At 40.8% G+C, this 144,179-nt stretch overlaps 6 protein-coding genes and 1 long non-coding RNA gene across 7 annotated transcripts in view; 4 read left to right on the top strand and 3 right to left on the bottom strand.

Annotated features, from left to right (window-relative positions):
- The first annotated feature begins 8,804 nt into the window (after window positions 1–8,804).
- Window positions 8,805–10,697, top strand: Pyurf (PIGY upstream open reading frame). The gene is made up of 2 exons (XM_042701851.1): window positions 8,805–9,021; window positions 10,556–10,697. The coding sequence occupies exons 1-2, from the start codon at window positions 8,840–8,842 to the stop codon at window positions 10,695–10,697; spliced, it is 324 nt and encodes a 107-aa protein (XP_042557785.1). The 5' UTR covers window positions 8,805–8,839.
- Window positions 10,698–10,788: 91 nt separating this feature from the next.
- On the top strand, window positions 10,789–11,463 carry Pigy (phosphatidylinositol glycan anchor biosynthesis class Y). The gene has a single exon (XM_042701852.1). The coding sequence runs from the start codon at window positions 10,789–10,791 to the stop codon at window positions 11,002–11,004; it is 216 nt and encodes a 71-aa protein (XP_042557786.1). The 3' UTR covers window positions 11,005–11,463.
- Window positions 11,464–14,608: 3,145 nt separating this feature from the next.
- Window positions 14,609–50,515, bottom strand: Herc5 (HECT and RLD domain containing E3 ubiquitin protein ligase 5). Its single transcript, XM_042701856.1, has 23 exons — window positions 50,129–50,515; window positions 47,776–47,896; window positions 47,098–47,174; window positions 43,811–44,032; window positions 42,398–42,489; window positions 42,069–42,199; window positions 39,793–39,938; window positions 38,687–38,763; window positions 37,811–37,914; window positions 35,847–35,906; window positions 33,435–33,528; window positions 30,382–30,571; window positions 28,820–28,974; window positions 25,509–25,622; window positions 25,041–25,151; window positions 24,248–24,418; window positions 21,645–21,788; window positions 20,716–20,882; window positions 18,766–18,832; window positions 17,399–17,469; window positions 16,722–16,905; window positions 16,538–16,640; window positions 14,609–14,864 (listed from the first exon to the last, which is right to left on the bottom strand). The coding sequence occupies exons 1-23, from the start codon at window positions 50,424–50,426 to the stop codon at window positions 14,659–14,661; spliced, it is 3,105 nt and encodes a 1,034-aa protein (XP_042557790.1). The 5' UTR covers window positions 50,427–50,515; the 3' UTR covers window positions 14,609–14,658.
- LOC122127229 lies at window positions 30,579–37,070 on the top strand. Its single transcript, XR_006151097.1, has 3 exons — window positions 30,579–31,421; window positions 35,162–35,167; window positions 37,061–37,070. It is a non-coding gene; the product is annotated as an uncharacterized LOC122127229 (long non-coding RNA).
- Window positions 50,516–55,566: 5,051 nt separating the features above from the next.
- Window positions 55,567–83,257, bottom strand: Rbm46 (RNA binding motif protein 46). Its single transcript, XM_042701810.1, has 5 exons — window positions 83,215–83,257; window positions 80,075–80,236; window positions 78,290–78,757; window positions 77,063–77,845; window positions 55,567–56,374 (listed from the first exon to the last, which is right to left on the bottom strand). Exons 2-5 carry the CDS (start codon window positions 80,223–80,225, stop codon window positions 56,175–56,177), a joined length of 1,602 nt encoding a protein of 533 aa, XP_042557744.1. The 5' UTR covers window positions 80,226–80,236; window positions 83,215–83,257; the 3' UTR covers window positions 55,567–56,174.
- An 11,252-nt stretch (window positions 83,258–94,509) lies between these two features.
- Lrat (lecithin retinol acyltransferase) lies at window positions 94,510–98,591 on the bottom strand. The gene is made up of 2 exons (XM_042701869.1): window positions 98,052–98,591; window positions 94,510–94,763 (listed from the first exon to the last, which is right to left on the bottom strand). The coding sequence occupies exons 1-2, from the start codon at window positions 98,589–98,591 to the stop codon at window positions 94,611–94,613; spliced, it is 693 nt and encodes a 230-aa protein (XP_042557803.1). The 3' UTR covers window positions 94,510–94,610.
- A 43,218-nt stretch (window positions 98,592–141,809) lies between these two features.
- Window positions 141,810–144,179, top strand: part of Fgg (fibrinogen gamma chain) — a 6,804-nt gene continuing 4,434 nt past the window's right edge. Inside the window, exons 1-4 of the mRNA XM_042701863.1 lie at window positions 141,810–141,917; window positions 142,010–142,054; window positions 142,251–142,434; window positions 142,546–142,639. Of these exons, the coding sequence (XP_042557797.1) occupies window positions 141,840–141,917; window positions 142,010–142,054; window positions 142,251–142,434; window positions 142,546–142,639 (401 nt within the window). The 5' untranslated portion in view covers window positions 141,810–141,839. The remainder of the gene's footprint in view (window positions 141,918–142,009; window positions 142,055–142,250; window positions 142,435–142,545; window positions 142,640–144,179) is intronic.

Genomic DNA, 144,179 nt, shown 5'->3' on the forward strand with positions numbered 1-144,179 from the left:
TTTTTTTCCTGCTTATGTGGTGCTGAGGAATCAAACCCAGGGCCTTAAGCATGCAGGGCAAGCGCTCTACCACTGAGCCAACTTCCCAGCCCCTTCAGGGACATTTTCATACATTCATGGGACTAGAGGCAGCTGGAGGCTGGAGACAGCAAGGAGGCAGTGTGGAGTTTAGGTCTGGCCAATCCTGGAGAAGCCAGCAGCAGGGAGCCCTGAGAGTCCTCTCTTCTTTGTGAAGAGCAGGGTAGGGTGCTCTGCTTGTGCAGCTGGGGACCAGAGATACATGCTGGGGGCCTAGGATGGAGACTGTCAAAACTCAAATGGAAGAGGACATACTAACAGTTGGTAAAAAGCCAGATTTCTGGTGGAGAATGCTTACCTGGTACTTGTGAGGCCAAGTGTTCAATCCCCAGCATCACTAAAACAGAAAATAACCAAAAAGCCAGGCATGGTGGCACATGCTTGTAATCCCTGCATGGATGTAGAGACTGGAGTTTTATGTGTTCAAAGATAGCCTAGGTTACATACTGGTCTCAAAAAACAAAACTTGCCTACTGGATGTAGAAGAGTCCTTGGACATGTGGTAGGGTCTCTCACATGATCACCTTCCAAGCCAGTCTTCATTATCTCATGCAAAACCCTAGCATACGGAAGTGGATGTGGTACTGTAATACTACTGCATTATCATTTTAGTTTTAGATTAATTTTGCTTCTTGTCTAGTCAATTTTATTTATAATATCTAAATTTTCCACTGGATAGTAAATTATCTTGCCTCTCACTCATGTCATCTTGAGCCCTTGCAGAATTTCCCAAATGTTTTGTTAAATATTTTAACTCTCCATCAAGAGAATGTTGTTTGGGGAAAACTTCTCTTATTACCCTGATAGTTTCATCACTGGCTAACAATTTCTGTAAAGTGCCAGTATGATGGTTTTGTGTCATCATGACTGGGCTAAGGGTGTCTCTGAAAGAGATGAGCATTTGGGTCTCTACACCATGGAAGAAGAGATACCCTCACTGGGTGATGGTTATCATCCAATCCCTGAAAGTGCTAAACAGAGGAAAGCGAGAGAAAAGGCATGTCTTTTTCCTGTTGAACTGAGATATCCACATTTTTCTGCCCCTGGAAATCAGTGCTTCCAGTCCTCAGCCTTTAGACTCAGATGAATCATATCATCAGCTTTCTGCATCCCATTGTCCAGCTAGCAGGTTTTGGAATTCCTCAGCCTGCAAGATCAGTTCTCATTTCTCTTAATCTCTCTCTACCTCTCCCTCTCTCTCTCCAACCCTAATATAAACACATAGTAAATATTTTAAGGTTTGCAAAATAAGGCTTGTAATTGCTTCCTTATAGCTTAAAAAGTCTTGGAAAAAAAACAAATCCATGTTGCTCTGTTCCAATGGAAACTTACAAAAACATGCAGTGGGCTGGATTTGACCTGCAAATCATAGTTTTCAATCTTTGACTTAGAAACATTATTCTTTTCCATTTGAGCTCACTTTCCTAGCATGTATGAAGTACAAAGTGCCAGGCATTGTTTTGATTTATACAGATTGTTTTATAATTCTTACACTAATGCTCTGGGACAGCAGAGGTAAGAGACTTCCTCCAGAGTGAGGTGTTAGGGTCACTGGCTCCTCCTTTGACCAGAGAACAGGAAATTGCTGTTGCCATCATTGCTGGGGCTGCCACAGCTGACTGACTCACTCACTTATGTGCTTCCTTGAATACTAAAATTGCACTGATATGGAGATTAGCATGACTCCCACACAAGGATGACATACTAATTTGTGAAGTGTTCCACACTAACTAAAAAAAAAGGATCTGTCTCAAGAACATCCTATGAACTTATCCCAGGCAAGTCTGTCAGAATCAGCTTCTAAGCTCCTTCCAATGCAGGGAGATCACCTTATACAGGGAGTTCACTCAACCTCCCTTTGAAATTTACATGTGTGTATCTAACTGGAGAACCTTAGCTGAATGTGTCTCAAAAATTTTTGTTTTTGGTTTGGCTTTGGCAGTGCAGGTAGAGAGACCCACAGTTGCCCCTACAGGAAGGAATTAGCAAGATCCCTAACTTAAAGCTAAGTTGGAAAAAAAAAATTCTTGCAATTTTTCCTTAGATTTATTTTGGAAAACTTGCTTATCTAGAGACTCCCTCTGATGTACTTATAGTAGCAGTGGCCTCTTTTTAAATATTCTAAAAACATGTATCTATTGAAAATTGCACGTGGCAAACAGTGGTGACTGGGCCCCTTTATGAAATACTATTCTTCTTCCCATATGCTCATATGGTATCCTGTTTATGTGTTGAGATTATGATCACATTTGGTCACCTTTGTAGTTACTTTTGAAATCAGATAGTTTGATACACACACACACACACATACACACACATAGTTTTATCCCCAATTCTTGGCTTTTAACTTTATCCTCAAAGCAGGCTGTAGAACTAGAATTTCTCTTCTCCAAGACCAGTCACAGTGATTCTTATCTTCCCCCAACTTTCTATCTTAAAATCAGCCATAAAAAAAATTCTCTGAGCTGGATGCCAGTAGCTCTTGCCTATAATCCTATCTACTTAGGACTCTGAGATCTGAGGATTGTGATTCAAAGCCAGCCTGGGCATTAAAGTCCCTGTGATTTAACTCCAATTAACCACCAAAAGAAGCTGAAAGTGGAGCTGTGGCTCAAGTGGTAGAGTGCAAGCCTTAGGCCAAAGAAGCTCAGAGAAGGCACCCAGGCCCCAATTTCAAGCCCTAGGACTGGTTAAAAAGAAAAAGAAAAAAATATCTGAACTGCTCTTGCCTGACAGTAGGGCAATCATAAGAAATGCTATATGGTGAGCCAAGAAGAATCTGTATAGATAAGCTTTGCTAGGTTGCCTACCTGTGTAAGCAATCATGCCTAAGGAATGGATTCACCGCTCTCCCTACCCCCCAAAAAGACAAGTCTGAGGAGCTGGCTTTCCATCATGGAGGTTCCTGGTGGTGGGGGATCCATAGCTCACTTATCCATTTCTTTACCTGTATCCCCTGTAATATGCTTTATAACAAACTGGTTAGTGTTAAGCATTTCCCTGAATTCTGTGAGCTACTCAGAAAAAATCACTGAGCCCCACAAAGCACAATGGGAGCTTATACATTAGAAGCATAGGTAAAACTACTAGGGGTTTGCAACTGGCATTCTGGTTGGAGGTGGCAATCTTGGGGACAGAGAGTTCAACCGGTAAGATCTGACTCTATCTTCAGTAGATGGTGGCATGCTGAATTGGATCAGAGCACATCTACATGGTATCCGCTGCTGCAGACTTGCTAGCTGGCTTGCTGAAGGGAGAAATCCACACACCTTCTGAGGTTACAAAAGACTTCTGTATTATTGTGGTATGAGAGTAGAGAAAAAAACCCGAAACACTGTTTTTCTGGTACCACAGTGTACAGAGCCATTTAAAATGCATACTAGCATGCAGTCTTACAATGTCAAGTCTGTGTTAGCCACTCTTCTCTGAGCTGTTTTGTAGCACAGCCACACACAGTACTGACAGCTTATCTTCCTCTCTGCAGCCTTGCTTATCCTACTTACACATTTTTGGTTTGTGGATTTAAAAAAATGGGTATGCCATCAGAAAGATGTTTGGAAAAGAGACTTCACCATAAAAGAGAATTCCCTACTTGATTTTTCAAGTCCTCCTTAGCCTCCCCAGGGACTTGGAATAATGATGAAATGAGTTTCAAAGTAATCCACAGAGAAGGCACATAGGTAGCAGCCAGCAAACATGCATTTAGTTTAGACAGATAAAGCAAAGCACAAGAGGGAAATAGTCAACACCTTCTGACAAGATGGAGGAACTGAAGGCTCAAAGTGTCTGAGAGCCAGGCTATTTATGTTCCCTAACCTGGCTGGAGGTTTCCAGATCCAAGCTGGTCACCTTGATGTATGACTACATAGCAATTTCCCATTATCCTGTTTTAGTACTATCACTCAAGTCTGGAGACAAACGGTCTGACTTGGCCTTATAATCCAGGGGTATTGTGACATGGAAGTTTGCTCTGTATGGCCCTTTTTTAGGGATTCTTTCAGTCAGAGGCTTACAAAAGCTCACATGGTCTATTTTGAGATCTAACTACTCCAACAGGGACAGTGCATCTCATCTGACATCCAGAAGAGAAGGGACAAGGATGGAAGGATGGAAGGAATGCAGCTCTGTACATTCTGGTACAGTTGATTCAATTCCTTGCTGTTCTAGTGCATTTCAGCCTTATTTTCTGGTTCTGACCCAGCTCCTGAACCTGGCTTACTCTTAGTCTTTTCTGATTCCCCTGTCACCTTACCCCAACTATCCTGGCTCAGGTGTCTCCCCATAGGCATAACTACACTCCTACAATCCTTCCTTAGGTACAAACTTTACTCCCTTCTTTGTGTGCATAAGATGCAGTATGAATTCAGTAAACATTAAATGAACACATAAAATATTACATGTAAACCTGGGTTTTTATGCCTTTGTCCTGTGCTGTTTACCCCACTTAAGATGATGATAAGAAATTTCAACTGGGTTCCCAGGTTTTAACCCATTATCCCAGCTACATGGAAGGCAGAGATCAGGGGATCAAGATTTGAAGCCAGCCTAAGCAGAACAGTTTCCCGACGCCATCTCAATTGCTGTTTGGTAAGGTGGCTCACGCCTGTTGTCCCAGCTGCAGGGGAAGCATATTGACTGGGCACAGTGGTGCCAGTCATCCCCAGCAACACAGGGAAGCACAAGTGGAGGACTGCAGGTCATACCAACCCAGGCATAAAAGTGAGGCCCTGTCCATTTATCTACTGAACTATGGCTTCTAGGGATTCATCAGCTCCATGTATTAATAATGCATTTATGATGTTGACTCCTAAGGTGGATGTCATCAAATTAGGGAGACAACTAGCAAAATCAAAGTAAATCTTTGCCATCACAAAAACAAGTCGCAAAGTTTAATTCCAATATTGAAGGACGCCATCTAGTGGAAAATATATTTCATCTTCCCTTTCGGAGCTAGATTCCCACATTTCAGTGCCCTAAAATCTGATATGTTTTGGAACTTTGTTAAAATATAATGACTCTTCCTCTGCCTGCTGTTTCTAATTCATTTTATATGCATGGTAGCCTAAAACTGTGTCCTCATAATATTCATAGTGGAAAGTACAAAAACTATAAAAACTATCAGTGGCTCACCTGCAATACCAACTACTTCACCTGGTAGAAAGTTGATAAGATTGCATCTCAAACAAACAAGCTAGTCATAGTGGTACATGCCTACTACATGTACAGCTACAACTTTGGCTAAAACTTGAAGTTTGTGTGGGGTCCTGGTTCATTACCAGGGCAGGGTAGGGCATGGGGCATAGGGCCCTGGGTCCTCGCAAGTCCTGAGTGCAGTGGGAATGAGTAGTGAGGTGCTTGCTAAGCTACTTGTGTGATGGTGCTCTTTGGTGGCCTAGAGGCTCCCTTCCTGGGCTCAGAGGAGGGACATCAGTGAAGGGAACTCTGTCCTCAGACTCAAAACTCATTGAGACACAACCTGCACCCTCCACAAATGCAGCATCAGTTTTGTCAGAGGCAGTGGGCTTCTGTGAGGTCCTTTGGGCATGAGTATGCAGGAGGTGGCTCCTGGGAGCTACAAAAGTACCAGGAAGAGGCAGGACCCCATCCATCAGAGCCTGTGAAGGAGGGGGCTGGGGCCAGCCTGGCTCCCTCCTCCCTGAAGGGTCTCCAGCTCAACTGGAGGAAGAGGGACAGATCATCCTGGCTAACAAGCCTCTATGGAGCCAGGCAGGGTCCAGGAGAGCTGCCTAACAGCCTCAGAACTGGAGGGGAGGTTTAATTGGAGTTCTGTCTTTATCTTTCAGACAGAGTATCAGAGTGAGGCATAAATAAGAGAGTCATGATCTGAGGCCCAAATCAGGTGAAAAGTGAGAGACCTTATCTGGAAAATAATCTACGGCAAAAAAAGAACTGGAAGTGTGACTCAAGAGGTAGAGCATTCTTGCAGCAAGTGCCAGGCCCTCAATTCAAATCTCAGAAAAAAACAAACAAATGGAGGTACACAGGTCTTTCCATTTTCATCAGAATGTTCACTAACTTCACCACAAGAAGTAATTAGGCTGCTGGTAACATTCTTTCGGTGGGCAGCCTGTGCCAGTCATGTTACCTGCTCTACTTGTATTCTTTTACTTTAAGCCACTTACAAACTGTGAAGGAATTTTATTATTATCCTATCTCACATGTAAGAAGGTTGAGGCAGAGGGCTAGACACCCCCAAGGTCACATAGCTAATAATGTAACTGGGCCCATAACTGACAGAGTGACAGGAAAGGTCACAAGTCTTGCCCTTGATAAAAATCAACTGGCTTCAGAAAGGTCATGACAGCCCACCTGCATTCAGTTTAGTCTACAACATGCAGAAACCAGTTGTATACCAGAATTACCAAGGGCTAATAGGGACATTTGACAACTTAATATGCACATGATTTGGACTAACATAGACATAGACACACACATATTCACACTGCTGCCCTTTAAATATGTTATTGACTTGTAGTGTTATGAATTCAAGGTCACTTTCAATACTTTGATGTCTCTCTTCATTCTTCCCCCAAACTCATGCAAAGTAAAACGATCTATCTCAAACATCCATGGGTGAGGCAAGCTGAAACTAATTTATTTATGAGTGGTTAGAAAAGCTCACTGATAGGGATCTGTCAGCCAGGCTAGGCTCCTCAAGCTTGCTCTAAGCCTGGGGGTGGAGGAGTTGCTCCTACCCAACAGGACCCAAAGGCCAAAGTCATCCATCCTGGCAGAGGTCAAACTGTCTCACCACATCTTGCTGAAATAGATCTGCCTCTACTCCGTTCCCTCCCCTAGGCCCAGAGTATCAATAACTTCTGCTGAAAATTTAATTCCCACTACTGCCCACTTAGAAACTGAAGGTAACATTGGCACTTTCTAGTAGCACCCTCTAGAAGGCATTTCCCTAACCTCTGCCCTGTGTCTGCTTTAATAAAAGAAGTTCTATAAAGGATTTCTTGGTAGCAAAAATAGGGCTTGGCAACCTAAGACTTTGATTATCTCTTAAATATCTGTGTACCCAGAAGAGATTGTCTTTTTTAGTAATCTATAAACTCCCTTAGCCTTTAAAAATCTGTTGAGTTTTACAAGAGGCATTAAATAATGTAATGGGCTTTTGGAATGAAATAAAAATTTCAGTGCATTTTTACATTGCTAATAGAAGAGGAACTTGAAAAAATATAAACTTCTATCTGTAAACTCTTAAATCCCATCTTTAACCCCCAAGAACTCGTAACTGAACTGATGAAGCCCAGTGATCTGTACATCAGATTTTATGCCAGGTGTGGTGCTTCAAGTCTGTAATCCCAGCAATAGGGAAGTGAAGGCAGGAAGATTTGGAGTTAAAGTCAGCCTAGCTACACTACATGATCCTATCTTAAGGGGGTGGGGGGGACAAACAAAAAAAATTCAAGTAAATATTCAACTTAACAAAGGGAAAATGGATGACTAACAAAAGAATTTTCAGAGCTGAGTGGTTCCTGTGGATCACACCTGAAATCCTGGCTACTAAGGAGGTTGAGATCAGAGGGCTTGAGGTTTGAAGCTGGGCTAGATGGAAAAAAGTCCAGGAGACTCCAATTAACCAGTATGTGTATGTATGTATGTATATATATATACACATACATATCAGTATATATATATCTCAGTATATATATATCTCAGTATATATATAGTTACATAGATAGATAGATAGATAGATAGATAGATAGATAGATAGATAGATAGATAGATAGATAGATAGATAGATAGAAGGGCTGGAGGTGTGGCTCAAATGGTAGAAAGCCCATGAGCTGTGAGGCTCTGGAAAAAAGCAGAACCGGGAAGACTCGATGAGACAATGCGAATAGATCAAGCGGTTGAGCATTACTTGGCGCCCTGCACGTTTCTGAACCCCCCACGCACCCCGCACTGCCACAGCTGAGCCCTCACTGAGGGGAATTCTTTTCAGCAGTCAATTATTAACCTGTCGTGCAGATAAGGAAGCCGGCCCAGGGTCGCCCAGACCCGGGTTCTCATCCATCTTACACCGCTGTGAAAAACCCCGACGCGACGCGGCAGAGGCCCGCAGGCTGGGGGCCGGCGGACCACGCGGCCCAGCGCGCATGCGCGCACGCGGCCCTGCCGCCCCAGGCTCCCGGTGAGGCCCGTGGGCTTTGTGAACTCACAATCCGGGTCCCGGGAGGGGAGCCGCCCCTCCCCCACCCTCCGAGGGTGAGAGCCTCGCTTTGCAAGTTCTTAAATCCTCCATAAATGTGGGGTGGGGGAAAGTGGAGAAACTATGATTTACGGTACACCCCGACGGGACTGGCTGCCTCCTCCCGGAGTTGGACGCGGCGGCCACGGGCCTCCAGAGCGGCCCGACACTGGGAACTCTCTGGCGTGGTCTGTAATTTCGAACCCGGGATGGGCGCACGGCAATGCTTTCCCCGTGGGCAAAGCCGTCGGGTCAAACGCCTCCTCGGAACCCAGTCGGCAGAGTGGCCAGTTCCCAGCAGAACGGCGTTTTGCGTAACGCCGGCGGGCGGGGCCTAGCCGACTAGGAGTGAGGGGAGCGGCGCGTGCACGCGCACGGCAGACGCGGCGCGGTGTGACCGGAGCGACGCGCACGCGCACGGCAGACGCGGCGCGGTGTGGACAGCGGCGCGCGCACGCGCACGGCAGACGCGGCGCGGTGTGTGGACAGCGGCGCGCGGACGCGCACGGCAGACGGCGGCGGAGCCGGCGGCGGGCGCGGACCATGCTGAGCGCAGCGCGCAGTACGCTCGCCTCAGCGCTGCGCGGGCCGTGCGTGTGGTTCCTGCGCGCCACCGGGTCGCAGTCCTCGGCGGGTCGGGGCGAGCGGCCGGAGGAGCTGGCCCGAGCCTTCAACCCGTCGCTGCTGGAGTTCCTGGTGTGTCCTCTCTCCAAGAAGCCGCTCCGGTGAGACTCGCGGGCCTCGGCCGTTCTCGGCGCCGGGTGCGGCTCCCGCGCTGCCATTTCCGGGACGCGGCCCGGCGGGCGGGCGGGTTGCGGCCCGGCGGCGGCGGGAGGCCGCCGGGATCAAGTCACCGGGCCCATAAACAGGTTCAGACGTTTTGGGGGGTTCGCCCCCGTTGGCTCCCCTTGTCAGGCACCCGGGGCCTTGTTTTAAGATGTCAGTTCCGACACCGAGGTGGTGGCCCCTCTGTCATCCCAGCCGCGGGAGAGGCGGAGATTGGGAGGATCGCGGTGAGAGGCCAGCTTGCCCAGCCAGGCGACGCCGGTCTCGAACGTGACCGGAGCAGAAGTATCCGGGACGTGGTTCAAATGATAGGGCACCTGGTTTTGCAACGTTGAGCTCAAAGCGCGAGCCATCCGCCTCCCTCCCCCCCGGAATAAAATGCCCACCCGGGCACCGAGCCCCCATCCTGGCTCCTGGGCGCACGGTACCGGCGACTGCGGGCCAGGCCGTGACTTTGGTATTTCCTTAAAACGCCTGAGCGGCTGTGTGAGCACAGGGCCGGGCCACAGCGTGCACGTTTTTGAGCCCAGGTGGTAGGAAACGAGGCTAAGCCTTTGCCCATTGGCTCCCAGTTGCAGGCCCGCTGGCTCTTGTAAACGCTGCTTTGACCCTTTTGCCTACTTGTTGGGCACACAGCGGGTTCCAGACTACTGAAACTGGGTTATCAGCACCACTAGAATAATCCACCGTGTCTACAGCGAAGATTATCATTGGCTATCTTTGGGTAGTGGATTGCTGGCCGCCTCCACTCTGAGAGCCAGTTTCCTTCAAGATGTCATTGCCATTTGGATTCACCTTCTAACTAATCGTGTAACTCGTCCAGACCCACCGCGTTCCCAGAGATGCCCCATCTCCGCGCTCATCTTTCTTAAGCCTGTATTGTGCATGTGTGGTTTCCCTCTGCTGAGTTCCGAGTCTATCTATTTAGTATTTAGCCTTACTTTAAAAGGAGTTTGAGGAATTTTTCTTTAGGTTTTGTTCTAGGAGTAACTGGAGTGGATTTGTGGTTGAATGAAGTTACAAATATTTAGGTAAAGAGAGGAGAAATCTTTTCTGCCTGGTATAAAAAAATACATTTAAGGTATAGCTTGGGAGTAAAATAAAAGAGATTACTTTACACCTGTAATCTTGGCTACTTAGGATGAGTTCTGCCAGCCTGGGCAGACAAATGTGAGAGATTCTTATTTCCAATAACCAACAAAAAGCAGTAAGTGGAGCTGTGGTTCAAGTGATAGAATGCAGAAGCTAAGAGAATAAGGCCCTGCGTTCAAGCCCCAGTATCAACACACACAATAACTAAAAAATACTAATAGAAACAATTACAATTTCTAAGACTTTTTGGAGAGAAATGTATGAATTCATTATTGCTTTTGGAATTAAGAAAAGAGTAACTGAAGAATTAGATAAGGTGGTGTTATTTATTGACCAATTAATTTTTTTTCTCCAATTCATTTTGGTTTTTCCCTCACTTAGATATGAAGCATCAACAAACGAATTGATTAATGAAGACTTGGGAATAGCCTATCCAATCATTGATGGGATTCCGAATATGATACCCCAGGCAGCCAGAACAACACGTGAACATAAGAAGCAAGAAGAAATGGAGCAGCACTAAGATGATAATTTAAAAACAAAAACACGTATAACACTCCCCTAAATGTTCTAAATACACCTTTTAAAACAGGGTGTCAGGCTAGGGGGGGAGAATGTTTGTGTCTCTGCCCACCCTGACTGTTCTTATCCCACTAATCTCTTTAGTAGGACTATTCTACTCTGCGTCTGTAGAAGACGACTTCCCTCATGGCTGCACCAGCACAGCCAGTCTCTGCTTTTACAGTCTGCTCTTGCCCATCACCATACCAGTGTATGTGTTTTTCCACCTTTGGACCTGGATGGGCATTAAACTCTTCAGGCATAATTAGTGCAACCAGCCAAGAGTGGGGATATTGATAGGTCTTATGTATCCAGCTCTGGAAATACTGGAGACCCATTTGGTTTGAGAGAAAGTTGCTTTGCTTTCTCTCAGGCTTAGGACTCTAGAAAGCTTACTAGGCCACAGCTTCTTTGTACTTCAGTTTTGCCCTTGTGTTTGAAGATTCTGACTGTATAAAGAAACATTTCAGCAGAATGCCCTGATGGAGAGTAACACTGCCAGTTGTCACCTAATGGCGCACATAAGTCACTTGGAGTTTTAACTTCGAGGTGCATAATAATGCCATCTATTGGAGCTGTACTGTAGTACTGTACTGTAGAGAAATAAATTAGAACTAGTGTGACATAAAATTAAGAACTGTGAAGCTCATATAGAATCTGAGTTTGTAAAATTACCTGTATTTCTTTGGTATCAAATGCTTACTAATAAACTGTTAAATTTTTGCCCATGAAAAGCTCTTTGTGAAAAGTTTGGGGGTTTTGTCACAAGAGTATGAGCCTAAACTAGGAAAATTGTGAAAAGTACTCTAAATGAAAAATATGTGCCATGTTTATAGAGACCCTGAATGCACATACAGCCATTTCCCAGGAAATCATAGCTTTGGTAGGTAAAGTAGGGTAGGACAGGTAGAAGCTGATTTGGGGGTAGGCTGTGTGTGTGCATGTTGGTGGCAGCATAATTTATTCGTAATAGCCCTCATAAAATGGTAACCCCAAAGTCCCATCGATGGTGGATGAAATATGCCATACAGCAACAAAATGCTACTGGACAATATGAAGGAATGACTAAGAGATGCTACAACAAATGCTAAGGGGGAAAAACCCAAAAGAAACTGTTCAATGGTGGGGGCGCAGGACAGGTTGATTGGGACATTTGTTTCCATATAGAAATGTCACAATGAAACTTCCTCACAGAACTAATGTGTGGTAATAAAACTATATATAGATGAGAGCCCCTGGCTTATGGCCTATAATCCTAGCTACATGAGAGTCAGATCTGAGCATCATGGTTCGAAGCCAGCCTGGGCAGGGAAGAGTATGAGACTTAATCACCAAAAAAGCTAGAAGTGGAGCTGTGGCTCAAGTGGGAGTGCAGTAGCCTTGAGCGAAAAAGCTCAGGGGCAGCACCCAAGCCCTGAGTTCAAGCTCCAGGACTGGCACAAATTAAAGGGGGAAAACTATAAGGACATGAAATGTCCTTAACAGGGAAATCCTGTTCATTAAAACCTGTTAATGTATTCATATAAAGGCATAAATATATTAATGGTTATCTAGGTGCCAGAGGTTAAGGATAATGTGGAGCTAAAGAGTACAGGGCTTCTTTTTGTGGGTATGTTCTAACATTGTATGCTAACATGATTCTAGGAATATACTAAAAGCCAGAGTTGTACAATTTACAGGACCAAGGCACAGTTGTGCCTGTACCCATGTGAGATGCATCCCAGGGCCCACACTGGATTCCTAACACTTGTGGACAGTCCTAAACTTCAGCAGAGATAGGGTATACTATCCACTTTCTGGTCTATATGCACCTAATAGCTTGTGAATTAGGCACAGTAACAGAACAATTACAAATAAAATGCAACAATTTTAACATTACATGTAATGAAATTTATACAAATGTGGTCTCTAAAGAGTCAATGACTAATATTTCTGTGCCACTGTTCACAACAGGCAACAAAACCATAGGAACCGAAAACACAGATGATAGACCACTTGTGTTCCACTTTTGACCATACTCTAGTCAGCAGGCAAGTCTTGGGCTTTTTTCCTCAAGTTTTATTGAGTTATAATCGGCATATTCAGTGATCGCCTATCTCTTAAATTTTCACCACCACGTATCTGTTTGCCTTGACACTTTTAAGGTATCCAGTAATCCTGGGTTTTGATGTTCTTCCAAGTTCTAAGCCATCCTGGCTCACTGGTTCCACTACCTCCAATTGATGCGGAGGCCCCCATGAGGAACACTTTCTTATTCCACCATGGAGGCTGACTTTACAAGGCCAGGGACCCTGGCTTCTTGAGCCTCAGAACACACTTCTAAGCATCCTTACCAGTGTGACTGCAAGTGATTATCTCAGTCACCCTAATAAGATCCTTCTGCTCTGTGAGAACTTCCCAACTGGGGGAACAAAAGAGAACCCCTCATACCTATTCTTACTCCTCACCTTCAATCTCACAAAGGGGGCTTTCAGGGCTGGGAATGTGACTCGGTGGTAGAGTGCTTGCCTTGGATGCATGAAGCCATGGGTTTGATTCCTCAGTACCACATAAACAGAAAAAAGCCTGAAGTGGTGCTGTGGCTCAAGTGGTAGATCACTAGCCATGTGCCAAAGAAGCTTAGAGACAGTGCCCAGATTGAGTTCAAGCCCCTTGACAGACAAAAAAACAACACCAAAACAAAAAAGGGGGGCTTTCAGTCTAATAGGAAATGAGGCCTACTTCAGAGGAGTTTTAAGTGATGCCAAAAATATGAAATTAGCATAGTTAAGTCTTGTCTTACTGCTTTCCAGTGAGAGATGCCTGTCCCCTTGCCCAAGTTTTATAAAATTGACCATTAGTGAAATTTGAAAGAAATTTGAAGGAGGTTGTCCTAGAGACCACTAGATGGCACTTAGGGCTTGCTTATCAGTCCAGACAAAAACCAAGGGATCAAAAGGGAGCCAAACATTTTTCCATTGAGCTCAGTAAATACACTGTAAAACATACAAACCAACCATAAGCATATATACATAGTGCATAAAAAAAATCTACATATGGATATAGCTATTTCTCGCAGGTAAATTCAAAGGAATGGAATAACTGGTTCAGATAGTTGGGATAGTATCTTTCTTCGACAACTGTCAGATTTCAGTGTACAGTTGTTTTTAAGATACTAAGATCGCTGTATCGTGGCGCACACACAATTCCAGCCCTGAGGAGGCAGAGGCAGGAGAACCACAAGTTCAAAACCAGATTGAGCTACATCACAAATGCAAGGCAAACCTGAGATATATAAGGAAACTCTCAGAAGTTATCTGGAGGCAGCTCAGTGGCAGAGTGCATGTCTAGCATGCCTGAGGTGCAAAGCTCTATCTCATCAACACACACACAGCTGGATATGCAAGCCCAGCATGGAAGATCAAGAGTTCCAGACCAGGGCTGGGAAGGTGGCTCAGTGGTAGAGCGCTTGCCTTGCATGCCTGAGAACCTGGGTTCGATTCCTCAGCACCACATGAGCAAAAAGAAAAAAGCCGGAAGTGGCGCTATGGCTCAAGTGGTAGAGTGCTAGCCTTGAGCTGAAGAGCTGAGGGACAGCGCCCAGGCCCAGAGTTCAGGCCCCACGACCGGACCCCCCCCCAAAAAAAAAAAAAAAAGAGTTCCAGACCAGTCTTGAGGTTTATTAGCAAAAAAAAAAAATCTGAGAAGCCAAATAAATGGTCTCCATTTAGGCCAAAGAAGGCAAATATTTGTATAGGAAATTTATAGAAATATGTAGTATATATTCATAAAATATACAAAATATGTAAAAATATAGAAAATATTTGTTTCATAACCTTACACTTACTAAACAATTCAAACTGCAGATAAACACACTATGTTAAGACTTACATGTTAACTTTCAATTTAATTTTATTAGAAACCAGAGTAAGTATGGTAGAAGGTCAGCCAAAGCCTCTGTTGTTGTTGATGGCTATCTGAAGTGCTTCTTCTACTCTTTCCATGGTAGAATACTTAGGGAGGTAGAGAAGACTAAAGCATGTTTGGGCTCTCATGGGATCTTTTTCATCCAAACTCTCAGGACAACAAAATGTTATTTTCATATCTTTTAAGTCTTTCCTTTGTAATCTGTCAGTTCCTGTAAGGAATACTGAAAAGAAGAATAAAAGTTATCTTTTTCACAAGGTAGATAAATCTGTTCGTGTCTAACTTTCTTGAAGGCCTTTCTTGAAGTCAACAGTGCACTTAGGGTTGCTTTAGGACAACCTCAGTCAGTGGCCTCAAGCAGCCTGAAGTCTGGGTGAAGAATGAGTAGGACCTCTTATCCACAGATGTTCTGTTCCAAGATCCCAATGGATCTCAAAATGTAGAAGACAACACCAAACTCCACCTATACACTGCTTTCTCAAACACATGCATATAGCTAGGGTAAACATCACTTTCCACTTCAGGAAGCACGGGTGGCTTCTTGGCTGGATTGCCAGCACCACCACTCCTGCCCTTTGGGGCAATAATTATGCAAAATAAGAATTATTTGAAAACAAGCCCTATGATACCTCCATGATCAATCTTAACAGTGAGCTAGCCACAAGGCAACTAGTGAGCAGGTGGTGTGCACAGCCTAGTCATGCTAACAGGATGATTCATACCACGGGTAGAACAGAATGGGATGGCACAAGACTTTATCACACTTTTTAAGAACAGCACAGGCCCAGAGAGACACCAGGACAAGTTTCCTCTCATGTGGAACAATTTATAAATGTGTAAGGAAATGTGGAGTTGTATGCAAATGCACAAAAATGTATTAATGGAAATATGGTATTTCCTCAGAAAAACTCAACCCAATTAAATAAGCACTAGGCAGTTGGTACTTGGAAAGTATAGAGGAGAAGATTAATTCTTCAAGAGGAGATTCTTCAAGAGGAGATTAATTAAAGAGGAAGGAGGAACAATACAGTCATGATATTCAATCTTCATTCTATGAAATTTAAAAAATTGAAGGGTTGAATAGGGAAAAAGGATTCTAGAAGGGGTGACATCAATCAAGATGCATTATATTCATAAACTGATTTGTTGAATGGCAACTACTTTGTACAAATACATACATATATATATATATATATAATATTTAAAGTTGTATGTTTAGAGCACCTAAAAAGCTAATATGCTATGGTAAGTGTTCTACATTTTGACCTTGGAAAATAGGCTTTGAAATGACATTTTTCTCTATGCGATGAATCTGTATCATTTTCTTCTATAAAAGCTGCATTCCCCATAAAATAACAGCATGCATTGAAAATTCATATGTTTCTTACTGGCATTTTCTACTTCATGTTTTTGGACCATGGACCAACATGGTTAACTAAAATTACAAAGAGTAAAATTACAGGTAAGGGAAGATCACTCTATTAGATTCTTGTATAAGGAGTAAGCAGCTAAGAAAGAAGGCGCTTCTACTAAGTGTAAATGCTGTGTTGCATAGAAGGGAAAAAGGGCTCCAGCCTAGGATGTCTGAGGAAACTTCCAAGTGCTCACATCATGCTCCACTTCTAAGGAGAAAAAAGTTGAAAGAAGCAGGAGTGAGGTGAAGTTCAAGGCAGGGGAAGGAATGTCAGAAAAGCCATGAGCCTCCTGAGAGTTGCTATGATTACAGGCATTGAGCCACTAGCATAACTGGCTTGTTGATTTTTTTATGCTGCCTCAGAGAGGCCTTTTTGATTGTACTAGAAGTGACTTCCCCACTCATTTGTTGGAAATGCTGCCTATTTTAAAGGAGAATCTTATCCCTGTAACATGAGATATATTCCTTGACATAATACTCACCAAGGAATTTTCTCTTTTCCTCCAGAGTCAGTTTGTGTAAAGCCTCCCAGAACATCACTATAGTGGGATGTGAATTACTGTATCCTCGGTCATAATTTGCATTCTAGAAAAAAAAAAAAAAAAGACATTTAGGGAATAGGAAAGAAAAGAAAAACTCATCAACTTGACCTTTAACATGACATACCTTTTCAAACATTTCCCAGTCATAATCTGTGTTTCCAATAATCACGTCCTTCAGTTCTTCAGGCTGGAAAAATTCTATTATCTCCTTGTTGCACACTTTATAAAATCCTCTCTGAAATTCTTCATAAATGTCCTTTACAGAGGTGTTGAAGATATAATCAATACACTTAGACACATAGTCTGTCCTTTAATGAAACAACAAAAAGAATGTTTACTGCAGTAATTTGAACAAAATGAACAATCAAAAAACTTCAATAACATTGGAGATTCACCCTGATATAACTCATTACAGTATAAACTGCACAGTATAATGTATGTCTGTCTGTCCATCTTCACACAATACATACCAGCTTCTCTGCCTTACTGAAAAGTGACAATGGGAATGAAAAATCAGAGCAACTAAAAGGAGCTCAGTGTATGCCAAAATTTTTTTTAAATGTAATTTCAAGCCAGGTACCAATGGCTCACACCTGTAATCCTAGCTACTCAGGAGGCTGAGAGGACTGCAGTTCAAAACCAGCCCAGGCAATTAACCAACAGAAAACTGGAAGTGGTGCTGTGGCTTAAGTAGTAGAGAACTTGTCTTGAGGTGCAGAGCTCAGGCAGCACCCAGGCATAGACTGTAAGCTCCACAACTGACCAAAATAAAAAGTATGTAAAATTTCTCTTTGTACATACTTGTTAGTCTGGTTGACAGCTATGTATCTTCCATTAGGAATTAAGTCTACATCAGTTCTGTCCCAGTGTACCTGTAAACACAAATGAATTCAGATATCTCCCAAATAATTCTGAGCAATTATTACTAACAAAAAAAAACACTTCATAGTACACTACTTCTCCTATGGAATTTGTCATTTAGAAACCTAAACAATTCATAAAACAAACAAAAATAAAAACTGCCATTATAAGTGGAAACAGTTTTTGAACTGTCCTGACTGATGACATTAATTGGAAAGTTACCACATTTCAGAATTTGTTTAGTGTATTAGATTAGCATAACTTTTCATCACTTCCTCCCACCCTATTGTCATTCCCCCACTTTGCAATGTGACTGTGTGACACTCTCATCAGACATGAGCTGGTAGGTCACACACCTGTAGTCCTAGCTACTTGGGGATGAGAACAGGAAGATTATGGTTCAAGAACAGTCTTGGAAGAGGTTTTCAAGACCCTTTCTCAATGGAAAGATACTGGGTATGATGGTATAAGTCTGTCATTCAGCTAGGGTGAGAACTTTGGACTAGGAAGATAGCGGTCGAGATTCATGTCTGGGCAGAAAGTGAGATCTTATCTTAAAAATAACCAGTGAAAATCAGGGCTGGAGCTATGGCTTAACAGTAGAACACCTGCTAAGTAGCACCAGACCCTGACTTTAAACACTGCTACTGGCAAACAAAATGATGAAGGGGGAAGACTTCATGTCTTTGGGAAGACGAAGTGAGCCTGTTTAGGAAGACTGGCAAGAAAAGACAAGGAATGGATATGTATTAACATGTCACAATGTCCACTAAAAGGTAAAAAAATAAAATATAAAGAAAATGGTGCAGTGTGAGTTTATCTCCATAGCTTTTGAATCTTTGTGAGTCAACACTATATGCTTTGGCTGATGGGTCTGCTAGAAGCACAAACTTGAATAGAAGCTTGTGTGCTGGACTTGCCATCCCTCCACTCTTCGTAATCCTAAAAAACATCTCATGAACAAATCTCAATAGGCCCGAGGAAGATTTCATGGATAAGAAAACAGGTAATTCTAGCTGATACCTCACCAACCAAATAGCCTGCTAAACACCAGGTATGTGAGGCTACTGAGGCAAGTCACCCTGAAGGCAAACAGAATCATAGTTGTTGCTTGAAGCCACTAAATTTGGATGTTGTTTCATAGTCAAATCTGATACATCAAGATCATGAGAAATGAAGAACAACAACCCTAGCATAATTTAGAAGCTTATACTGCTTTTCAAATAAAAGGTGATATATTTAGGTAAATAGATAAACATTAGTCAAAACCAAGACTGATTTGTCATCTGGTTTTAACTATTACTCACATTAAAATAGATGTAAAGTGTTTCTCCAAAATCACTGTTTTCATCTTCCAGAAGTGTTTGTAAACTCCTAAAGAAATAATTTTGTTTTTAAAGGTAATAGTTATGATATTAGAACACTAAGATAACTGGGAAGTGCACTGCTATTTACAGGCATATCACAATATAGTACCTGTTTCTCTTTGTACATAAGTCCAGAGCTCAACTGTGAATATAAGACTTTAAGAAGTTTACCTACAGGCACTCCTTCTGACTCAGCTCTCTTAGATTCAACACCATTAACAGCTGGTATGGCTATTTCAATTTAAACCATACGTTAGCCTGTCAGTTTAATATATATGCCATTTTAAATATATATGCCATTTGTATTACTTCAGCTACTTTTTTGAATAATTTATTGACTTTAAAACTGGGTAAAAAAATGTTGCACAGAAGGCATATTAGTCAATTCTGAAAATATGTTACTAATTTTGTACCAGGTAGAAGCCTGTCATTTAATAAAAAGCAAATTTCTGGCCAGGCACTGATAGCTCACACCTGTAAACCTGAAATCTGAGGATCCTGGTTTGAAGCCAGCCTTGGCAGGAAAAGTCTGTGAAACTATTATCTCCAATTAATCACAGAAAAAAAAAAAAAACAGTGAAAAACTAAAGAAAAAAGAAAAAAAAGTAGCACTATGGCTCAAGTGATAGAGTACTAGGCCTTGAGGCAAAAAGGAGTTCAGGGACAGCATCCAAGCCCAGAGCTTGGCAATAAATAAGTAAACATCCAAGCCCAGAGCTTGGCAATAAATAAACAAACAAATACATACAAGAGCCGGGTGCTGGTGGCTCACGCCTGTAATTCTAGCTCTCAGAAGGCTGAGATCTGAGGATCACGGTTCAGAGCCAGTCCAGGAAGGAGCGTCCATGAGATTCTTATCTCCAATAAGCCACTCAGAAAACCAGAAGTGGCGCTCTGTGGCTCAAGTGGTAGAGTACTAGCCTTGAGCTGAAGAGCTGAGGGACAGCGCCAAGGGCCAGAGTCCAAGCCCCACGACCAAAAACAAACAACAAACACACACACAAGCAAATAGGTCATGTCTGCCATCCTGACTATTTGAAATCTGAGGATTGTGGATTGAAGTCAGCCTGAGCAGTAAAGTCTTATCTCCAATTAATTAATCAGCAAAAGGCCAGAAGTGGAACTTTGGCTCAAGCAATAGTGCCAGCCTTAAGAAAAAAGACCCAAGGGATAGTACCTAGGCCCTGAGTTCAAGCTCCAAAGTATTGACACATGCACACGCACACAAACCCACACCCACATCAATTCTGGCCATATGTGAAGGTTCTTCACACCTGTAATCCCAGATATATAGGAAGTAAATGGGAGGATATCAGTTAAGTTCAGCCCAGATGTAAAAGTTACCAAGACCCTATCTCAAAAATAAGCCAGAATGGTAACCCACACCTGTTATCCCAGAAACTTGAGAAACAAAAGTTGGAGGAGCATGGTTCAAGAATAGTTTGGGCAAAAGCATGAGACGCTACTGGAAAAACAAAACTACAGTGAAAAGGACTAGGGGCATGGTAGAGTACCTACCTAGTAAAGCCTGAGCCAGAATTCTCTTTCTAGTACTGACCTTCCCCCCTCATAAAAGAATAATACATTTCCACTTTAGAAATAGCTATCATAAAACAACATTTAATATAAACATGACAACAGATTTTTGCATTAGGTCTGACAGTTTCTACACACACACAAAATCAAAAGGTTATTTTAACTATAAAGATAGATTGGGGGAATAAACAATTTTAGAAACAAAATCATTGTTTAACAACTCTTTTTGCTGAAGTTAAAATTGTTTAAGTACCTAAAATACCAACGTCAAATGTAAAAAAATCATTGATTTATGTTTAAACATTTACTTAATTATATGTTAAAGTGCTTAAAAAAAAGAGCATATTTACTTACTTCCCCATAACAGGACTAAGTTCTTTTAAATCTTCCAGTGATGGGGTTTTAGCCAAAAGCTTCTTAAAGAGTGCCAATGGGAAAGGGATGTTGGCAACATTGCAATTGAAAAGGGAAAGTCCACAGAGAACTCCAAACAAGAAATATCTCTTCACCTCAAATTTAGGCTGAAACAGAAAAATAACCTTCAGGTGTTAGGAATTCTCATTACTACAATGGATGCTTATATCAAATAAATATTTTTGCCCCTTTCACACAAATTGCCAACCCCCCCCAAAAAAATTCCTGAGTTAAGAGCTTAACCCCCCCCCAAAAAAAATTCCTGAGTTAAGAGCTTATATTTGGTCATTAAATTGATTTAAACCCTGCCATAGTTTTAGTTGCTAAATAAGTAAAGTACAAATGGAGTAGAAACACAGCAGGCTTAGTAAAGCTTGGAAACTATAAAGTTTTTCCAATATTTTCCTCCATTGTATTTTCAAATTCATTGAAAAATAGAAAAAAGCAAAGATTTATGGCTAAGGAAAAAGGTTTTTTAATTCATACATTTCTTGTGTGAACATACAGACCTAGGGAAAAGTGCAAGGCACTGTCGGCTCATGCCTATAATCCAACCTATTCAGGAGGCTGAGATCAGAGGATCACAGTTCAAAGCCAACCCGGAAAGAAAAGTCTGTGGGAGTCCTATCTCCAATTAACCAACAAAAAGCAGAAAGAGGAAGACTGGTTCAAGTAACGCATCACCTTGAGTGAAAAACCTGAGTACCAGGCTCTGAGTTCAAGCCTCAGTACGGGCATAAAAATGAAAGAAAAAGGAAGAACATTATTGTATCAATAACTTCTCTGTTATGAAAAGTGTAGACTTAATTTTCTACAGTATGTGCTATATTGCTCTCTGTCACAAGATCCTTTAAGAAAACATGACTTACATTGACAGGAAACCACATGTAGGAAGCCTCTTCAGGATAAACAAACATCCCATATTCTGGCCGGGTCATCTCTTCAAACAGACAGTAGAAGAACTCTGTTTTGACTCCTCCAAAGTCATATCCAATTTCTCCACTAAATGAAATCTAGGAGGAGAGCAAACTATCACTTCAGGCTCTGTACTGCTACTTATTAAGTGTCCTTCAATAGTAACAATTATAGACCCAAGTGTTTGGTAGGCACTGTGGTAAGTACCTTACTATTACCATACCTTATCTTTCCATTAATACTTTGCCTATGAGCCTTCAAGAATTTAGGCAACTTTCCCAAATATGTACAATAGCTCCATGTTGTACTCTAGATTTAAGCTGTCCATCACACCTCAGTGTCTATAAATCTTTACCACTAGTGACCTCAACTGACATCACTATCATAATCACCAACTCCATTACATATAATGAGAACAAACAGAAAATAAGGCAAATATAAGGATTTTCACAGGACTAGAAAAACCAAAGGCAGTGTAAGGTACTTATGGCCTGGGTTGTTCACTTGCTGAGGAAATAGCATCTCCCTTTAACACCAATCCCTCCCCAGGAAGATTCTATTATAGCCCATCTTTCTCCTTCATTTTTGCCTTTCTTTTTTAAAGGCCTTCTCTTCAGTTTATACACGTTAAGGTCTCCTTTATTCACCAGGTTAAAAAAAAATGTTAAGTCTCAACACATTGCCTCCAATTCAATTTGGCTGCTACTATTCTAAGAAGCCCAACTCAGAGAATACAGATTAACTTCCAAATCCCCTCCTCCTAAATGGTCCCCAAGGAAGAAAAACTTGTGAATTTCCATTCCAAGGATGCTTTCCTCTCATCCTATCATTTTGCTAATGCATAGTATTACCACTTCTGCATAGTATTACTGCTTCTGCTTACACTTCATTTTTTTCTCGATACAACTCTCTTGTACAACATTTTTAAAAAATGTTTTTCTTCTTTTTTCCCTATTAATACAATCCTAGAATTTTCTGTGGTTCTACCCTGGAACATCTGTCCTTTCTCTCTGCCTAGGAAGCTCTTCTTTCCTTTAAACGTTACTATCTGCAGACATTACCTCCATGTCCATTCTTTCTTTCTCTCCTGATTGATAGGCATTTATTTCCAAAGGTGATCTCAAAATTCTACACGACACTCCACTAGTGCCCCTAAAGCTTCAGTAACCACCTTTATTTGCACACAAGCCTCTTCCATTCCCTAGAGATAAAAAGTTTCAAACCTCTTACAGTAAGAATCAAATCCTTACTTTCTCTTACTCAGACAAACAGCTGGCCTCACTAAGCCTCAGTTTTCCCACAAGATTCTCAGAAAGATGAAATGGAATAACATATGTGAAATGCCTGAGTCTGTACCATGTGAATGTTCTCTGAGTATCACTTGAATTTAAAAAAAAAACTTAAGAAACATTAAGAACTTTAAGACATTTTAAACTGTAAGAAACTTTCTTAAACTTTAATAAACTTAAGAAACTTAGGGCCTCTTCTATTAGTGTCATGCCAACCTCAGCATCAAATAGAAAGTCTAGTGCCTGCTGGTTGGGTCCAAATCCTGATTGTTTCACTTACTGCTTACATTACCCCTGAGTGAGTTGCCTAATGGTCTCTGCCCTTTTTCTCTATCTGTAAAATGAAGGAAACTGAAACTCCCCTGCAGTGTTGCTCAAAGGGTTAAGCAAGGAAGTGTAAAGTACTCAGGACAGTTCTTGGCACCAGAAAGTATTCCATAGATCTAGCTGTTGTTACTACTCTATGTCAAATACATCCTAGAAAGTCAACTGAAAAAGTAGTTAAAACTACAGAATGTTCAACACATACTTATATCTACAATTTCATCCCCAAACAATTTTAGTCAATAAAGAGAAAGTTCTCTCTTCCACAAGGCAATCTGTGTTTGGGTTCTTGCATGAGAATAGACACACCCTAATTCTGTGATCATCTCATGGACATCTCTACCTGTAAGTGTGTTACTGAAACCTCTACAAGTGCATAGCAAACATAGCCTAAATTTAAGAGGATTTACCAGTCCTCTTACTCATACTCTCAACAAGGGGGACAGAGCAGACACACCACCCTAACTGTGCCGACCATCTCATGGATACCCCTAACAAAGTATCTCAGTGATACCCTTAAAGTGGAGAGCAGATGTATCTTAACTCTAACTCTCTAAGATGACCCCTTCTTACTGACACCCTTACAAGGGAGAGACAGGAGACATATCTTGACTCTGTGTTGTCTAACACCCTCAACAAGCTGGAGTTTAGCCAAGATAGGTTAAAACTAAGGAGGTACTAGACTGTGTAGGGCCCAATACTGGTCCACCTACCTTACCTCACTAGGATAGGGGAGAACACCTGTCTCACCTGACGCTGCTTTAACCCAAAGGTTTGAGGTAAGGGACTACAGCTCCCACTTGAAACTTAAAAGTAACTAAGAAGTTAGAAAAAGCCTCCAACAGAATACTTTTGTGGCAAAAGGGAATCCTCTTCTGAAACCCTTTGACCTTTCCATGGTTTTCTTACCCCATAGCAAGAACATTAAGTGAGTAATAGTTTACCCATAACTCCCTCCTGAAGTCTTCATTTTCAAATTGACTTAGTTGATTTAAAACATCCTCAACCAAGTGATTCCTTCTTATTCGAAGATTAAAAGTGGGCACCAAAGCAAATTCTGACTCTTCTTGTACCAAAATTCCTGCCAAACTCATACAAGCTCTTATTTTTCTCTCCTAGAAAAACAAAAATGTTTCATTTTTGTCATCTGCCCTCTTTAAATAATTTATATTTAAATTTAAATAATTTATTATAAAGTGTGATATATTTCCCAAACTAGGTGGGTGTGCAGGGAATTGAACAGAGTCTTAAACAAATGCTCTACTACTGAGGTCTACCCCTAACTCCTTCACACTTTCAATTGTCTAATTTTAAGCCCAAACTCTTCTGCTATATAAACTGACTACCTCAGGTGGCAACAGTACCAAGAAGGAGTGACTGACTCTACACCTTCATTATTAAAGCCATCATCAGAGCATCAACCACTTAAGGGAGTCCAAATGTCAAGAATCCTTTGCCTCCTCTATTCCTGACACACAATTTACATATTGGACCTAGTTCTAACCAAGCCCTTGAGCTAAATCTATTAATAAGACTAAAGGTTGCTGCTGCCAACATCAGATAAAGATCTTCTAAAGCAGACCAGTAGCCCAAAGTGTGTCCTTTGCTACTGAGGCCCTGATGTCTTGAGCTCTGACAGTCTGCGTGGCCTTCATTTGAGTATAGTATCTTTGAATGCCATAGTAAGTGGCATTTATCTGGTATGTTTCTAAAGATGGAACAAATAGGCAAACATACCTGTATTTTCAGAAGTGAATCCGCATACAGTAGTTTAATTTTCGACAGAATATTAAAAATAAATGGGAAGTGACTGAATATGATAGAATATTGTACATTAGCTCCAGTGTCCTAAAACAGAAATGAAGAGGATTATGATAAAGGACAGAGAAACCTTATACCTTGTCTCATGGCCTTATTAAATCCCTTTAAGGTCTTCAGTACTTCCAGCCAAAATAATTCAAATTGCTGGTCATTAGTACTAAACTAGTTAAACCGCAATTTGAGTTTTGCCTGTGTGAATTAGGGAGACTCACTGGGTAAGTTAGGAATGTAAAATGGATAGCTGGGTAGCTGGCTAGCCTATACACACTACCCAGGCAAGGGCTGATATGCTAGGAGTAGAATGGAAACCTTAAGGGAAAGGAAAAACACCTTAGGCCAGCTACCTCACAGGAGCCCTTTGTCAGTTAATCATGCTGGACTTACCCCATTTGTTTTCCAAGAGGATCTTCGATATGCTTCTCCATAAAAATTGAGCCATTCTGATAATTCATCTACTTCAAAAATATTTTCAGGCAGTTGAAATTTGTTCTGATTAACCTTAAATGGAGTATGACACTTTAGTTTTAAAGACAATTTTGCTTTATGATTGTTAGATGATCGAATTCAAAAGTTAAATGATTTTAACCACCCGGATATAAATTATCAATTGCCAATGACCAAAATTTTATGGATATAAAAATACTTCAGAGATTGATGGTGTGATAAACTTCTAGTCACTTGAAATTTATAGGAAAAAAAAACATTAAACAACTCTAAGTATAATGGCAAAAACCAGTGCAGTATAAAGCTAAAGTATTCTAGGGCCAATTCATCTTGATGTGTTAGACCTTAGAACTTTGCAATTTCCCATTTCAAAGTATTTGCTCTCACAAGGTAAGTGCAGGATATTTATGGAGGGAATTTTCTAGCTTTGCTTTCCATCAGATGATCAAAATTATGATGCACCTACAATCATTCTGTTGTTAATCAGTGCAGGTACTGAACCGCATATACACTCAATGGTAACTGACCTAGATGAGCAACATACCATTGAACTGTATTAGTTCTCAGGTGTTCAGAAAGCCCATTGTGGCTGTGTACAGAGACCACTGGTCTATAATATTCTTACTGATAGTCACTCAAACCCAAGTGGATCCAGGGCTCCCAGCACTTTTACCTACAACTGTGGTCTTCTAGACTCCCATCTCGCCCCCAAGCTCTCTGGAATACCTAAGAAAATGGATGTTTCTTCCTCATGGCTTCCTGAGACTCCCATTAAGAGCTGAGGACTTCAACAAATATCAAACTTTTTATTGCCCATAAAGAACAAAGAACAAAGCAGAATCCCAGAGGCTTTTTTAAAATTTGCATAAGTCTAAGTGGCAATTCTAAGATACTTTCCTTGAACTCTTCAATTAATTTCCCAGCTTTAAAAAACCCAGATTATTTCCTGATTATCTTTTCTTTTTTGTACAAAACTTTGAAAACTAGTCATTATTTTTCAATAGTACATTATGCAGACTTATTTTTCTTGAGCAATATAGCAGATAAACCCTGACCCACTGGAGAAAAAACTGAAATATAGGAGAACATATAACGAACATTTTAAAGGTTACTACTGAGTTCGTAAGTAGATATGCAATAATCAGGTAAAACACTAAGTGGGGTTGGGGATATGGCTTAATGGTAGAGTGCATGTCAAGACCATGGGTTCAAACCCCAGAATGGCAAAAACTAATTAATTATAACACCCTACACAAGTAAATGAAGCATTTGTCAAACCTGATAAACCTGAACTTCAATTTTTCAGTGGTTGGGACTTTGCAGCAAAAAGACAAAACCCACTCAAATAAGACCCCAAAGAGCTTAATCATCATGGTGAAGGAGACTAGAGTTAAATAAACTTTCATCCGTTGTTGATGGCTGACATCTGTAATCTTAAATACTTAGGAGGTTGAGATCTGAGAATCACAGTTCAAAGCCAGCTAGGCAGGAAAGTCAGTGGGACTCTTTATTCCCAATTAGCTAGCAAAAAATAAAAAAATAAAAGGCACTTGAGCTATAGCTCAAGTAGTAAAGCAAGCATTAGACAAGTGAAAAAAGCTAAGGGAAAGCACCCAGGTACTGAGTTTAAGTCTCAGTATCAGCCCCTCCACACACCAAAAAAATAAATAAATAAAAATCCCCCCCACCAAAAAATCTTTTCTCCATCACTAATCCAATCCACCTCACCTTGGAAATTAGCAATGTATAAAGGTACATAGCTGGAAAAGAAGTGCCTATAGAATTTGAAATTACAAAAGAGCCCTCCCACAAGTGTGCACACCTCCACCACTTGGAGAACTGAAAAGCTTCAAACCAAGAATTTCATTCTTTCTAGAAACCTGACAGAAATGAATTCTCCCAGAAGAAACCTAGCCACTGAGTTATTCTAAAAGACAATGTTTAAGAAAAATGAGAACTCATTCACAGATAATCACAAAACACCTCAGAAACTCTCTAAAAGCAAAGGATATGAGTTATAAAGACAACACGGGAGTGGTACAGCAACAGTAAAAGGGAGGATAGAAAAGAGAGGTGAGGAGTTGGGAAGGTTCAGTGGTAGAGCGCTTGCCTTGTATGCCTGAGGCCCTGGGTTTGATTCCCCAGCACCACATAAGCAAAAAGAAAAGAGCCAGAAGTGGCTCTGTGGCTCAAGTGGTAGAGCGCTAGCCTTGAGCTGAAGAGCTAAGGGACAGTGCCCAGGCCCAGAGTTCAGGCCCCATGACCGGACACCCCCCCCCCCAAAAAAAAAGAAAGAAAAGAGGTGAGGGAAGAGGGGAAATGAAGAGGAGAAAAAGGAAACAGAGGGGAGGATAAAAAGAGAGGATGATAAATTGTAAATAATGACCAAGAATAAATAAGAATGCCAATAAATGAAAAACATTAATACTTAAAATGAAAAGTAAAAAGCAACCGTATGGCAAAACAAAACCACTGAAATAAGAACTGATAATGTGGAAGAGTGTGCTAAGGAAATCTGGAGTTGCATAGATAGATAGAAAATAAAGCAGGCTAATGAACCACTAATAGAGAAGGTATAATTAGCCCTACACTCAGGATTATGGATACCTTTGGAGTTGTGGTGAGTGACGGAGAAAAGAACAATCCATGGGATATACCAACATTTCAAAAGTACTACAAAATACTTTTCTTTTATAGATACACTGATATTTTAATTCTTCTGTTATTTTTCTTCAGACTTTATATATAGGTATCATACAATCATCTCTCAGTATCTATAGGGGACTAATTCCAGGACAACCCTCATATCCAAGTCCAAACATTTATGCCCCTTACATAAAATGGCATAGATTTCCAAATAACCTAAATATACCAACCTATACACTTTAAACACCTAGATTACTTAACAATATTTATTGTAACAAAAATATTGTTTTAGTAGTTGTTATAATGTACTGCTTAAGGAATAATGAAAAGAAAAGGCAAGCATGTGTTCTATACAGATCCTACTACCATCTCCTCCCCTGTAGTATTTTCAATCCACTATTGATTCAATCCTTGGATGTGGAGCCTATGGAGAAAGGACAGTCAACTGTAAATCCCTTTATATGGATAATTCACACAAGAAATGTTTTCAAAACAGCAATAGCACCTACATGCATTTCATGAGCTGCTCAAGATTCAATCAAGTTGAAAGCAAGTGGACTTTTGTTGCTAAATCTATATGCAGAGGTTTTGTTTAGAACCCTTACCCTATGCAGCATTTTCAGTATTTCTAGGAGAGCTTTAAGGTGGCCGTTATTCACATCACTTTCAGCCCAATAACGCAACTGAGCACCCAAGGCAGTTTTAAACATCTGCACCAGTTTGCTGAAAACAGACTCTTGTAGTGTGGTCCAGAGCATCTCTGAGGAATACAAAAAAGCCAAACAAAATTGTTAGGGCATAATTTCTTCTAGATTCTTCCTATTTCCTCAAACTACTAATGCAGGATTTTAATATGCTGTAATTACAAATGCGTATCTGTCTCTTCAGAGAATAGTAATTTTTTTTTGTTGGTTGTGGGGCTTGAACTCTGGGCTTGGGCGCTATCCCTGGGCTCTTCAGCAAAAGGTGAGTGCTCTACAGTTTGAACCACAGACCACTTCTGGTTTTCGAGTGGTTAATTGGAGATAAGAGTCTCATGGACTTTTCTGCCCAGGCTGGCTTTGAACTGTGAGCCTCAGATATCAGCCTCTTCAGTAGCCAGGGACAATAGTGATTAATACACACATTCCCTGAGAGTTAAGAGAGCCACAAACTTGGAAAAAACAAAAATAGCACATGGTAAAAATTGTTTATGGGGCTGGAAAGGTAGCTCAGTGGTAGAGCACTTGCCTTGCATGCCTGAGGCTCTGGGTTCGATTCCTCAGCACCACATAAGCAAAAAGAAAAAAAGCCGGAAGTGGTGCTGTGGCTCAAGTGGTAGAGCGCTAGCCTTGAGCTGAAGAGCTGAGGGACAGCGCCCAGGCCCAGAGTTCAGGCCCTGTGACCGGACCCAAAAAAAAAATGTTTATTACTTCAGTATTAATTTTGTGCTCCTAGCTTGTATTTTAAGGAATTATGATCACTTTTCTTATATGATATTAATAAATTCCATATTTTTGTTGAATAATAAAATGAGTGAATTCTCATCCCTTCAAATTTATATTCAAATGATTAAGTTTAAAAATGTAAAAAATGAGAGTACAAATGACTACATAACTGTTGGCCCTAACATGTAGGACACACGGGTAATCATCCACTATTCTTTCAACTTCTCGTTTGTAAAATTTTTCATAATGAAAAGTTGGGGACAAAGGAGCTCATCACCAAGCCATGCATATAATACCCTAAGAATTCTAAAAAGATATTAAATAATCTGTATTTGACATCCCCAGTAATTGTTAACATCATCTTTCCAGAGTAGGCTAAGAATATGAGCTAAGAGATACAATGCATTTTTTTTCTTTTTTTGGTCAGTTTTAGGGCTTCAACTCTGGGCATGGGTGCCCACCCTGAGCTCTTCAGCTCAAGGTGAGTGCTCTACCACCTGAGCCACAGCACCACTTCCAGTTTTCTGGTGGTTAATTGGAGAGAGGAGTTTCATGGTCTTTCCTGCCCCAGCTGGCTTTGAACCACAATACTCAGATCTCAGCCTCCTGAGTAATTAGGATTATAGGTGTGAGCCATTGGCACCAGGCTACAATGCATTTGTAATTACCAATTTTTTTTCCTTAATTAGGAACTTCTGAAAAAAATGGACAAAGTATTTTCAACCATCAATCAATCTTACCCATAATTCTTAATGATTGGTCACTCATTTTACAAATAGCCTCGGCAAATGGTACTACTAGGTTCTCCCAGTAGTTAATATCATGCATCACAGGACATTGTGGGAGTAGCAAGAAAACTTCTAGTGCTTCTTGGTATGAAGAATGGAATGGCAAATTTTTTAGCAGATTGTCCTTAATACAGGCGATTATCTGTGGTCAGGAAGATCAGGGAAAATGATTTCAACAAAACAAGGTATACAACTTGGAGCTTGATTTCACCAAGAAATTAGTTTTTCAATCATTTAGTTTTTCTGAAACAAATGTTGACAATCTATCTTTGCCTAGCCTCCCAAATACTCTTCCCCCATTCAGTTGCTAGGTGCATGAAGATTAAGAGAAATGACAAAAGCAGAGGGACACTGGATGAGTGATGGATTCAGAACTATTGTAGCCCTCTCAATAATTAGTTCTATAATCTACCTTCTGGTTAGCATTACTTATTTTTTAAAAGTAAAAAATGTATTAGAACTCAAGAAAGCAAAACAAAATAAATATTCAAATACAATAATTCCTTTTATCAGCTCATAGACCTACATGTCTCCCTCAATCACTGATTTCTAGATATTCTAGTCTTCTATAGTTTTACGAAGTCAGATTGCAACTGTTTAAGGAAATTTTAAATTGAATCCTAAGTTGTTTGTGTGTGCTTCAAATGCAATTTGTTTAAAAACCCACCATGAAAAGAAGCTAGTATTTCTGGAGTACCTTATTAGACATTATATTCCAGCTTGGTCACTTAAGCTTTGAATATTTACTGCAACATAGATATTAGTCCTACTTTGATAGATGAGAAGTATCTTCTTCAAAAAAATTAACTCACTCAAGATTACACAGCTATGTAGGACTAGATTTTGCAAACTCCAATGTCCAAATTGTGTATGTGTGTGTTATATTGGAACTTTTAACTCAAATCCTCTAACTCTCCTGGCTTTTTTGCTCAAGTCTGGTGCTCTACCACTTGAACCACACCTCCATTATGGCTTTTGCTGGATAACTGTAGGTAAGAGTCTTGGGGATTTTTCTACTCAGGTTGGCTTCAAACTAAGATCTTCATCTCAACCTCCCAAGTAGCTAGAATTACAGGCGTTTGCCACTAATACCCAGCTCCAATGTCTGAACTCTCAACCACTATATTACAAACTATCAGTTAAATTGACCATCTCCAAGTATAAATACTGTTATAATGATCACTTTATACACTGAAATACTATTGGGCACCCACTATGAGGTTTACTTGGACTTAATATCTGACAACTTTATGTTAAAGGTTTAAGGCACTTACCCTACCCACCTCCTTGCTCATCAGCCAGTCTCACAATCCTCAAAACCATGGTAACACTCAACCAGTTTCACTGCTTTCCATATTGTTCCTTGAGGATACCTTTCAGGCTTCCTAGAAATCACTTCCATATAGTAGGAACCTGGTGAAGTCTACCTTCTGAGTCACCTTGTTTAGTGCTCTAAGTAAACCTAACCATTCAATACCCTACTAACAACTGATTTCACCAGAAAATACTTTACTGCTTTTTTTTTGTTTTTTTTTGCCAGTCATGCGGCCTCAACTCTGGGCCTGGGTACTGTCCCTCAGCTCTTCAGCTCAAGGCTAGCGCCCTACCTCTTGAGCCACAGCACCACATCTGGCTTTTTCTGCTTATGTGGTACCGAGGAATCGAACCCAGGGCCTCATGCATGCAAGGCAAGCACTCTACCACTGAGCCACCTTCCCAGCCCCTTAACTACATTCTAAGATAAACACTAGGGACAGTAATATGTGAAACACATTCAGTCTTCAATATGTGCATTGTGTACATGTATGTAGGTATGACCTGCCCTCAACCATGAGTTTCTGAAGGGCAAGGGGCACTCAGCAAGTAACAAGTATTTAAATGTTTAGTCAATAAATAAGTCTAATAGTCCTCAGGACAGAATTTTAAGAGAGTATCAGAGGTCTTCTAACCCCGCAATCCTCTTCTGAAACAGAGGTGAAAAAAATTCCTCTTTGTTATTTGCATTGTATTATTTTTTTTCCAGTACAACCAAGATGCAATCTTCAAGCAAGGCAACTCTCAGTGATGAACTCAGGGACCTTCCCATGGCTGTATTCAGCAGCCCTTACTGAAACTAAGTTACAGACATTGACACTGAGAGGTCAACTAATCAAATAACAGAGAACAAATATGGCCAAAATACTTTGTGCAACAGTTCATAGGTTAATGTTACAGGCACTTTAAAGAGTTGGAGCCCTGATAAAGGACTAGCTAGGCCTTCTTTTCCCCTAAACTTTCCTTACTCCCTTAAGAACAGTTTGATAAGGAAAAACTTGCCACTAAGAGCATTCAGATTGAGGCAAACAGAGCAGGCCAGAAGGGCGAGTAAGAGATGGGAACCAGACTAATGGGGACAAAGAATGAGGTACAGAAAAAAAAGAGGAAACCCTTAAGAGTGAAAAAATTGGCATGAGAAATATCATCCCTAAATCAACTAGAACAGCAGAGAAATGAGGTAAATAATGCTTAATCAAGAGGATAAACATGTTTTAAATGTGTGCAAGTAAGAAACTGAACAGTAACATCATTGAAACCAGAGGCAACAGCCCCAGAAAGAACAGGACTATTCTACAGAAAAATGGCCCAAAACAGAAAAGAAAGAATCCAGGAGGTCAAAGGTGAAAAAATAGTCCTATTAAAGTATGCTCATTTCTATATTTATGCTTAAAACAACTGCACATATAATGTTCATATGTTAGTGCCACAAACTTAACAAATTTTTTAAACAGTTTCTTAAAAGTCCTGAATCCTCTCTGTAATACGTAGTTATAGGTGTCTCTATGCATAGACACTATATTATTTGTATCCTATGTGACTACTGCACCACTTTTACCAACCTAAATGGGCAAACTCCTGAATGTTATCTTAGTTTGATTTAATCTGGATAAACCAGTCTCTTAAGAGGAAAGATTTCTTCTGAAATTCTGGGTTCTTAGACAGTTCTAGTATACTCTTAAGAATACCACCGTGTTAATAATCCAGTCTTTTTGAGTTAATTCCTTAAAGGTGTTTCTTGCTTTACTTAAGTCCAGATAAACAGACATGGTTTCTGCAGTCAGTCTATAGAAGAAAAATAAATGCATAAGTAAATGAAAATGAATATTATCTAGATTGTTTTAGACCATGCTCCATTTTAATAAAGCTACTGTTTTCAACAAGCTACCTTGTTCTCGACAAGTTATTTTAATAACTATAATAATTTGACTGAATACAAACCAATGAAAATATAGGTAGCATGCAATTATTTCTAAATGGAAAAGAAAACCCCAAAAGATGCATTACTTTTATTTTTGGTAGAACTGGAGTTTGAATTCAGGCTTTGAACTTCTAAAACCAGTGGTTTACAACTTAAGTCACAAAAAAAAAAAAAAAAACCACAGGTTTTTTTTTTTTTTCTGGTTTTGTGACAGAATCTAACTTCTGTTGGAGTCTGGCCTCCAACTTGGACCTTTCTGATCTTAGTATTCTGAGTAGTAGGATTACAGGTGGTCCCACTAAGACTTCATTTATTATATATTCCTGAAGCCTTTGAGTCAAGATATGTTTTATCTAAGATGGCTACTCAAGGACATAGGTATAGTTCAGGTACAGCACTTGCGTAGCATGTACAAGGCCTTGGGTTTGATTCCCAGCAAAATACATACACATCCCTTAAGGGAAGTTTTTTTCAGCAAGAAAAAAAAAAAAAACAGAAAAATAAAGGTTTTTCCTGGTTCTAAAACCAAATAGTCATTTCTCCAGGATACATGAAACAAAAGTAGGGACACCTCATGAAGAGGCTTCAGAGCAACCAATTCTTCACATTACAATAGAAATATTAAAATTAACCGTAATCTATGAATTACACTTGTGAACTTAATGGACATCCTGTTTAAAGATGGCATTATTTTTTGTAAAATGATAAAAGAATTCTTCCTGGGCATGGTGACGTTCAAGAACACTTGTAATTCCAGCACTTGGGAGTCTGAGGCAGGAGAACCACAAGGTCAAAATCAGCTTAGGCTACACTTCTACTTCAAAAATAAGTGAGTATGCCAATGTAAAGAATGCTTTTAGTGAAAGAAAACATTATACATATGTTTAGGAAATGAAGTATAAGTTTTTCTCTAATATTTAAAAATTCATAATGAGCTAGAGGTACAGAAGAGTGGTAGAGTACATGCTTGGGATACATGTGGCCCTTGATTCCCAGAACCAATTATGGTTTGGATATTAACATCCTCCAAAAAGACTCAAGAAATTGAAGGCTTGTTCTTAGATGAATGCGGTGTTGAGACATGGATCTTTGGGGAAGTGATTGGATCATGAAGGTTCTGCCTCTTCAATGAGTTAATGAACTTTAAATGATTAAACCATTGGGAGGTAGGGAAACTATGGAAGGTGGGCCTAGATGAGGTAAAGTAGGTCACTGTGACATGCACTTTGAAAGGTACATTTTGCCATAGCATTTCCTAACTTCTCTGCTTTCTGGCTACCATGAGAAGAGCACCTTTCCTCCTCCATGTCCATATGCCATGTTTCAGTCCTACCCGACATACACAGCAATGGAATCAGCTGACTACAGACTGAAATCTCTGAAAAATGTGAGCCAAAATAAATCTTTCCTCCTTTGTTTCTTTCGGGCATTTGCCACTGAAATGAAAAACATAATACCTCTCCTATACCACAGAGAAGATATCTTAAAATCTTTTAGCAATGAGTGAATAAAAATATAGCCTTCTCGTGGAATATAATAGGTAATAAAATGTTAGAGAATACTGAATACAGAATTGAGTAAGATGGAAAGGTTAAGTATAAAGCAAAGTCTAAAAACAATCATTCCCTTTTGTGTATATATGTGCTAGGGACTATATACTTAACAACCCTAACACAATTTTTGTATGAAAACACACAAGCACAGAAAAATGTACTAGGTACTCTTACTATATTTGGAAGGGGGGTCTCACTTGTTGCTCAGAATGATTTCAAAAGCTGGGATTACAGCCACCATACCACTGTAAATGAACTTGTACTAAGTAGTGGGTTATGTATATTCATTTTATTTCTTTCACTTGTAATTTTTTTCTTGTGATATGGGTCTAATACTTGCTAGGCAAAGGTTTTATCACTACGCTACATTCTTAGTACTCTGTATTTTCAGCATATTATACAGGAAGCAGTTGTCTGTTTTTGTTGAGAAAAACTTTTTTTGTTTCAGATAAGGTCTCACTGTAACTCAGACTGGCCTCAAACACTGTATCAGTTTCCCCAGTACTGCAATCACAGACATAATTTCAAGAAGACAACCACACAGAAAACTGTGCTTGGAGCCATTTTTTTCAAATATGTTTTCCTGTTTGTTTTTTTAAAACAAAACTTTAGTTTATTACATGCATTACCTTTCCTTTAAGAAACTTCCAGTCAGGCAGGCAGGAGATGCAAATATCTCTCGAATTTCCCTACATTAGGAGTAAATTGTTAATAAATCAAGTAATACTGTGAAATGTGAAATCAGAAACACAACAAAATTATTAAAAATAGAGCCAAACATTAAAGGCAGAACCCCTCTGCAGGGGGAAACTCCTGGTCAAATGACCAGTAGTCAGCCTAAGCCTTTTCCATTCTTGCTAAAAAGCAATAGAACACCTCTCCCTCACTCAAGTTTACCAAACTGGCAGCTTTGCAGTTTACCACAAACTTTGCTGAAGGCCACTGACAATCTTGAGATTTATCACCAGCTGTATTGAGTTATTATATTAGTCAGGAATTTATAATAAAAATAATTTCTGTAAAATAGACTACCTCTACCCAAGGGTGTTTTGACTTTTGTAATCCAAGGATATGTTTTGACTTTTGTAACCAAGTATCAATAGTACTGATCATGCTGACCAAATCAAGACTATGTTTTGCTTCTGTAAACCTGCTTGCTTGCCTTGACACCCCTCCCACCCTCATGTGGCTTTTCTTTAAAAGATCATCATGGGAAAAAGACCTCACTGTATCCTATCAGCCAAATAGTGGGGTGTAGTCGCCATGTGGCTAATAAAAAGACTCCTTGCCCTGTTTAACTGAGTAGGTGGCCTTATTTCCAGATTTGGGATTCTTCAATACAGCATACTTCTTTATAAAACAAATATGATAAACAGAACATGTTATAATTGTCTTTCAAACTTCTTCCTTTCTCTTCTACTTGTTTGCATAATGTCTTGACATTGGAAAGTCTGCTCTACTTGCTAAATCTCAAAATGTCAATGTCAAACAAAAAGGTATAGACTCAAAGATGACCCAGAAAAGAGAAAAAGACCTGATTGATTTAGGGTCAGAAATTCCTTGGACAAAGTAAACAGTCCCACCATACCTAACTTCTGAAGATTTATTTATTTCTGTTTCATGAAAGTGGTAACAAAAGAAATTGCCATAAATTAGTGACATGTGCATATATTCAGTTTCATCTTAAAAACAATGTAACTTTACAGGAATGCCCCTTGATCATTCATGTTCTGTACATTATGTGACCATCTTAACAAGTATTTTTCAGAGTTAAAAGGCCATATTTAAAGATATCTCTAAAAATGATGCTTGTAAAAATGACTACCATCTTTCAATGTGGTAGGAGTTTCATGGTATAGACCAAGACACCCTTTCAAATGCTCAGCTAAATTAGAAGTGTAAAAAAAGTGGTTTCAGGGCCAAACAAGGCTAATAAACACCACAGAATGCATTTTCTGCTCAAATTCACAACATTGTAAACATATTAAAGCCCAAAGAAGTCCTTCAAATAAAGGAAGTTGTCCTCAGGGAGCTTCCACTTTAGTTGTGATGATTAATAGTAGGTGTCAACTTGGCTAGGCTAGAGTACACAGATTCTTGGTCTCATTATTGTTCTAAGAGAGTACTTTTTAGATGAGATTAGTATCTAAAGTAGCAGATTTGGAGTAAGCTAGATTGCCCTCTGTAATGTGGGTGGATCAAATCTAATCACTTTCAAGCTTTAAAAGAAAAAATGTTACCCAAGAAAAAGGAATTCTGTCTTCAGACTATGTTTAGACTCAAAGTGTTCTTTCTGGCTTCTCCAGCCTATCTCCATTATACAGACTTTAGACTTGTCAGCCCCACAATTACACAAGCCAATACACAGTAACAACAGTAACATAAAATAAGAAATAAAAAATAATTTATGTCTACATCCATAGGTATAGCTCCCTATTTGGTTCTGTTATAGCTATCCTAATGGTTGTGTTCTTGGAAAGCCCTGATTAGTACAATACACTAGAAGAAAACCAAATCTCATATCTTGAGTGTGCAGAACCAGTAAAGAAAATGTTGCTTTAACAAAAAGTAAGTTAATAAGGGGTATACATACCTTTTTGTATTCTGCCACTGTTTAGTTCCTACATCAGCAATCCATCTCTTTGGAGTCCCTTCATTCAATGTAAGAATTTTTCTTCTCAGATTTACATAGGAATTCTGTAAATAATTAATAAAACAGTACGATAATTTGAAGACATCCAAAAATATATTCAATTTTAGGCACATCTTATAAAGAGTAACACTGATTATTTTTTAATAAGATCTCAGTATGTAGCCCAGGCTGGTCTGAGTCTCTTAGCCTCTAGTGATACTCCCTCCTAAGTGCTGTGATTACTAGCACATTATCACTATGTCAGACTAACTTTTAAATGTAGAAAATATTGCTCTCTGAACAATCATAAAGGAAGGACTATAGCAAGACATTTCCAGTGTTTATGTCTGGTTGACATTTCTTGCCAAAGACTTGGAAACTAAATCAGAGAAATCTGTCTCAGTGTCCCCATACTCAAGCAAGTTAAATAAACTGACAATTACCTATGTAAGTGGGAAGAACTTGGTTTCTCTTGGTAAAGTGACACAGAAATCATAGATTAATTCTTAAGCCTATGAACAGGTTTTTTAAATACTGTACTTGTTAACATTCTTTAGAATATGTCATCTCACTAGGACACTAATCTGCAGTACTGGCAAGGAGCTTCCTCAGAAGGTAGGTAATCTTAAGAAAACCAATTGATTCAATAGCAACCATGAGTGAACCTGTTGATTTTTGTAGTAAACATGGAATTAGTTTAGGCAATAAAGGATTAATATCTACATATTCCCCTAAAAGTCAGCCTGGTAACTAAATAATTTTCAAGTTCAGTAAACCTGAATTCTAGACTACATCTGCCAAAATTACAAAATTATTCAAGGAGAAACCTATTTTTACCTCTTTTTCCATCCACAGCAAAATGCTTTGGTTCCCTCCAGCAATCATTATCAGTTCCTTTCCTGAATTGTGATATTCTGAAAGGAATGTGTACAATTTAAGATTTCTAACAATTAAGTAGATACTATGTACTACAGGGTACAATCTGATTGAAAAACACAGGTGATTCACAAGATTGACATGTGGAATCACTTCAAAATGCACAATTTGTAAAAAATGCTTATATACCTCTATCATAAATACTGAATTAAACATTCTTTAAACAACTATCTCGTTTAAATAGGGATACAGGTGGTGGACCCATTGCAACAATGAGATATACAAGTTGTTATGTTGAAAAACGAACTTTACAACTTTGGGCGGGGGGGGGGGGGGGGAGAGGGAGAGAGATGGGAAAAAAAAAGAAAACTATTTCAAGATTTAACCAATAATTGTTGCCTGCAAAGAATATGAATATATCCAGTTATATAACATGAAGAAAGCAAAGATTTAACACATGAAGTAATTTAAAAAAAAAAAACAACTCCTTCCAGAAAAATGAGAGAATTCTAATTCTAAGCTTACAGTATTCCAAGGCATTCCTTCTGTGTAGGGCAATTAAAAGCTCAGGCTCTGGTTTTCACTGAGCATAGTTTAATTTTAGACCAACCACTTACTTCTTGGCTTTGATTTAGTAGCTATTTTGCTTTCAAGTCTATTTCCTCCAGTAAAATGGGATGACAGAATAACCAATACAAGGATTGCACAGTAAAATGCACAGTTCTAGTGCTCTAGCTCTGTCAGCTGCTCAGCATTCTGAGGGTTCCACAGGATTATGTGTCACACAGGAAAGAGAGTCAATTACTTAGAGTTTGTAAACCTCTTACAGTTTCAGTATATATACTCCATATAGTCTGTTTTATTTCCGCTCAAGTTGACATTAATCCTGAGGAAAGTAACAGTTCCGACTCCACAACTTACACTGACTCTTTTAACTTATAAACACATAAAGTCAATGCTCAGAAATAGTCCCTCCAGACTTTCTGCTTTCCCTACTGCACTACTTAAAAGATAATACTTTCTCTAACAATGTATTACTTCAAATCCTGTGAGCCTACAGAATTTACCCAGTTTGAGTTCTTCATTTGATGCCAATTTCATGGGAAGCGGTATCAGTTGATTATGTTTTCCATCATTTCCTAATTGTCCTTCTTTCCCAAAACCAAAGGAAAAAACTTTTCCCACATCAGAAACATAGGCAAGTGTGTGCCACCTATTAAATAAAGCACATACCATCAATGCTACAATGACAAGAGTATTTAGTGATACAGTAAATCGCTCAAATCAGGTTACCAAGTATTGTGAAACTAAGTCTCCAGGGTTAAAGCCATCTGGAAACCAAATAATCACCAATATGTGGCTGAGAAAACTTAAGAGACCCTACATCCACTCAAGATCATGGTATCATGTTTTATTAGTAGGGCATTCACTTCACTGGCATCAAGTACTTTGCCTGGGCTGCTACTCTCTTTTTAGCCTCAACTCGAGACTACCCACTGGGAAGCCATCTCTAAATCCCTCCTCAACCCATCCTAGTAGACTGAATCACTTGACCTTTGATCTCCCAGTCTATTTCCCAAAGATGCTTATCACACTAATTTTCTTACTGATTTCCTCAGTGGGTCTCTCCTGCCAAGGGTATACAGCAAGGAATTTTGCCTTGCTCAAAGACCAAGTCTGTCCTTGTCCCAGTCAGGGAGGTAACCTCAAAAATCTTCAATTTCCCAAATGCCTTTGGCCCTGGGACCCTCTGCTGGGTGGCTCATGGAGAGCTCTTATGGCCTGCTAAATAAGCCAGAGCAACAGAAGGGAAGGGCTAGAGTCTGAGCTCAACAATCTGGTAATGATTTAATCCATTATGCCTATGAAAATAATAAAAACTCTAGGCTTAGGTAAACTTCCTTGGCTGACAATACTCATGGTATATCAAGCAACAATTCAGAAAATGTTAACACTATCCAACTGCTTCAAAAGGACTTCTCCTAGACTGTTTGCTCCATTCTCTTCATTACTAATTAGTATACATTTTTAACTAATAAATGTGACTAAGTATATCAGCTTCCAGAGTAAATGCTCTTGTGACTACACTAAGGAATCTAACTTGGTTCTTAGCAAATATGTTACTCAAAGGGTACAGTTAAGAAGAAGTGAGTCAAAGGGACATTTCTTTGATTAGGGTATTAAATCAGAGAGAGCTCAAGAAGACATCTCTTTGGTTAAGAAAAGCTTACCCCAAGAGTTTGGTCTATGTTAGTATTTCCCTTTATGTAATTTTCCTCCAGTATCCTAAGGGAGTATGTCTATAATGGACTGAAAATAAGTATGATGATTTTTCATTAAGTTCAAAAACAAATATCTATGAGTCTCAATTTGCTCATATTTATGAAGAAAAAACACCCAAATTAAGCATAAATAGGTGAAAATACTTATTCCCACAAAGGTCAAACATTCCACAGCCAGAAGTAAACTGATGAATCTGATGGTCAAAGAAAGTAATTAAGCAAACTAGTAAGTCTGGGCAAGATTTTTTGCCTTTATTTTTAACATAAGCTGTGAAACCCCAAATTCTCAGGAATATTCCATTCAAAGAGCCACCAAGAAAATCTGAAATAACCATTGCCTAGTGTAATTTGGCTCCCATTACAATAAATAGTTTAAATATCTAGGTAACTAAAACACTTGCCACTCAATGGGTTATTTAGAGGGTGTTACACTAATAAATAGTACTTTCTGGCTTATGTTCATTTTTTTCTAAATATTTTTTGTGTGTGTCAGTCCTGGGACTTGAACTCAGGGCCTGGGTATATCTTTGAGCTTTATGCTCAGGGCTAGCTATCTACCACTTGAGCCACAATGCTACTTCCAGCTTTTTTGGTAGCTAATTGGAAATAAAGAGTCGTATAAATTCTCCTGCTCAGGCTGCCCTCAAATCAAGATCCTCAGATCTCAACCACTTGAACAGCTAGGATTACAGGCCACTATCACCAGGATTACTAAATATACTTTAAAAATGACTTATTTTCCTTCAAGATGAACATGTACCTGAACAGTTTACAAAAAGCATTTTACTCAAGAGGCAATGGAGTAAACAATACAGAACAGCTGGAGCGTAGCTCAAATGTTATTGCATATGCTCAGAATGAATGAAGCTCTGGGTCTGATCTTAAGCAACATACACAAACAAATACAAATGAAAGAAAACAAATACATATACTAAAAGATGCATTATGCTTAGTAACGGGAACTAAACAACATTTGAAAATGTTTATCTAAAAAATCAATAGCAATTTTATTCACTCACTGCATTCATTTTTATCAGTTTCCTTTATACTTTACAACTTACCTTCCACAAACTATTTGAGTCACTCTATGTCCATGGAGCTCAGTTACCAAACAAGGACTCAACTTATTCTGTGTTGAATTGTGGCCAAGCTGCCCATATTTTCCAGCACCAAAAGTAAACAGCAGCCCATCCTAAGAACAGAACCTCATATTAGATGCTATAGAAATGCAGTATGAAGTCACATTCGCTAATGCTTCTCATTGGTGAATAGTTAAAACAAGCCACCTTGGAAGTAAAGCTCCTAGTTAACTAGGACAGACCTATTACAGATAGGAAACACTAATGCACTCTTCCAGAAATACCGTCAGGAGAGACAAGGATACACCCACCTGAGTAAGCAGGGCAGTATGAGAGCCACCACAAGCAACAAATTCAACTTTCTGATTGTCTACTGCTTCAATAAGAGAAGGAAAATCTTTGTCTGTACAGGGAAAAAATAGCTGAAGTGACCAAAAGGAAGAGCTGAGTTTTAGCCTGGATTTGTCTGTTATTACTTTTCTACCTAGCAAAAACAGCTCCCATCCCATTTTAACCAGAAGATCTCTTTGTTGGCATTATTGAAGTCCAAATCCTAAACCTAAAAGATGAGGGTGGGAGAGTGGTTAATAGGATCACACTTGCAGGCCTAGACCTGCAAGATGTAAGGCTACTTCCCAACTTTTCAACACACCTGCCAATTTTGCAGCACAACTGTTATTGATATGCATAGTTGTACATATAATGTAACATATTTACTTATTTACTTTGGTGGAAAGAACTGCGGACCTTGGGCCTTCTCAGCAAGTGTTCTAACAGTTTACTACATCCTCACCTTAGAATTACTTTTGGTGAGTCAAATGGTCTCTTTTTCTTGTAAAATTCTCTACTACAGTATCTTCATACTATCTTATTCTTTTTCTTGTGAAAAAGACTCTGAGATTTAGTGAAAATAATGATATTCCTCTACTCTTAGCCCTTCTCAGTTTTACATAGGAAATCTAATAACTTACTTGGAACCATGAGAAACTTTGTCACAAGCCTGACAGAGGTATTTCAGACTTGGAAGTTACTTTTATTCTGTGTGCATATATACACAAACATATGCACACTTAATTGATGCCTTCTGAAATAATATTGGATCCTACCTATTCAGGAGGCAGAGATCTGAGGATTGAGGCTCAAAGCCAGCATGGGCAGGAAAGTCCCTGAGACTCTCATCTCCAATTATCCACGAGAAAACTGAAGTGGTGCTGTGACTCAAAGAAGTAGTATGCTAATGTTCAGTGAAAAGGCTCAAAGACAGCACCCAGGCCGAGTTCAAGCCCCAAGCCCCATGACCAATGAAAATTTTAAAAAGACTGGCATATTATGAGTTTCACACAATTTTAGTATTCTTTTGTAATAATTAACTGACATAATGCAATATAATAGGAATGTTAGGAGGTCAAACTATAAGGAAATAAGGTCTAAAGGAAGTGACAGACAAGGTGCCATTATGTCATAAGGTAACACTGCAAAGTCAGAAGCAGAACCTAGGTATTACATTCCCTAATTTAGTGGCCTTTTTTACCCCACACAGCCCAAAACTCATCTTCTATAGTCAGATACTACACTTTGCATGTCTTGGGGACAATTCTACCTAATCAAGGTAAATTACCAAGAATAGTACAAAGTGAGGGTTTGAACCATTTATGACAAGGCCTATGTTCATCTCTCATCTAACAACTATATTTGATAACATAAAGTTGAAAATTGTTCCATACTCTTGGTGTGGCCCAGGCCTAGTTGTCCAAAATCATTTTTTCCCCATGAGTAGATGTTTCCAGACATGGACAAAGCCATGCTGTGTGTTTCTCCTGCAGAAATCTGAATCAAGGGGACTCCTGCAAGATGCTCCACAATCTGTGGTGTGGGAGATGAGGACAATGTCTTTCCAACTCCTAGCTGGCCGTATAAGTTCTGTCCCCAGGAAAAAAGCTCACCACCTTAACATAAACAAAGAAAACACTGTGTTACTAAATTTATAATGAAGTAGACATTACATTATCATAGGACATCATCCACAGGACATATGGTACACCACTCACAATTAATAGAATTTTTTTCTTTTTTTTTTTCTTTGTCAGTTGTGGGGCTTGAATTCTGGGCCTGGGCACTGTCCCTCAGCTCTTCAAGGCTAGCGCTCTACCACTTGAGCCACAGCGCCACTTCCAATAGAAAAAAATTTTAAAAACCTTTTCTCAAGGAGTTAGCTTCCTTATCCTTCATCTATCTCCAGGAGTAAAATGAAACTACTTGAATATACTTTACTCAAATTCAAGAACTAGTTAATTTTAAAAAACCCCAAAAATTTGGTTAATAAGAAACAGAAATGTCTACCACTGAGAAAACAAAATCTGCAACTAGTAATCTCTCTGTCTCCCTCCCTTTTGCATACTTAAGCTCCACATAAATGCCTTTAAATTTTCACTTAGAAACAAGTGGGAGAGCTCATCCCTGTAGTCAACTACTCAGGAAGTTGAGGTGGGACAACCAATTGAACCCATTACTTGGGGACTAGTCTGGGCAACATGGTAAAATCCTGTTTCAAAGAAAAACTTCACTTGAAATCACAATACAGTATCTTCAAACATACTTCTTTTATTAATTGGATATATGGAATGTTTTTAAAGCAAGGTTTTAGACATTTACCTAGTAGAATTTCAATATGCATTAGAGTCTAAAAAAAACTATGAGAGTATTATGAAACCTTTCTCATTTGTCTAATTTTTTTTTTTGTGGTCAGTCATAGGGCTTGAACTCTGGGCTTAGACACTGTCCCTGCACTCTTCAGCTCAAGGCTAGCAGTATACCAGGCTAGCTTTGAACCACGATCCTCAAATCTCAGCCTCCTGAGTAGCAAGGACTATAGGTATGAGCCACTGACACCCAGCTCATTTGTCTAATTTTTATTCTACCTATATTGTGATTTGCCAAAAGTATTTTTAAAAATTTTTTAGTAAGTTTTTTATTGTGAAAATATTATACAGAGGGGTTAGTTACATGAGCAAGGCTCCTGTTTTTCCCCTACCATCTGTTCCCTTCCACCCCCTCAACTACACTCCCACCTCCCCCGCCTAAATTATAAAGTTCCATTTTTTTTTTTTTTTTTTTGGTCGGTGGTGGGGCTTGAACTCTGCGCCTGGGCGCTGTCCCTCAGCTCTTCAGCTCAAGGCTAGCACTCTACCACATGAGCTACAGCACCACGTCCGGTTTTCTGGTGGTTTATTGGAGATAACAGTTTCATGGACTTTCCTGCCCAGGCTGGCTTTGAACTGTAATCCTTAGATCTCAGGCTTCTGAGTAGCTAGGATTACAGGCATGAGCCACCAGCACCCAGCCGTAAAGTTCATTTTTTGACATAGCGTCTTGTACATCTCATTGTGCAATGGGTCAACCTGTATCCCTATTTAAACAATTTGTTTTTTCCCTTCCCCTCCCCAAATTATACCAACATCAAATACAGTGAAAACAAGGGTTATACCATGGGGGAGAGACATACAAAGCAACAACAAAAAAATCACATGGTACCTTATAAATATGTTAGAAACAATAGCAAGAAAGAAAAAAGTATTTTTTGAGTCAGGTTTCCCTATGTAGCTCAGGCTGTCCTCAATTTCAGACAATTAAATTACAGTTATAGAACAGACCATCAGATTTACTAATAAATCTGGTATCCTCTTCCCTTTGCAAGTGCACATACTCATACATACACGTACACGCGCGCACGTGGACACACACACACACATCACTAGATTTCTTGAAGATAGTTTGCTTCATCATTATAATTTGATCATTATAATTTGATCCTATTTAATATGAAATATGAATAGAACAGATCAAATAACCATTTTTTCCAGTACAAATTCATATTCTTTTTTTTTGGGGGGGGGGGGGGTCCAGTAGTGGGGCCTGAACTCTGGGCCTGGGCACTGTCCCTCAGCTCTTCAGCTCAAGGCTAGCGCTCTATCACTTGAGCCACAGCGCCACTATGTGGTGCTGAGGAATCGAACCCAGGGCCTCAGGCATGCAAGGCAAGCGCTCTACCACTGAGCCACCTTCCCAGCCCCCAAATTCATATTCTTAAGCCTCAGTAGTCTTCAGCAAATAATTTCTTGGAATCATCACAGCTTCCACTCAATTTATAAACATTTGTTCTATATAAAAACCCTCTTGAATCTGAATTTCACTCTTATCATCTCCTGTTTTTATCATTCTTCTTCAATTACTTCAAGCACTCACGGGAGTGAAAATGGTATAAGGAAAAGGGAAGGCAGCTGTGGGAAAGAATGGTCCAGGCCTGGACTGGATTCCAGAAGAAATTATTTTGAGCCAGGAAAGTGTTAATATCAGTAAATCTTAACTACTTGGGAGGCTAAGCCAAGAGTATCTCAGCTACTTGGAAGTTAATATAATTCCTTGTGTCTGGGCAGCAAAACAAGACATCATCTCAAACACATCTCAAGCAAAAAATGGTTTTTAAAAAATGTTCACTGTTTCAATTCAAAAAGTGAAAAGTCAAGCTGGGCACTGGGGTTCATGTGTATCCTTGTTATTACTTAGGAAGTTGAGATTTGAGAATGGAGGTTGTTCAAAACCAGCCCAGACAAACAAATTTGAAACTCTTATCTCCAATTAACTCACAAAAAGGTCAAACTGGAGGCACAGCTCAGGTGGTAGAGGGCCAGTAGTAAGCCACAAGAGTAGCCTGAGTTCAAGTCCCAGTACCAGGACCAACCACAAGGAAAACAAAAATATGGAACAAAATACACAAATAGTTAACTATAGAAATCAGATGGCTCTACATACACATATACTTACTACCATACCCCCCTCCAGAGTGTTTTTTGTTTGGACAGAGGGTCTCACTATGCAGTCCAGATCTCTTAGAACTCACAGGTCAGCACCAGCTGGCCTGGAACTCAAGATCCTCCTGCTTCAGCCTCCATGGCACTGGAATTATAGTTATGTCATCAACTACTACTAAAAAACTACTATTGCAGAGAAGTACCTTTAGAAAGTGCAAGAGAATGATAATCTCCACAGGCAATCTGAATTATACTTTTTTCTTGTAAAATGCTTTGAAACCTGATGAAAGAAGATGATAGAACTATTAGCGTTATTTATATAAAAATGAAGCTCAAGAAAAAGCCTTTAAACTTATTGCTTCACATTCAGTATGAAAACTATAAAAATGACTTAAATAGTTTAAGAAAAAATGAGAATTGTATAATACTAAGACAATTCTAATAGTCTTGTAGCAATAATTTTATGATGCAGGAATAAATGCAAGTTGAAAATACATTCTAATTCTAGCAGTCTACTAGAATAGTCTCAAAAATTATTCCACATGAATATTTTTCCTAGTTTGAAAACTTTATTATACAATTACAGAATTATAAACATCAAATTCAACCTGAGATTTGACATTCTAATCAATCATTTAAATGTCCAAAGTATGCAATTTCAATCCCATTATCATGGGTAGCCATGTATTACATATACACAACATACTCATGGTTCATGTGTGACAGACAGCAGGCATGAAACTTGCTAGCCAGTTGAAAATTTATCACTTAAGATACAAGACAGAGTAACGGACAAGAATCAGACAAGTAGCATTTTCCTATAAAATAATTTGCCTTTTGAGTAAAACTAGTCACACTTAATGTCAGAAAAAATTCCCCACCTTGCATGTTCTAGGCTGTAGTTGTACTCAAAGGGTTTTCCATCGGAGGATAAAACCAGCAGATGTTCCACTCCTTGGTCCATGGAATGTATCTTCATTTTTTTCCCTAACTTAATGAACCCTGCAGAACAAATCCAACCAGTAACTGCCTCACTCTGGTTAATAACTAGTATTACTGATTCATCTTAATATACTTTAAATATCTGGAAGAAGAAACTTTAGCTAAACATGCATAGTTTAAGAAAATGCAAGTTCTCAAAGTAAGTAGGAATGCTAGCTGTCTTATAGAGACTTTCTTACATGACAAAGCAGTGATTGTTTTAAATGGAACACCCTGAAATAGCTAAACATCTGCTCTTAAATCCTTGCTTACTAAGAGAAACTAAATCTGACGTGACAAGTGGAGAAGTCTGAGAAAATCTCACTTTATTCATTACAACAACAAATGCATTGTGGTTTTAGAGGCATACTCTATCCACAAACTAAACAAAAAGCAAGCACTTCCATATTGCTGCCAATAATACCAATGGCCATATTCTTAACAGAAGAATTGTTTGGAGGACTATGGAGATGAGGTGAAAGAATTTTCATTGCATTAGCACATATTTAGCCCTTTCCAAAACCTAGATTTAAAACTGCTCAGTAGTTACTATTTAATCTCCTTTAACTTGTTCACAAAAATTAAACTAGTTTGGTGACCATGTTTGCTCTTAGCTCTAACAAAATATATTATTCAAAAATCTCAAAGTAAAAGCCACACTATAAATAAAAGGGGGTGAGGAGAAAACAGAATTTGATAAGAGGAGATGATGCAGCAGATTAATCAATTCTAATCAACTGAAAAAGGGTATTCAATAAACAGTACTGGCACATCCATCCAGGTGCTTGGAAGCAACTCCCGCCCCACGCTCCTTAAATCAATAAATTCCAGTCAATCTCCAGTGGCTCATGCCTGTAATCCTAGCTACTCAGGAGGCTGAGGTCTGAAGTTCATGGTTCAAAGCCAGTAAGGACAGGCAGAAAAGTCCCCTGAGAGACTTATTTGCAATTACACTCAAAAAAACACAAGTGGTGCTGTGGCTCTAGTGGTAGAGCGCCAGCCTTGAGCACAAAGAGGCTCAGGGACAGCACCCAGGCCCTGAGTTCATGCCTACAACCGACAAAAAAAAAAAAAAAAAAAATCTAAGCGTACCAAGTAACTTTAGAAACTGCTGGAGGTGTGTCTCAAGTGGTTATGTGTTAGCAAGTATTAGCAAATGAGACCAAACCCCAGTACCACAAAAAAGAAAAACCCATAAAAAGGTCAGTATATTTAAATAACCTTGGAGTGTTGATAACTTCTTAACCCAAAACAAAACCCATTAAACCTCTTGAAACACTAAACATTTAAATCGTGCGTATAAAAAAGGGAAAAAATGACCATGCGTATGCTGGGCCAAAGGCTATTTTTATTAAGTTGAATAAGTGTTGGGCATGCAAATAACGTTAACTCCATTGTTTAAAAAGTTGAGACAAAAGGACGATGAGGCAGTTTATCCACTAAGGACAGCAGAGAAAACGAAAGATGCTAACATCCCTGAATTTGTGCGTGTGCATGCATGCGTGTGTGTGCCCCACCCGTGTCTTGAACTCAGGGCCTGGTCACCGTCTTTAGATTCCCCGCCGCCCCCCACCCCCCGCGCTCAAGGCTAGCGGTCCACCACCAGTGCCAACTTCCGGCTTGACTCCCGAACTTTCCTTCCAGAGCTGGCTCCGAACCTTCCAACCTCAGTCCTCAGATTCCGAGTCTTCCCTCAGTAGCTTGGACTACAGTCTGGAGACACGAGCCCCCGGGCCTAACTTCCCTAAGTTCAATGCGAAAACAAAAAAACACCAGAGCAGGCGGCGTTTTCCTGACTGCGCCCCACCCCCGCGGCGTCGAGGCCTAGGCCGCAGGGGGGGCGGCCCGGCCAGGCTCTCACCCCGAGACGACCCCGGGCCTAACGGCTCACGACCCCGGCCGATGGGAAAGGAGGCGCAGCCAGGGCCCGTCAGAGGGCGCAATGGTGGGCCCCATCCTTGCAACTCGGGAGCCCAGCCGCGACGGGGATGAAGGGAAGGAAGCGCGGGCGCCGCTCGGCGAGCCGGCGAACGCGGCCGAACGCGGCCGAGCCCAGCCGAGCCCGGCACGCGGCGGCGGCGGCGGCCTTCTTGAACGTTCCTTTGCGTCAGAGGCCGACCTTCGACGGCGCGGCGCCCCCGCGGCCGTCCTCGCCGTCGGCCCAGGGTCCCCCGTGTGTCCCCCCCCCTCGTCCCCGCGGTCCGCTCCCATCTTCCCCCTCAGTCCTGGGCGCGAGGGCCCGGTCCCACTTACGGGGCTTCCGGGCGCCATCGAGGCCCACGGGCAGCAGGTGGATCTCGACGCCCGTCCCGCCGCGCTCCAGCACCACCAGGCGCCGCCGGGTGCAGCAGACCTGGCGCACGCTCTCCAACCTCCGGAACAGAGCGCTGCGGAGCTCCTCGGCGCCGGGGAACAACCAGACCTGCGCGGCCGGGGAGGTCGCGGCGCGGGGCGCGGCGGGCCGGAATGCCGGGGTCCGAGGCGAGGCGGCCGGCCGGCACCCGGGAGTCGAACGCGCCGAACCCCGCGACTTCCTCCGCCGAGGCTCCATGGCGGGTCTGCGTGGCTCTGAGGCCGCGAGGCGGTGAAAGGGGGGGGGGGGGGGAAGCCGGCGAGAGCGAGCTTCCGAAGGCCAGGCGTCCTCCACCGCAACGTCGCGCGGAGGAGTGGGAGAGGAGGCGGCGGAAGCCGCGGCGGCGGCGTCTAGGATGCTCCGACGCCAGGCCACGCCCCCCGCGGCCGGCCACGCCCCGTCCAGTAGCCTGAATCTCCACGAGTGGGCTGGGGGCGGGGCGATCCGGTTGGAGCCAGAAGCGAAACTGATGGTTTGCCTCTTCCGCTGGGCTGAGGTCGGCGCCGGGGGTGCGGGAATCGAAAGGGAAACCAGGGTGCTTCTGGAAGTTCCCAAAGGAACCGGAGTGAACCGGCCGGGGGCAGATGGCCCCGGCGGGCGCGCCGGACTCAGTGGGCTGTCCCGGGGCTGGCCGATGACTTCGGACCCGTGCTGACGCGGGGTACCGCGGGGTGACCCCCCCACCCCGCCCCGAGCGTGCGCGGCGCGGACGCTGCGGTCACCTGGCGTGGTCCTTCCTGGAACTTCGTGCGGTGGAGCTATCCGAGAGGCCTCTGGTCTTGGCTTTCTCCCTTGGCCTAAAGCAGTGAGATCCCTCCATTGTGCTGTAGCAGAGGTCCTGGGGCTCGAACTCGGGGGCTGGGCGCTGCCCCTGAGCTGCTCGCTCAAGGCCAGCGCTCTACCACGCGAGCCACAGCGCCACGGCAGGCTTTTTTTCCTTCCTTTTTTTGGGTAGTTCATTGGAGATTTTCTTGCCCTTGCTGACTTTGAACCTCAATCTTCAGATCTCAGCCTCCTGAGCGGGGAGGGGGGAGGAGGACAGGCATGACCCACTGGCGCCGGCGGCCCAAATCTGTAATCCCAGCACCCAGAGGCTGAGGCCATGGCCTCAGGTTCAAGAGCAGACTTGGCTGCGGGAGACTCGCTTCCCTTCCCCCAATCCTGTTTCTTCGGTAGACCTTGAGTAAAAATCCACACCATTTGCATTAGAAAAAAGGCACCTCCTCGATGAAAAGCCTGAGGAACACCAAATGTCTGATAAACAGGGGTTTTCATTCCACCCGTTAAATGGTAACTTAATAATTGAGCATTTCCTGAGGACTATCATTTCCACTGAGCCTCCACCTTCCACTGCTTAATTCTCAGTCCAGTGATTTCTGCTTTAATGTGGACTTGGCTCCAGTCTTTTATTTCCAAAAGTACTTACACCACAAGGCTCCTGTGAATGGCTGGGACAACAGCAGACTTTTGTAGGCAGCTGACTGGTTTTGTACGTTTAAGACAAGCCTGTCCCCCAAAAATAGCTGAAGCAAAAAGAGCTGGGGGTGTGGCTTAAATGGCAAAGTGCCTGCCTAAATTCAAATCCCATGGGAAAAGTTGGGTGTTGGTAGCTCCTGCCTGTAATCCCTAGCTGCTCAGGTCTAAGAATCAAAGTTTGTAACCAGCCCAAGACAAATCTCCACTTAGCCAGGAGTGGTAGGCATGGCTCAAGTGGTAAAAGGGCCACCTATAAAAAAACGAAGCTTGAGTTCACTAGTGGGAAAAAAAAAAACCGGTGACCTATTTTGCTGAGAAAAAAACAAACAGGTATTCTAACATTCTGGGGAGGTTGAATTTTAACATCTGACTGAATTGGTTGAGTTTGATTATCATCGTAGTTACCAGGCTATGTGGTTCTTCGTTCCTCTACCATGACTAGAAAAGGTGAAGATTCAGGAATTAAGACCTTCCCTCCCTTCCCACCACCTGCCCCCACCTTAAGGGGCTGGGTAAGTGGCTCAGTGGTAGAGTGCTTGCCTTGCATGCATGAGGCCCTGGGTTCGGTTCCTTAGCACCGTATAAGCAGAAAAAGTCAGAAGTGGAGCTGTGACTCAAGTGGTTGAGTACTAGCCTTGGGCTGAAGAGCTGAGGGACAGCACCCAGGCCCAGAGTTCAGGACCCACAACCAAGAAAAGGCCCTCCTTACAATGTGGAGTGGGCTTTAAGTGCACCATCAACATAGAAGGCAACGATTTTCACATACTTCAACCACCAAAATTTCCATTGGTGATTGTTAGGGGTGATCACTAACATGAAGAGCCCAGAGTTGTTTTTCTTTTACAAATAGGTAAATTAGCATCCACTAACATATGAAATTTACATTAGCATAACAGTTGTATTCTCCACTGTGACATTTCTCCACACTTACTTGTATTCCAATTAATACCCCCACTATTGCTTTCCTTCCCACATCTCCTCCCTAAAACAATTTCAGATTCGAACACAGAAGGATTTTTAAATCTTGGATTTCGAATTTTGAACCCCAAAGGAGTGAAGGATGAAGGGAATCCTATCTGCTATGGCTTAGGTATGAATTTCCCCCTACAAAGCTCATGTGCTGGAAGGTGGTGGTACTAGGGTAGAGGTGTTAACTTCAGCAATGTTTTTAATGGTATGCTTAGCAGGTGGCCCTAGTTAAAAGTAGGGCATTAGAGATGTACTGGAAGAGTTTACTTGTCCCCAGAGCCTTCCTCTCGTTTGTTGCCTGCTACAGGGTGAGATGCTTTGCTCCACCATACATTTTCCATCATGATGTGTCAGCTTCATCTCAGGCCCACAGCAATGATACCAGCCAACCATGGAATGCAACCTCTGAAACCATGAGACAAAAGAAATCATCTTCCTTTTGAATCGTTTCTCCCAAGTGTTTTATCACAGTGATTAAAAATGATTAACACTTCATTATTATAGAGAAATAACTTGCTTGGGACATGGTTATACACATGGTTATACACATAGAGGACATCTGGAATCCTGCCCTGTAAAGAAAAACATGGTCAAACTTTTGGCAAAACACATAAGTGTTGGGAGAAAGAAGACATATCAAATGGTTCAGGAATGTATTATAATACAGTGTCCTATTACTGGGTAAAGAATGGGAAGAACACTTACCTTTGTTCATATTTGCATATGAAATTCTGTAAGGATAAATACACACACACACACACACACACACACACACTCTTAGGAAAAGTTTCACTGGTCTATTCAATGACCTGGAGTTCTCTGTACTGTTTCAGAAATAGAAGGGTTTTCTTTTCCTATATGGCTTCATAGTAATGGTTTAATGTCTATTCAAACATTCTTTGATGAACAGCCTTTGACAAATACTGTTTCAGACACACGTTAAGTATAACCCAAATATAATTGCTGCATCAGATATATTTGTAATTACAAACAACAGCTGCCAAATTGTTCTCTGTTCTTCCTTGCCTTTTTCACTCAAGACTAGTCTCAGTTTTGTCTGCTTTCACTGGCTTCAAACCGGGATCCTCAGATATCAGCCTTCTGAGTAGCTCTGATTGTGAGTATGAGCCACTCAATACTTGGTTACTTTGTAATGGGCACTCTATGAGACTACTTTTTAACAGCTGGCCAAAAGTTTATTGAACTTTCACATTTTTGCCATTCTTTACTATTTTTTATTATTATATTACTATTTATTATAAAGACATACAGAAGGGTTACAGATACCTGTGTCAGGTAATGAGTACATTTCTTTCTGGACAAGGTCACCCCTTCCCTTGCTTTCTCCCAGTCTTCCATGCCTTACTTTCAATTTGTATTTATCTTATTACATGTGAGATAAAGCATCTTTTAAAAATATGTAAAGGCTATTTATCATGTGGTGTTTAGAGTCATGACCTTGGGTTTGCTTGGCTGACTGGCTGACAACTCTACCACTTAAGCGACATCCCCAGCCCTTTCTACCTAGGCTTCCTCAAACCATGATCCCCCAGATCTCAAGCTCCTGAGTATCTAGGATTAAAGGTGTGAGACACCACCATTTGGCTTACTTGCAGGTATTTTAACGTTATATCACTATTTTGCAGAGATGAAAAGTATAACTTGGCCAGGAGTTGATGGCTCATGCGTGTAATCCTAGTAACTCAGGAGGCTGAGATCTGAGGATTGTGGTTCAAAGCCAGCCCAGGCAGCAAAGTCCATGTGACTCTTATCCAATAAACCACCAGAAAACCAGAAGTGGCACTGTGGCTCAATTTGGTAGAGCGCTAGCCTGGAGCTGAAGAGCTAAGGGACAGTGCCCAGGCCCAGAGTTCAAGCCCCACAACTGACAAAAAAAATGTGTATCTCAACAGAGTAAAAGGTCCAATTTCAAAGAAAGGTTATCAGAAGTAGTAATCAAATCATTGCTACAGGTCCTCAAATACTTTGGCTGTTCTCAGTTGAGATTTGTTTTACTAAGTGACAAAGTCATGTGGAAACATTTCTCTGAAAAGCAAAATGTCTGTTTTCCCTCTGGATTAAGATCTGGAGTCACTTTTGTTTTGTGGGGTATTGCCACAACAGCAACAAACACTCATTACATGTTTGCTAAGTGGGTGGCACTGAACATGAAAGTAATATATGCAGCAAGGAAGTTGCCAAATCTGTGAAGTTCTCAGAGTTTTGTCCAGAAAGAAAAACAATGTTGGTCTGCACTCATTTAAATTAGAAAAAATAGAAATCTAAAGTAGTATACTGAAAGGGTATTACATACGATTTCCGTGGAACGAATCATCTTTACAAGACAAAAACAATTACGTTTGATTAATTTACTCTTCTTATAATTTCTGGTAGAAACTCAAAAATTAAGTTGGAAAATTATTTGTAAATGGTTGCAAATCCTGTGTCTACAGCTGCACGAGTTAAATAAAAGCAATAGTTGATATCTGAAATATCTTTGATATCAATCACAAGAAACATGTCATCAAAGCACTCCACTAAGCAAAATGGCACACATCACTAATTCTATATAAGTGAAAGGAAGAAATGTCAGTGGGCCTTCCAACAAAGTATTTCTATTGATCCTGGAAATGTTTTTTGTTGTGTTTTACAAAACTAGTGTTTTCTATTTACAATACCCTTTGCTTGGAACTAATGAAGACACACGCTTGCAAAGAGTTCTCAGAGGTGAAAGTAATTGTGATAATTCTAATGTGCATTTCTAATAAAAATAAAACACACATATTAAAAGCATCACATATTTAATGTCAAAGAGTTTGAATTCAAGTACAAAAATTAAACACATGATTCAACATAAAAAACAGTAACACGTATTTAAACAATGTAGTGAATATCAAAAACCATGAAGCATAACTATAAAAACCTTAAATATATTAACAGTAAAATGACAATTTATATCTGTAACAAATAATTAACTAAAATATTATAGTATTATAGTTGCTTTCAAGGAGCACAATGGTAGGATGGTTTCTCTTTAGTACTGAATAAAATTTGCAATGAAATCTTTTTCCCTCATTATCTGTTTCCACATAATAGTTGGATGCTTCTGGTGATATATTTTTTCAATCTCCAATTCAGACAGCAATCTTTGTAATCAAACCTGGTATAACTGTTGCCTTCAAATACTTCAATATCTGTCAAGTGCTACCTACTTCACAAAGTTATGATGTAAAAACCTCACAAACTACTAGACTCTTCTGCCCACTTAGAAATCAGAAGAAAATCTGCTAAGTTTTAATAGAGCAGTAGTTTGCTACACCACCAACTTTTTATAAATGCCCTTTTTATAAATGCTACCACTCTATTATTCTATTTCATATGTTGGCATAAATATATTACTTTTAAAGCCAAATGTGTATATCCAATTCCAAAATAAAACAGTATTTTAATTTGCATGTTTTACACAAAATAGATCTTCATACTAATGTTTACAGATTTTCTTCAGAAGAATGAGGCCTGATTGGAGATATATAGTCGTTGTCCAACATGGCTGCCATTAGCAAGTGATACTGTTGGTGACAAGGGATAGCTTGGATAAGAATAAGGCCGTGAAGTATAAGGAAGCACGCTGGGAGTCCCAGAAGAGAGGGTAGCACTAACAGGGGAAAGACTATTTACTGAGCAGCGACGGAAATTGTAGTCTGTAAATAAATACATGAACAATTATGCTGCACATCCTTATGGATACAAATGTAATTCAAAGACTCAACACATTAAAACTATGATCACACTTTAACATAATGTTCTAACATTTAAAACCCTGATAACTACACATTGGTGTAAAGATGATTTCCACATTCCCTGCCATCTTACTGAGTCAGTGTTGTCTCCCTCACTGACACTGCTTCAGAGATCTTACTGATACCTTTTTAAAACAGAAAAAGAGAACTTAGGATTTCTCTTGTTCCACAAAGAAGCTTCTTTTAAATTTGGCTCTGATACTAAGGGGGAGTTTATGAAAAAAAAGATAAAAAATGGTAATTCATAGCTGCTGCTTTTTTTGGGAAATGTATTATAAATCATCAAACCAGCAGAAATATTTAGTCCTGGACTTCAGAAACCTTCGCTATGAACAAACTGGTATTTCATTATGTAGATGCTAATGTAAACATTTATGTAACTCAACACATCAATTTAAACATTAGAGTCCTACTGGTACCACAAAACAGTAAAATGAATCTTTATAAACGTCAAGAAACCATTATCAACTTATAGTATAGAAAAATACCAAAAAATTTAAACCAGAAATTTAAAAAACAATTATATTTGAAATGTTAATATTCCACCATAAACATTCATCTTATGCACCAACAATTTCCTGCTTCATTAATTGTATATGTGTGTATAAGACCAAATTTATAAGTCCTGTACTTTCCAAAAACTCAACTATGTTCCTTAGTGTAGTGTAAGTCAAAAGTGTAACAACTACAAAGCAATTACTTTATAAGAGCTGTGGTAACTCTAAGGATGGACAAAAGGAATTAGGTCAGTTAATATACAGGTAAAAACTGTCCTGTAATCTTGACCTGCTACTATCAACAAGATCTACGACACAAGCATTAACTTAGGTTGTCATGGACTTAAATGATTAGCCAACAGGAATGGGATCAACTGCAGGAGAATAAGCTCAAGCAACATCAGAAAGGACCTATTTAAGAAAACGGAGAAAAATAATCAGTTAAATATACATTTAATTTCCAGCATTGCAAGTAAAATAATTAAAAACCTCTGTTTTTATGAATCATATCTAAGTGTGTATGTATGCATGTGTGCGTGCGTGCGTGCGTGCGTGCATGTGTGTGTGCACGCGCACGCGCGGTGATCCCAGGGCTTGAACTCTAGGCCTGGGCATAGTTCTGAGCTTCTTTTGATCAAGGATTATGCCAAGCACTACTTCCAGCTTTTCCTGAGTAGTTTATTAGAGATTAGAGTCCCAGGGACTTTCCTGCCTAGCCTGGCTTTGAACTGTGATCCTCAGTTCTCAGCTTCTTGAGTAGCTAGGATTACAGGCATGAGCCACAAGCACCTAGCAAACATACCTTTTCTTGAATCAAATTTTTTTAATTTTTATGAATCATACCCACTATAAGAGCAATACAGCAGCCTGTCCTAGAAAACATATTTAAAATACCCAGTTCTGAATATTTTCTTCAAATCTTTTTAGAAGTCCCTTCACATGCCAGTGCCAGTGGTTCATGCCAGTAATCTTAGCTACTCAGAAAGCTGAAATCTGAGAATCAAAGCCATTCCAGGAAGTCCCTGAAATTCTTATCTCTGATTACCCCACAAGGCCAGAAGTAGAGCTGTGGCTAAAATGTAGAGAATAAAGGATTAGGGATACTAGAGCCTAGTAAATAATATTTGAAAAAATATTGTTCTTTTATTACACAAATATAACCAATTCTTTACTGTGTACCTTGGGTACACCTAGCTCTTTAAATATTACAAATGTGGTACTCTACAACAGTGTTTAGAAGAAAAGACATCTGAGGGAGATGTAGTTTGTAAAGAGCAATCACTTTGCTTGAGTTTACATCCATTTAAGAGCTAACAGTCTATTCATGAACTACAGATACTGACACAGAAAAAACCTTCAGGAAAAGGATTTAGAAAGCTACAGGACAGGTGGCTACAGGCAAGGACAATGCTTAGCATATCTGCTCTCTAATGGTCCCTTGCTACAAATTTAAATTTCAATTATATAAACATTGATCAACTTTTATACTCTCACATTTTTAAAAAATACAAAATTTAAAAAGCTGGCTCTAAAGACTTTATTCATACAGGGCATATCAAGACACAAGAAGTTTCCCAATTACTACAAAAATTATATTTAAAAATCCCAGATGTTTTCAAGATTTTATAAGCACTTCAAAGATAAAAGTACATTCCTTGAGCCAGTAAGAATTTAAACATATTCAGAGAAGCATCTGTGATTAAAAAATAAATATAAAATAAGTATGAAAAAAACCAAGATGATGAAAGAAAGAAAACCTGAAAACACTCAACTACTGGGATAAACCTAAAAGTTAAACTTGATTTTTTCATAATTTATATATAGAAAATGGAAAGAAATTTTCATGCATGTTTAGGAAACAACTATTGAGTTAAGACTCCTAGTACATATTTACTTGCCCACCCATTTTTTAGTTCCCCATGAAGAAATAGCCCCTTAGTTCTTCAATCCAGTTTCTGCCTTAGACTGGGATCTGTATTTTCCTGCTTTCCTACCCACTTTTTAAAGAATGATACATGAAAGATAGGGGAGAACGATGGAAAGTGTGGTGACTTGTGACACTGAAACCCCTTTGTACAACCACTTAAAATATTTTTATAAAAAGAATGATAGTCAAACTTCTCCATTTCTTATTATTCTGTCTTAATGTTTAAAATTGAGGTAAAAGATGTATGTACCCTGCATTCACTTCAATAAATTCTAATAATTGTATACTTGTATAATCCACACCCAAAATAAGACCTAAAACATGCACATCAAATCCAGAATTTTGTCTCTTAATAGCTCCCCCCCTCTCTCCTGTCTCTTTCTTTCCGTGTGCATGCGTGCGTGCGTGCGTGCGTGCGTGCGTGCGTGTGTGTGTGTGTGTGTGTGTGTGTGTACATGCAAGGCCTGGGTCTTGAACTCAAGGCCTGAGTATTGAGCTGTCCCTGAGCTTTTCTTCATTGAGCCACAGATCTACTTCTGGCATTATTATTAGGCGGTTAACTGGATATGAGTCTAATTGACTTTTCCAGCTCAGTCTGTCTTTGAATTTTGATCCTCAGATCTCAGCCTCCTGAACAGCTAGGATTACAAGTGTGACTCACTAACACCTGGCTCTTTCTTTAGCAAGGACTTTAGTACAATAGGGCTAACGAAGGGAGAAGCAGGAAAACATTTCCTGCTCTCTATGTAGGAAATGAGACTTAAAGGTCTCCAGCTTTCTGATTTCTGTCAATATACATTAATTTGTCCTGGATTTAACTTCAAGTGTTACTTTTCAAGTATTTTTCTTTTCTTCTTAGCAGTACTAGGAAAATGAGCTCAGGTCCTCAAGCTTGCTAGACAAGCACTCTACTACTTGGGCCAAACCACCAGACCCTTTCTGCTTTAGTTTTATTTGAGGTAGGGCCTCTCTCATGTTAGGGCTGACCTGGGCTGCTATCCTTCTATTCATGCTAACCTGCTATTCAGGATGACAGGCATGCACAACTGCACCCAGCCACTGAGTGAGATATAGTTCTCAGGATTTTTTTTTCTTTTTCTTTTGGTGTTGGTTCTAGGGCTTGAACTCAGAGTCTAGGTGGTATCCTTCAGCTTTTTTCTCAAGGCTCACTAGCACTCTACCACTTAAGCCAAATCTCTACTTTGGACTGTTTTGGTAATTAATTGGAGATAATCATTTTACTCACTTTGCTGGCTGAGCTGACTTCAAACCGTGATCCTTAGATCTCAGCTTCCTGAATAGAAAGGATTATAGTTCCCAGACACCAGTACCCTAAGCCTAGTCTCAGGAAATTTTAAGCCCAGGCTAACCTTGAGCTGCAATCCTCTGATCTCTATCTACCAAGTAGCTAGGATTACAGGCTTGAACTACCACATCCAGCTTCAGCTATTTCTCCTGTCTAGTTTCTCTTAATATACTTCCTAATAGGCATTCATGGTATTCACTCCTGCAGTCTTCCCTTTTATTATTGAATATCATTCCCTTGTATGAATGTATCATGTTAACTAGTCATCTGCTGATAAACATGTGAAACACATCTTTTTTGTTTCCATTTCTTTGGGGATAAACACTTGGGAATGGGACACATGGTGGAATTTTCCAATGTGACTATTATACTCACACTAATAAAACACAAGAACTTCAGTTACTACATTATATACCCTCACCAAATTACAAGTTCTGAGTCATAGCTGTTCTAAAGCATGAGAAATTCTATTTCCTGGTGATTACAATTTTGATTTCTCTTATGACTAATAATGTGCTTATTGCCTATCTGACCATCCTTTTTCACATCTACTCAAGTCTTCTGCGCCCTTCGTTTTAGCAGTACAAAAATTTGAACTCTGAGACTGACACTTATAGGCAAGCCACATGAGCCATACCCCTAGCACTTTGTATTTTGGTTTGTTTTTCTGATAAAGGCTCAAAGTTTTTGCCCTAGGACCAGCCTTGGATGGCAATCCTCTTACCTCTGCCTGCCAAGTAGCAGGGATTACGTGAACATACTTGGTGTTATTTTTTGAGATAAGATCTTGCTAACTTTTTGTCGATGGCCTGGAACCCAAATTCTCCAGTCTCTGCCTCCTATGTAGCTGGGATTATAAGTGCATACCAACACAACTACCCACCTTTTGCTCATTTTTTATTAGCTTTGTCTACTTTGTAATGATGCTAATGAAGATTTTGTCTAATCAAACTCTCTTAATTTCATTTCACAAACCAGGAATAAGTAGAGATCTAAGAACTTCATTCATATGAACAACTGATAAATATGGTTGATTCGGTAACTGATCTGTATTTTCAAATGAATGAAGAACAAGTTATAAATTAAGCCTCCTAAGTCCTCAGAAAGCATTATTTCCATTTGACCAAGCTTTTTCCACACCAAACAGGGTTTCTGGAGAGAAGTGTCTCAAAAGGTAGCAATGGACAGAAGTAGAGTTGATGGTGCCAATCTCAATTCCTTCAGCATTCCCACACCTCTCATTTTAATGCATACAGAGCTCTGCATTTCCTTGTTTTATACACTAAAACTAAATTTTGATCAAATGTTCTACAATTTGACCTATATATTTTGAATAAATATAGTTTAAAAGAACAAATCTAATCTCTATAAAGAAGGACATTTACACTTAAAACCTCTAGGTTACCATGTATCAGGAAATAATGGTTAATGCAACCTTGAATTCAGATGGTGTATTTGGAAATGATCCAGAAAGTAACACATCTGAACAAGCAAAGACAGGCACTTCATACACCACGTAACTGTTCGTGTGCTCCTTATAACTGTCTTCCTCCAACACAACCACCACTAACAGGCTTCTCAGTGAAAATACTAGCAATGGCTATACTGCTTTACTCAACATGTTTCTTCTTTGTTTCCAATTCTCTTACATGTCCAGACTAAACTCTACCAACCCTATAGCTGCTTTTATGTCTTAAATAAAGGGGAGAACGCTTAACAGAGACTTTCAAAGTATCTTTTCATTAATTTTAGAATATCTTCTTGATTTCTGAGCACATGTTCTTCTAGGTACTAATTTTACATTAAAAAGTATATTTCTCACAAATGGTTTCTTTTCCTTGGTAGCTATCAAGTTCTGCCATATCCACTTTTTGGATGCATCCTTATTCCCCAAACTGTACAACACCATTCTATACAATCCTAGAACATTTCATCATCTTAAGCAGAAAACTGGCAGTCATTAGCAGTCATTCTCCATTCAGTCTTCCCTCAACATCAGCAACTATTAATCTGTTCATATAAACTTTCCTATTCTGCAATTTTCATTCAAATTTATGTGGAATCAACAATTTATGCAGCCAGTGGAACTGGCTTTTTAGAATACTATTTGCAAGTTTCATTTATATTGTAGGATTTATCAGAACTTTGCTCCCTTTTCTGACTAAATGGTACTCTTATCATATGGATTAGCCATGTTTTGTTTACTCATGAGTCTATCTGGTAGTTATTAGTTTGCTTCTGTCTTCTAGCTATTATGAATAATGTTGTAAAGGATTTCTTGTACAAGAAAATCATGTATAAGTTTCTGTGTAAACATGTATTTTAAGTTCTCTTGACTAAATACATAGGCAATGTACTACTGAATCATGGAAACTCTCCATCTAACTTTTTGACAAACTGTCAATTTTTTCCAATTATGGCCACATTGTTTTACATTTCCAGTAGCATATCTGAGGACAAAGCACATGATTTTTTTCACAGGCTTCTAATAATGCTTTTAAGCATTTCTTTAAATATCTATGATGTCTTTGTTGAAATTTTTAAGTATTATTTCATTTTATTACCTTAATTTCTAATACTCAGTCATTGAAACGAATAGTCTGAATAGGCTTCCTTTCATTAAAATACTAAATTTTGTCTGTGGAAAAAGAAAGTGTTTTACTGTATTGTCCACTCACCAAACCTAAAATGTAGGTAGGTTCAAATACGGAGATAAAAACCTTCTATATTAAAATCAAAGTAAAACTTCTTGTTCTTTATTTTCCATCTCACTACAGAAAATCAAGAGCTCACTTCAAAAAGAAAATAGTTCTTAGAACTACTGATTAAGTATCAGAAAATCAATAAAGTATTTTAAGCAAGTACTTTAATGTAACAGGGTCAAAGAAGGGAGAAATAGAAAATGAGAGAAATTTTTCTGTTCCCCACACAAGAAATAGGGATTAAAGACCCATGAATATATTTTAAATGACTAATTAGAAGGTTTCAGATATTCTTTATACTAGAACATATATCCCCCCCCTCCACCCCCAGCTATTGCCAGAACCAGAGACTGAACTCGGGGCCTCATGCTTGCTTGGCAGGTACTGTATCACTAAAGCCATAGCTCTAGCACCTTTTTGAGCTGGCCAACTTGGACTGTGATCTTCCTACTTGTGCTTGTCAGTGTTATGATGAGAAGTGTGAGCCACTGAGCTAGTCATTGTACTTCCCCACAGCTGGGACATCAGGAATATCACATCCAGCCATTGGTTCAGATTGGGTCTCATTTTTTTTTTTTTGGTGGCAATAATGAGGTTTAAACTCTGGGCTTCACATTCATACTCTTGTTTAGCTTTCTCACTCACATGGCACTCTACCAGTTGAGCCACTACTCTACTCCAGATTTTGTATGTGTGCCAGACCTGGGGCATGAACTCAGGGCCTTAGTGCTATCCTTGAGCTCTTGTATGTTCAAAACTATCACTATACTACTTGAGCCACAGCTCTACTTTCAGCGTTTTAATGATTAATCAGAGATAAAGAGTCTCATACCTTCCTGCCCAGGGCTGGCTTCAAACCAAGATCTTCAGATCTTAGCCTCCTGCCACAGGTGTCCTGGCTTATAAATACTCTTATAATCTCCTCTGACATTACAGAAATGGAGGCACACAAAGGTGAGGTAATTTCCTAAGCCCTGAAGCCAGTATGTAAATTGATTCCCAGGGACCATATTGCTGTCTTTGCCTCTGTATGTAAAGTCTGAATGGTATTCAAATTATCAACTACCTTCAAATTCCTACTAATGTATTTCTTAATAGCTTGTTAAAAACTACAGTAGTAGTATTTTTATTGTAATTCCAAAAAAGACAAAAGTTGAAAAAATTCTCAATAGGAGATATGTTTGAGAAATACAAACAAATCAATAATACAAACAAATCAAATACAAACAATAATCAAAATATAACTCTCACTCCAACAACATATAATTTAAAATACTGTTTATCATCTCAGGGGTTCAAATGTACATTACCATGTGCAAAGTTATGAGATGACTTGAAATGTAGAAAACAATTTAACAACTTCAGTTAATGAGCCTATAATAAAGTTATCACAAACAAAGTAATTTACAGGATTTTATTATTCTAAACATGTTATTGTATTGTTTTGAAGTCAGGGCCTGTGTGCTGTCCCTTTGTTTTTTTGCTCAAGGTAAGTGGTTCTATCACTTGAGCCACAGCTCTAGTTCTGAATTTATTTATTTATTTATTTATTTTTGCCAATCCTGGGGCTTGAACTCAGGGCCTGGGCATTATCCCTGAGCTGCTGCTTTTTTTTTTTTTTTTTTGGCTCAAGGCTAGCACTCTACCACTTGAGCCACAGCACAACTTCCAGCTTTCTCTGTGTATGTGGTACTGAGGAATTGAACCCAGGGCTTCATGAATGCTAGGCAAGCAATCTACCACTAAGCCACCTTCCCAGTCTGAATGTTTATTTTTTGTAATCAAAAGAACAACAATGTGTTACTGGTTTTCTGAAAACTAAGTCTATTGCAAAATTCCTAAGAGACTTTTTCTTACCTGCTTATTTCCTCCAAATTCTTCTACAGAGGTCCAGGCTGAAGGGATTGTGTTCCCTGTCTGTAAGCAGTGAAGACAGAAAAGAATTGAGTCTTTGTATTGATGCCAACCCTATCTTGGATGTGCGTGGAATCCTTGAAAACTTAAAAAAAAACTTTCTGATCAGTACATAGGAAAACAAAGTTAGAGAAAAAGAAACAAGTGGCAAATTGTTATCATTTCTGAAGTTCTGCAAAGACAAACTAGGCGAATGCTCTTTTGATATCTAAATGAAAACTGAGTAAATAAACCATCAGGAAGAGCTTTTATTGTTCAAGGCCAATTAAGTTCACATTAGTATTTCTAAGAAATACTAGCCTTCTAAAATTATTTTTTAATGAGACTGTCCATTTTCAGGGAGGCAGAAAGACAAAGAACCCAGAAAACTTTGGAAATATAAATGTTGTCATGAAGTACAATTACTTTGCATATAAAGTCTCATTTCTTACTTATTTTTAGGAAAAGATGGTCAAACTTCCACTAACTTTAAAAACTACTAACCTAAAAATGTTTCCAACAACTAACCTCATTTAAACATAGATAACTGTGAGCATCCATTTATTTCTTTATATGCCTTAAACTTTTCTGTTTAAGGATATATCCAACTGTTAAGAAACTGAGTAAAAGTATGAGCCAGGCAAAAAGGTCTGATGATCTACAAACTTTGTAGATTTTAAAGTAACACTTTGAAGATATAACTCAGAAATACATTACAATAGCTTCCTTTTTCACACAACAAACTAGACAACATTATTCCCCTTTGTTTTTAAGCACTAAAAACCAAATAATCTGTCTTAAAGCATTGAGATCAGGCAAGACAGTAACATTATAGGATTGTACAGTTTTTCATATACAATATCTGGCATTTAATCAAAATAGCCAGTCACAGTTACTCATATATAAAAATAAACTACTTAATAGTAAATAGCTGGGTGTGGTTGCACATGCCCGTAATCCTAGCACTCAAAAGTCTGAGGCAGAAGGAGGATTGTGAGTCCAAGGCTGGTTTGGTTACACAGTTGAGACCCTATCTTGGAAAAAATATAACAGTGAATACATAGTAGCAAAATCATTACTGAGTATTATGATAGACAACAAGTAAAGGTAAGCAAGCTGCTATATGCAGGATGAGCAATGCTACGAAAAGCCTACCACTACCAGGTAAGCATGTTAAGTTAGGATGACCAAAACAAGAAGTATACAACCATAGTTAGGTTAAAAAAAAAAATAGGGGCTGGGAAGGTGGCTCAGAGGTAGAGCGCTTGCCTTGCATGCATGAGGCCCTGGGTTCCTCAGTACCACATAAGCAAAAAGAAAAAAGCCGGAAGTGGTGCTGTGGCTCAAGTGGTAGAGTGCTAGCCTTGAGCTGAAGAGCTGAGGGACAGTGCCCAGGCCCAGAGTTCAGGCCCCACGACTGGAGCCAAAAAAACAAAACAAAACAAAACAAAATAGCATTCTGAGCAGAGTACCTGATAAACTACAAAAGCACTATAGACTCCTGAATACACACAAACACACACACACACACACACACACACAAAGTTGTACACACTTGCACTGATAAATTACGTGAACTATGTATTTTTGCTAATATTAACAGGAAACAGTCCAAGAGTACCAAGCAACAGGGGAATCGGGAAATGAAAACTAATTTGTCTACTGAAAATTCTTTCTACCATCTGAATAGGGGAAAAACATCATCTTGCCACTTTGCCACTGATAATTGGCAGTGCTTACCCTGTAGTGCTTGAAAATGTATACTTTTCAAATCTATCTGTAAACAAGGTATGTTCACAGAATCTTTTTAACCTAAAACAATTCACTCAGGATCCTGCCCTGTGTTCCAAGTCCAGATATTACCCTGGTGTGGCATGAAGTATGAGCTTTTAGCACTAGTAAAACCCAAACTGTCTTTGAAAAAGAGCTAACATATGGGTGAAAAGCTCATCACATTTTAATTTTTAGAATAGCTTGTAAGATTTTACAAGTCCATGGTACTAAATGTAACAAAGGCTAGTTTTTCAATGGAATTATGTGGTAAAGATATAAGGATAGGAGTTAGAGTACAGCCTCTCTTCTAACAGGTATCTTGGGGAAATTATTTAATCTACTTACCTATTTCTTCATTTTTTATTGACATCTTAGTTATACAGGGGAGGATTTCGTTGTTTTTAACTCCACACATAGCTTATACCAAGTTCCAATCAATTCTATCTTGTTTACTTGTTAAGAAGTGGGAAAACATGGTTAACATTAAAATAATATTATATGTGTATGTATATGTATTATATAAAGGCACTTGGTTTAATACTTAATAAACAGTAAGTATTGAAAGACACTAAACTATTACTACTATTTATTATTACTTGTGATTAGAAGCAAAATATAACTTGTAAGTGAATAATTTAACTTATTTAACACTTGTATTTACTCTAAGATAAGGAAGCTGAAGTACAGAAGTAACTTTTTCATATGATGTATCTAACTGTAAATTCATGCTCTTCCTGCTTTGATCATGTGAACTTGTCAAGCTCACACCAGGGCGTGCTATACCTTCCTACTGCTAGAATGTGAACCCAGAAAGTTGGTAAACTTTTTCTTTGTTGCCTACCTGCTATGCTAAATTTAAGTAGTGATTTTCCTAAAATGCAGTATTATATTTATTCTAATCACATATTCTCCTAACACCTTGTAGTACCTTCAGAGCATTATCAGAACCGTAACTGCAATCTCCCTGAGAATGGAAGCTCTATAAGGCAGCAACTGTATCTGATTCACTACAGTGGTCTTTATCCAAACAAGACTGCTTAGTACTGGTTGAACAAGCACATTTTAACAAGGATTAACCAGATAGCTGCCAGGTAACAAACTGAAAATGAAAAGCCTAAAGGGAGTAATAATCGTAAGGAAGTATTCCTATCAGAAGAACAAGGACGCCCAGTTATCACAGATATCGCAGTTTTTTCAGAGGACTTCAAAATGGCAAGGGAACTAGCACACAACTACATTTATTCTGGGGCTGACAAGAGAAGTTTTTGTCTTATAAAATTAAAAAAATAATTTGAAATGGAAAGGATAGAAGAAAACCCCATTATTATATAGTAAGGAATAGTTGGCACATATGCCTGTAATCTCAGCAATTGGGAGACTAAGGTAGGAAGACAGTGAGTTAAACATAAGTGTAGGCTACTGAGTGAGTTGGAGGCCAGACTGAAGAAACTTTGTCACAAAACTCATTGTTAGCCAGGTGCTGGTGGCTCATGCCTGTAATCCTAACTACTCAGGAGGCAGAGATCTGAGGATCATGGTTCAAAGCCAGCCTGGGCAGGAAAGTCCATGAGACTCTTATCTCCAATAAACCACTAGAAAACCGGAAGTGGTGCTATGGCTCAAGAGGTAGAGCACTTGCCTTGAGCTGAAGAGCACAGGGACAGTGCCCAAGCCCAGAGTTCAAGCCCCATGACTGACAAAAAAAAAAGCAACAACAACCAAAACAAAACTCATTGTTAAATAATATTTCAGATAAGATAGATTCTTAAGACAATGAAATGACTCCCAAGTTCAAATAAAGAGTACTGACACCACTAAGCTACTTTCTGGTCCTTCAAAAAGAGTGAAAAACCCAGCAATCCCCTCCCTAGGCCACATCAGTGAACACAGCAACTCCTTGCTTGTAGCATAAACTGTAATTTTAAAAGCTGAATAGAAAATAAAAATGAGAAGACTTTAAAAAAAAAGGTTTTTAAATTCTGATGCACAAATGAGAGTCACAAACACAACTTTCTCTTTCAAAACAAGAAGTTCTAATTCCTAAGCTTACTAAATAAGGAGAAAGATTAAAAAACAAAGTTGAGAAAACTATATTTGTAAGTCCTCCATTGAACTGAGTACATAAACTACATTTTAATTTAGATTTATCTTTATTTTAAAATGAATTATTTGTATATATTCATTTTACAAAATAATGACCTTAAATTCTTTTTTCATGATTGTATGCTAGCACTGGGGTTAAAACTCAAGGTCTTGTACTTTCACTTGGCTTTTTCTGCTCTAGTCTAGTACTCTACCATTTGAGCTATACCTCTACTTCTGGCCTTTTTTGCTAGTTAACTGAAGATAGAGTCGCATGGATTTTTCTGCCCCAACTGGTTCGAACTAAGATTCTCAGATCTCAGCCTCCTAATTAGGAACACAGGCACGATTCACCAGTAGCCCAGTCTAATTCTTTTCTTCCCCTCATGGTACCAGGATTTGAACTCAGAGCCTCATGCTTGCTCAGCTCTTGCTCTACCATTTTAACCACATGTCCAGCCCTTTTTGCTGGTTGTTTTGGAGAGGGAGTCTTCAAGGACTTTTTTGCCTGGGTTTGGTTTCAAAGCAATCTCAGCTTCCTGAGTAGCTAGTATTTCAGGCATAACTACCAGCTGTACCTGGATTTCTCTTAATTCTAACTCAAAAATAAACTTCTAGTAGTCTCATAGCACTATTTCTATATATCATATACAAATGAACCTCTCAGGGGCTTCTTATTGCAGAAACTTAATACACAAATTAGTGAACATTGCTCTCTGATTTATTTTTTAATTCCTGGTTAAAAAAATTGTGATCTGATAGTACAGAAAAAATTTTAAACTTACTTTCTAAAGATTCTTGATGGCTCACCTGGAGCCTTATAAATTTTGTGCCTGAAAAATATGAATATTTTAATAAATCTAAAACTACAACTATGACTATCTTTGAACACTAGAATTAACACTAGCAGCAGAACACTAAAACCATCCACATATATGGCTCACATGTCACATGTTTTACATCCATTTATATCATTGTCTATTAACTAAGCAGACTGGAACATAGGTTGATGAGGCAGTTCAAAACAACTAAGTTAACACACGTAAGTATTTACTGAACAGGCACATTTTAACAAGGATTAACCAGGTAGCTGCCAGTTAACAAAATGAAAATGAAGAGCCTAAGGAATGAATAATACTAAAAGAGGTATTCCTATCAGAATAATCTTGGGGATATTACTTAATCTATGTACTTTAACCTGTTTCCACAAACAAAATAGGATTGTAAGTTTAAAAAGCTAAGAAAGTAGCTCTATTAATAATATCCTCAGATACTTATTTAGTCAAGTGTCAATCGCATGAATTAATTTACATAAAATGATCAAGGTTTACAATTTAAACATGAAAAAGAGTGACATGTCACAGTACATTCACCAAATTATCAGGCAATACAATATAACAAACTGATGTTTTTCTAGACACTGCAGACTTATATAATGAAAAAGCAAGTATGCTTCACCTTGCAAAATCAGCTGCATGAGTGAATCTTACGTATTTTTATTCAGTTGTTCTGCTGTCCGATATAAAGGAATATTTAAATTGATAAAAGTTAAATTTTGAGAAAGGCTCAAAATTATCTGAACTCAAATATAAACTGACAGACATAAAACATTTTTTAAAGATAGCTGAGTTCAAGTGCTATCTTCCTGTGGCATGTCTATGCCACATGCTCTTTTTTCTACCATATTTCTTTTCTAATAAACTTTCCTATCACTCTAACAAATATTTTTTTTTTTGCCAGTCATGGTGCCTGAACTCTGAGCCTGGGCACTGTCCATCAGCTCTTCAGTTCAAGGCTAGTGCTCTACCACTTGAGCCACAGCACCACTTCCAGCTTTTTCTGCTTATGTGGTGCTGAGGAATCGAACCCAGGGCCTTATGCATGCAAGGCAAGCACTCTACCACTGAGCCACCTTCCCAGCCCCATCTAACAAATATTTTAAAGTATTATCTTGGTCTCTATACAAGATATTTAAACATGACATTTTTGAGATAAATTTGAGTCACTGGAACAAATTAAAGCTCTGATATTTTATAGAAGACAGTGAAGTCCCCAAAGAGTGATTCATTTGCCATTCTAAAGGTGGCCACACAGTTTGTTGTTGGTTATAGCCACATAGTTTTTATTCTAGTACTCATTCAATTATGCTGCCTTTCTAACAAGATTGTCTCCATAATACTTATGACCTTTTAGTACAAATATCAGTAAGATGATAATTATGAAGAATACTAGGTTATCATTTAAAGGGTCTTACAGAGAAAGAAAATTACAAGAGTATAAGTAAATACATATTCCTAAGGCCTGGTCCCTCTCAGAGGGTCAAAAACACATAGTTGAGTTAATGGAATTTGGTCTTATCATTTGGTCATATAAAAATAAATGTGTATAAAGTGTTGATAGTGATGCCTATTTTTCATTGAGCTAGGTAAATTTGAAAGTGAATTTAGCAAATTATTTCATTCATTAAAATACCAACTTGATATAATATCATAGACTTGTAATTAAAGCCGAAAAGATTACCTTTTATAAAGTATTTCCTTATATTTATAATTTTAAAACCCACTACCATATAACCATTATTTTCTATTAAGCTTACATGTCTATGAAAATGTTTCTTAAATTTAGAAAATTTGAGAAGTTTCTCTTCATATCAAAACATTTTATTGATAATTTTAGAAATATCTCTTAATTTGACTTTATTTTTGAACTTCTGTCCATCAATCTGGAAATAGCAAACAACTCGTAAGAGATAAAGCACACATTGTTTAGATTATAATGTCTTGAAGTATACGTTTACTTTCCTGTCTATTCCATAACTTTTGAACTCAGGGCCTCACATGTGCTAGGTAGGTATTCTATGCTGGCTCTATGCTGCGCCATGTCTCTAGTTCCTTTTTTCCCACTGGTTATTTCTCAGATAGGGTCTTACTTCCCATCCTGCAGTAAGCCTGGACCAAGATCCTATTTTTCGCCTCCTGAAGTAGCTGGGATGACAGGCATGCAGTACTATACCTGTCTTCTTCCTTTACAGAGATGACAGTATTGCAGACTTTTCTGCCTAAGTTGGCCTGGTACTTCAATCCTTCCAATCTCAACCTTCTACAAAGCTAGGATGACAGGAATGTCACTGTATTATACTACTGGTTGAATTGGTTGAGAAAAGGCCTTGCCCTTGAACCAAGATATTCCACAATCTCAGCTAGGATTACAGTGTGAGCTACTGACACCCAGCTCCTAATTCATAACTTTTAACGAAGTTCCAAGTAGTGGCAGAAATCAAAACCTAACTTAAATGATATTAAGGGAATAATAAGCACAGTAACTATATTCTATAACCCTCTTCAATGGCTAGAAGAAAAGGTCATTCCAAATCAAACATGAGACTATACAAGTCAGCCACACTGAATACTTAAAGTACAGAAATATTAAAAAGGTAATTATTCACATACACAATGGTCTCCACAAATCAGGACAGATTAATCTAGAAAAATTACTTGCTCAGAGGAAAAAGCAAATACAGAAAACATAATGGACTAAAAAAACTACAAAACTAATGAAAGTTTAAGCAATGTCTCCATCTTTTCCATCTAAGTAATTCTTAAGATCAGGGTGAAATTATCAAAGAAAATACCCCCTGAATTGTCTAACATGGACTCCATCCAGCAGCAAACTAAGATTCCCCTCAAGATTTACAATTTAGAACAGGTAGGAGCTGTACTCTCCTCTTGTTCTCCCAAAATAACTGATAGCCTATGTATAGAATTTGAGTACCTAACTTCATTAGATCCAGATTCCAAACAAAACACGTTTTGCTATCAAATGCAAAAGAAAGCACATAAGCTATCCAAAAAAGATTTGTCTTTAATTAACATTTCATCAGTTTTGGCCACAACAATAGGATATTAACTAAACCTTTGTAACACAAAGGTTCTCATCCTCAAAGAGATTAGGTGGTCAAAAAAATCTTCCAAGCAAGGGACTGGTTGCTCATGCTTGTAATCCTAGCTACTCAGGAGACTTGAGTAGCTGAGGACTGAGACCTGAGGATCGCGGTTCAAAGCCAGCAGGGGCAAGAACGTCAGTGAGACTCTTATCTACAAATAAAACCAGCAGAAAACCGGAAGTGGTGTTGTGGCTCAAGAGCGTTAGCCTTGAGCTGAAGAGCTGAGGGACAGCACATAGGCCCAAAGATCAAGCCCCATGACCAACAAAACAAAACAAAAAAATCTTACACACAGAAACAAGAGATGCCTCGCCTACAATGATTTTGCTATTATTTAGTAAGATAAAATCGAATCAAGACACATAAAGATAACTAATTTGCTCCACTCTGTATTCATCAGGACTTGTTTTTCGAAGATATTCTGACTCCTCAGAACTTTCCTTTAACTCCTTGATTTGGCCTAATCTACTACTACATGGGAAGGAATCATCTAGGAAAGCCATAAAAATACTGAAAGACCCAGATTCGAAAGGGAGTCAAACTTTTAGAATAAAGCTTATTCATACTGATAAGTCTAACCTACCACAAACAGATGTAAAACTACAAAACAGAAAATATTTTAAAAGTAATACTAAATGATCCAAGATGACTCCATAGTTCAAACATGTTTTAGAACTCAGCTATCCTACATCCTGAATCTTCATTCTACCCATCCCAAACTCAATGATCTCAAGAGGGTGAGGCTGGAAGATCACATGTTCAAGACCAGCTTGGGATATATTACGAAATTATCATACATACACAAAAAAAACTGAATATAGAAGTTCCTGCTCAACTATCAATTCCCAATGACATTATTCTTTGACATTACAAAGATGGAGATAGTCTAATTTTGAGGTATAGGATTTTGATTTTGGCATTAACCCCAGTTTTCAGCCTTCCATTATAGGGATTTTGCCTAAAATGGACTTCCCTTCAAATGGCAGTATGTGTGCAGACATGTATGTGTGCGCTCACGCACACACATATCTGATTAAAATTTTTTGAGTATTATGCTAAGAACATTAAGTAGTCACCACAAATGGAACTACCCAATTTCCAATACTCATTTATCCTTCAAAAGCTGTATCTTCTTTTTTTTCATAAAAAATGCCAGTGATGATCATTTAAATATATAAAGAGCAACTTAAGAAAGATTTTAATTGGTATATAGTAGTTGTACAACAGGGTGGAGATTCACATGCATGAAAAAGGCACCAAATTGAAAGGATTCATCTGAAAATACCTAGGTTTTTTTTAATTACTACATCCAAAGAAATATCATAAGAATAGTTCAATGCCTTATCTGGAAGATTAGATTTCTCAGATCCTTTAATACAGCCAAAGGATAACTTAATATGTAAGGAACTGTCTATAAGACAACCTAGGAACCACTAGTAAGTCATCAAGATCTCAGAAAAATGCAATGTTCAAAACATTATACAAGATGAAAGTAATATGCTACTTCTCCCCCTCCAGGAACACATCACTACAATCATGTGGTCTGAATTGTAAACTACCACAAGAAACCCTATAACCTTTACGGAAGGGAAGATGAAACTGAAAAAGCATCAACCCTCTCAAAGTGTTTAATTAGAGGTTCCAATGTTGTTAGACAAGAAAAAATTAACTAGAACACTGCTACAATACTCAATCTATTTGTAATGCATCATGTAGGCTCCTATCTGTCTAGTTCTTTCACAGCCTCTGAAGATTACACATTTGTTTCCAGATCAAAGTTTTTTAAATCCTTGACCTCTGGCTTGTCTGCTTCTCTGAATTTTTCCCTATTCCCCAATTGCCTAGATACATTTTCTGCCTCTAACTCAATAGTCTTCGTTTAGTCTAGTAAAGTACAATAAAGGTTTTGGTTACTCTCCCTAGTCAAGCTTCAGGCCTAGTATATATAACCTAAATAGACTCTAGGAATTAATCTAAGTTTGTTTACACTTAGGTACTGCTACATTTTATTGGCTCTTCTCCCTGATGATGAGTAGGGACTTAAAAAATACATAAAATAGAAATCATTGAAATTTTTATTAAAGAGGCTTTGATTCAAGGTTGATAAACATCTTGCACTAAGAATTTAATGTTTAAAGCTAATTTTATCCCCCAATTAACCAAAATCCAATTGAGTTTTCTTAGGAATCTACAGATCAGTAGTGGTCAACTATGGTTAGCACTTAAATTAAAAGCATCCTAATGAGGAAGCTAAAAGCTGAATAAAAACCTTTAGCTCCATATAAACTTTCATCTTCTTTATGGGATAATCAGATAAGCAAACCATATCTACATTAAAATCTGCTATGAAATAGACCAAGCCTATTATGTTGTAAGATCTCAGATCTTTAAATTTGAAATAAAATGCTTCAGAATTATTATTGAAGGTTGGACATACGTACCTTTCTCAACAATTACCTATATTCTACTCAGAAAAATTGTGCCCTTTTATCTCTAAGTACTGCACATAAGTATTTGAACATAACTACTTTACCTTTTATTCAGAATCTCTATATTAAAACAAAAATGGAAGGCTTCTATCATACCTAAGAATTAACTTCGATAAGAGTTAACTTCTCTATTACCTCCAAACTATTAATGGGGAGCTTACTGAAATTTTCTTGGAAGAAGAATCTACCTTCAGCCTAAACACTGTGATGAGATCTCCAGTTCAGTATCCCCTTAAACACCATGGGAATGGCTTTGATAGATGAGTTACACAACGTGTAAAAATTATTCTCCAGCCAGGCGCTGGTGACTCACGCCTGTAATCTTAGCTACTCAGGAGGCTGAGATCTGAGGATCACGGTTCAAAGCCAGTCTGGGCAGGAAAGTCTGTGAGACTCTTATCTCCAATAAACCACTAGAAAACCAGAAGTGGTGCTGTGGCTCAAGCGGTAGAGCGCTCGCCTTGATCTGAAGAGCTGAGGGATAGCGCCCAGGCCCAGAGTTCAAGCCCCATGACTGACAAAAGAAAAAAAATTATTCTCCCTTTGACAGTATTTCTCCTTTTCAATTACTTTTTTCAAACACACAAGAATATCAACTTTAAATAAATATAAATTTAAATAAATATGAGTAGTGTAATTCTGCTGCAACCATGTTAAGAATCAGGGATAGGCTAACATAATAGATAAATGAAGTGTTCAAAATAAATTTTTACCAAGGCCAAATATTTGATTGGCAGGTTTATGTGCCCAAAGTCCTTCTGAATTATCTCTCTAACATCTAGATTTATTTTGAAAGTATGAACTTAAAAAAGAATGGTTATGAACATATCTAGTGATGTTTTTTGTCTTTCATGAGTAATAATGACTAATCTCCAGATTAGTAAGCATAATGCTTTGTCTACAAATTCCTCTGATCATATGAACTCCCTGCCACTTCATCCAAAAGGTCATTAAAGTTTTGGTTTACAAAACAAATCCTGTAACTTATACAGAAATTATCAAATAAGGATTTGTCATTAGAAAAACAATGAAGAAAAAGCAAGGTCTAAACTCTACGGGAAATCAAAACAATTTTCCTCACTAATGCTAAAAAAAAAAATAAAAATAAAAATAAATGCAAGTTGGATACCAGTGACTCATGCCTATAGTTCTAGCTTCTTGGGAGATTGGGATTGGAAGGATCAGTTTGAGGCCAGCCCAGGTATGTACACATGAGACCCTTTCTCAATCAATAGCTGGGTATAGTGACACATGCTTGTCATACCAGCTATGCTGAAGGCTGAGACTCAAGAGGATCAAGGTTCAAGGCCAGTCCATACTAAAAACAAATTAAAGTAGTCACAAGTCCCTATCTCAACAGAAGCTGAGTATGGTGCTATGCACTTGTCAACCTAGCTATGACAGGAAGCCTGAAATAGGCTGATCACAGTACAGGCCCAAACACATGCAAAAAGCAAGACCCTATCTCAAAACAATTAATGACAAAAAAGGCAACAGTTATGGCTCAGCAGAACACCTGCCTTGTAAGCAAGAGGCCCAGAGTTCAAAACACAAGTACTAGAAAAAAAAAGTATACAGTAGACAAGTTTCAATAATTTTTCATAAACTCCTATAATTGAAATAAAATTCATTACATACTTACCATTAATGTTAAGAGTTCAAAATAATGATTTTTTTCATGGTAATATTAGGGCTTGCACTCGGGGCATGAGTACTGTCCCTGAGCTATTTTGCTCAAGGCTAGTGCTCTACCACTTGAGCCACAGACCCACTTCTGGCTTTCTGCTAGTTAAGTGAAGATAAAGAGTCTCAAGGACTTCCTGCCCTGCCTGGCTTTGAAGCATGATTTTCAGATCTGCCTCCTGAGTAGCTAGGATTACAGGCATGAGCTACCAGCGCCCAACAATAAATGAAATTTCAATCCATCATACTTTCTAATTTTACATTCTACAATATTAAAAGTATTTTTAAACTTACCCAAATGAAGTAATGTAAACTGGGCAGCCAGTTCCTTTGCGTCTTCTAACGTGGTGCAGAGTTTGTCTGGCATGAAGTAACTCTGGGATCCATTTGCAATAGCAGGAATAACTATTTTATACACCAAGAGTACTTTCCCATCCTGACTGGTTGTTGAATATAAGTAATATTCTGGTGGTGCCCAATTATTTTTGTTGCAGTAATAATCCAAATGCATTACTGCAGAATTAAAGTGATTGGACTTTAAAGAATACATACTAATTGGAGTAAGCTTTGTTCCAGGAAAAAACGGGTAAGTGCATCTTTCAATTTCAGGGGGGCTTGGGCTATGCTGACCATTGAGACGAGTGGGAAGAGTTGGTGGCTTGCCTAGAGTTTTTGGGTGGCTCTCTTCTTTGTTAGCATATACAATCAGGTTTTCAGAATTGGGGCTAATCTGACCATTAAGGTGCTGTCGCCAAGTGTTCTCTTTATTAACTGGTTTTGCCAGTGTTACCTCAATACTTGCTCCATCAATACATTTTCCATTCATAACAGACATTGCAGCTACTGCATCTTCTCGGTTGAAAAAGTGAACAAAAGCATAATCTCTAAGTTTCTTTACTCTTTCAACTGCACCAGGCTTGAATTTATTGAATTCAGCTTTAATTGTTTCTTCGGTAGTAGAGATCATTAAATTTCTTACATAGAGAACTTTAACTCTCTGCATGGTTTCCTCATCAACTTCTTTCTCAGGATCAGCCCAATCTACTTGAATGGTATGGCCCCATAGTTGAAATGTTCCTATAAAAGAGATTAATTTGAAGACAATTAAAAGTTTGAAAATGTAAAATTGTTTATCCAAAGAAGCAGAAACTCACAAATATATATTTGTTTCCAACTCACCAAAAGTTTTCAAAACCTTAACAATTCTAATTAGAACTTACGGTGAAATTTATAGTCAATATGACACATATTACTTTAAAGCACAAGCTTTAAAATTAGACCACTATTATGAGAAGTAATGCATTTTTACTGAATATTAACAGCTCAATTAAAGTACGTTGGTTTAATAATTGGCAAATTAGCATAAGTATGATTTATGTTTATGGAAGCAACATCTTGTCTTTTGGAATCATCTACTTCCTTACCAAAACAAGTCTTTATTCCTCATCTATGTTGATATAATAATGATATGAAATGTACAAGTCTTTATTCCATATTTAAGACTTTAAATGATGAGGTTACCTGGAATTAGTTTCCTCCTTGCCATAGCAGCAGCTCTGTGAGATTCATATTCAACAAATGCAAAACCACGATTTTTGGTTTTATCAGTTGCACTTGGATAAACAATGACATCTACAACTCCTTCTGTAACTTTCTTCATTTCATCCAAAATTTCTTCTTTTTTCTTTTCCTTGGGAATAGCTCCAATAAACAATCTACAATTATCCAAGCTTACACACACACCAATAAACTTCCCTGGTCGAATCTCATAATTATTAAGAATTCTAATGGCTAATTGAGCCTCTTCCTTTGTTGTGTACATCACAAAAGCATAACCTCGATTTTCACCACTAAATTCCATCATAAGTCTAAACTCATATATCTTCCCAGCTCTTTCAAATACAGGAACTAACTCATCTTCATACATATCACGAGGTATTTTTCCTACAAAAACCTCACAGCCTCTAGGTGGAGGTGGACCTTCCCAACCTGAAAGACAAAAATAAATTTTAAAAACTCTAATATATATATATATATATATATATACATATATACATATATTATTGAATCACATATTCTTTCAACATATTCTTTTCTATGTGACGTACTAGTCTAGCTATCGGGGATACCACAGTGAACAAAATAAAGTCCCTTTCTTCATAAAGCTTATCTCAATGAAGAAGAGAGACAGTGAGTGAGCAGTAAGTGGTTATGAAGAATAAGCCAGTTTTATATTCAATAAAGTAGTCACGTAAATCTTGAGCTAAGTGGGAGAACAACTCTCTCAAAGAATTAGGTTTAAGGTGAATGATAGAGGCTCATGCTTGTAATCCTAGATACTCAGGAGACTAAGATCCGAGGACCATGGTTTGAAGCCAACCAGGGAAGGAAAGTTCATTATACTCTTAATCTCCAATAAACTACCAAAAAAGCCAGAATGGAGCTGTGGCTCAAGTGTTAGAGCACTAATCTTTAGCATAAGAAGCTCTGGGACAGCACTCAGGCCCTGAGTTCAAACCCTAGGACCAGCTTGCCTATACATACACAAATTAGGTTTAAAAGCAAGACAAGCTTTATGCAAAGACCTGAGTGAAATGAGGAATACTCTGTGAAGATTACCTGTAAGAAGGCCATTTAGGAAGACAAGGCAAGAGTTTTATAAATCAGAACAAAATAGAGTGAGGAGGCTATATGGCTAAAGTGTACCTGAGGATGGGCAAAATAATTAAGTTAATATAGTCCTTGAGGCAAGCAGACACTGAGTTTTAAGTGTAAGACAGTTAACTGGACTGGAAGAGAGCAAGACAAGCAGTGACATTGTTTAAAAACAATGTACTCTTCACCTGATTTATTTAACAGTAACCTCTCTGAACATCACCTTTACAGTAACAATTTTAAAAATTATTCAATATCTCAAATAAAGAAAGTTAACTGGAGGGTTTCAGACTTCAAAGAACCACACTGGATATTGGTCTGAGCCTGTTTTTCTTGTATAAATACTACATCACTACTCATTGCTCTTTCAAATTTCTCCCCTATGACTAATCTTATAAATCTAGCAGTACAGTTTTTCTCATTGCCCTACTTGACTTCTTTGTAATTTCAACCTCTTTCTGCTTCTTAAAGCAATAAACAACATGGATGAAGCATGTGGGTAAAACAAGCATAACTTTTACAATCTCTCACTCCTCAAAATGATTGCTGGGGTGTTAAATCAGTTACAAGGTAAGAGCTGAATTTGTGGGCTGATACCTAATCTAAGTAATTACCATAAATATATGACTTAAAAGAATATAAAATTCATACCTGGAGGAGGACCACCAAATTTCCTTTGCCCATTTTCTTGAACCATGTTATATCCAGTCTTCTCCATCAAAGCCAGCAACGCTGCTTCATTCTGGGTCCCACTTCTAACTTTACTGCACCCATTTGTTCCTTCTATATTTTCTTCGTTCATGGTTGCAGTTCCTAAAACAAAAGTAAGTAACAGTGCATATTTATAACAAGAACTTAAGAACATTTCTTTGGATTGCAGGAACCATCTTGGGCAGAACAGTCTATGAAACTCCATCTCTAATTAACTAGAAAAATGCTGGCCTGGAGAAGACATGGCTTGAGTGGTAGAACCCCAACCCTGCTCAAGAAACCAGAGGGAGAATCTGAGGTCCTGAGTTCAAACCCTGGCACAAGAAAAAGAAAAAAAAGCCTTGTCAAATCACAACTCTGACCTTTCTCTGCTTATTTCAATAAAAGAGATACTATTTCATCTCTTTTTATTATTTTTAGATTCTTCTCAAACACTTTAAAAAACACAGAGCCAAAAGAGTGAGAGGCCCCTGAGTTCAAGTCAGTGCCAGTAACAGTTTAAAATGCAATATTTATATATCATTATATTTGATTTCTATTCAACCCTCTCCCCTTTTATCCTTTCTTTCCTTTTTGTTAACATTAAACTCTATTCTAAGCAACCATTTAACCAGTCACAGACTGGAATTCCACCCGGAAAAACTAATTTAATTGATTTCCATAGCTGTTGAGGACAAATTTGCACTGCTAAGTTTGTTTAAACCAAAGAAGTCTTTCTGCAGCAGCAGTGATAACTACAGACAGGAACACCATGGATTACTGCTCAGAAAATTCTGCAACCACAACTAATGGAACTTCAGAGCAACAAGCCCTACCTGATAGGTACTAACACCTCAAACTGTTATGACTCCAGCAGTCCACACAAACTGATGAAATTGAGGGTAATTTATAAAGACATTAACTTCATAACTCTTCCTCAAACTGACATGTTTCTTACCAACAAAAATTACACCATCAAGGCCAGGTCCCAGTGGCTCACGCCTGTACTCCTAGCTACTCAGGAGGCTGAGATCTGAGGATCCCCAGTTCGAAGCCAGCCCGGGCAGGAAAGTCTGTGAGACTCTTATCTCCAATAAAAACCACTAGAAAACCAGAAGTGGCGCTGTGAAGTGAGAGTGCTCACCTTGAGCTGAAGAGCTGAGGACAGCACCCAAGCCCAGAGCTCAAACCCCACGACCGACCAAAAAAAAAAAAAAATAATTACACCATCAGAAAAAATGGCCTAATTTCACTTCAATAATTCATACTGCTTATCATATTCAATAATACAATACGTTCAAATTTTAATAATCGGGCTGTATTATAATTCTTGGCAATTATCTCCAAGTCCAATAAATCTCCCTTGAAATTTAGCATTTAAGGCTGTACCTTAGTATGGCACCGGTGGCTCATGCATAATCCTTGTTACTCAGGAGGCTGAGATCTAAGCTTCAAAACCAGCCAAGACAGAAAAATTCCCCAGTCTTATCTCTAATTTACTAGCAAAAAGCAGACTGGAGATGTGTCTCTAGAACACCAGCCTTAAGAGAAAAGAAAAGACTTCGGGACAAAGGTGTCTCAAGTGGTAGAACACCAGCCTTGAACAGACAGCCTTAAGAGACAGCGCCCAGGCCCAGTTTAAGCGCTCCCCCCGCCCCGTCCCCCCCCCCCCCCCCACACGCAAAGCAGAAAATGTTCACTAGAATTTAACAACACAACACTGGCAGTCACTCCGTCTTTAACAGTGTATAGTTGCAAATAATTATTAAAATAGTAATTCTGCAATGAATACAGACCCTAGAAACGTACCTATTGGGTTACAGCTCATAAAGAAAATCTATTTGTTCACTTTTGTTGCCCCTCCAGGAGCTTGCACTCAGGGCTGGGCACTATCCACAAGCTGGTTGTGCTCAAGATTAGCTCTCTGTCCTCTGAAACAAAGCTCCACTTCAGGCGCTCTTTCCTTTCTTTCTCTCCTTCCTTCCTGCTTTCCTTCATCAGGGATAAATAAGTCTGACAGACTTTGCTGCTCAGACTGGCTTCAAGCCGTCATCCTCAGCTCTCAGCGCCCTGAGTAACTAGGCTTACAGGTGTGCGCCAAGGGAGCCTAGCTGGAAATTTACCTCGTAAAGGCTGCACATTAAAGTCTGGGAAAAATACACTGGGACTCTTGAAAAGGTTTTCGTCCTACACGTAAGCGAACTTCTACAGATGCCGGGAATCACAGGGGCTTTCCGTCTACCGAGACATGCAGCACTCAACCAGAGGAGAAGCGGGTGCGAGGGGCGCTGCGGGTGCGTGGGGCGCTGCGGGTGCGTGGGGCGCTGCGGGAGAAGGGCCAACCCCGGGGACGGCCGCGCCACGCACGGGCTTCCGAGTCGCCGCCCGAGCGCACGGCAACGCGGCTTCAACGCCAGGCCTAAGCCCGGGAGTCTGGGCGGGCCCCCCTCCCCATTCGTGTTCGTCCCAGCCACCCCTAGTACCAAGAGCCGGCAAGGAGGCAGCGGCCCCGGGCGGCCCGAGGGGACGCTCTGCCCCCCCCCACCGCACCCCACCCCGCCCCTCAAACCCCGACGCCCACCCCGAGGGCCCGGGCAGCCACCGCGGAGGAAGTTCGAGGCCGCTCCCCGTGAGAACTCGAGGAAGCCCCGCGCCGCGACCTGCCTTCTCACCCCGGGTCTAGACGTCGAGGGTGGACGCGGCCAGGCTGCCGGGCGGACGCGCAACGGCCGCCGGGCGGAGGCAGCGAGGACGGGTGCGGGGAGGGCGCGGGCGGCGAGGGGCGAGGGGCGGCCGGAAGAGAGGCGGCGGCGGCGGCGGGCGGAAACCAGGCGGAGGGGGAGGCTGCGCCTCGGCGGAAGGATGGCGGGGGTCGCCGACGGCGCAGCACGAGGGAGGGAGGGAGGGAGGGCGAGCGGAAGGGGAGGTGGGCCCGGACGACGCTCCCACCCGCCCGCTCGACGGGGCTGAGGCTCACGGACGCCGCCCTCGTGGTCGCGGGGACCGCACTACCCCGCTGCCCTCCGTGCGGCCAGGAGGCCGGGCCGCCAGCCGTTAGTAGCGGTTTGGAAGGTGCCCCGCGGACCCCATCTCCTCCTCACCCCGTCGGGTCTTCAAGGGCTGGGCCTAAATCCTAGAGACCAACGACCACAAACCGCCGCCACCGCCGTGGAGACCAGTCTGTGCGAGAGGGGGGCGGGAGTGCCGCCGGGGGGGAGGGGGAGTAAGCGGAGGGGGAGGGGACCCTCCGGGGGCGGGGCGCGCGCGCCACTCCACGCGCCTCGGCCACCTCCCACAGACTTCTCGTGCGCGGCCTAGATGGTCCCACGTGCAGTGGAGACTTGGCCAATCAGCGGCTAGGCTCCACCCCCCCAAGGGCGTGGCTAAAGTGTTAATGTTGAGAGATGTTGTGGGAGGGGTGGGGAGAGGTTTGGATTGACAGGCTCTGTGGCCAATTGGAGCGAGAAGAGCCAACTTTTTTAAGTTTTCGCGTGTGGGTGATTGGATAGGGAGTGATGCGAAGTAAAGGTCCTGCACACTTTAAGACGTCTAAAGATAAGCTGTAAATTGAGTTTATGCATTCTTGCAGGCTGGGGGGCGGGGGCGTGTCAGTTATTAGAGACATTGTGAAAGGTCTTTTAAGTCTAAAATGGCTTGACACAAAACAGTCATACATCCTAACTGGACCTTTTAATAAGAGCTGGGGCAGGGAGTGGTAATTTATAAAGCTTGAGATGGAGCCATCATCAAAAAAAGGGGGGAGGAGTCCTCTTTAAAATCAAGATGGCTAGGACTTAATGATGTTAACACAGAGAGAACACTTTCATGGGCTAAGGCTACTCCCATGGGATTTTAATCATCTAGTGTTCAAAATATTTTGGTAAAAATAATAGCCCCACTTTACAGACGGAGAAAATGAAGTTCAGCGAGCTTAAGCACAGGTGATTGGCCTCCGTTTCACTCTGAAAGCTGCAGACATAAGCATTCTGACATAGGGTCGCCAAGTTGTGTGGAAACAAGTGGAACACGGCAGAAGTGCACATAGGATGCTCTAAAATAGTCTGCAACTCTTGTGGAACTTGACACATGGCTCAAGCGGTAGACCTCCCACCTACCATGAGCCCTGAATTCAAACACCAGTATGACCAACAAAACAAAACCTCTCTGCCCTTAGATAGTGGGGAGCATTCTCATTTTATATAGGTCATATAGGCCATGTGTACATAAAGCAACTAGAAAGCCTAAGCTTAACTGATAGGTCATCTTACCACTTTGGCTTTTTGGAGGTTAGTTGTTAATAAGCTCTACTGCATAGGTCAGTGGCTCAAATCAGTAATCAGCTACTAGAGAGGAAGAGATCCTGAGAATCAAGGTTCAAGGCCAGCTGTGAGCTTAAAAATAAATCATCTTGACCAACAAGATGTAATCCCAGCTGTGCGGAGGCATATATAAGAGGATCTGGGGCAGAGACTAGCCCAGAGACACCCTATCTAAAAAGCAACTGAAAAATAAAAAAGGGAGCTGGGCGCCAGTGGCTCACATCTGTAATCCTAGCTGCTCAGGAGGCTGAGATCTGAGGATCGCGGTTCAAATCAGCCCGAGCTGCCCGTTGGACTGTTATCTCCAATAAAACACCAAAAAACCGGTGGCACTTGGCTCAAGTGGTAGAGCACTGGCCTTGAGCTGAACAGCTGAGGAACTGTGCCCAGGCTCCAGAGTTCAAGCCCCACAACTGACCTAAAAATAAATAATAAAACATAAAAAAGAGCTGGAGGCAAGTGGTAGAGCAAAGACTCTGAGTTCAACCCCTCTCTCCCCCTTCAAAATAACAAAACACACTGAAACAGCAAGGATATTTGTTGCATTGTATTAGTGTTTGTCACTACTCTATTTCTCTGGGAAAAGATTCTGCACAGTCTTGGTTTTCATGTTGATACCTTCTCCTCAATCACAAGTAATTAATTTTATTTATTTTTGTTAGTCATAAGGTTGAACTCAGGGCCTGGGTGCTGTCCCTGAGCGTATTTGCTCTACTACTTTAAGCCACAGTTCCACTTCGGTTTTCAGGTAGTTAAGAGTCTCACAGACTTTCCTGCCAGGGATGGCTTTGAACTGCAATCCTCAGATCTCAGCTTCCAGAGTAGCTAGCATTACAGGCATGGGCCATCAGTGCCTGGTTCAAGTAGTTAATTTTAAAGTAAAACTAGCTTAAATGATATTAAAACATTATTTAGAAGACTTGCTGTAGGATCCTTAAAGAGTCACTAGATGGTGATATTTCCCTTGAGGCATAAAAGTTCCTGGAAGTAGAAGGGTTATTGAACCCTTCTAATTTTGGTCCATACCCTTACCTCAGTATAATGCCCTCAGTATTATAAAGAGGAAGGGAAAGCACAGAAAGGGTGGGTCCAAAATATGAACCAATTAAGCAATGATACTCACTAGACACTATGTTGGAAATAAACTATACAATTTGGGGGGGGGGGATGACTGGAAAAGAATGAGGGAAGGGGTTTCACTGTTCAAAAGGCAATTTACTCATTTCCTGACTTAATGTAACTATAACCCCTCATATATCATCTTTACAATAAATTTTTATTTTTAAAAATAAAGGAAGCCAAATAAGCCATGGTTTCCTAATAAGCATTAGAGGAGACAGGCTTTAGATGAGATAGTGCCAAAGATCCTTCTCATATTTACAGGTTGTCTCCTTTGATTAGATTCCTTCTAAAGTTGTGTGTTTTTTTTTTTAAGTTCATTAGTAGGTGTAGTTGTCCAATGCTGTAATAGCAATTCACTTTGATTTGCAAGTTCCTAGAAAAAGGTCTTAAGCACTTTTGCCAAGTAAGATTCCTGTTCAGGAATAGATTCCAGGTTAGGATTTGTTGTAAATGAAGAGGAAACAGATGAGCAATGGAGAGGCGTTTCTGGCGGAAAAGAAGCCAAGAATCAGAGATACTTGATGGTGAAAGAGAAAGCAGAGGGGAACTCTGAAAACCACAGAAAAGGAAATGACACTATGACAAGGGTAGAAGGGGTTAATTTTAAAAACCAAAGAAACGTGCAAGATTTAGATGACTAAAAAAGTCTGGGTGCATGTAAACGTTCCTTCCCCTTATGAAATGCACTTTTTAGATTATCTAGAATTTAGCTTCAGGGTTGAAGATGTGACTCAAGTGGTAGAGCATTTCCTAGCATACACAGGCCCTTTGTTTAAAAAAAAATGTAATAGATTCATTTTATCTACATCTGTAGAACACAAACCTCCAAAAGTGAAGAGAAGAAAACAAGTGGGAAATCCTTATAAATGTTTAACATTCCCGGGGCTGGGAAGTTGGCTCAGTGGTAGAGCGCTTGCCTTGCATGCCAGAGGCCCTGGGTTCGATTCCTCAGCACCACATAAGCAAAAATAAAAAAATAAAATAAAATAAATGTTTAACATTCCCCTTGAGCCTGACGAAAGAAATGAAAGATGAGCAGGGTGCCTGTGGCTCATGCCTGTAATCCTAGTAATTCAGGAGGCTGAAGTCTGAGGATCATGGTTTGAAGCCAGCCACGGCAGGAAGTTCTGTGAGAATCTTATCTCCAGTTAACATCCCAAAAGCAAGTAGAGCTGTGGCTCAAGTGGTAGAGTGCAGCCTTTAGGAAAAAATTAGAGGAATAAAGGGGAGGAAATGCAGTCATACTATTCAATGCATATTATGTGAAACTAGGAAAATTGGAAGAGTTGGGGTATGGGGAATGAGGGAAAATGATGGAAGGTGATATTGATCAAGATGCATTTTCTTTATAAGCTAATTAGTTGAGTGATAGCTGCTTTGAACAATTATTTAAAACTAACAAAAATGTAACATTTTTTAAAAAGCTAAGGGACAGTGCCCCAGCTCTAGGTTCAAGCCTCAATATCAGCAAAGGAAAAACAAAAACAAAAACAAACATTTGTAAGAGATAGCATGTAGCTAGGTGGAAGAGCACTTACCTAACCTGGGATATCATGGCTTCTGTAGACTTTTTTTTTTTTACTTCAATGTCAAAGCCCTGCCAGTGGACTTTGAAGGAACAAAATTTTATCATACAAGTTCCTCCCCAAACTTTCCAATGATCGTGCTACCTTGCTACATCCGGGCTGCTGGGGTCTCCCCCGCCAAACACTTTCAGTAATCCCTGGCCTCAAAATTTTAATGATTCCTTTTAGATCTTTTGGTATCTTCATGAAGTAAATACAGACACACACACAAAACCTTCCTTGTAAATTTTTTATTATCTTTTAAGTACTTATACAAAAGGGTTTCAGTTCAGCATGTCTGTTTATGCATATAATGCATGCTCATCAATGTCACCCTTACCTCATTCTCTGCCATCTTTCCCAACCCCACTCTTGACTTTTCTTGATAATTCTAAAACGATACAGGTTCCACAATATAAATGAACATCATCCCTCAAATTTATCCAGAAGAACTTTGTCTTTTATTGTTCAAACCAGCATGGAGGGACAGAGCTCCAGCCTTGCCTCTTCTTTCATGGCCCTATGCTTGCAAAGAAAGTTGAGCAGAAGTGAATGGGCTATCATTGGAAACTGGCTCTTGTTACCATCTTCTGTAATTCTTTTGATTTATCCCAGTCATACAACTAAGATGTCCTAGAAGACCAAGTGGCAGGCATCAGGACCATGGGATGAGGCTAGTCATAGATTTTGTTTCATTTAAACCTTTGTGGTGGCATATTTCCTCAAAGCAAGTTGCTTTGTGAATAGTTATACAATGTTCACAGTGGCATCCAAAGGACTGCTAAGCATGAACGGTATCTAGGGTGTAACTCCGGTGGATTCTGCCTTAGCCCGGGCTAAGGTGAAAATACCAGTTACATCTCACAGCAGGTTTCTCACTGCATCCTCGAATGGTGGGAAGTCGCCTTGGTCTCTTTCTTCTCCGATAAGGACACTAATCCCATGAAGTTGACTCCACCTCATATTATCTTCTAAATGTAATTACCCCAAATTTGCTAACTCCAAATTCCAAGGCAATTAGATATTGAACATGTGATAAGAGTACATAAACATTCAGTCTCTGACCATACATTAAGTACATTAAAGCCAGCCATCAGTTTGTCTGCTTAAACTTCATATTACAAGGGACAGAGATAAACTCATTTTGCCATTTCTCTTGAGATCTGAAGATCTTAAGAACTTTTACTGACCTTTAAATGTATAGCCAAAAAAAAAAAATCACAGGTAAAGACTATACAAATAAACATGTTCCCTTTTCATACCAGCTGAGCACTGGCTAAATACAGCAGTATGGTCTTGGAAAGAAATGAGTGAGTTTCTTTATTTGGCTGGCCACCCTGGCCACCAGCAGGGCAGTGTGTATAATGCAGCATTTGAAGTAAAATTCCACATTGCTGACTATCTGGTAACAAGTAGGAAGCCATAGGAGGAGCAGTTCTAGTCTCTGGGAAGAAATAGCCACAGCAAAATCTAGAATCTGTAGGAAGACACTGCTAGAGTTGTTACTGGGCCACCAGAGTAGTTGTGAGCAGAACAGGGGGGATACTCAGTGAGTCCTGTGCTCCCCAATTCTGCAAATATCCTTAAACAAGTCCTCACTCAAAATACATTTCTCCACAACCTAATTCCTCCCCTATTTTCCATGTGTCTCATAAACTTGCACATTCCTCCTATTAACAGATGCACTTGAAGTCTGGGAAATGCTTTCTACCTATCCAGCATCATTGGGTCATGAGTTGTTCTTCCCCAAAGGAAGGATGAGTTCCTTGTGACAGGATAGACACCTTTCTCGCAACACAAGTGATGGTTCTTAGTGACTCCTGTGACTCCACTGTAAGAAGGGTTCTCACATGACTGTTGACTTGCACTGTGACAGCTCAGAAACAGGAAGTCTTTTTCATCATCAGTATACAGTTACCATTTTTTTTGTTCTCCAAATGTTTTTTTTCCCTTTTTACTCCCTCTGAATTATAGAACTATTTTTAGAATCTATTTGCATGTCATCCTTTGTCACTAAGCAGAGCAACAACTGGACTAAAATTCTGTGATTTTTTTTTTTTTTGGGTCCGGTCATGGGGCCTGAACTCTGGGTCTGGGCACTGTCCCTCAGCTTTTCAGCTCAAGGCTAGCGCTCTAAAACTTGAGCCACAGCGCTACTTCTGGCTTTTTTTCCTTTTGCTTATGTGGTGTTGGGGAATGGAACCCAGGGCCTCAGGCATGCAAGGCAAGCGCTCTCTACCACTGAGCCACCTTCCCAGCCCCAACTGGACTAAAATTCTAACAAGTTCACCTTCATAGGGCCCTGAATAGAACTAGTAGTGTATGCAAGAAATGAATAATACATCCTTTGGGAGGCTGCTGGTCCAATCTCTGGGAAACCTAGGGTAGCTCTTTGATAGGTACAGAGGAAGAAATCTGAAGCTAAATGCTGAACCTGGCTATCAGGCACTTTAGCCCCTCCATTCTGCATTGCAAATACAGTTGGGGTTTAAAGGTTCAGCCAGTAACTTCTGGCACTTAAACCCCATTCCCATGCTACCCATCCCCAGAGTACACTGCTGGCTGCTTTGTAGCACTATAATCTAGGTATGGAGTCAGCAGAATAGCTCTGATTGGTTGTTGCTGCTTTACCTTGTAGAATGGAGAAGGGATTTTTTGCTTATTGGAATATTCTTACATAAAGAGGTATAACACAGGCATATCAGTCTGAAATATCCATAGCAAGTTTAGTTTCAAACATATAGAAGTTTCATAAATCATAAAGGAAGCATGGAGACATAATATTCCTTAGGCTACCATCCTCCAAAAGGTATGACTTTTATGCACCTCAAATCCAAAGACAACAGAGACCAATGTGAACAATTGATTTTATTCAACATTCATGCACTTCAGCTACAAAATTTGTACTGACAAATCAAGGCTAAGTAAAACACTCTAAACACATTATAGAAAACAGATGGGCCAGAACTGGAGGTGTGGCTCAAGTGGTAGAATACCAACGGTAGGCAGAAAAGCTGAGAGCTCAAGGATTTGAAAACACATTGGCCATCATTTCCCATAGGCTTCTCTTTATACTAAAAGACTTTGCCATTGCCATAGTTTGATGTTCCTGGAAAACGTTTTTTGATCTTTGATGTTAAGAATATGAAACAGAATGTGGGAATAAGAAGAAATATATATTCTGAAAATTTAAATAAATCCATATTGCATTATCTGGGTAGCATATACATACATATATATAGAAAAGGAATTTATTTTGCAGGAAAGTAGGGTGCTTGACTCTTCCCTAATACTCTACCAAGAGTTACTTGAGCTGGGCACTGGTGGTTCATTCCTGTAATCCTAGCTACTCAGGCGGCTGAGATCTGAAGATCTCAGTTTAAAGTCAGCCTGGGCAGGAAAGTCCATAAGGCTCTTATTTCCAATAAATTACTTAGAAAAAGCCAGAAGTGGGGCTGTGTCTCAAGTGATAAAGCAGTAGTTTTGAGTAAAAGCAGCTCAAGGGCCAGGCACTTGTGGCTCACACCTGAAATCCTAGATACTCAGGAGGCCAAGATCTGAGTATCAAGGATCAAAACTAGCCTGGGCAAGAAAGTCTGTGACTCTTATCTCCAATTAACCACCAGAAAATCGGAAGTGATGCTGTACCTCAAGTGGTAGAGTGCTAGCCTTAAGCTGAAGAGCTGAGGGACAGCACCCAGGCCGAGTTCAAGACCCACAACCAGCACCCCCCAAAAAAGCAACAGCTCAGGGGCAGTGTCCAGGCCCTGAGTTCAAGCCCTAGGACCAGCACACACATAAAAAAATGCTACTCAAGAGCCAAATGCTAAAGTCTATTGGGCCCTCTTCACACATTTGCTTTCTTTCCTCACCATTTCAGACCTTTATCTGAGAACGTTGACTAAATCTCCCAATCTCTTGGTCCAGTCCTCTGACCATACTGTTGGAGTTATCTTTCTGTGACCCAAATCTTCATTGCTCATTCACAGAGTCCAGACAACTGGATCTACCACCTGTTTCTTTTTCAGACATCTCTAGTCACTCTATTTGCTCTGCTCTGGCCTTTGAATCACTTGCGTTTTCTTGACCATCCTTTGCAGTGTTGTGCTTTTTGTCACCTCATGATGACTGCCATGAGTGGTGGCAGTTCCCATGCATTTGCCTGCGCTATTCACCATGTGTACAATATCCTTCCCTAAGTCTATCCCCTAGAAAGCAGCATTTAACTGGCCTTACCAGTTAAATCCAGCCACTTTTCTTTCTGAATCTCCATTTAGTTCTATTCAAATGTCATCACTCAGAAGTGGTCCACACCACTTTTATCTTTTCATTCCTAACACCTGACTAGGTAACTTTGGTGATCTCATCTTAGACCCTTCCTACCCTCTACCTGCCCCACCAGTACTTTTGGCCGTCATCTATGGCGAAGAAGAAGAAGGAGGAGGAGATGGAGGAGGCAGCAGCAAGCACTACTTGGGTATCATTTTACAAGCTACAGTAGAAATTTATGGGACTTGGATTATAATGACAAATCTTAACTGATGAAGTCCTGAACTGTTTCAAGTGAGCAGACAAATTACTGACTCAGGGTTTCTTTCATATTCACAATCTATAAAGTGTCCTTTACTTTCTGCATTGTTAAGCAACAAATCATTGTTAAGCAACAAATCAGACAGAAGACAACAAAATCAAATCCTCCTTTTCCCCTAAGAAGATCTGTAATCCTGGTATTGTGGAACATTTAATAAAACCTTCCTTGCTGCTCTTCTTCTACAGGCAATTGTGTGGTAAGATCACCCCACAGTGTTTCTCAGCATCACATAAGCTATGTTCCGATGCTTCAGGTATACAGATATGCTTCATCACCCAAAGTCCAAGCACTATATTCATGCTTTTGTAGTTAGTGAAAAAAATACCACAACTTCTAAACCATGAGATTGTACCAGGTCAGTCCAGCATATAGTAAGACTCCACTGAGCGATGAATTGAGTCTTTGTGTGTGTTTGTGCCAGTACTGCATCTTGAACTTAGGACTTTGTATCCTTGCTTATTAGCTCAAGGCTGGTGCTCTGCCACTTGAGCCACACCTCCATTTCTTATTTTTGGTATTTAATTGGTGATTAGAGTCTCTTGGATTTATCTTCATGGGTTGGCTTTGAACCATGACCTTCAGATTTCAGCCTTCTGTGTAGCTAGCATTACAGACCTGAGCCATTGGCATTAGGCATGAATTGGCTCTTGCTTTAATGATTAGAAGTGAGTCAAGACAAGTTTTGTTCATTCTAACCCTAAGAATTTCCTTGGCATTTAATAAGGGATTTGAATACAGATTTAATTTCAAATGGTGGGTTTTACTTTCTGCTATAATAAAATCTGCCAAAAAAGTATTAGTTATTTACAAGGGCATTATATGTTTAAGATACTGATTTATTTAAACACTTACTATATGAGTAAGTAAAAAGCTTGGAAAACAGTGGTTCTCACAGTGGTAGCTTTCATGCATAGATACATAAATAACTTTAAGTGATTTAAAGGGGTTATAGGACACCTGTATTTTTTGGTGTTATTTAATGTTTCAGTTATATAAACTATTTAAGTAATAAGATTTTTTTGGGGGGGTCCGGTCATGGGGCCTGAACTCTGGGCCTGGGCACTGTCCCTCAGCTCTTCAGCTCAAGGCTAGTGCTCTACCATTTGAGCCACAGTGCCACTTCCGGCTTTTTTCTTTTTGTTTATGTGGTGCTGAGGAATCGAACTCAGGGCCTCAGGCATGCAAAGCAAGCACTCTACCACTGAGCCACCTTCCCAGCCCCAGTGATATTTAAATAGTCAAAAATGAAGTTTAATTATTACACTCTAGCTGAAGTTGTAGGATATCCGTGGGCAAAACCTCAGTTAAAATAAAATCTATTCTTTAATTTGTTCCAGATGGATCATCAATACCACTCATAGTGTTTTATGAGTCATTCCCTTGAAGCAATGTGTGTGTGTGTGTGTGTGTGTGTGTATGTGTGTGTGTGTGTGTGTGTGTGTGTAACAAGGATGGCCTTGAACTCACATCCCTTCAGCCTCCCTAGTGCTGAGATTATAGGTATGTACCACTAGGCCCCACTAGTACTTGAAATATGTCCAGCTCTAGCTTTACTTTTAGAATTTAGTGACTTTGCAAAAGTACTTGAAGGCTTAACACTGCTATACCTCAGCTCTGGTATTATGATGGCTTCAGTGAAATCAGCTTCATGCCTGACAGTGCCAAAATCATATCAAATAGACATTTCTTCTGGGATTTACGTATGGCTCGCCACATCCCTATATTAAACTCACAAAGTATACTTAGAAATGAAATGGAGAAAACTGACCAGAAAACAAATCTAAGGGTTTTAAAAGTTATTCAGAACATGAACAAATGTTTTAAAGATCAATGATTCAAGGGCATACATCTACAGAATTCAAGGACACAGAAAATGGATTAGACTTGTTTTTATCTTACCAGTTGTTATGACTCACAGTGCTTTAAAGTAGCCACAGGTACACATAAAAGGCAAAAGGAACAAATGCCAGGCTTCCTTATAAGTAAAGCCAATAATATCATTCAAATTTGTGTCTTCTGCAGGAATACAGATTTTTATACTTTCTGGTCAGTTGTTTTTACTTCAAACCTTAACTCTGCCAATACTGAATTCAAGTCATAAGATATTCTGGCCTTTTTTAGGATTACATGTAATACTGAAAACAAACAAACAAACCCAGAATGTGAGGTTTTGGTTTCCTTTTAGCTAATCATCAAACATAGTTTCATTTGAATGAGAAATAGTCTTTCAGTTATCTTAAATCTTTGAACAGAAAAAAAAAAACTTAGAATAAAGTTAGTGATCTCAGTTGCTAAATCTCCAAATCTTCCAATTCAGACCTAACAGAAAAATGATTATAGGAGGACAAAAATCACACACATAATTTCTTGGGGCCATCAGTGTGGGTAGAATTTTCTCATCCTGCTGAATTCTACCACATGTTACCTTTCCAAGGTTTGAATGTGCTTTGCAATAGAACTTCCTAAGAAGATTCAAAAGCCATTGTGCTGGGGCTTACACAGTAAGCACTTGGTGTGATTCTTAATCACATTTGTTTTTTTGTTTTTTTTTGGTCGGTTGTGGGGCTTGAACTCTGGGCCTGGGCGCTGTCCCTCAGCTCTTCAGCTCAAGGCGAGCGCTCTACCACTTGAGCTACAGCGCCACTTCCGGTTTTCTGGTGGTTTATTGGAGATAGGAGTCTCACGGTCTCTCCTGCCCGGGCTGGCTTTGAACCGCGATCCTCAGATCTCAGCCTCCTGAGTAGCTAGGATTACAGGCGTGAGCCACCAGCGCCCGGCTCTTAATCACATTTGTATCTAGAACAGTGTTCTGGGTCACATTTTTTTTTTCTCAACATGCTTCTAGTGATTTGTGCTCTATAAATAAAAACTCATTTTCACACCTCCATGGGGGTATGAAGCTAACCAGCCATCCATAGGATGAATGGGATAAAAATGGCAGGAAGAATAGTGTATGATGCCAGACCCATGCAAATCACGGATGCCAATCCCAAAAGGGCTGAAAGAAAGACACTTCTCTGGGAACGAATGATTATCTTCACAACTTCACAAAACTGTAAAATAAAAATGAAAAGTATCAGGAAAGGTGGCTAAACCTAAAAAAAGGAACACATATAACTCATATATAAAGAAACACATATAATCCAAGTTCCTTGAGATTTGTTAAATCATGCAAGATGTATACTGTCCAGATTTGTCACTCTGTGTCTCATAGAACCTAAAATGATGCTTCAGGTAACCAGGTTAAGAAGGCAGCAGTTGCTTTTGCAAATATAGAATTTTATAGAAAACTATGGAATGTAGCTACAGAACAGTTACTCAGCTCCAAAAGTTAAAGCTACCTAATAGCATACTTGAAAATTAAGAGTTATCTTCAGTTAAAAGAACTTAGCCTATGGGTAAATTAAGCACCCTAAATTTTAGTCATACCAATGATAACTGTCTTAAAAGTCTCAAAATGGGGAAGATATAAAGAGGCAATGTCACTGTATTGTCATAACCATTCTCTGTCTAAATAAATGAAACTTGCCACCAATTATCTATTTGCATAAATGAGTAAGTTTTGTTTTGTTTCTTTGTTGGCTCTAGGCTTGAACTCAGGTTCTGTCCCTGAGCTTCATTTTGACTTAAGGTTAATGCTTCTAGGCTTGAACTCAGGTTCTGTCCCTGAGCTTCATTTTGGCTTAAGGTTAATGCTCTATCAGTAGTGCCACAGCTCCATTTCTGGCTTTTGGTAGTTAATTGGAAATAAAAATATCATGGACTTTACTGCCAGGGATGCCTTCGAAGGCCAATCCTCAGATCTCAGCCTCCTGAGTAGCTAAGATTACAGATGTGAGTCACTGGTGCCCTGCTGTAAGTTGTCTTAATGGAGTCATGTTTATCTTTTTTTTTTTTTTTTAACAATGGTGCTGTATTTCAGACAAACTGAGAATCATGGTCAACTCTTTTTCCTCCTAAAGATTTCCTTTAGGTTTATCTGTTTCTAATGTCTAAGCCCTGTTCACTGAGCCATTGGTCCAGGAAGCATTTCTAGAGATATTTGACTGTATTGAAATTTAGAGAAGGTGTCACTAAGCTGATAGGGTCACTTTTGTAAACACTGAATTCCCCTGAAAATAAAGTGGCACTGAATTTATTTTGGCAATACGAAAGCAGTATTAGCAAAGTGGGGGGTAGGGTGAAGAGGTAGGGCAGGGAGAATCACAGAAAAGCATCATGAATACTCATTAACCGGTTAACAATTTACAAAATACTGAGGGTAAATTAAAAAGAAATTGCAAAGAAGGAAAAAGCTCTTAAGGCTCATTGCAATTTCAATCTAATTGCAGTGTTTTGCTCAGGGAAAGCATTGTTGAAAGCTTTTACAAACAGAACCTAAGTAAGAGAGTCGGCCATTCTTATGTTAAAATGTTAATAACTGTGAAATCAACCCTAAAATCATATACTTCTTGGCCTCAAAAAGGAGAAATCCTTCAGTACTGATGACCTACTCCATTAAAGGCAACTTTTACAATTAGAAAATTTGGGATGAGAACTTTTTCCCCCTTGAGGAAATCTAGTCTGGGGCCAAATTGTTTGTTAGACCATTCAAAGTGAAGACAAAAACTCCATTTCACAAGAGGTACTATGTAGCAGCAGTAATTAAAACACTTCACTGACAAAATTTCCAGAGAAACAACTACTCCAAACTAGGTTTTGTTTTTTTTTTTTCCTGTAGATTAACTGTTGTATAATGTTTGAAAAACTTGTAATGTTTTTCTGTGGAATTACCTGTGTTTCATGAAAGGGTAAGTTTCAAATTATCAACCAGAAAGACTGTTTTTCTCAGAAAAATTACTTACTTGGTCCTTAAGTAAATCTGACATCTTTCCTGTTGTACACTTTTGGAGCTAGTGTTTGTAAATGTGAGGAAGCTCATTTCTAAACAGGCCTGTACTGGAGCTGTGATTCTTGAATCACTGCAGTGTTCTAACTGTATTTTTATTTTGCTTGGAAAAGAATTCATACATTGAATCTATTTTGGTCCTCTTATAAGCTCTAGATAAGCTTAACAATTCCACACTTTGAAATGGAGAGTTTTAAATGGAAACTTTGGAAATGGAAGTTTTTTCCCATAAAAATTAAAATGCATAGCAAGTGAAATCTAAGAAGCAGGAGGGTATCAGTGGCTCAAGCCTATAACTCTAGCTACCTGGGTGGCTGAGGGTGGAGGATTTTGGCTCAAGGCCAGACTGGGCAGGAAAATTAAGACACTAGCTCAACCAGCAAAAACCTGGAGGCATGGGTCAAGTAGTAGAGCACCAGCTATCAAGTGCAAGACCCAGTCTTTAAACAACAAGATGTGGAGCCTGGTTATATGGACTTAGATTATTTTGGTATATATATTAAAAAATCTAAACATGAAGAGGAACATTAAAGCTTATTATCTGATTGCCCAGGTGTCCATGGATGAATATTAACAATACCCCTTCAACACTATAGTTAAGGCTGAGAAAGGGTTCTACTTACTGCAAATGAAGTTTCAGGCTTAAAAGATTATCTTTAAAACTTAAGAAGTTTCAGACGGGGTAATTGACCCATGCCTCCTCTCTTTGGATTTGTGGCTTAAGAATCTTAGTTCTAATATGACCTTTTTCAAAGTATCTATAATAATTACCTTCTCAAACTTGAGGGCTGGGTCTTGAAAAATCAATTGTTTTCATCTCTGGGCAATTATAAGCAATCCAGTCTATCATGACCTTGCGGCTAACGGGTAATGGATGCTGAATTGAGGTGGAAATTAGCCACCAAAGAAACATTTCTTTATACTAAGAAAAAGACTACTCTGAAGCAGACCCGGAAATTAGAGCTCTACCAGCAATTTTGACAGTTTGTATTAAGCAAAGGGAATTCAAAGGGAGAGAGAGAGAAAAAAAAACACCCCAAACACTTTAAAGATAGGATGTGCTTCAAATGTTATAAAGAATGGCTATCTTTCTTCCGATTGCAATTCTAGGGGGAAAGTTGCAGCACACGAGGCAGAATTCCTATGACCCCTTCCTTAGTCACCTGCCCTTTGTCGTCTGAAGGTTTCTGACCACTGGGCAGGCTCTGGAATCCTTAGACACATCCAGTATGGCCACACCCTTTCTCGGTGCATTTCCAGGTATCCTGGAAGGCTTTTCTTTTGCCTGGCCTATCTGAGAAACCAGAAATGACCGTCGATCTTCTAGAACTCTTAAGAATGGTGGGGAGGACGGGGTGGGGGAGTGGTGTCCCGGGAGACCCGAGCTCCCAGAGAGGATAAAAGGATGGGGAAGGGCTTCCCCACCCCCAACTCCCTGTGCGTCACGTGGTACCTGGTCAGCCTGGGGACTGAGCGGGGTGCCGTATCTGCAGTTGGTCACGAAATGCTCGCAGTTGTTCCAGAGCAGGCTGTAGGGGGTGAGGCCCAGCTGCGCCTCCGCCCGGAGCGCCACCTCCTCGTTGAGCAGCGCCTTCTTCCTGAGGGACTTGTCCAGGTGGTTGACCAGGATGTCGGCTCCGTAGGCGAAGTCCTCCACCGTGTCCACGCGGACGCTGGCCACCTTGCCGATGACGCCCAGGATGAGACGCTTGTTGGAGACGACCTGTCGAGTGCGCCCTTCGTCCTTGGTCAGGGCCAACAGGATGTCGGGCATGAGGTGGGCGACGCGGTTGTCACCCAGGTAGATGCCGTAGTGGGTGAAGTTGGTGCGGGGCACCTCCAGCACGTCGCCGCGGAGGAAGGAGCTGATCTCGTAGAAACGGCTCCTGGCTTTGTCTTCACCCAGGGCGCCCAAACTGAAGAGCCTGAAGTTCGAGATGAGGAGCAGCTTCTCCAGCAGGAGGGACGCCGCCTCCAGCATGGGGTTCTTCATCCTGCTCGGGAGAGTGTGAGCTCGCGAAGCGCTGCGGCCGGGGCACCGGCGCAGCTGCAAGACGGCTCACCTGCGGGCCCGCGCTGGGCGTCGGGGCGGCTCCGGGGGCCGGGAGGAAGAAGACAGGATGGAGAGGGACCCAGGTGGGAGGGGGAACGAGTGGCAGTGGGCGCGCGCCCCGAGGTGCAGACGCCTAAGGTGCACCTGAGAGGTCGGGCCGAGCGCGGCTGCACGCCAGGCGCGCCGAGCCTCCGGTATTTATAGCCAGCGAGGGGGGCGGGGCGAACCTCGGCCCCGCCCCGGCGCGCACTGATTGGGCGCCGAGGGCAGGGGAAGTCGAGAGAGTCGGGGCTTTTTGAAAGTGGGAGCTCTCAGGGACTTCCCCCCCACACCCACTCCTGTTGTATTCTCGACCTTTCACCCAAGCTCGCAGGCTGAGCGGCAGGTTTGGGGAAATAGAGGTGCATGCATGGCGGGGTGAAAGGTGGTTCTGCACCTGTCGGGACTGGGGCGCGGTCCGGGAACTCCGGGATAGCTATCTTTAGGAGCAAAGCCCTCTGGGCCAAGCTTTTGGAGGGAGACCGCCGCCCTCGAAACCGGGGTGGTGCCTGGAGAGCTCGGCTCGCTAAAGCCTTGGCGGGTACCCCGCCGAGTGCGCGCGCTGGGAAAGCCCGGGGATCGTCGCCTAAACGGACCTCTGGCCTCTATAAACGCCCGGGATCCCCGCTGGTTCCAGGGTCCACGTGGGGGGCAACCTCAGGGGCTCCGCTTCCCTCCACCTCCCCGGCCAGGGGTCGGAACCCGAAGCCTCTCCGCGCTCGCTGCACGGCGGCGAGGGCGGTTGAGCGCGCGCCTTCCAACGATCAGCCCAGAAAACCGCGGCCCCCAACGTGTGCCAGGGCAGTTCCCCCCACGTCGGGGGCACGGCGTCGGGACCAAGAGCGCAGCTGTACAGCGGGGACTAAGCGGAGCTGCAAGACCGGGAGGCGATGCTGCTCTCCGGGCCTGGGCGGGACACCGGAGCCGCCCTTCCTCTCCCGGTGAGGCGGCCCCCGGTGCGCCAGCCTGGGCAGGCAGTGTGCGCACCGCGCCTCTCCAGTTCTGCACGCATGCGTTATGTAAATGATTGAACTCCGCAGGCTCCTCAAAGCTGGCCAGGTGGAGGCTCAAAAGTTTTCCTCTGAGAAAGCTGCTCCGCTGGCCTGCGGAGGATTCAGAGGCTTTGACCCTTCATCTTACCTGCAGGTTGAAGGAGCGCTGGAGACCCGGCGCCGAGGAGGCCCAGTTCCTCCTCCTCCTCCTCTCCCAGGCCAGGCCTTTTGCTCCCAATCCCTGTCCGTGGCGATCTCTTCCCAATGCTCTTCTTTTGTTCATGGGGAAATCACATCTAGTCCCACAAAGGAGGCCGAGAGAGGAAAGTGCAGCTTTCTGAATCTGGAAGGAGGTGGTGAAACGCCTTCATCTCATTCCTGAAATCTTCTAGACTTATTTTGTCCGGAAGAGTTATGCCAGGATGTAACATTAAATAAATGCTCATTGAGCTGCTTGCCATTCCTTTCTTGATCAACCATAGTGCAACCTTACCTTGCAAATGCCATCTGCTTCCTAAGGTTTTCTCAGAGGCAGATATCATTGTGTGGCTGAATGATTAGTTTTCAGAAGACTCACCGGAGACAGACTTCATCAAAATACATTTAAGCAATCCGAACTACTCAGGAGGCTGAGATCTGAGGATGGAAGGTCGAAGCCAGCCTGGGCAGGAAAGTCTGTGAGACACTTGTCTCCAGTAAACTACTCAGAAAAAAAACCTGGAAATGGCATTGCAGCTCAAGTGATAGAGTGCTAGCCTTGAGCAAAAGCAGCTCAGGGACAGTACCCAAGCCCAGAGTTAAAGCCCCAGGACAGGTAAAAAGAAAGAAAAAATCTAAACACTTAACAGGTTTGTTTTCATTTGTTGTTTTTTTCTGGTCATAGGGGCCTGAACTCTGGTCTGGGCACTATCCCTCAGCTCTTCAGCTTAAGGCTAGCACTCTACCACTTGAGCCACAGCACCACTTCCGGTTTTTTCTGCTTATGTGGTGCTGAGGAATCGAACCCAGGGCCTCATGTATGCAAGGCAAGCACTCTACCACTGAACCACCTTCTCATCCCAATAATAGGTAGTTTTGTACACCAATTTTAGCCAAATGGGTGCAATGCTTGCTAAGAGAAATCTGACCTCTGCATGTTCTCCTGAATCACACAAACAGCTGAAGAAACGTCACCACACTTCCTTAGACCCCATTTCTTGGTAAAACACCTTTCCTGTCACAGATCCTTAGATCCTTAGAAAGGTGACTACAGTCAGTGATAAAATTTGATGTGCAAATGACTTAAATATATGCCAGTGAGTTGCTAGGTCTGTCCAGGCTACTAGATAAAACCTCCGCTTTCCTGGTCTGCACTCCTTAGCCACTACTTCCCAAACTCAGAAAGACAGCCTGGTATTCAGGTCTAAGTGAGTCTCTCCCAACTGTATACTAGACCAAGATCCAGTTGGATCTCAGTTCAAAGGAGGCTAAAATCAGGGCTATGTAACAGCTATGTAACTTCAGTTTCTCATCTTAGGGCCCTTGATGTCATTCAAGGTTTCAGGAGAAAGTCTCTGCTGTCAGATCAGCACAGGCCAACATACAACATCTGACTTTTTAATCTCTTAATAAGCCCTGTTGTCCAGTCTTGTTGAAGTTCCATCTTCCTGCCATACTTTTGGAGTTATCTTTCTGTATTCCAGATCTCCGTTGCTCAGAGTTCACAGAATCCAAACCGAGTCCAAGTCTGAGTCTTCTCACTACTCATTTTCCTTTTTGAAACCTCTAGTTACCCCATTTGCCCTACTCTGGCCTTTGAGTCACTTGTATTTGTCTGAATACCTTTTGTACCTTTACACTTAATCCTTAACTCTTGGAAGTATATATTTTTATAGAAGAAAGTGAAGCTTGTGACATAGTCTGAGTGACAAGATTTCATTTGTGTCTGTTCCCTTTAAGCAGCGGAGCAAGTCTGATCTTCCATCAGTCAGTCCATCCTCCACCCTGTGTTCATTTACTGAGTGCTTAAGGTATTCTCTGCCAAGTGTTGTACCCAGCTTGGAGGCTCAAAGTTAAAAGCAGATCTTAACTTAGATCCCACACAGTCTTTTTGTCCTTTGGTCTTAATTTCTCCACTTCTCTAGTACCAGGGGTCCAAGTTTTGTACATCAATTATTTTACCCAGATAGTGAGAAAGAGCTAGTTAAAGTTCATGTTAATAGCATACCTTCTCCAGGAGCCATGGATCCTATGTCCCATGTTAGGCACATAGAAGAGGTAATATCTTACATATGAGCACAGAATTGTAGGAGTTGAAGTCAGGGCCTCCCACTTGCTAAGCAGGTACTCTACCCCTTGAACTGTACTCTCAGCCCTTGCGTCTTTTTTTTTTTTTTTGGCCAGAGGTGGCCTTGAACCACCATTCTCTTGATGTCCATCTCCTGAGTAGCTAAGATTTAAAGGAGTAAGCTCCAATTTTTACTCTCAAGATTTTTGTTTTCCTTAGGCCTTTTTTAGATTAGTAAATCAGTGAGACCATAAATAATAATCTTAACACTTGCTTTTCCTTTTTTACTATTTTCAATTCATTGACATATATTCAGGTGAGGTTCTCTGGACATAAGCAGTATCCTAACTAGCTAACTCTAAGGGCTTTTTTATGTGAAATTCCTTCTGGAGGCAGAGGAGACCAGCAGACACCTTTTCATGGAGCCTCCTAACTTAGTGCTGCTGGGTGGGCTAGGCTGATAGGAATTAATTAGCTCCTGGGAGGAACATTTCCTGTTTCCTTCCTGATTGGTTAGCACCTTGTTAGCAGGGCTTCACTCCTGACTATTATCTTTAGAAAGATTAAAAGCTACAGCTTCTCTTGGGTGTGTGTGTGTGTGTGTGTGTGTGTGTGTGTGTGTGTGTGTGTGTGTGTGTGTGTGTGTGTGTGTGTGTGTGTGTGTGTGTGTGTGTGTGTGTGTGTGTGTACTGAAATTTGAATTTAGGGCCTGGTGTGTGTGTGTGTGTGTGTGTGTGTGTGTGTGTGTGTGTGTGTGTGTGTGTGTGTGTGTGTGTGTGTGTGTGTGTACTGAAATTTGAATTTAGGGCCTGGGCACTGTTATTTAGTTTTTTCACTCAACTCTGTGGCTGGAGATACAGCTCCAGTTTATTTTCCTGGCTAGCTTCAAAAAGGTCCTCAGAGCTTGGCCTCCTGAGTAGTTAAGAGTTACAGTTATGAACCACTGGTGCTTAGCTCAAGCTTGCTGAGGAAAAAATTAAAGATGTACATTCCCCCCCCACACACAAATATATAAAAATGTCCATATGGAATGTGTAGTTTCTAATATTAAAGTTGCATACTGAAGTTTAGTTGGGCAAAATGAGATCATTTCATTTTTGGAGGAATTTTCCTTCAACACGATAGAGTATACATTTCTTTGGACTCCTAAGAATACTTACCATGTATGAAGCAAATATGTGTGTTTTCTTTTTTCCAGAAAAAGCATTTCCTATTTATGCAAACCGTAGAAGGAGAACTGGTGAAATGCTTGTTGAGACACATATGCCATTCTAAAGGAGCGGCCTTGCCTACTTGCTACGAAAGATTTATAACATCATTTACAAATAGGGAATAAAACTGCAGAATTTTCTCTTGGTGATGATTTTGTGGGAAGTAGTGAAGTAGTGAAGGTCAGAGAAATGAGATTTTTATGTAGCATGGGCATAGGCAGGCAGAGGCAAAATGAGCCCCTAAACCCATCTTTCCTGTACTGACTTGTGCTTCTGTTTTGAATAGGAGTAAAAAAAACGGGGGCTAGAGAGAGTAGTGAGCATAATTATTAAACAGTCTCAGTCTCAGGTGTGGCCCAGTTGCTCATTATTTCAGGATTAGTCAAAGGTGTCTTGTTACAATCAGAAAGTCAATGCAGCCTGGTAGGAGGTCGGCTGGTCCTGGGTCACAGGATGTTAATCCATCCATCCTGTCTGTCTTGGATTCCAAAGTGATTGCAGGAAAGAGTCAGGGATGTCAAGCTCTTCTGCTTTTCCTTCCTTTGTAGGCTTAGGGTGAGGAATTGGTGCTTTTGAGCAAAAACAGTTTTTGAGTTACATTATGACATATTAATGATATAATTGCATAATTATTATTCAGTTTATACACACATAGCAAAACACATAGCTGGTTGCCTCCTTGTTTCTCAATGATAAATACTTAGGACATCTTATAAAAGTGAAGACAACACTGGCCAAGAAAGATAAAAGTGCACCAGAGTGAAAAGTGGTAACACTGGAAGTGGAATTCAAATCAACTGAATGGAATTAAAGGAAAAAAAGGCAGAGGAGAGGAATGATGACTCTTCATTATTTTAGAGAATAGAGGGAAGGTAAACTCTTGCATAAATGAGGAAAGAGATCGTGACTCCAAGCATGAAGATGTTGCAGAGGAAGTGATGACAGCCAAAACAACAATAACAAAAACTGCACAGTCAAAGAATTTGTGGGCAATGTTTCACGGCTTTGAACATGTAAGATCTCAAATGTTGGAATCTGATCCAAACACACAAAAAAGAGCAGGACATGTCAGAGTAGACCTGTGGATTTATTTTAGCTTCCTGTAGTTGGCTGTCTTATAGCTCTTCTTTCTGTTCCTATTTTCTACCATGAGGATTTCCTTTTGGTATCCTTCCCACTTTTATTTTAAATGTTATTTTAATGTCCCAGGCAAGGATATGATTGGTTCCCTGAAAGTCTGTCTCCCTAAATCCACCCTGAAATATTAGTTTTCCATTGTGTAGGTCTATCCTTGGTTTATGATCATCTTTATATTTGCTTTGACTAAGTGGCAGTGTAAGTTCATTATTTCTCTTTCTGAATCTGGGTTTAGTCAGTACCTTTCATGAGCTAACCTCTAGCTTGCTCAGGTATGTCACACCCAGCTTCTTAGCATGCCCAGACCTCAAACAAACCACATCAGTATTTCCTGCCAAAGTGTGGTACATATTTGCTATATCATCTTTACATCTACTAAAGATTTACCGGAAGAAAGAATCCATAAACTGCTTCTGTTGGAACATACCAGAAGGAGAAAGTGAACATAACATGTAGGTCTTCTATCTGAGTAAATTTGGTGAACACATTGTCTTCAGTAGTATAAATGGGAAATTTTTGTGAAGGATTTGAGTCTTCTGTTAACATGGACAACTACAAGAAAGATTATTTTAAAAATAAAACACACTGGGAAATGGGAACTAAAGATTTTAGAAGAAATCTGATCTCATAATTAGAATACTTAGAAGCTGTGTCTTGCAGGTTGATGAAATTCCATGGAGAGTGTGGCTTTGCTGTTCTACGCACTGTGAAGAAGCTGGGTTGTTTGCTCCTCAGAGTTCCAGTATTTACTTGTAGAAGTAGAGGAAAGAATTATAATGAACTCCCATCTGCTGGTCAGGTGAAAGCTAAGTTGGAGCAGTACTAGACTGTAGCCCTGAGGCTGCCTCAGAATCAAAGAAGCATTGTGTTTTGGAAGATTGGAGACTGATGGCCACCTGGCCTGGCCCTTATCCCTAGAAAAGCATTTCCAACTTCCCCTCCCTGACTTCCAAGAATTCAGTCAAGTGGAGGAGGCACATTTCTCCCAAAGGCCAGGTCCTCATCATAAAGAAGCTCTCAAGTATTTTCATTTAGCAAGTCTGGTGAACCACAGTGCTATCCACTCATACAGTGATAGACAATGTATGATGGCATGTCTTTGGAGATGATTTTTATAGCTGTTTTTGTTTCTATAATTATGTAAGGGTAGAGATACGTCTTTTTCTTTTTTGTGTGCATATTTTAATACCTGCTACAGTTAGGACTTGCCACACATAAACTTCTAGTAAATGTTTAACTAAACTACAGGCTTTTTTTTTTTTGGTCCATCATGAGGTTTGAACTCGGGGCCTGGAAGCTGTCCTTGAGCTCTTTTGTTCAAGGTTAGCACTCTACCACTTTGAGCCACAGCTCCACATCTAGTTTTTAAGTGGTTAATTGGAGGTAAGAGTCTCATGGGGACTTTTCTGCCCTGGCTGGAGGCTGGCTTGAAAATGCGATCCTCAGATCTCAACCTCCTGAGTTGCTAGCTAGGATTACAGGTGTGAGCTACCAGTGCCTGGCTAACTATAGGCTTTCTATTTGATATTTTCTAAAACTGGCCCTGGCAATTAACTTTTCATCTTCATGACCAATGCAAATGCTAAGAAAAAGCCATGTACAAAACAGACAAGCAATAAATATTGGCCAAGCTGACCAAATTCCTTGCACTGATTTGCCTATTACGCCAGGTTTAGTTTTATCTTCAAGCTGTTCCATCTCCACATTTGGGATCTACACTCTCCTTCCATCCTGCCCCACCCACTTAAAACTTCCACTAGGTTTTCCTTGTTTATGGTTTATGAAGGCAAAAGTAATTTATTAAACCATCCCAGTGTGATTTTAATATACAGGGGGTTCAAGCTTACTCACGCTTCCTCCATTTATGGCTTTTTGATAGTCAATTGGAAATAAGATTCATAACCAAAGGACTACAGCTCCAGTTTTCCATTCTTTAAAAAAATATTCCATTAATTCTTGGTTTTTGTTTTTGATCAGTTTGCTATGTTTTCAGTCATAATGTTGTGTTATGACCAGCGTTATGGTTCAAACATTTTTGCTCAAAAAACATTGTCTTAATCACAGGCTCTGTTCCATTATAAAACAAACAAATGGTTGCTGGGCTGAGTTGGAAGGGATGTTGTTTAGCAAATTTTCAGTCCCTTCTATGTTGTCCTTGGAGAGCAATATGTGCTCCTGCCTTCGGGCATAAGCCATGTGATGAGCTATGGCCTCTGGAAAATTAGCAGGCTTGATACACAGCAGCTTTCAACATGCTTGAGTGGGAGACTGAGGCTTTTGTAACTCTAGAGAGCAGACAGTGATTGGCCTCTGTCCTTTCATCCTAAGGTGGAGCAGGCCTGAGGCAAGCCCAGACAATTCAAGATGTAGGGCAGAGTTACTCATTGCAGCTGAAATCAACCTGAGTGAGAATGAGTTCATGTCATGGTGACCACTGAGTCGTAGAAAACTTTGCCATTAAACTGGAGATAATTGTTTTATAGCTATAATCCAAAGTGCAAATGTCAGATCATTATCACTTCCGTTAATAGTAATGGACCTCACTCTTGGAAGCCAGTGACTTCCTAGTAGAAAATTTGAATGCCCAGGTGTCTTTGAACAGATCTCTTTGGAGTTTGAAGGGGTTGGTAGGAGATGGAGATAGATGTTCTTGAGTTAATGAGAGGATTTAGGATCCACTAGGTACTTGTTGAACTGTAGCAACACTTGGGAAAATGGCAGAAGAGACCACACCTGTGTTCATGCTAGCAGGTAGGCTGTTCTGGCTGAACTCGAAAGGTGGGAGGTGTCCTTATCTTGAAGAGAGGTATACACAGAATTAGGACATAAGTTATGTTTCTAACATGACTATTGAGGTCAAAGAGGCTATAAACTAGGACAAGTGTAATGTTAGAGAGGCAATTGCTGCATGTATGTGGAGAAATGGTATATTTTATATAAAATAGGTGGAGAATAAGTTGGTGCAAATGCTTAGAAGAATTTGGAGTCATCCGGAATTAGAGAACATACATATTCAGCATATGAAACATATGAAGATGCTTTATAGGACCTTGTTATTTTGCAGCTAGATAGATCAAAGGGTCTCAATAGGACCAACACCACACCTGAGGCAGGGTGATAGGTTACTATATTGCTTATATTAGTAACGGGGGTGGGAAGGGTGTTGACACCAGTATAGATGAAACTGGTGTTGTAGTCTGAATGGCCTGAAATTTAAGGGATGGTCTCCCTCAGAAATGAGTTGTCCTGAGTCCTCCATGACTTTGAAGAGTTAGTAGAATTTTCATGTAAATAACAAACCCATTTATAATTAAGAGTAAAACTTAACTCTGTGTCAGATGGAAATGTCAAGTACGTTTGTGTAGTTTTATTATATATCAAAATGTCTGCCAGGAGCGGGTGGCTCATGCCTGTAATCCTAGCTACTCAAGAGGCTGAGATCTGAGGATCATATTTTGAAGCCAGCTGGGGCAGGAAAGTCTATGAGACATGTATCTCCAATTAACTACCAGAAAGCTGGAAGTGGTGCTGTGGCTCAAAGTGGTAGAGTGCTCACCTTGAATGAAAACGCTCAGGGACAGTGCCCAGGCCCTGAATTCAAGACCCACACACCACACACACTCACACAAAAAGGATGCAACAAGAGAAGATTGAATTTTGCTTTGTTTAGAATCTTACTAAGAGCTGTTCACATACCAACAGCAACAGCCTTTGTAATGTGTACATTATCAGTAAAACATACTCTTGTCTGTCTGTACTGTGAAGTTTTTTATGTCACACAAATTAGCATAATATATCTGTGGTCACTGACCTGGTGAAATACCTGTTATATTACTTTTATGTTTCTTACATTTCTATATCATAGTAAGTACATCACAATGACTTAAAAGTATGTGCAGAATACTTATGTATTCAAGGTGCTCAGTGGGTGACACCAAATCTTTGTTGTAAGAAGAGTACAGCAGCTCTTACAGGTCTGCCCAGAGCAAATTCACATAAAGACAAATGCTGTGAGAGAAGAGAGGCAAAGGGCACCCCTCAGGATGCTGTAACATATAGAAGCCAGGAAGGAAGGGGGCAGATCAGCAGAAGAGAGGGACGAGCAAGTCAACAAGGTTGTAGGAATCTACACATAGGTAGGGCCTTGGACACCAAGTTAAGGAAGGATTTAAGCGAAGTGACAGACTATGCCAAATTGTGCTCATGACCCAAGCAAGTTCATGGTGACTCTGTTCAAGTTCATGGCTCATAATGGTACCAGTGAACCATTGTAGCTTAAAAGAAAATACTAAGGAAGATCTTTTCAAGGGCAGCTCTGGAATAGATGTGGGGCTGGAACCTTTATACTTGGCTGTCCTCAAAAGATCACTTACTCAGCAGGCCTGAAAACTCAAATCCATCTATGTTTATGACTTAGAGTTCATGAACTCCTGACACCAATCCACACTGGAATCCAGAAATCTAAGCACATTATCTTATCTCATCTCAAACACAACAGAACACAAAGCAGCTAGAAAAGTGCATGGAATCACAAGAATTTGTGTCACTCTATGAACCAAACTGCCAAGTGAAAGTGAAACTGAGGTCCTGACCAAAGCATTCACCTGCAGGAAGTAACCGGCTTACTCTAATTTTGCTGCTGGATAAGAGGATGAATCAAACATTTCCCCATTGTAAATTAGGGGCTGAAAAATATGCATTAACTCAGCATATACTACTAAAAGAGTCATTTATCTCATGAGGACTTTGCCCTTGATTCACCCAGGATCAGCCCAGGTGACTCTGATAAAGCAAGCTTTCAGTTCAAGGAGTATTGAAGGCTTCTGTGGACTTCAGAGCTAATGAATGATGACATGCCAGGAGTGGACTTCCACACTTCCCTGGAACTGCCCTGCTGCCCCCTGTCCAGCCAAAGCAAAAGGGAATAATCTACGAAAGACTGGCTTGCTCATCAGAAAACTCCCAGTTTTGGATGCCCTCCAGCTGCTGTGAAGAAAAAAATATTATTATTATATATATAAATATATATGAACATTTTCTTCTTACAATATGAGTTTGTTAAATTATGAAAGATTTTTATATAGAGATTTGTTATACATATTATATATTTTATTATACATAAATATGAAAATTTTCTTTTTATAATATGAGTTTGTTAAATTGTGAAAGATTTTTTAAAATATAAAAACAGTGTCCACAGCTCATAGACAGGAATTACTAAGGAGAGGAACGATTTAATAGGGAAATACTCTTATGGGACAAATTATTATTACTCTAAATATTATGCCCACCTTTAGTCCTCAGCTCCACCCAGACCTGAGCTCCTCCCTTCCCTGGAGTTCCTGCCTTACAGCTGGCTTCTACCTCTCTCTGCCCAGACCCATCTGAACTCCCATCTACCTCACTTCCTACCCCCAGACTCTGCTGCTATCTAGATAGTGCAGGTTGCCATGTGCTCTCTCCGAGGGAATATGGCTCCTCTAATAAACCTTGTAATAATCTTTCTCCTGTGCCTGCCTGTCTCTTTGTTGCCCTCTGGGATGGATGGGATGGATCCTTTCATTTGATGGCCGGTAAGGGGAGTAGTTAGGAGTCCAAGACCTAAAACAGCCAGCTAGACCCAGGAAGGAGAGAAGCTCCAACTTAGTGGAGGGGGTAGGGTAGTTAGTAATCAGGTGTTTCCTGGGGATAGTGATAGCCTTGTATGTAGGAGTGAGTTGAATACCCAGATAAGTCACGGACTGTTGAGTGACCTGTATCTTATTGGATGAGACTCTATATCCCTGGGAGGCCAGAAAGCTAAGAAGTGTTACCGTATGGTTGTAACACAATTGCTTGGTGGGACTGCAGAGGAGACTATCCTCCACATATTGGATAAGGGAGGATGGTTCTATATTTAGGTCTCTTAAGTCCCTTGCTAGAGCTTGGCCAAACAGATGGGGACTACCCCGGAACCCCTATGGCAGCACAGTCCAGGTGAGCTGAGTTGAGGTTTGGGTGACCGTAAGGCAAAAAGGTCCTGGGGGAAGGGGGCTAGAGGGATAGTTAAAAAGGCATCTTTTAAATCCAATACTGAATAAAAGGCAACTATCACTGGGATTATGGAAAGAAGCGCATAGGGGTTGGGCACAACAGGGTGTAGGGGGATAACAGCAGCATATATAAGGCGAAGGTCCTGTACCAGGAAGAACGAACCGTTAGTTTTGGCTACTGCTAAGATGGGGGTATTATAGGGAGAGTTAGTGGGGCCTAACAGCCCTTTTCTTAGTAAGTCTTTTCTAATTGGTTGCAGTCTAGAAGACTGTGGTGAGGGAGGGGGTACTGGGGTTGTGAAGGAAAGCATTGGGCGTCCCTCAGAGAGATATGAATAGGAGGGTGGTGTTTAGCATTAGAGGGGTTGTGGGTATCCCACACCTTGGGGTCCACCTTGGAGGGTGGAAAAGGGAAGTCTGAGAGGTCGCTAGATGAGCCTCCTAAAGCCATCAACAAGGAGATTGTTGAATCAATATCACGTTGTGCCAATTAGGAAGGGTATAGGGAAATAGAGGCTCTGAATTTAGCCAAAAGGTCTCTGCCCAGCAGTGGAACTGGACAGTGGAGAATAACAAGGAAGGAATGACAGAAGGTCACTCCTGAAAAAAGACAAATGATGGTTTTTTGGAGGGGAGGGTTGTAAGGTTTTCCTTCTACCCCGACTATGGAGGTATCAGCTAGGTAGGTCTGGCTATGGAACTCAGTGAGCACCCAATACATAGCACCTGTGTCTATCGAAAGCGAGGTCATCCGACCTGCAGCCATGATTGTCACTCTGGGCTCCTGCATGTGATGGGAGTGGTCAGGGCCAGGAGTCTAGGGCATCCCCAGTCTTCTCTGGCTGCCAGTCCCAGAGCACCAGGAGGGGGTGATGGGGCCTTAGTGGATGGCCACCATCCCTGAGAGGATGATGGACAGTCCATGGCCCAATGCCCTGAAACTCTGCACTTAGGGCATGGTTGGGTTGGCTTATGTGATTGTGGGCAGGCTGGGCCCCTATGGCCTGGCTGGCCACATTGTTAGTACAGCTTCAGGGGGCAGGTTTCCCTTCAGTGCCTCTTTCGACCCCAGACATAGCAGGGCTCAGGTGGACCCCGCTGGGAAGGGGTTGGTTGCAAGGTCAGAGGCTGGGAGATCTTGGCTAACATCTGGTACTTGAGCAGTTTGGCCTATTCCTTCCTGCATGATACACCTTAAAGGCTGCCTCCAGAGCCTCAATAGTGGGTGTAAAGGCTCCCTCTCTAGTTTTTTAAATTTATCCTGGATGTCTGGAGTGGATTGATTAATAAAATGAGCCATTAAAAAGCATTGTCCATCCACAGACTCAGGGTCTAGGTTAGTATACTGAAGGAGAGTCTGACTCAGTCTGGCCCAAAAGGCAGACGGATTTTCATTTTTGTCTTGTATGACCGTGGCTATCTTGTCATAGTTGATGGCTTTGCCGCCTGCCTGTTTGAGACCCTCCATTATACAGGCAATAAATTGGTTTTGCCTTTGGTGACCACACCGGGAATTGTAATCCCAGTGAGGGTCCTGGTCAGGCACTGCCTCAGTCCCAATTAGGTGATGGGGGGTGGTGGGGAGGGGTGGTCCGGTGGGTCTCATCTGTATAGCGGCGGGCCTTTTCCCAAACATCCGCCGTCCCCCTGGTAAAAGGGTATGACTCAAGATTAGGTATACATCACTCCAGGTTAGCTCATACAGTAGGAATACATGCTGCAGCTCCATAATGTAGGCGGTGGGACTGGTGGAGAAAGATTCCAGGCAGGTCTCGATCTGTGCTATGCCATTTAATGAGAATGGCATGTGCCCTGCAACTATACCATCAGCCCCTGCCACCTTGCCTAATGGGAGAACATGGACTGAGGTAGAACTCTCATCTGCAGCAGGCTCTTGGGCCTGGGTAAGGATGGTACTCAATGTTTCTGTAAGGCACGTAACAACCTCCAGGGCATCTTTCAGCTGAGACAGCTGGTTCGCAGTGGCCAGGCCAGGTGAGCTTTTGTCCTGTGGGGGAGGAGGAGGTGCAGATGGAAGGGGGCTTTGGCCTTGGATTGCGGAAGTGAAGGGTACAGGAATGGGTGTTGGCGGGCTGGGGGCTGCCTGATCAATGGCAGGAGAGGGGGCTGCCACCTCTGGTGCCCCACGTGTTCAAAATGGTGGCAACTCATCTGCTGGATCTGGAATAGAGTCTGTGTTATAAGCCAGTGGCCTTGTGGCCAGGAGGAGATAGGTAGGAGAACGTAAGGACTCAGGAAGAAGTTTAGTTTGGAGGAAGGAGAGAAAGAGATGGCATCTATGTAGCTAGCCTCTTTTAACTTGCCTGATCACCTGCAGAAGTTGGATATATTCTGTATAATATCAGGATCCAATGTCCCATGAATGGGCCACGTGGACTGATTGTCCAGTGGATATTCGGGCCAGATCTCAGTACAGAAATGTATGAGCTCCTGTGAATCAATGTCAGATTCAAAGTTAAGCATTTCTAGATTATTTGGGAGACAACCCTAGGGGGAGTCCTGAGGAATGTCAGGAATACTAGATTGTGTCCCGCCCATACTAAGTTATCTGGAACCAAAAGCTGCTGCTAAGAATCCTACACAGTGCAATTTGCCTCAAAACGTGGGAAACAATCAGTGGGAAATGTTGCCACATTTCTCCACGGTGTCCCTCAGCCACGGAGGCCCTCAGAAATGTGGCTTAGAGACTTGGCCAAGTTTTTCCGGGGGTAGAGGGTGGTGGTGAAGCTCCTTGAGAGAGGCATGGAGCCTGCACAGTGAAATCTAAGCTTCTAGACTCTTCACTTACCTGGGGGTAGGACTTGATCAGCCATCAGCAGGAAACAGCTTGGTGGTCTTCTTTTTTGGGGGGGGGAATCCACCGGGGAGCTTATCCCCATATGGGACCACCAGATGAAGGAAAAATGTAACCTAGGTAGAAACTAACCCAAAAGACCACAAGGACAGAAGTCAAGGAGAAGAAAGATTTATTGCCAGCAGAGCTGACAAGGCCAAGTTCTCATGAGGAAAGGGAGAAATGGCGCTGTCTGGCTCCTTGGAGGCCCCTTTTATATCACTGGGGGCCGGAAGTGGAGGTGCCTCACCTACTGTACAGGTGCTGCCATTGAGGGCAGCGGTGGGCATTGCTCCACCACCCATGACCAAAAGCCTGCTAGTTTGGGGTAAAACACAGCCACTTCAGATATTTGTTTATGTAACGTTAATCCCCACAGGTTAGACTATAAGGGGTCTATGAGCAAAGGCTGTAAGTTGACTTCTACATTAAGAAAAACTGCTTATTTCCTAAAGGTAACTCAGACTACAGAAAAAAAAAAGTGGCCTGTTTAAACCTTCAGCCAAAACATTATGGGTATTGCCCAGTTTCAATGGGGGCATTTGAATGCCAATTAACGTGATTAAAGTGACTTTTAAAAAAGGGATTAAAAATGACATCCCCTTTGTGAAAATTTGGGAAGTTATGGGGAGTGGATGGCCTCCCAGACAAAGTTTAAAGTGAAAATTGTCCTAAAGATTTCTTTAAAAGTCCAAAAAGAACGATTGTTGAATTGCTATTCTAGTTTGCCCTTGTAGGTTTTTTTTTTGTAAAAATGTTTGTAGACCTGAGATTCTGTCCCTGTTGAGATCTGCCTAAATCAGGTTCCTCAGCCAGCCAGAAAAATCCTTGTATAAACCAGAGTGCTAAACAGGCTACCCTGCTGAAGCCCAAGATATAAACCACTTTAAACAAGCTGCTCAGAGGCAGTGGGCAGTACTTAGAATGCCAGTCAGTCCCAGTTTAAAAAAAATCTACTGGGTTTTATTTAAAAACTCTGGAAAGCAATTGTTTGTCAATTGTTAACAACTTATAGGTAACCTCTATCTCATTGATCTCCTTGTTGCTTTAATTGGAAATAAAAAGGGCTTTTGTGACAAAGACTCCTTTTGCTACAGTTCAAGGCCATCCTGGGCACAAACAATCCCTCTAAAACTCCATCTCCCAGTTAAACAGCACAGAGCCAGCCTGGAGGCATGGCTGGAGACTCACCTCTAAGTATCCAGCCAAAGGCTGAAAGTGGCATTGTGACTCTTAAGTGGTAGAGCACTAGCCTCGAGCAGAAGTGCTCAGGGACAGTGCCCAGGCCTTGAGTCCAAACCCAGTAAATGCCAACTGGGACAAGCTATCCCAGCAATGGACACTGAGACACCCGCCAGGACAGTCAGTCCTGACCATGGAAAACCATGGAGAGTAAGAGGAGATGACATCCTAAATGGAATCACTTTACGCTCTCCCTTCCAAAATTAATCAGAGCTGGGAGATCAAGAGAAATAGTTGCTTGCCCATCTAATGTCCACACCTCTTTACCTTCTAACTGGACAGAAAGCTACAGTCTTGCCTTTGTTACCTGCTATTTGTATTTATAGTAGCCTCTGACTGGTACTCCCAACCAGTCCATTATACTCTCCCCTACCCAGTTGCCCAAAAGACCCTAGACACCCTTTTCTGCCTTCTTGCCCCAGTCCAGTTATTCCTCCTTCCCTGTAATGGGCTGCAATGGGCTTATACTCCAAATGGAACTTTTCTGGCCCATGGCCAATGTGTGTTCTCCTATGTCATTCATGTTAACTGACCTTGTTCCCTTGTCAGCTTTTTGCCTGATCCTTCCAAAAGTCTCTTTCAACAGGATAACATCCCCTGCCCAGGCCATCCTGTTCCTACAGGCAACTGGAGACATCACTTAAACTACCCTGCCTTGCCCAGAGCAGACCCAGACCCTAAAGACCCCAGCTCTCGGGATTCCTTTGTGCCCCCAAGCCAGCAGGAAATAGCCAAAAAGCGCATGACACCTGTTGTCTCTGGTACTTTTAAATATCTCTGCTACCTCCTCTGCAGGTTACTGTGATCCTAAAGCAGGAACAGTCTTACTCCCCCTCCTCCAGGATGCCGGGAGTCAGGTACCATGCTATGTCTCCAATCCAAGACAAAATAAAGGCAATTTCAGCCCCTTCTGGGAATCAATTCTCCCATGGCATATTCCTCTCTTGGGCTGCTAACAGCAATTTTGCCTTTTATTGTGTCTTGCATTTTAGATAACTATTGTTATGGGAAAAGGAGGATCTTTACCAACCACTGTCAAGCAGATGCTTGTTAGACAGTACCCGGCTGAGCAACAAAGCAGAGACCTTTGACTAATTCACCCCTTTACAGCAGGAAGTAGCTCCAGAAGAAATGACCTCCACCCATACCCCCCCCCCCGCCTGGTACCCCCTATTTTTATTAAACAACAGAGCGGGGAATGTAAGCATTATGCCCACCTTTGGTCCTCAGCTCCACCCAGATCTGAGATCCTTTCTTCCCTGGAGTTCTTGCCCTACAGCTGGCCCCTCCCTCTCTCCACCCAGACCCATCTGAGCTCCCAACTAGCTCATGTCCTACCCCTAGACCCTGCTGCTGTCTAGATAGTGGAGGTTGCCATGTGCTCTCTCTGGGGGAAATATGGCTCCTTTAATAAACCTTGTAATAATCTTTCTCCTATGCCTGCCTGCCTCTGCATGGTCCTCTGGCAGGGATGGTATGGATCCTTCCAATTACAACTGAGAAAAATTAAAACCTAGGAAGGCCAACAATTTTCCTTTCATTTAGTGAATCACATTCTATTCTTCCCATTAAAATAGTCAGTTTGTGGATGGGCATCAGTAGCTCGTGTCTATGATCTTTAGCCCACTACTACTTGAGCCACAGCTCCACTCCTAGCTTTTTGGAGGTAATTGGAGGTAAGAGTTACAGACTTTTCTGTCTGGGCTTCAAACTGTAATCCTCAGATCTCAAGCCTCCTGAGTAACCAGGATTTCAGGTGTGCTCCACTGGTGCCTGGCTTGTCCATGGAAATTGACAGGTTGAATTGGAACCCCTTTGTAGAACTCTTTAAAGATAATTTTTAAAAAGTTATTTAAAAATGTGAAAGCAAACATAGAACTAAAACCTTTCATCTCATTCCATGTTGCCTGTACACTTTGCTTATGGTCATGTGCTTGCTAGAAAGTAATACCAACTTTTGTCTGCTGTGAAGCCTCCATCCCACCATTTCCAATCAGCCTTTGACTGTGTGGCCCCAATCAACCTCTCCCTTTCTGAATTATTTCTTCCCTAATTGATGCTAATGCCTTCAAGAAGCGTTCCAAGCCTCATGGGAAAGCTTCTACTTGAACTCTCTGCTGCTGATAATTGCAATCTATTCTGTCTAATAACAAATCATGTCCTTGTGACTTTTGTTTATCGTTCTAGCTTCTCATTCTTTCTGCTCAGCCAGCCCAAATCTTTCTTGGCCCTGGAAAACTATACCAAAGACTCAAATGAACTATTAGATAATGTCTTGATTAGGAGAAAAAAAAAGGTAATATGAATGAGCTTTCAAAAATAAAGTTGAGATATTTTTAAAGAATCAACAAGAGAAAGTAGTTTGACCTTTTGGAAGACTCTGAGCCCAGAGTGTAGGAGTGAGTTGGGCATCGTGAACCTACAAGCTCCCCTTGCCCTAGTAGAAAAGGAGGGAGAAAATATAGGTTGCGAGAGAGCATTTTGTCTATACTGTTGCTATTGCTACCTCATTACCTGAGGTTAATCTGGAACAGTATAGGTTGTTCCAGTCATCACCGAGGACAGTGTCTACAGTTACAATTTGTGTTCAGTGTTAACTTCCAAGTTGGTTTCTGCTCAATGCAACTACATGGTCTTAATTACTCTCTTTCTTCTAAATTCAGAAGATAAAATGTGTGTGTGTGTGTGTGAGAGAGAGAGAGAGAGAGAAAGAGAGAGAGAGAGATGTATTCTTTCAATCAAAGGGCAGAATGTAGCCAACTGTTAAACTCAAGACCTTTCTTAAATGTCTTCCAACATACTCAGAAGCTCAGTCATAATATTTACTTGCACTTAGGCACTTTGAAATCTCAAGCTGTTTTAGCCAGCTGTCATTTTGGTGTCAAACTCCGGTCATTTTAATGTGAAACAAAGGTCAGCAGAGGTTTGTCCTCTTTCCTGCTACTGACTCTGCTTAGATTTGCAACAGAGTCCCTATTACATATTCTCATTAGCTAGCCCCCAGAGAATTTTATGACTTTTCTCAAGCAAAATACATAAAAGAATGTCAACTTCCTATCTAAAGTATTGTCAACAACCAAATGCACATGGAATCTGGTGCTGTCTATATGTTTGACATTCATTATTAAAGTCATAGAGCAAAGATTGATTTCCAGTATGTTCATGATTCCAATTTCACTGTAGTGATCTACAGCAAGATGGCAGCCTTCTGGATACTATTACAGATGATTTACTGCTCAACTGGAATCACTGCAAGTTACTCATCATACCAGGTGCTGGTGGCTCATTCCTGTAATCCTAGCTACTTGAGAGGTGGATATTGGGAGGATATCCTGGGCAAAAATAGTTGGTGGGAGATGCCATCTCAACAGAAAATAAGCTAAGTGTGAAGTTGTGGACCTGTAATCCCAGCTTTGTAGGAAATATAAATAGGGGACTAAACTTCAAGCTGGCTTCAGGCAAAAAAAGTTTAAGACCCTATCTCAAGAAAGACCACTGCAAAAGGGCTGCAGGCAGGGCTCAAACAATAGAGCACCTTGCAAGTTAAAAACCCAGAGTTAAAAACCCAGCACTGGATGAGTGGGAAAAGATTATAATTCCGCACAAAAATCACTCCAAATAAAGAACAGTATACCAAGACGTCCCTTCTGATCCCTTTAGGCAAGCATTAGTCTGTGAGAGTGATACATTCAGTAGTTCTGCTACCTGGCCTCATTACCGATTGAATAGAAATCTGTTGGCATTTACTGTGAGCCAAGCCCTATGCCTCATGCTGGAGAGACAATAATAATAGAAACAACTTAAGCTCAGAGAGCATACGTTTAGAGAGAAAGGAGAAGCAATAGACACCATGAATACAGAAATAGCAAGCTGCTGATAGGGGTAAGCTTTAAAACAGAAAGGAGTGAGCTAGCAGGCTGGAGAGCAATTGGCTCTACCTTGGTTTTGCTCATGGAGGCAGGGCTCTTTGGGGAGGCCCCACCTCAGCTGAAGTCCAAATCATGAAGGGATGTCAGAACAGCTTCCCAGGGACAGGAAGCCTGAGCGGGGCATGTTCTAGAAGCAGGAAGACAGAGTGAATCAGGGGTGAGAGGGAGGAAGTAGGCCATGATTGGATAGGTTTTTCAGGTGAGGCTTTATGGGTACCTGAGAAGTTACAGCTGCTCTAAAGCCTGTGCTGTTGTAGGGATACAAGACACAGGTGTTGCTAAGACTCCAAAGGGTTAAAGGCCTTGCAGCAATCCAGGCAAAAGAAGAGGCTGAGCCAAAGGGTTAAAGGCCTTGCAGCAATCCAGGCAAAAGAGGAGACTGAGTAGAGGAGACTGAGTGAGCCTGGGGTTTGCAAGCAGAGTTCTATGGTACAGAGTGCTTAGGCTTGCGGGGGAGGGGGTGGTGCTGAGGGCACTCAGAGGAAAGAGGAGGCTGGATATTTCTACACTTAACGCAGTTTTCATTAAAGGTAAATTCATAAGAGCTAACAAAGCACTACTTTGCTCTCTCCAAATGAGAATAATGTTGACTTTCTAAAACACATCGTTGACTGACAGCCTAGGATTGTGAAGTGTTGGAACTGGAAGGGGTCACAGAGGGATGGAACCTAGTACCTGTTTTCCTTATAGCTTGCTGCGTAGACTCAGAGAAAGTATGTCCTGGGTATGTGTGGTGTTGAATATGGTTATTGATGATATACTTACTGTACAGATGTGTCAACATAGTGAGTCATATTTTAGGTTTAAAAGAAATTGAGAATGAATAAACTTTCAGGATGAGTAAAATAACATTTTGCCCATAAGATATACTTTTGTTAGTGGCCTAGACTTCTAAAATAGCCGTGGGCTGATCATGCCAAATGCTTTTCTGCCATTTTAGGTGTTTACAGCACATCCTTACCTTGAAACCTGGTTAGCATGTCACAGAATATCCGCATTAGAGCTCCAAGACTTTTAATAATATCTCAAAGTCCACATCATAGCTTTAATTACAAAACTGGTATGCAAAAATTCTATATGGAAATGATGCATGTGAGTTAGGGTTGATTAAATTCTAAAGTGTGTATTTACAAGTCTAAAACAGCTGGAGTCTGTTTTAGTCTTCTTTTCTTTTCTTTTCTGATGGTAGTTGGGTTTGAACTCAGCACCTGGGCTTGCTAGGCAAGTGCTCAGCCATGGGAGCTACTCTTCCACTCTTGAACATTTTGTTTTTATTCATTTTACTTATTTATTTATTTATTTAGTCAGTCAGTCATGGGGCTTGAACTCTGGGCCTGGGCGCTGTCCTTGCGCTCTTCAACTCAAGGTAAGCGCTCTACCACTTGAGCCACAACACCACTTCCAGTTTTTGGGTGGTTAATTGGAGATAAGAGTCTCATAGGAACTTTTCTGCCTGGGCTGGCTTTGAACTGTGATCCTCAGATCTCAGCCTCTTTTTTTGGGGGGGGGGGCCTGAACTCTGGGCCTGGGCGCTGTCCCTCAGCTCTTCAGCTCAAAGCTAGTGCTCTACCACTTGAGCCACAGCGCCACTTCTGGCTTTTTTTCTTTTTGCTTATGTGGTGCTGAGGAATCGAACCCAGGGACTCATGCATGAAAGGCAAGCGCTCTACCACTGGGCCACCTTCCTAGCCTGATCTCAGTCTCTTGAGTAGTTACGATTACAGTGTGAGCCACTGGTGCCCGGCGAACATTTTATTTTTAAAAGACATAATCTTCATCTAGAGATGTTGAAGAATAAGAACTTGTATTTATTGACACAGGTGTCAGGCATTGGGGAGACAGCAATGATCCATACTCCCCTTCCCATCCCTGCCACACACACAAAAGTTCTTGCTTGCAGAGAGAAAGGTAATTCATAAAGGAAAGCAATTAGTAAAATGTCAGGTGGTAAGAAGTGAGATGGGGAAGCAGGGTTGGAAGAAGGTGTGGAGTGTAGTAGCAGGAACTACTGATGGTTTTATAAGTTGGGGGAGCAAGTCATTCAGAAAGAGTGCTGTGTTCCTGAGCCAAGGTCAAATTCACACAGTGGTAGCATGCTTGGTGTGAGAGAGGAAAGCAAGAGGAGGAATGTGTAGTGGAACCTAAGTTAGGGAGCAGGGGAAGGACCACTTATGGGGATACGGCCTTAAAGTGGAAGAAGACATTGGTAGGTTCTTACTAATGTGTCTTCATAGGATCACTTGGCTGTTGTTTTGCTGATAGATGTGCATGTGTGTGCGTGTGTGTGTGCACATACCTGCACACATGAGGACATATACGTGTGTGGGGATGGGGATGAGGTGGGGAGCGATGACAACACTTGAATGGTCTGAGAAGTGGTTAAATCCTACATGTGCAGACTGCCAACGGAATCCCATTGAATGGACGCAGCTTAGGAAGGACTCCGAGGAATTCCCTGCCACTGTCTTCCCTCAGTGACACATGACGCATTGAAGGCAGGGGCACAGAGGGCAAGTGATAAATTGTGCCACATGCCAGCAGCTCATGCCTGTAGTCCTAGCTACTCAGGTGGCTGATACCTGAGGATTGCAGTTCAAAGTCACCCTAGACAGGAAAGTCCATGAGACTATCTACAGTTAACCACCAAAAAAGCCAGAAGTGGAGCTATGGATCGAGTGATAGTGTGTCAGCCTTGAACAAAAACAGCTAAGGGACAGTTCGTTTCCAGGGACAGTTAGTTTCCTTTGTTCAAGCCCAAACTGACCTGGTCTTGTAGGTGAGTGGATGGTTCTGAGAGCATGTCAGTCAAGGTCCCATTGGGGAGGATTGTCATGCTTTTCCCCAGCCTGGCTTGGCCGCTGGCTGCAGACTACAGTTGGCAAGATATCTGGGGTTCAACTACAGTGAATGTGTATGCCTTCAGCTCCAAAGGCCACAAGCAAAGGGTGATGGGATATGTCAGTTCGAAAACTGAACAGGCACAATGCTGTTGGTCAGTCCAAGACAACGCAGCAGGCAGTTTGGCCTTCTGGCAAGAACAAGAAGCCCAGCATCTGACAATCCTGGATGGTTTGTGTGATTGTGAGAACAATCGTACAATTTCTAAATCTATAATCACCCTATTAGCAAAGTAAGTCATCATGGATGTTAAATGAAATAATGTAAATCTTCAAGAAACTTGTTCTCATTGAAATATCTTCAATCCTATTCTTGCATTTGGCAAGTTGCCTCAATGTAAATGCTCCAGTTCCTTATCTGGTCTTTTATTTACATGTCCCTCTCAATGTTATTTTAGAATCCCAGTGTCTTGATAAGGAGTTCTGTTAGAAAAGCCAATCTTTCCTACAGTATCCTCTACCCAAGGAACATTAAGCATTTGTCAATTCGACATCATTTTCATTTCTGTACAAAACCCCTTCATCCCAGTCACTGTGTTCTATTTCTCTAATAAACAGCTATAATGTGCTATACTATTTAGGCAAATTGGAAGCTACATTTAGAATTTAAATAGCTTATGATATAAATTCAAATATAGGCTTAAATTGGTTTGCAGAACTATCCCATAATACTCATCCAAAGTGAAAATATTGAAAATGGAAGGTTGATCATTAACGTAAGAAGGAGGACAATGCTGCTGCAGATAAATGCAAATGAAAATGTAAGTCTTAGATATACATACATACATGAAATTTTGTGCATTATTGTGTACATCTCAGGTGAAAGCCTAGAAAGATTGGAAAAGCCCTGGCAAACATTTAATCATTATGCCCTACTGCTAAAAAGTATTTCAAATTCTATTCACTTATGATAATTATAATTATTATTATTATTTTGTGCAAGTGGTAGGGCTTGAACTCAGGGCCTGGACATTATTGCTTAGATTTTTTTTCCCTCAAGGTTGGTGCTCTACCACTTGAACCACACCTCTATTTCTGGATTTTGGGGATTTAATTGGAGATGAGTGTCTTAATGACTTTCCTGCCTGAACTGACTTTGAACTGTGGCGTTCAGATCTCAGTCTCCTAAGTAGTTAGAATTACAAGCATGAGACATTGATGTCAAACTCATTTAATTAATTTTTTCAAAAGAGCTAAGTGCCCGTGGCTCATGCCTGTAATCCTAGCTACTCAGGAGGCTGAGATCTGAGGATCACTGTTTAAAGCCAGAAAAGTCCCTATGAGACTCTTACCTCCAATAAACTACTCAAAAATTGGAAGTGGTGTTGTGGCTCAAGTGGTAGAGAACTAGTCTTGAGTACAAAGAGGCTTAGTGATAGTGCCTAGGCCCTGAGTTCAAGCTTCATAACTGACAAAAAAAAGAATAATTTTCTTCAGACTCTTTGGGTTGAAAGAGATTTTATAGACAAGTAAAATTTTATACTAAAGGTTAGAGATTATGTTGATGTTAATTCTCAAGATGCACAATTATCAGGTTGTAATTACATAGAAGACTGTTACATTTAGTAAGAGAAATATGCAGAAATAATCTAGGGCTCTATCTTACTGTTTACACTTTAAAGTTTTATTTTTATTTATTTTTTATTTTTATTTTTTGGGTCATGGGGCCTGAACTCTAGGCCTGGGCGCTGTCCCTTAGCTCTTCAGCTCAAGGCTAGCGCTCTACCACTTGAGCCATAGCACCACTTCTGGCTTTTTTTTTCTGCTTATGTGGTGCTGAGGAATAAAACCTAGGGTCTCATGCATGCAAGGCAAGCGCTCTCAGCCCCTACACTTTAAAGTTTTAGAGGATTTAAGGGAGTGTGTGTGTGTGTGTGTGTGTGTGTGTGCGCGCGCGTGCGTGTATGTTTTGAGAACACAACGATGCAGAAAGAGGAGACAGAGATAAAGAAAGGTGATGGATGGAAAATGTAGCAAAGTGTCTGTAAATGTCAGTAAATAGCCTAGGTGTGTTCCTTCTGTTTCTCTATACATTTTTCTATACAAAATGAAATTTATTTTTCAAAATAAATGCTATGCACAGATGGAAGTATGGCTCAGTGGTAGAACACTGGCCCATCACGTATGATTCTCTGAGTTCAAACTTCACCCAAAAAGAGCTATAAAATAAAAAGCACATGAATACACACTTGTATATAAGCATGCATATTTGTGTAGATATAGGAATCTTCTACATTATAGAAATCCAGGAGCCATTTCTAGAACCAATCAAGTAGCTCATGTTTTATATAGTATAAATCAAAGCATGTAGAATGAACAATATGAGTTTCCTAAAAACAGACTGAAAGGTAAAGAGTACTTTGCCTCGGTGAACAGTGTAACTTAACATGGAGAACAGCATTTGCACTATATTCATTGCAGCCTCCCCTCCATCCCTTCAATATCTTCAACCTCTTGCTCTCCTAAGGTTCTTTCACATCATCATCGTTTAAACACACTCGGATCTCTCTCATAGTAAATTAAAAATGAAATTGGCCTAAACCACCCATCTTTCTCCAGCTATTCCCTTATCTTTATCCTTCTTTTCACCAACATTCTTCTTACAGGCTCTGTCCACATTCACTATCTCTAATTCCCTATTTCCTACTCATCCCTCAGCCAAATGCATCTGGATTCAGCGCTGGCCACTGGACTGGAAGGTTCATGCCAAGGTCACCAGCAACATCCTTATTGCAAAACCCAGTGGGAAGTTGTCGGTTTTTATCTTTCTTGACCTCTTTGTAGCATTTGACATCGTGACCATTCAATCTGCTTTGAAATTCTTTTCATGAAGTTGAAAATGCATTCTCTATTAGCCTTTTCTACTTTCTTCTGTGTCTCACTTTCTCAATAAGCCTTCTTTGAGGGATCATGTTTTGCAAATCCTTTGCGTGTCAGAATGACATGAGTGTCTACAGGTTGATGTCTCATCAGTCTTTAGGCTCACAGCAGCTCCCTACTGGACATCTTTGCCACTGAGCCACATCCCAGACCCCTACTGGACATCTGTCCTACAGCTTCCCCCCACCTCTCTCTCCCTTGATTCTTCTGTTATCTTTCTCCATGAGTGACACCACATCCAATGAGTTGTCCAGAATGATTCTTGATGATCCTCTTGCTCATTTTGCAAATCTAGTTGATCATAAAGCCCTGAAAATTCTACCTCTTGAGCGTCTCTTGAACATGCCCATTTCTCTAGTCCTCCTAGTATTTAGGTTACACCTCTCCTGTCATCATAACACCATAACACCATAACACCTCTCTGCTGCAGATATATAATATATACATAGTATTAAATGTAATATAAATATATATTAAACACAATATTATTATATTATTTTGTTTACTAATATATTAAACATAATATTATTAGATATATCACTATATATTATATTGTTGTATATAATATTGCTACACAAGTAGTATAACACACTAATTACAACTACAATTATGTTCAAGTGGAAAAGGGTATGAAATGTACTCAAAAGCCATAATTTGATCATTATAAAATCAAAGTAAATCATGCACTTTTTAGTAATTATCAGAGGAGCAGAGGCCAGCAAGTCTCAAAACAGGTTAAAAATAAACCCTTATATAACAGTGTTCCAAGTACATTCAGAAATAACAATGTGACATTATTGAAACTTCCAGATTATGGTCAGGATTTGTTGCAATTAGTTTCCTCTGCTTAATACACATGTGCTTCAGATTATAAAAACTAAGAAGCACATTTGCATGAGGAAGCAATGTCTGAAACATGGATTGGCTGAAACTTCTCCTCCATTTCCAACAACCTGTCAAACATGATTTAAGAAGCAAAATGCTATCTGCAGTACAGATTAATGTCAGCTGAGCTACCAATTTCTTGACTTGAAGAAATAGTAATTTTTTAATTCTGCTATTCAAGATATGTTTGTAAAGATTGGGATTACATATTTACTGCCTATAGCAAACTACATTGGAGTGCAATAAAGTAACTTTCTAAGAAAAAGGTTGTATAATACAGCACAATTAATTAACATAATTAAAAAAATAAAGTCTGGTAAACACTGCAGGCAAATCCATTCCTTCAAGTTAGTATTATTTCTTTGTTTTTAGACTCAGATCTTCCCCTAAAACCATTCCACATAGCTGGTTTAATGTGGAACTCCATTCTTCTGTGTTTACTTTTTTTTCTTTTTGCCAGTTGTGGGGCTTGAACTTAGGGCCTGGGCACTGTCCCTGAGCTTCTTTTGTCAAGGCTAGAACTCTACCACTTGAGCCACAGTGCTACTTCTGGGATTTTCTGTGTATGTGGTACTGAGGCGCTTCATGCATGCTAGGCAAGCACTCTACCACTAAGGCCCACTCTCAGCCCAGGCTTATTTTCTTATTTAGAGTTAAATTTTTATTCTGTGCGTGCAGGTCATTGTGATGTTTTCATCTCCTGTGAATTTCCACAGAACACTTTGAAAGCCTGAAAACCTGTAGATAATCCCGTATTACACTTTGTGGCTCACTAGAGTTTAGATCTGCATTTACCACAGATTGCTGTTGCGGACTACATCAAAACTATTCTCTGGTGGCCTGCATGGCCCTCTTTCTCTGGTTAAGAGTCTGGGGTCAGACTATTGGGGACAGCTAGCTTGGCTACTAAGCCACCTTCTTGACCATGGGAAGAGATCCCGGGAAAAAGGAGCTCCTCAATCTGCCATCCCAGAGCTTTTAGGACATTACACTGGGTGCTCTCGGGAGCTGCCCCCACATTCCACAAAGGAGCTGGGTTCTCTAGTCGACATTCAGAGAAAACATATTGGGGAGATGGTGAGAATCCAGATGAGCCAGACACCCCGAATGCCAGCTTCATCCCTGGTCTTCCCACAGTTATGACAGCCAATAAACCCCACCACTTCCTTTCCCAAGTTCACATAAGGATTCCATCACTGGAAGCCAGAATTCTAAGTACAGACTAAGGATTGTATTATTGTAAGGACTCTTGGCATTTGTAGGGTTCCCAATCCTCCTGTTGGGTATTAGGAATGTGGATTAATTAAAGAAGTTAAGTATCCTGCCTAGAGTCCCGCAGCACATTTTCAGAGCAGCAGAGATGCCTTTCCAGGACTGGGATGAAGTGAGCAAGGTAGTTTCAATCTTCTGGAAAACATGAGGTGAAGCCACCCACAGCATTCTTCCTGCCAAGTGCAGTAGCAGCCCTCACAACCACTTCCTTTGTCAGATTATGTTTTCTTTCCACTGGGAATAGCATCCCAGAGCACTTTAATGGCTCTCCCAAATTCTGTGAGCACTCTAGAAACCGTCACCTAATAACTGTCTTTTTATATATAAATACAACAGCTGTTTGCATTTATACATAAAGAACTTACACATCAAAAATTTCTTCTTATACACCAGAAACTTTCACTTACATAGAATTTGGGGTTTGGAGGTAATTGGGTGGGTGCTGCTAGGAGTGTCTCTTGGGAACACAGCATACACACAATGGCCGAGCATGTAAGAGTTTAACAAGGGGTAGTAGACAAGTTAGTGAGTGATTGTGGCTTTCAGAAACTGCAGTTAAAATATCTTATTCTTATAAATAGGGTCCTAATGATAGAGTCTTGGAAAGAGCTCATACTAGGAAGGATCCTGAAGTTAAAGCATCGTTAGCTTTATCATGTATATGTCTCTGTTCTTTCTGTGATGGGTTTCTTGTTTTAATTTTAAACCTAGGTTTGACAAAACCACAGTTATGCGTCCCCTTCCATTTGTAATCATTGGGAAAAGAAGAGAGAAAAGCTGAGTGCAATAGAAAAATTTCCCATGTTGTTAACATTTCTGGAAATTTTTACCTTTCTTCCTGAGCCATAAGAGACAAGTCCTATTTTTCTAGCTCACCTAGCTAATGTGTAGAACACAAAGATATATGAAATATTATGTCTCTCTGAAGACAAAAAAAGTTCATTTGGTTAGCTGAAGAGAAGCCTTTGACTTGGGCCTTTAGTGACTGAATTGTGAGCTGGTCTGTTTCAATTGTAGGGGGAAAGCAAGAGTCCCAAGTGTTTGGGGTCTTCAAGGTCCAAGACAACATGAATCTTTGAGTAAGGAATTAAGAGGCCATTAGACACAGGAGTGTCTAATGTTGGGACCATAACACAAGACAGGGATGGTGGCAGGAAGAGAGGTAACGTCATTAAATGTTTTTCACTCTTTGACATGCACCGAATGCAAATGCATGTGGTTGTGATTAATGTCAGAACTTTACTTTGATAAACAGAAATAAATATAATGTTATATTATATAGTATATATATTGTATATATACATATCAATATAGGCATATACATGTATATAATAATATATAGTTCTATATGATATATTATAAATAATATATTATGTATATATACATATATTATATAATATACATTATTATTTGGGGGGGGGGCGTCTGCTTGTGGGCCTGAACTTTGGGCCTGGGCGCTGTCCCTCAGCCCTTCAGCTCAAGGCTAGCACTCTACCACTTGAGCCACAGCGCCACTTCCGGCTTTTTTTTTTTTTCTGCTTATGTGGTGCTGAGGAATCAAACCCAAGGCCTCAGGCATGCAAGGCAAGCGCTCTACCACGGAGCCACCTTCCCAGCCCCTAAAGCTTATTTTTTTTAATGTGTTTTCTAGAAACTATTTTAAGTCAATACTGACTTTTATAAACAATGTCAGTTTCACTAACAAAAATCAATCACGGCAACAATATTTGACCAGATAAAAGTTTTGTGGCTTTGAATTTCTTTGTTGCTAAAGTTGCCAATTGAGCTTTGCAGAGAATTTAGGAATCATCTAAATGTTGAATGAGAGTGGAATGGTCAAATATACTATGACACAGGGAGATAATGACATGGCACGAAGGACTCCATCAGCTTGTGTGCTCAGCTGGTGCTCTACCGCTTGAGCCACGCCATCAGCCTTGCTTTTTACTGGCTACTTTTAAAATGTTATTGTACAAGTGCTGTACAGAGGGGTTAGAGTTACATAAGTAAGGTAATGAACACATTTCTTTTTGAACAGGGTTACCCTCTCCCGCATTTTATCCCATTCCCCGCCCCCCACGCTTCCCCCAGACTGTAAAGTTTATTTCCAACATAGTCTAGTGAGTATCACTATTGCATTGGCTCACCCTTTGTCTCACTGTTTCTATGTTTCCCCTTCCCTTCTCCAAATCAGATAAACTTATATACAAGACAGAGGGTACAGAAATCAAAAGCAGTGACAACAGGGCATAAGCCAAAGAAGGAAAAAAGAAAGAAAGAAAATAAGAAAGAACTGCAAACTGTACACTAAAAACAAAACAAAACAAAACAAAACACTTGCTTATTTCTATTTCTTGGAGTTCATTTCACTAAGCATCATTCTGTCTGGTCATATGCACATAGCTATTGAGCTATTGTGATCCTCTGCTAAGAATATCCTACACATATTCTAGTTATTACAAATGGGAAAATCATACAGCCTATGTTTCTTTGGATCTGGCTTGCTTTGCTTAATATAATTTTTTCCAGGTCTTTCCATTTCCTTACAAATGGGGCAATGCCATTCTTTCTGATGGAAGCATAGAATTCACACACACACACACACACACACACACACACACACACACACACACACACACACACATATGCATATATATATATCTATCACATTTTCCTGATCCATCCATTTACTGAGGGGCATCTAGGTTGATTCCATCTTAGCTATGGTAAATAATGTTGCAATGAACATAGCTGTGCTGCTAGCTTTAATGTGGCCTTGTTTGTGGTCTTTTGAGTAAATGCTACTAGTTATTTTAGAGATAGAATCTAACAGACATATTCTTCCCCGGGCTGGCTTCAAAACACAATCCCCTGGATCTCAGCCTCCTAATTAGCTAGAATTACAGCCATGGCTCTTAACTCTGGGTTGAAGTAATTTTGCAATAATTTTAAACAATATTATGAGGGAATACTCCAAATGCTTCAACATTTTTTTTTTGGGGGGGGGGGTCTGGTCATGGGGCCTGAACTCTGGGCCTGGGCGCTGTCCCTCAGCTCTTAAGCTCAAGGCTAGCGCTCTACCACTTGAGCCACAACACCACTTCCGGCTTTTTTTCTTTTTGCTTATGTGGTGCTGGGGAATCGAACCCAGGGCCTCATGCGTGCAAGGCAAGTGCTCTACCACTGAGCCACCTTCCCAGCCCTGCTTCAACATTTTTAAAAAGATGCAAAAACTGGTATGAAATATGATCCAAATTGTGTTTATGTTTATGTACGACTAACACTAGTTTTGCTTATGTTGGTTTGTTTCTGTTACGGGCAACTAAAAAGTCCTAACAAAATACTTGTGGGTGATTAATGGAAAGTTAATTTTTAAAAATTCATATTAAATTCCTTCTAGTTTTAAAAGAAGATTACCCCAAATTTAAGGAATTGCTATTTTTTAAACATGTGTTGATAAGTTTTGTAATTGATAAGTTTTGTAATTGATGTATTAATCTTAAGCCAATTAGTCTTAGACCAATGTCAAGACATCAAAGATGGTCTGTGGATGTATTCCTTGACCAGATTTCTCTTCCTCAAATTTATCACTTACACCCCATCTGTGGTACAGAGGGAAATGTTTATTCTTCCCAGAACTCTAAACACATACCAAAACAAGAAAGACCTTGTAAAAGGAAGAAGGAAAAGATGCCTTTTGTGCCTTGAAAATTGTTCTACCTGCGATACCTGAACAGTGGGGAGAAAAACAGCACGTTTCCTTTCATATAAAATCTGTTAGTTCCTCTGAGTAGAAGACTATTTTCAAAAATGAATGAAAAGCTGAGGGGGTGTAGCTCATTGTAGGACACCTGCCCAGCAGGTATCCGTGTTTTATCCTCAGAATCACACATGCATGCACCAACAAATGAAATGAATATAAATATTAAAGAGTTGAGCTATTAGAAACTCCCTTCACATGAACACTACAACTCATGCAACTGCTGTGCGAATAAATGACATCACTGCGCTCACTCTGGGGAGATCTTCAATGCTTCTGAGCACATCCTTGTGTAATGGGAAGATCTTTGTCTGCTTCACCAATGCCAGTAAGTGTCAGAAAAGCCAGACTAATTACAGAGAACGCATCTCCCATTCTGATCTTATAAATGTGGTGGTGTGCCCTTTCACGCCATCTGTGTTCATTAAGTGTAATCTCTCCCTCAATTAAATAACATCTAGAATGCCATTATTACAGTCTGAGACTAAAGTAGGTGTTAATGAGAATTGATTATAAGAAGGAGATGAGTAGGTGCACAGTACACATGGCTGCATCACTTGGTACACGTAACAGACCTGTAGTGTTTTGCAAATGTTTAGCAGAAACTTAAGTAACCGCAAGCTCATTATCACTGAGAGCTTTCTGAAGGGATGTTAATCTAGGTTTGTGTGTGTGTGTGTGTGTGTGTGTGTGGTACTGGGATTTGAATTCAGGGCCTTGAGCTTACTAGGCAGGTGCTCTGTCATTTGAGCCATGCCTACAGTGCTCTTGGATTTGGTTATTTTTACTGATAGGCTCTTGCTTTTTGCCTGAGATAGGCTGGACCGTGATCCTCCTATTTACTCTTCCCTTGTATCCTTGTAGCTATACCTCCTCCTCCCCCAGTACTGAGGCTTGAACTCAGGGCTTGAGTGCTATCCCTGAGCTCCTTTTTACTCAAGGCTAGCGCTCTACCCCTTGAGCCACAGAGCCACTTCCAGTTTTCTGTGATTTAACTGGAGATAGAACTTATCTCACAGACTTTCCTTCCCAGGCTGGTTTCAAACTGTGATCCTCCTCAGATCTCAGCCTCCTGAGTAGCAAGGATTACAGGTGTAAGCCACTGGCGCCTGGCTTGCTTTTTGTTTGTTTTTCGTTTTTTGTTTTTAATTATTATTGGTTGAGATGAAGTTCTCCCAAACTTTCTGCCTAAAGCTAGCTTCACACTGCAATCCTCCTGATCTCTACGTCTGGAATAGCTGGGATTGCAGATGCCCATCTCATCTAAGGTATTTATTGACACTGCGCAATCAATACAATAAGTAAGTGTTTTGATGGGCGTGGTGAGTTACACCTGGAATCATGATGTTGTTGACAATGTAAAAATGTGCCTATGTAGAGACCTAGATTTGAGTCTTCGTTGAGCTTCTTGGACAGTGTCTTTAGCATCTTCTTGGGCGAGCAGCTCAATCTGTGTCTCGCTCTCCTTGTGAAATGAGTGGGAGATAGGTGGAAAGTTGAAATCAGTCTGAGAGGCCTGGCCTTACTCCACCTGTGTGAGTGCAATGGCTCACGTACGGCCCCGGTGACTATAGAAACCACGTGTATCTGAACTGAATTCCTAACTGCAAACTCGTCTACGTAGTCTCCACAGCCCATTCCTAGTCTAAGACAGGAAATGAGTCCTGAAAAACAGGAATATGGAAAAGATTTTAAACACTACGATTCAACAGCATTAATAAAGTTCTTTTAGAATAGGTTGAGATCCATGAATCAATTAGGTTCAGCACTGGTTTAAAATCAAAATTATATATATATATATATATATATATATATATATATGTTCTCTGTTTGGGCATAGAATATGAGTAAAACCTTCTGTACAAATTAAACACTAGGAAGAGATAGTTGGCCTCTTCTCTCTGTTGGACTTGTCAAAGTACAGCATCGAAAAATATTTGAGAAATCTGTGTATTTCCTATTTGTGATATTTCTCAGCACATGGCTGAAAGTTCATGTGAAAGTTCACTGTAAGTTCAAATGCGTCATATTGGGTCAGTTGCTGGACAAAGTTCACTGAGAGTTTATTATTATTTTTGAAAGACTGAAATGGAAAAAAAGAATAAATGCACTAGCTGAAACAATTTTATATGACAACCACCAGATTTTAAAGCAATGCAAATAAAAATTGTATATTTTAAAAGGCCATGCACAGTGTAAAATGGTAGGACATCAATAATGATTTTAGGAAGATGTCTGAGATGAAGTCCTGTGGGACTGTCCTTGGAGAAGCAGCTACTGATGAATGTTGGTGGTTCTGTATTATTTAAAATAAAATATTTGCCAGATTTTATCTTGTATTAAATACTTGGTTTCTAGGACATTTTTTTAAAAAATGGCAATGTAGAGGCATAGAAATAAGACAGAACACCAGAAATTGCAAATAAAGGTCATTTTGCTATTTAATGTATTAGATGATTTCAGAGTTGCAATTTCTACCAATACGATTCGAAGTATAGCTTTTGTGGGCTGCTTATAAACAAAAGTAGGAAGCTAACAGAAATACATTTTATTTGGGAACAAAATTTGAGTCATTGAGTAAAGAACTTACGTTGGGCAGCATGAAGTAGTGTGATTTGCATTATTGAGGCAAAATTAAGATTTTTTTTGAGTAAAACCTCTGGGCTTAAAAATGTAGAAGAATAATTTTCAAGAACAATGGTGAATATATGTTGTAGTCTTTTTTGGTGTTGCTGTAACAGAATGCCTGATGCTGGGTAATGAATAAAGTAAAAAGAATACTGGCTTACAATTCTAGTGCCCGGAGATTCTAAATAGCAAGTACCAGTGTTTTGGGTGCAAGCTCTCTGGCTGCACCACAACCTGGCAGAGAAGTGAAAAGGGAGCCAGTTAAACACAGAAGAGGCATTTGTGCAGAAGAGTAAGCCGAGCCATCCCAAAGACCCATTCACGAATCCAGCCCAGCCCACTAGAACTAACCCTCTCTCACTAAACAGCATCAACCCATTCATGTTCTAGTTAATTTCCACTAGAGTCTGCCTTTAGAGGTTCCACCATTTCAACCCTGCCACAATGGACACCAAGGTTCTGGCACATGGAACTTTCTAGGAAAAACCACGTCAAACAGTAGCATCATATATACAAACCTTGAGGGATAACTTCTGGCTTCAAAGATGAAAAATAGTTCCTTTCTGTAGGACATGGCAACACAGAGTTGAGCAAAGAACAATAAATGAGATAATTACAGGTGCATCCATTGTTGAACGCATGTCCTTAGCTTCATCCTACAACTTTTCAACTATTTCAACAAATGCACAGGGTAGGCAAGGGATTTGATCTAGGCAAGGGAATCTAGATCAATTAATGGCCCAAGACAATAGATCTAGTAAGTGGTGCAGGCAGGATTAGAGCAGTCACTGTCAAAGGGCCTGTACTGAATGAAGTCTATTTATGGCTACAATGTTGATTGCACCTATGGCTAGTGGATATTGGATAGTTTCCCAAGGTATGCAAAGCAGGTTAAAAATCTGCTTATCGGGGCTGTGTTTCTAACAACTGATTGTGTGAAACTGATTGCCTTAGGTGTTGGGCTGTGGCACCAATTAGCTTCAGGCTGCTGAGAAGAAATAAAAAAAAACACCCAAGGCCATTGTACAGGGAGCATTTTGGGTCAATTTCTATACGCTTAGCCTTCAAATACAGAGAACCACAACTCTACCAGGTCTCTCCAATGTCTGTGCACACCAAATACTGAGTTAGAAATTCTGGTTTAATCACTGATCATTGAAACAAGGGGAAAACCTACCTGACCAATCCATCATTAGTATAAAAATGGAGAAACCTAACATTCAGACAAGAATGTATGCCTATAAGGAAACTGAATGGGAGCATATATAATCCACAGAATCTATGTGGCGGTGTGAGTTAAACAATTTCACCAGCAGGTGGCGCTGCAACATTAACTATTAGCCTTAGCCTTCCGAAATAGGACAGTAGAAAATTTCTAAGTTCTTTGCATTCTAGTCAATGCCTAACCATGGACAACTATAATAACAACTGTTTCACGAAATCCACCCACAATGCATTCTAGCAAATCGCTCCAAGAATCTCAGGAAATTCAGAGCAACTAGGAGATTCATTTCCCAGAATCTAGTTCCTGGGCAACATGCCCGCTTCTGACTCCACAGAATATGAAATAAGTAAAATGACCTCCACAAATGCTGTTCTATCAGGGGGGTCTGTCCAACAGCGAAGGTTCTGCACATGTCTACATGCAGTACTGTTTGGTGTTCTCTAATAGATCTCAGAGTCTTTATGTCTGTAGGTGTAGGCATAGGAGGCAAGGACTAAACCATTCTTTTCTCTTCTGCACTGTTGGATCGTTGTATGGTGTGTAGTGTATGTATTGTCTGTGTTGTGTGTGCTGTGTGTGTATGTTGTCTATATAGAGTACATTGTGTTATATGTGTCTGCATACACACACACTGGGAACTGAATCCAGCATGTACTAAGTATGTACACACATATAAATACATACTTACATACTAAGTGTGTCCTCTACACTGAGCTCCACCTCCAGTGGCTCTCTTAGCTCTTCAATTCAGGTCTTTCTTCTGTCCTTAGATGCTTTTCTTTTCATATGGCTAGTCCTTTCCAAGGATTCACAGCTGGCTCTCACTCCCAATGCTCCATCCCCAGCACGCCACCGCCATCTTCTCTTGTAGGGAGGGGTGCAGGCAAGTGCTGATCTGCGCCCTCCCTCACAGAGGACAGCGGTGGAGCACTGTGAGGCTTACCTGAACTGGGGTGGAGGAGGGGGTGGTGGGGCCATCTTGGCATGGGTGAGGGATTTGGGCTACCGCAGGGGGTGGAAGAGACTTCCCTCCCTAGGGAGAAGGTAACTGTCACCTGGTTTTCTTTATGATCCACAGTAACCCTGGTCCTGTGGGTTCGAGGCCATCTTCTTATGTTAGTGAAAGTGCTTGCCAAATGCAAAGCTAGAAATTCCCTCCCTTCTAGAATGTTCGCTTAGCTTTGTTAAGGTTGAACTGTTTGGTGAACCTCCCACCCCATTCCAGTCAAGCAAGGAATAGCTCAGAGGCTGGGCTGATGTGTCACCTTTCCTGCTTGCGCATCCACAGAGAAAAATCACACGTGACCGTGACCAGAGATTGTTGGAATTTCTTTCTGGGTGTTCATTGGGCTTATCTTATCAACCTTACTTACGCTTGAGATATTTTTAAATGTTGCACAGTTTTATTTTGGTTTTCCAAAAATTAAACACACGTGGAGGAGGCCTTTTTGGTCCAAAAAGTCACCATGAATGTCCCTGTCCCCTTCTGCGGTCACTCAAGTGGTCACCCTCTGCCAGGTTTTCAAAAAAATTTTAAAAAGTATCTTTAAGTAGTTGTTCTGCCAGTTTTAGAAGTGGCTGCGGCTGTGGTATCTGTAGTGCTACTTCTGTGGGTGGATTTTAAAATTGTATATACACATCTACATAGAAAAATTAAATACATATAGTCTAAACATAGTGTATCTTTAACTGGATAGGAAACAGGGAGTCCTTGCGCGTTCATTTTGTTGGTGTGTGTGTGTGTGTCTGTCTGTCTGTCAGTGCTTGCTGTGGACTGAACCCAGAGCCTCCCACCGCTAAGGAGAGCTCTACCATTGAACTCCACCCCCAGCCCCACTTTCGGGTTTCCGGTGACGAGAGAGCATCACTGCAAGTCCGTGAGAGTCACACATAGAGGCCTTCCAAGTGTTTTCTAGCTACTTCTCACAGGGCCCCTCCTGTCACTCCTGTCATGGCTTCCCTTCTCAGAGGCCTCCCCACGCCTCTGAGCCTTCAGTCGTGTGGATGAGTGGAGCCGGCACATGGCCTGCAGGTGGCAGTGGTGAGCAGCCCCACCTCTAACCCAGCCACCGGAGGCCTCCCTGAGCACCTGTTACTAACACGACATGGCCTCCTTCTCTCCTCCTTTAGCCCTTCCTCACTTCTCTTCAAAGCCCTGGCTTGCCAATTGAGCTCCTGTAATAGCTGGCGTAGACACTTGACAGCAGGGTCTTTGCTTTTGTCTGTTGTCGCTATTGAGCAGCCCACGACAAATAGTCCAGGCCCAGGTTTATTGAACGATGGCCTCTTTTGTCTGAGCCTCCGGGGGAAGAATACCTTCAGACCATGTGTGGTGACTTGAAAGGGAGTTTAGGGGTACATCTTTGGGTAAGCAGCGTTTCAGGGATATCAGGATAATTTGATAGAGGTTCTGACTTGAGCTCCAGGTAACTTGCCCACATCAGGAAGATCAGGAGGGATGTGCTGGGGAGGGGCACTGTCCACCCCCATAATGAGATTGTTGTAGTTTTAGACATATCAATGGCTAATCAATCTAAGAAAGCATCAGGGGAAGATGTGTCGAACAATGGCCTGTGAACACCCAGTTGCTTTCAGCCTGATTAAGCAACAGGTTTCCTGAATCTTGGTAAGTGGGATTCCCTCTGTGTTGTTTTTAAAAGATGAAACGTGGTGTTCTAAAATGTGACTTACCGTTGTTTCCTCACGGAGGAGGTGAGCCTGTCCGAGGCAGGCCGGAGGGCAGCCCGTGCTCATCCACTGCCCCAGAGATGACCAGCCCAGCGCGTGGGCCCGCTCTGCTCCCTTACACAACATGCAGTCAATATTTGGGCTTTTGACCTCTCTGGTTTTGCAAATCATTTCTTTAATTTCCAAACAGAGGTTAGGGTTCCCCCACGCAAAGCACACAGGGCAAGCCATCTTTGAAGAGGGCTCTCTTAGAAGCATTTTAGCTGTCATAATTCAAGATGGCAGGTCAATTGTTTTTGTAGGTGTGAGAACATTTTCTCTTTGTCCTACACTCTCCCCCTTCTTTGGGCATATATACTGATTTTTTTCCAAAGATTCTTTGGAGACAAAATGTGAGTTTTCCATGAATCTAGTGATGTTCATTTTCTTATAGATAATATCTCTTCTCAGAGATAGATGTTTCTAGAACATAGTCCTGTGAGTATAACTTGGTTCTTCTGTATTATTATCTTAACCCAATCTTATTATCATATTATAACCCCAAATTATTAACTTATAATAATAATAGAATTATTGTTATTAATATTATTATCTAATAACCTAATCTGCGGCTGCTTCCTGCCCCCCCAGGAAAGGAGCCAAATTTCTTTCTTTCCTTGTGGTTTTCCTGTCTTGGATTTACATAGTGAAACTAGAATAGCATATTGTTCCTAGATTACCAACAAGATATTTTCGTTTTCACTTTCCATGGGCTATTTTTATACACCAAGCTAAAAGTACTTGTTGTCTTAGATGGAATGATTGTAGTATGATGGTGGCCTGGTTTTTAACATGTCAACAAGCCCTGTTCGCTCAGCCTTCTTTGAAGAAATCCAATTCTGAGGAGTTAGGCTATAATTTTAGCTAACTTGATAGCTGTTAGAAAGATAAATGTTTCCTTGTCAGAATGGATTCGGCCTTCCCGGGAAAACCAGGTCTATGTTTCTGTCCTTAAGCTTACTGAGAGGATGTCATTCATAAAAGCCTTTTGATTTGAACCAGGGAGTGAACGTTAAAAACTGCTTCCCTCTAAATCGAATCAGAAGGTAATTCATGTCTAGTTTTGAGAAAGAGTGTATAAGCTCATGTGACCAACTTGCTTTAGGCCTTAGAACATGACAGGCAGTCAGGTGACAGATGGGTAGGCTATAGATATGAATGTACATTAATATCATCATATCCACTTATCTATGAACATACACTTCACATTTTCAGAATCATAAATCTCATTCCATCAGAGAATAATTCTCATTCCCATAATGCCTATCATCTGTGTATCACTTTAGACTTTTAAAAGTATTTCTTGATCATGTGACCCTTGGGGAAGCGACAGGCTCTGGAATGGTATGGGTTGAAACCCACCTCACAGGATGAAATCCCTGTTCTGGCACAGTGACCTTGCTTCAGCCACATGACCTCTCTATGGCTCTCTTTCCTTATGGATAAGATTGCTTTTGCCTTGTAGGGTTGTTGTTAAGGATTAAGAGATAGGATTCACAAGAGAAAATAACTTAGAATTGCAGCATGACATATAGCATAAAGAACATGCTCAAATTTGGTATGTATTTATATATATATATATGTATATATATAGAAGCTTTGATTTCCTCAGCTTATCAACCTATGCATATATGCATACATACATATCTCTCTCTATATATTTCTGTCCTTCCTTCAGGTGTTAGAGTCTTCTTCATTGATGAACTAACTCCATTATTCAAATCCAGCAAATAATTCTGGAACCCAGACGAACCAAACAGACTGGGAGTTCATGGAGGAAATTGCAGGTTTACAGGAAGACTGTTAGTACTGGGTGTATTTTCAAATTTGGCTTGTGTATTATAGGGTCCATTTCTGAGAAAACCAGCCTAGAAATAGAAGACAGTTGATTTAAGAAATAGTCTTATTTTCCTGGAATTCATTAATCATTTATTACTTATCAGTGAAAAAGTTAGCCCAAACATGGAGGAGGACAGCTAGTTAATATTCAATGAACCTAAGTGATCCTAGACAATCAGGCCCAATGTAGGTCACTAAATCACTGTTAGCCTTTTGATTTCCTCAGAGATGATCTTTCCTAATACAATTCTGATTTAGGACTTAAGATTGTAGTAAAGGAAAAAAATACAAATCTTTTTCCCTCCTAAAATTTTGATAACATATCTCAGATTCCAATGCAAGTCAACAAAAAGGTGACAGTATATGTGCCCCGATTCTAAAATGAGATAAGATAGAAGCTTTGATTTGCTCAGCTTATCAACCTATGCATATGACGTACATTGATACATCTAATGAGACTTTATGAAGCATAGCTCCACACCGAACCTCTGGCTTCATGGTTCCACCTAAAGTTCAAGTTGACATTTTAGGTCCTTCAGTGCAAAGACCCACATGTTCCGTGTGCACTTGCACCCTTCACTCCCTGTCTATCATGCATGGGAAGCACACCTTACTAGTCATCCGATCTAGATCTATCATGATTCGATCTTTGAGCTACGGAATTCATTTAGAAGGAAATTCCATCTAAATTAGGGGATCCAGTGCTTTCTTTTTTGGGGAGCACTGCAGATTACAGTCACTTGCAACCAATCACTTATTAAAGATGACTTTCTGTAGCTGGAATATTCCATTCCCCAGGAACCAAGTGTGTAACCCTAGTGGTCCCTTTTACCATTCTGTCAAATGGAATTCCTATCGGTGCAAATTTTATACCAAAACATTGAATAATTCATGAACCTTATACATATTACTGGACATATTTCGTGATTTAGACATTACACTCAGCATATTACCCCCACTGAATCCTGCTAACAATCCTACACAATAGACAATTTAAGTACCACTTCTATTTTAGCAACATGAGGAAACTCAGTGAGATTAAGTAATTTGTACTGGGTGATCAGTCAGTAAGGTATAGATCTGAGGTTCAAGTCCAGGCAGATGGACTCGACAGTTCTCACCAGCTCCTTGTGTATGCTCTCTGATTGGGCCCTACTTTCCTCAAAGGCAATGTCTTACTAAAGTGTGCATGCCAAGCATGCACAAGGCCCTGATCTGACCCCTAGCACCAATAATAATGAAATGATAAGCAATAGTTTAGTGATCAAAGAATCACACCCTCCTTCCTTCCCTCCCTAGCTCCATTTCTCCCTCCTTATTTCCCTCCTTCCCCCTTCCTTCCATCCCTCCTTCCCTCCTTCCCTTCTTCCTTCCTTCCTTCCTTCCTCTTTCTTGTTCCTTCTCACTCTTCTCTGTTTCTGTCTCTCTGTCTCTCTCTCTCTCTCTCTTATTAGTACTGAGGCTTGAACTCTGAGCCTTGCACTGTGCTTGGCTTTTCCACTCTATCATTTGGGCCATCTCCATTTTTATTATTATTATTATTAGATTGGTTATTTGGAGATAAGAGAATGTTAGGTTTGTTTGCCTAGACTAACTTTGAATTGTGATTCTCAGATCTCAGCCTCTTGAGTAGCTAAGATTATGAATGTCAGCTACCAGTGCCTGCTTATTGTTGAGTAGACAATATGTGCATAGTTCAGCAAGAAGCCTTTCTCCTAACCATTTCCCTTAGCACCTCACTCCATCTCTTCCCACAGAGGTAACACTGGTGTAGACACAATCTGTAAGGTATGCCCTAGAAAATATCCAATGTGTGTCCCACCAATCTACTGTTATTTTTGTTTTTGTTGCTAGTCCTGGGTCTTGAACTCAGGGCCTGAGCGCTGTCCCTGTTTAAGGTGATGACTCTACCACTTGAGCCACAGCTCTATATCCAGCTTTTTGGTGGTTAATTGGAGATAAGAATCCCCATGGACTTTCCTGCCCAGGCTGGCTTTGAACTGTGATCCTCAAACCTCATCCTCCTGAGGAGCTAGAATTCCCAGCATGAACCCTAGCACCTGGCTGTTTTCCTCTTTTTAAAAAATGGAAGAATGCTTTTCTCTGTCATTTATTTTGGAAATTGTTCTGTATGAATAGGTGAGGTATCTCATTCTTTAAAAAGACTGTTTTATATACTTTTGTATGGCTATTCAATCATTTGTTTTATTATTACCTTTGTAATTTGGAAGTTTTGATAGATATTAGAAAATAGAAGCTTTAAAGACTGGACTTCAGATCAAAGCAGTTGACATCATCAAGTAATTGTTGAGTTCGATATTGCTAGGCTGGGGGCTGTGGCTACAAAATTGGTTTATGTCTTAATAAGATTGACACAACATGTATAGTATAACACAAAGATTGCTATAAATGCTATCAACGCGGTAGATGTTTTTGTTTTGGAGGGATGGGGGTGCTATTCAATTTGGTCAGACTTGGAGGTGTAGGGAATGACAATTATGGTGTTTATTTCCCCTGTTGTTCCTAGGAAATAGGAACAGATGAAAGAGATATTTGTGACACTTACATTCTACATCATGGAAACTAGGAGCAGGTGGAAGTCATTATCAGAGCTATAGGAAAGGTACTGAATGGTTTGGAGCTGGACGTTAACTGAGATGGAGGAGAGATGCGTTACACACTTACTGGGCCAATGGCCTAGCAATGAACGTCAAGTCAGGGAAGGAAGTATTACGAAAGAGAGAAAAGAGGAAGATCTGGTTTTGACAGGTGCACCTTCATCGTTATTGACCAGTTACAGCACCTAAACATGGACGTTTATTTTCAAGTCAAAACACGAATAAGTCTGGGTAAAGACTTGGAGCCATGAGCTAGCTGTATTTCTCTTCGTAATGCTCGGGACCTTTCCTGCTGTCCGTCTGCCCTGCGTCCTCGGGCTGTGCTTGCAGTTAGGCTCATGGAAGGTCGACCTTCCCTCCCCTTGGGGACGGGGGATGCGCGCCCTGGGCTCCCAGCTCCTTCCCGGTGCGGGCGGTGGTTGGAGGTGGTTCAAGGCGGCCTGCGTGCGCTCCTCCCCGGGCCGCACCAGCTGCGGGGTCAGGGGAGAAAGGTTGCGCTCACCCCACCCCCCAAAAAGGAGGAGCTTACCCCTGTGTGCAAAGTCTGGGAACCCGGGTGAGCAGGAGCGCAGGTTGGAGCCAGGAGGAGGAGCGGGAAGGCCGTCCCCCCACCCACTCCGGGTAATGACGCCCCAGGGAGCGCCCCCTCCCTCCGGCCACCCCCAGCCCTGCCCAGCCCTGGCCTTACATAAAGGGGCCAGTGGAGCTCAAGAGGTCACAGTGTTGACTGCAGCAGCGCGCTCCCGACAGACACCATGGGCTGGTCCTGGCACCTCAGGAGTTTCCTTCTCTTTTTCTCCACCTTTTCCCTGCTCTCGTCTGCAGGCCTGGCAGTAAGTGCCCAGCTGTTCACAAACCGGTTCTTCTTCCCCAGACCCCTCCAAAGGAGCCCAGAGTGAGCTCTCTGTCTTTTCTCTCCTTGTAGTATGTCGCCACCAAAGACAATTGCTGTATCTTGGATGAAAGATTTGTAAGTCGCTTCTACATTTCTCACTTTTCTATTTGACCTGGAGAAGGGTAGACGTGAAAGCCCTTTGGTTCTGTTTTTACTAGTATTGATGGACACTTTCAACATTTTTAAAGACATAGTCATCTGTGAGTGTCCGCAGGTTTTAGAGTGTTTGCTTTGTATGAGATGGTTTTGAATCATGTGGTTCTACTTGCAGGGCAGTTTCTGTCCAACCACCTGTGGCATTGCAGATTTCCTGTCCTCTTACCAAACCAGTGTGAATAAGGACCTTGAGAGCTTAGAAGATATCCTCAGGCACGTAGAAAACAGAACAACAGAGGCAAAGGAACTTATCAAAGCAATCCAAGTCAGCCACAATCCTGAGGAGCCAGCAAAGCCAAGTGAGAAACCAGTGGCAGCTGACTGAAAAAGTTGGCTGAGCAGTTCGGTTGCTGTTGCTTCATTGTTCTAGTTTCCTAAGTATCTCTCTGTCTCTGGCCCCATGTTAACAGATACGGTAGAGAGTGCGACTATGAATTCCAAGAAGATGGTAGAAGAAATCATGAAATTTGAAGCACTGCTACTAACTCATGAGTCCAGCATTCGGTAAGCGTTGCTTGGCTTTGTTTGTAAGTTTTATTTGCATTGACATTTTTCTTATCTTTTTATCTATCCTATGGATCCATTTAGGTATCTATTTTTATGATCTTTAGGTAGCTGTACAAAGGGACTTCAATTCAACATGTCAGTTGATGAATACAATGAGCACAGAATTAGTTTCTTTTAATATTACATGATTCACTGAAAGGGACCCTGGAATTTTGTTTTTCAATATTAATAGCCAACTGGCTTTACATCTATCTTCAACCTGTGGAGGAAAGAGTTTCGTGGACATGAATTGTACTGCATTATAGTTGCTTTTAAATAATCACATTCCAGCTGTTTTCAACACATTCTATTCTGACTCCATTTATATAAATGTGTCCCCACCCCCACCCCCATTTTTTTATAATGTAAAATCAAGCCTATGGGAATTTGGATGCTGAGAATAAAGTTCCTTTTATAAACATTTCACAAATTGCTGGTAACAAAGCAGCCGGTACAGGCGCAAAAAGGATCTTGGTTACTAAAATAAATCATGTTGAATGCTGAGCAGCCAGATTGCACCTTCAGAGCCTGAACTGAATTGACAGCATAACTATGTGGCCGGCTATGTGTGCTCCCTGCACAAGGGCCTGCTGTAGGAACTCCTTCCCGGTGTTTGGAAGTAAGTATCTCTGTTGCTAGCATCTGGGGACTCACAAACATTCAGGTGTGGTTTTTAGTGGTTTTAGTTTCTCCTCCCATTCCCCTTCCTAAATTGATCTCAAAGCAGACTGAGCATGGAAACATGGTGGCGGGGAAGAAGTAAGTCCCAGAGGAATTTCTCCTCTTTTGGGCATCAGAAGGCCATTGCTCTATTACAGTGAGTGCTATCGTCATGATCATCATATTGTATTATTATTGCCCATCATGGAAATCGGAGACAACTGGGCAGAATCCAACTGGAGCTCCTAATTCTTTGTCTCCTTATCCCTGCTTGAAAGAAACACAGCCATGAACCCATTACAGATGGTTTTCCACCATTTCTAGATCTTCACAGCCTTCCCTGTGAAATGCTACTGAAGTAGGGTTTTGCTTCTCCCAGGCCTTTTCCAAAGTGATGCAACTAAGAAACACTAAGAAGAAAGAAGTTTATATTGTTTTATGATATGGGATAATTCCCCACAGACCCTTCCCATGTGAGTTATTGAGAGAAGCACATAAGCAGGCACCTAGTAGATCCACAGGCAAGGAGGGGCAATGCTTGTGCATTTCAGCCCGTGTGAGTGCCGCATCCGCATCACTGGGAGGTGAGCGCCTTAACTCGGTGCTGCTGGCCTCGTGCAGAAGGTGAAGACCAGGGTCACCACTTACAACGGCCTTGGTTTAGTAACAGGGACTTTGTGCTTTAGGCTCTGAGATGAGACTATCTGGCCCATTCTAAGTAAAAAGATATAAGCTATTTTACCTGCTTTTTTTTTTGGTTTTAGTTTACTTTTACCCAAAGCTTAGCATTTTACTTCACTTCAATTTAGTAATATAATTTTATAATTTTTTTTCCAAG

This window comes from Dipodomys spectabilis, unplaced genomic scaffold (assembly GCF_019054845.1).
Source record: "Dipodomys spectabilis isolate Male_0828 unplaced genomic scaffold, ASM1905484v1 ptg000297l, whole genome shotgun sequence".
Lineage (NCBI taxonomy): Eukaryota > Metazoa > Chordata > Mammalia > Rodentia > Heteromyidae > Dipodomys > Dipodomys spectabilis.

Bases quoted from the DNA above. Each gene is read 5' to 3' on its own strand.
- Pyurf (XM_042701851.1), top strand. From the start codon at position 8,840: ATGCTGAGCGCAGCGCGCAGTACGCTCGCCTCAGCGCTGCGCGGGCCG. The intron at 9,022-10,555 runs GTGAGACTCGCG...TCCCTCACTTAG, and splicing joins CTCTCCAAGAAGCCGCTCCG to ATATGAAGCATCAACAAACG.
- Pigy (XM_042701852.1), top strand. From the start codon at position 10,789: ATGTTTGTGTCTCTGCCCACCCTGACTGTTCTTATCCCACTAATCTCT.
- Herc5 (XM_042701856.1), bottom strand. From the start codon at position 50,426: ATGGAGCCTCGGCGGAGGAAGTCGCGGGGTTCGGCGCGTTCGACTCCC. The intron at 37,915-38,686 runs GTAAAAATAGGT...AATTATTTACAG, and splicing joins TGCTGTGGATGGAAAAAGAG to AATTCCTATGTAAATCTGAG. The intron at 20,883-21,644 runs GTAAGTCATGTT...TTTCTGTTTCAG, and splicing joins ACATGTGGTTTCCTGTCAAT to CCTAAATTTGAGGTGAAGAG.
- Rbm46 (XM_042701810.1), bottom strand. From the start codon at position 80,225: ATGAACGAAGAAAATATAGAAGGAACAAATGGGTGCAGTAAAGTTAGA. The intron at 78,758-80,074 runs GTATGAATTTTA...TTTGTCTTTCAG, and splicing joins ATTTGGTGGTCCTCCTCCAG to GTTGGGAAGGTCCACCTCCA. The intron at 56,375-77,062 runs GTAAGTTTAAAA...ATTTATTTACAG, and splicing joins GTTTACATTACTTCATTTGG to ACTACAATTTCCGTCGCTGC.
- Lrat (XM_042701869.1), bottom strand. From the start codon at position 98,591: ATGAAGAACCCCATGCTGGAGGCGGCGTCCCTCCTGCTGGAGAAGCTG. The intron at 94,764-98,051 runs GTACCACGTGAC...TTTATTTTACAG, and splicing joins TCAGTCCCCAGGCTGACCAG to TTTTGTGAAGTTGTGAAGAT.